We start from the raw sequence: 144,179 nt of genomic DNA, 5'->3' as shown, positions 1-144,179 counted from the left end.
AGCAGCAGCAGCACCTGCTACTGACAGACCTGAGGACGCGTAGGCGTCCTGGCGTGAACAGGCAGGGACCGTTGGGTCCCAGCCGTGGGCCCCACCATGATGTGTACCACACATCAACACCGTGCATTTTGATGGGGCCCCTTCGGGTTGTGATCCCCCCTAAAAATCAGCCCTATAATCAGCTCAGGTGGCCCACATGGTAGGGAACAGTGGGACTAAGCGTCTGCTAGTGAGACCCATGTGGGTCCTAGAAGTTTTAGATTAATATGAATTTATTTTTCCTCTGCATCCAGGGACCGTGTCACCTGATCAACGGTTTGGATGGCAGATAAACACTATGGTGGGCCACACGTATGGACCCCAACATGAAGTAAGTGTTTTATCCACGTTGCCGCCCCTGTGTGCGGCTGCGTCTGTGTAGCGTGGACCCCATGATGTCTGTGTTCTATCCACACCGTCCACACCTGGACGGTGGGACCCAGCATGATGCATGTGTTGCATCCAAATTGTCCAGCCATTTTGAAAAGCTCATTTTAAAGCTTGAGTTCAAAATTGAGACAGATCCAGTATCAAGTGGACCACACAGCAAAAGTAGTGGGGATTGAGTTCCTGCCATTGAAATTCTTTTGTTGTCGCAAAAGTTTGGATCATCAGGAAATTTGTTTCCTCTTAATCCAGGTCTATGTGACCTTATGACCAAATTGGGTAGAAAATAAATATGATGGGCCTTGGGAATCTTAATGGTGGAAAATCACTATCTCCACTTATCTTTGGGTATGGCCCATTTGATATGCATAGGGCCCAATTGGTGTGGCCCATCTGATATACATAAGGCCCATGTGATTAGGCCCATTTTGATGTATTTTAAGGGCCCATGGGTTGAGACCCATTGTGATGTATTAGGGCCCGTGGCTTGAGGCCCATTGTGTTGTATTTGGAGCCCATGGGTTAAGGCCCATTATGATGTATTAGGGCCCATGGGTTGAGGCCCATTGTGATTTATAAGGGCCCGTGGGTTGAGGCCCATTGTGCTGTATTTGGAGCCCATGGGTTAAGGCCCATTGTGATGTATTAGGGCCCGTGGGTTGAGGCCCATTTAATGTATTTGAGGCCCATGGGTCGAGGCCCAATGGGATGTATACAAGGTCTATTGCATTGTGTGATTCCACCATGGTTTATGTAATGACATTTATAGCGGGCCATGCCTTGGGAGCAATGTTGGTTTGACGTCCACATTGTAAGAATAATGTTGGTTAAATGTCCGCATTATAACTCTCCCTAGGGCCTATTGATATGCCCATACTTGTGTGTAGGCCATCAAGTCTCATCTTCATTGTGAGGATAGTTCATCACCATATAAAATGCTTAGTATAACTCCATGATTCATACCCATACGCATCATATGTATGCCTGATATGAGGAATGCTTGATCATAGCATACGCCATTGGGCAAACTATTTGTGGGACTCCTTATGAGACAAAGTGCCCACATTATCGCGCTGTACGCGTAGGATTACTGCATGATTGGATAGTGTGACTCATGCATCTCGCATACATGTGACTTGATCATTGTATGCTCTAGCGACATCAGTTCGTGGCCTCCATAGGCACATCGTGGATGGCTAAATGGGACACCGAAAATACTTGGTTCTAGCACTGTGGGCACTTAGGATGTCCTTGGGTGAAAGTCTCAGAATCCTCCGAGGCTAGGAGATACTCCAACGCCTAGACCGAGTGGAATATGAGCGTCAGTGCCTATACCATGAGGCCGTGTCTCCCACTGTATCGTGGTCGGTTGGAAAGGGGTGTGGCCTTATCCGCCCGAGTGAGGGGGCTGTAAGCTAGGCTGAGTATGACCAGCTCGTAAATGGGTCCGCTATCGACGAGCCGAGTAGTATTGGCAGACTGCTAGCTAGGCAGATAGTGAGGTCTCTTCCACTCACTAGGCTGTGCAGCTAGGGAGGAGGCAGTCGGTGTGGAGTGTAATCGACCCCAGTGATTTCCCCAGAGAGCAACCGTACTGATATGTGGACTTATTGAGTAGGAATTGCATATCCATTCATTCATTCATTCACCATCCACTCGGGCTGGTGGTGCGTAACTATTTGTTATGTGTACCTTCGCATCGCCAGGATTTCAGTTGGGGGCGCGACTAACCTAAGATCAGGAGTTTACTACATTGAGTCGGACTATCCAAATTTAGGTATGGGACTGGTTTGGATAGAAGTCCCTTGTGGTGGACCCCGTAGCCTGCGATACTACGTACTACCATCCCGACTTCACATTCCAGCATGGTCATTTCATTCGCACCACATATTACATTGCATCTGCAGTACTTAGCATTTTGGGTTACTATGTTTTTTGCACTTATATGGCCTAGATGAGGTTGATGGTTTTCGTGACTCGTCAGGATTTGCATATTGCACTGCATCCTTAGCATTTGTTATTGTCTTATTATGTTTTGCATCGCATAGCCTTTGTACGGCTGATAGCACTCATGGACTTACCAGTATATTTTCGCTTACTCTGATATCGTATGATTCATGATTTTGTCAGTATTTCCGCTTATTCTGATGATGTATGATTTATGGGCTTTATGGTATACTTGATACTTATCTTGTGCACACATTTTCACCACCCTCTAAGCTTTTGTAAGCTTATGCACGATAGATACGTGCAGGTGGTATTAGGTTATAGCAGCGATGAGCTTGGAGCGTGCAGCTGTCCTCTAGTGCTTTGATTTCGATATATGTATTTCATTTTCAGTATTGTACTCAAATGATTATATTAGTGGATATGTGGTGATGATGTTGTTCTTGTGACTTGGTTATGCTTATGGTTATGCTCCATTACAAAAAAAAAAAAATCATACTGAAAATCCTCCTTGTAGGATCTCAGGATCGAAATCAGGCACGTGAATGTCGGGATCCGAGAATGGGGTACTACAGAGGCTGTCGGCGCTAGATTCGGCGATCGGAAATTTTGTGAGCCCGTTTTTCAAGTTTGGGGCGTGACACGTTGTGTGGCTTATCCATGTAAGAAGACATCAATGTAAAATAGATGGCAGCCCTAGGCGGCTCACCAGTTAGATGAACGGTTCTTATCGCGGGATCAGACCATAAATCGTCATTGAATCCATGATGATAGGCATTTAAAGGACATATCTCAGTTGAGATGGCCCACCCAAGTTCAAGACCTGCCTCATCCTTTGGGCTGGGTCCTAATGTGGGCTGACAAAGCCAATGAACGGAGTAGATCTTGTCAGGACATCTTTGTGGGTCCCACTCTAGAATGCATGTACACGGGGAGTGGGTGCTCCAGCACCACACCGGACTGGGAAAACCAGTCAATCAGGTTTGACCCGATGAAAACGGTAAGACGGTAGGATGCTTTCCCGCCTTCTGCTCCTTCAAACGGATAGCATCCGTTTGCGAAGGCAGTGGGCCACCATAGTAGATCGTTTCCCTAATCCAAACCATTCATCATGTCCGCAACACGGGTCTGACCAATTCATGCCCATTTTCAACCGTTGGATCGCATAGATCTGCCCACAACCTCGAGAACAAAATGACTGTGTGCAGCTGGCTTTTTCCAAAAATAGAAAACATTTGTTTCTCTTGCCTTTACACGCTGGCAATCCGTGTGAAGCTTGCTCCTGAGATCTCAGCCATCCGGTTGAGTGAATCTCAGCCCTCCCTTTTAAGGCTCTCTCCACTATGGCCTGAGTTTTCAACTCCCGTCGCTACCGCAATTGAAACCCAAGACAATTAAGAAGAGCCCTAATGATCGTCCATTTTGTGGGTCCCACAAGTCCCTAGGGACCAATCCGGTCCGTCCAAAAGGAATGGATCGAAAGATGAACCTTCCGATCACATTCTGCCATGAACGCTCGGGCCACCTTCTCCGTTTGTGTGGAAAACCCACCCACTTGTAATGTGGCTCACTTGCTGATCTAAGACGACCATTTAGTGGATTTTAATCTTAAGATTACATCCGTAACTAAGGATTGCATCCACGCAAGCAGGTTCATGAATAAATCAGCGACAAACCGAGCTTTTGTTCGGATTAGAATCATAAAACCGCGACTAATCCTAAGGTTAGTAGCCAATGTTTTCGGATTTTCTAGTGCCTATAAAGGCTCCTTTAGGGCAACCCTTGTCCACATGAAAGAAAAAGGAAAAAAAAAAAAAAAAAGAGAGAGAGAAGAAACAGTAGAGAGGAGTGGAGCCTCGCTAAGTTCGGGCCGGGTCTCACGTTGAGCCCAACCTCTGCTAGAAACAACAGGGATAGAAGGAGAAAGGAAGGAGGAGGAGAACGGGAAAGAAAAGAGAGAGACAGTGGTGCGGCTGTTGTTGCCGCACCAAGTCGAGCCATGGGCTTCTACAACAGGCCCGTGTCTGAGTCGGGGCCAAATCCAGGCCCTTGTTGGCAGTGTGATAAGGCTCAGAGAGGGAGAGAGGGTGAGAGAAAAAGAAGGGATAGGGGGTTGTGAGTCGGGTTGTTGGGCAAACCGAGTCAATTTTCAACCAGGTCTACCTCAGTTAAATGGGCATGTTACTGCTGCATTTGGCTAGGCCGACTCAGTAGCTGAGTTCAGGACGAATCACTGCCCAGCGTGCCAGGCCAATCACTGCCTGAATATATGTTTTGTTGAACCTGTCTAAGCAGTAGGAGGAGGTTGGGAGAGAAAACGTAAGAGAGTGAGAGAGGGAGAGTGTGTGTGGGCCATGAGCTGACTCACTGCCCAGTCAACTTAGTAGGGTTGGTTTGGGTTTGGTCCAGATGCATTGCTGGACGTTCCAGCAATGAGAAAGTGAAGAGAAGAGAGGCAAAAGAAGGAGAAGAAAAGGAGGAGAGAGAGAGAGAGAGAGAGAGAGAGAGAGAGAGAGAGAGAAGGAACGAGAGAGATGCAGGGGTGCGGCTGTTGCTACCACACCAAGATGGGTCGAGGGGAGCTGTGTTGGGTCTTTCTGAGTCCAGCAACCTTGCTGGATGTTGTGTCTTGCAAGGAAGAAGGGGAGAAGAAAGGAAAATGAAGAAGAAAGAGTAGGAAGAGAGAAGGAAGGGAGTTTGGGTGCAGTTAATGTTGAGTTCGAGTCAACTCGCTGATTGACTCAGCTACTCGAGTCGACTTGGTTAGGTTGCGCTGAGCTTCCATTATCATTGGAGTGTCGGTGGTGGTAGGCTTGTCCAACAACATATTTGTCGTATTGGGCCAATTTGAGTCCCCAACCCACTGTGTCAATCAAATTGATCCAATTGGGTAAGTTCAACTCAGTTATTTAAACTAGAAATTTATTGATAGTATTTAATCATATATATTTGAAAATTTTTATGAAATAGGGTCGAACCTACTTCAAGCTACTTCACACCCTCAAACCCTATGGCGATGAAAACTCATGTCCTAAGGTGAGGACTCACCCTTTGAGCTTCCCACTTAAATTCATCAATCTAAACATAGATGATGCTTTGATTTCTCTCATTGAGTTGCTTACCTTACTTCATAAATATGTTAATCTGTTGTGCAATTGATTCATATGTTAGATAATGGACATGTCTCTTTAAATTTGGCGAACATAATTGATTTGATGTTCACATGCTGTCTTCAGTTGTATAACATGTTAATTAATTAGATGTTGCTACTTGCGATCATTTGATAGATTGAATGGGACTTGTTGTGGACTTACTATCTTGTGGTCCATATTTGACCTATGCAGCTTTAATTGTATATTTGCCTTATATGGCTAAGACCGCATATTTACCCTACGTGGCTCGGACCACTTATTTGCCCTTCGTGGTTTTAATGGATATTGGTGTCATTTTGTAGCTTGTTGGTTATATTCGCATATATTGTTGATTTTCTAGCCATCTTGCGGTGTTCAGTCATACTGTGATTTTCAGGTAGAGCAGGAATTCGCTTATCAATTTTCTAGCCATCTTTCGGTGTTCACGTACGATATGATTTCTGAGTGGTCTAGAGTTTCTATGTTGATTCTCTCTTCATCTGTGGTGTTTAGTCGTATGGTAATTTTCGGGTGGAGCTGAAGTTCGCTTATCGATTTTCTAGCCATCTTGCGATGTCACATACGATATGATTTCCCAGTGAAGTAGAGGGTTGTATGTTAGTTTCCTAGCCATCTTGCGGTGTTCAGTCATCGCATGATTTTCAAGTGAAGCTGAAGTTCGCTTATCAATTTTCTAACCATCTTGCAGTGTTCACATATGATATAATTTTCAAGTGGTCTAGAGTTTGTATGCTAATTATCTCTTATCTTGCGGTGTTCAGTCGTACTATGATTTACGAGTGGAGCGAGAGTTCGCTTATCGATTTTTTAGCCATCTTGCGATGTTCACGTACGATATGATTTCCGGGTGGAGTACATGTTTGTATGTTAATTCTCTCTTCATCTTGCGGTGTTCAGTCGTACCATGATTTTCGAATGGAGTTGAAGTTCGCTTATCGATTTTCTAGTCATCTTGCGGTGTTTACGTACGATATGATTTTCGAGTGAAGTAGAGGTTAAAGCTTGATTTTCTAACCATTTTACGAAGTTTGAATGATTGATCATTTGACTATCTGGACACGTCCACTTGCATTACGATTTCTATTACATTTCCTTAATGTTAAAATTATGTTAACTGGCATATTTATGAATATATGATCATGATTTTAAATTGCCATGATCATATTTATGAATATATATATATATGTGTGTGTGTGTGTGTGTGTGTGTGTGTGTGTGTGTGTACACACACACACACACACACACATATATATACATATGTGTGTATATGCATATAATATATATAGAGAGAGAGAGTCATGCTCACCTGCGCACCTACGCACGTACACACCTTTGCACACGTGTCATGGATGTCTAATTTGAATGGTCCATGTGATGTGGAATCCCATGAAACCCCAAGGGACAAATTTTCACCCAGATCTAAAATTCTAGTGGGCCATAGCAAAGAGAAGTACTAATCAAGGGAGGAAATTGTTTTCAATTTTCATGGCCCACTAAAGTTTTGGATCAAAGTAAAACCTATCCCCAGGGGGTTTCGTGAGGTGCTGCTTCACATGGATGGTTCAAATTTTGTATCCACATCACGTATGATGGGTTCTCAAAAAAGTTTGCACCAGTTTCGAACTGGTGCTCAGGTGAGCATTATAATATATATATATATATATATATATATATATATATATATATATATATATATATATATATATATATATATATATATATATATATAGAGAGAGAGAGAGAGAGAGAGAGGAAATGGTACTATGTGGTCAAGCGCATACAATGTTACCATGAGGTCAAGTCGTGTCTTCTCACCGGCCATTGAATGAGAATTTGTAAAGTTCATGGTGTAGATGCCTCCTCAGTAATAAGGAAGCAAAGATGGAAAAACCAACTGTTGTGACTTCTACAGATGTGAAAGCAGATTGCATGGTGCGCCCGCAACCTTGGTAATGTGTCAACGTAAATATGTTAAGTGGCCTCAGCACGAAGTATGTGTTATATCCAAACCGTCCATCCATTTAGAGAGATCATTTTAGGCATGAGCCCAAAAATGAGGCAGATTCAAAGGTTAGGTGAACCAATACCATAAAAAAAAGTAGGGACAATGATGTCCACCCTTGAAAGCTTCTTAGGATGCACTGTAATGTTTTTTTGCCATCCAACCTATTCACAAGGTCAAACAGACGTAGATGAAGGCACTGCGACACTGGCGACAATATTTGATTTAAAGGAAATTCATACTTTACACGGACCATCAAGCTCTCAAATTCATTAATAGCCAAGCTAACATTAACTGTGTGCATGCTAGATGGATCTCATTTTTACAGGAATTCACGTTCGTGTTAAAACATAAGTCAGGGTAACAGAACAAAGTAGCCGATGCGCTGAGTCACCTTGCAGCTTTGTTAGTCACTATGAGCAATGAGATTGTCGGGTTCGAGTGTCTTAAAGACATATATGCCGACGACAACGAGTTCAAGGACGCATGGGTTAGATGCTAAGAAGCTCACCCCGGTGATTTACATATGCAAAACGGGTTTCTTTTCAAGGGAAATCGATTGTGCATCCTCAACAGTTGACTAAGGGAACAGATAATCCAAGAGCTACATGGAGGTGGCCTTAGTGGACATCTAGGGCGAGACAAGACGTGTGCTCTTATGAAAAAACGGTATTACTGGCCGCAATTGGTACATGATGTGGGAAAGGCAGTCCAACCTTGTTATATTTGTCAAACCTCCAAGGGGCAATCTCATAATATGAGTCTCTACACCCCATTACCCGTGCCTGATGGCCCTTGGGAGGATTTATCTATGGACTCCATGCTTGGTCTCCCACAAACACAACGCGGCATGGATTCAGTGTTCATGGTAGTAGATCATTTTTTTAAGATGGTGCACTTTATTCCATGTAAGAAGACTCTCGATGAAACACACGTGGCGAATCTATTCTTTAGAGAAATTATGTGACTATACGGGGTTCCTAAGACTATTACTTCCGACCATGACACGAAGTTCATAAGCCACTTTTAGCGAACTTTGTGGACTTGATTCGATACACGACTTCAGTTCAGTAGCGCATACCACCCACAGATTGACGGGCAAACTGAGGTTGTGAATCGCACGTTGGAAAACCTCCTTCGATATATTTAAGGAGAAAAACCGAAGCAGTGGGATTTGGCATTGTTTCAAGCAAAGTTTGCATTCAATAACATGGTGAACCTCTCGACAGGGAAATCCCCGTTCCAGGTTATTTAAGGACGAGTACCTTACCACAAAATAGACTTGGTCCCTCTGCCAAAGCTCCCAGGCATGAGCATTATAGCAGAATATATGGCAGACAGGATTGTGGGCATTCATGCGTAGGTATAGACCAAGCTACATGCCTCGAACGAAAAGTATAGGGAGCAAGCGGACAAGCATCGGCGATAAAAAGTGTTCGAGGTGGGCTACCTAGTAATGGTCCATCTGCACAAAGAAAGATTTCCAACCAGAATGTACAACAAGTTGAAGAATAAAAAGATTGGACCGGTACTAATCATCCAAAAGATCAATGACAACGCTTATGTTGTTGATCTTCCAGATGACATGGCGATCTCACGGACTTTCAACGTCGCGGACCTGACTGAGTATCATGAACCAGAGCAAGATGAGTAGGGGTGCACATAGTTCAGTTTGGTCCAGTTCTGGGGTGAAACCAGAACCGAACCGTTCCTAACGGTTCTAGGAAATTTGGAACCAGAACCGAACCGCTAAAACCGGTTCGGTTCCGGATCGGTTCTATGATTCTGGGCTTTTTATAATCCAGCCCATGTCCATCCATGTTGTGGTCCATTTGATGAATGGTTTAGATATTGTATAAGGTGTGCAAAAATACATTTACGAAAATAATTGTTCTAGATAAAATAATTATAAGGTGTGCAAAAATGCATCGGTCGGTTCCAGGGTTCGATTCTACGGATCGGATCCACAGTTTGGTTCTACGGATCGGCTCATGGTTCGGTTCAGTTCTACATAACCCCCAAACCAAGAACTGAACCGATGTCACCGGTTCTTTGATTTTTGGAACTGGAACCGGAACCGGTGCACTCTAGAACCGGATCAAACCGGACCGTTTGGTCGGTTCCAGTCTAGTTCCACGGTTCTACCGGTTAAATGTGCACCCCTAAAGACAAGAACTCGAGGACGAGTTCTTTTGAAGTGGAGCATACTGATGTAGAGCGGGTCACGGACAGTGACATGGCCAAGACGGATCAGAAAAGGCCCAGTCGACAACAGAAGTGATCCAGCCCATCAGACCTTAAATCGGGTGTATCTCGCAATCCAGAATGAGCTATCTGACATAAGATATATGATTTTGGGGTAGAACAAGCTACTTTAGCCAACTAACCTGACTATGTCGGGTTTCCTAAGTTGAATTTGCAAAATACCGCCAGATCGACGGTCGTTTCCCTATTTTAATTTCATTTTTACTATAAATAGTAAGTTTTAGTTTGATTATAACTCTTCATCCGTTGGACTTTAAGAGTTGCATCCAACATGAAAAGATCTTAGAAAAATTAGGAGAACAGCTTGGTAAAACCAAATAGGACACTTACTATTTTTGGCCAAAAACCTTGTGCACTAGTAGACATCACGACCGTCTATAAATAGTAAGTTTACTATTTATAGTAAGTCGCGAATTCTATGAGTTTTATTTGTAGTTTGATTCTGATTTCTTTCCCATTACTTAGTACCCTTATTTAAAGGGTTGTAAACTCATTTTTTTCATTCATTAATTAATTTCAAATTTATTAGAATTTATTTCTATTTTCTGCTCTCTTTCATCATGGATTCGAGAAGTCTCTGTGAGGAGTCCAGAGAAGTTCCGTGGATTCGGAATAGTTATCCTCTTGAGGAAGATGGTGCTCGACCTCACGTCCTTCCCTACATCAATTTGGTATCAAAAAGAGGTTTTTCCTTAGATAGATGGCTTCTAACGACAAGTTGGGCAACAATCCCATGGGCGGTGCTCCAAGGAATTTACCTTTAATGGCAACAGCTTTCGAAGCAGCACAGTAAGAGAATCGGCAAGCCATGCAAGCGTTGCAAGCTTCTATCGACCATATAGCGGATCTCTTGGCGGAAACCCTAAGGCAACTACGTGTTCCTGGTGGTAATCCTCCACCGCCAATTGTTGAAACTCGTAATCGCCCTGATCGCAGGATAGTACCGGCAGTGCATCCAAGGGTCATTCCTGAGGAAGGGGGATCCAGTGAGGAGGAGATTGATGACATAATCTTCCAACACCCCAGACAAGGCGGCGATCGAGTAGATTGAACAGATCGAGAATTCAAGATGCGGGTTGATATCCAAACTTCAATAGTCAACTACACATTAAGGATTTCCTCAATTGGCTTTCTGAAGTTGAGTGATTTTTCGACTATATGGACATCCCTGAAGCAAAGAAGGTCAAGCTTGTGGCCTACAAGTTGAAAGGCGGAGCTTCAACTTAGTGGGAATAATTACAACTTGCACGAACTCGACAAATGAAAGAACCAATCGGCACATGGCAGCGGATGAAGCAACTACTACGTGCCCAATTTCTCCCTAGCGATTACGATCAGGTATTATTCCAACAATACCAAAATTGTCGATAGGGTAGTCGGTCGGTGAGAGAATACGCTGAAGATTTTATCGCCTGGTGGCGTGTAACAATTTAGTCAAAACTGAATCGCAGCAGGTCGCCCGATTCAACTGTGGATTACGTATAGCAATCCAGGATCGGCTCCAGATGCAGTCCATCTGGACGATGAATGATGCGATCAAGTTGGCTACTTGGGTGAAAGCACAACTTGAACGTCCTAACACACGGACCTATCCTATGGCAAGGATCGCTGCGGTAGGTCCGCCCCAGGGAGCTCCATAGCCCAAGGGGAAGGAGCCCGTAGGAGCATGCACTCAACCTCCTACGTCTGAGGGCCGAGATTAGGGAAGCGGGCAAGCTAGACCCCAAAGGGGCGTATCGATTGCTGCTAGTCCAAGTAGAATTCCAAACCCCTATGCTCGGCTAAGGCCCGACAATTGCTATTGTTATGGCCAACCGGGCCACCTATAAATACTTGTCCCCAGCGAAAAGTGGCGAACCTCGCCATCAATGATGGAAGTACTGATAATGCCTATAAAGATCCAAATGTTGAAGAACAGGAGCATACCACCGAGGACGAGGCAGATGATTCAGGTTGGGTTCAGCAAGATCGCGGTGAGTCGGTCGTCGTGAGGCGGCTATTATATGCGCCAAGAAAAGAGGTGCATCCACAGCGGCATAACATCTTCCGCACTATGTGTACAGTAAATCGAAAGGTTTGTGACGTGATCATTGACAGTGGAAGCATCGAGAACATCATCTCCAAGGTCATGGTGGAAAAATTATAATTGAAAACGGAGTGTCATCCCTCCTCATATACAATCGATTGGATCAAGAAGGTCAGCGAAACAAAGGTAACTGAACAGTGTACCATATCATTTTCAATTGACAAACATTATAAGGATGAAGTAGTATGCGATGTAGTTGACATGGAAATATGTCACATACTACTCGGTCGACCCTGGCAATCTAACCTTGACGTCACTCATAAAGGGTGAGATAATATATATATATATATATATATATATATATATATATATATATATATATATATATATATATATATATATATATATATATATATATATATTCAAGGTTCATGTGTGGCCCACTTGATGATTGGAGTATCACCTGAAACTTCTAAAGTGGAGGGTCATTTTTTTAACCTTACGGAACTTCGTGGAAGAATTCAAAGAAACAGGAGAGGCTTATGCATTAATTAAAAAAGGGAGAGAGCTCGAGCCTACCATCATTCCTGAAAGACTTAGGCCCTTATTACTTGAATTTAAAGAAATTTGGCCCGATGACCTTCCCAATGAATTACCCCCCATGCGGGATATCCAACACCATATCGCCTTTGTCCGCAGGTCCAGTTTACCTAATCGTCCTCATTATCGAATGAGTCCGAATAAGTGCGAGATTCTCCAGGGGCAAGTGGAGGAGCTGATCCGTAAGGGTCTTATTCAAGAAAGCATGAGCCCAAATGTCGTACCAGCTCTATTAACTCCAAAGAAAGATGGGAGTTGGCGCATGTGTGTCGACAGCCGGGCTATTAACAAAATCGCCATAAAATATAGGTTTCCTATACCACGGTTAGACGATATGCTAGAGGACACAAAAATATTCTCTAAATTGGACCTAAGGAACGGCTACCATCATATTCGAATATGGCTGGGTGATGACTGGAAAATGACCTTTAAGACCAAGGAAGGATTATACGAATAGATGGTCATGCCCTTCGGTCTTTTGAATGCGCCTAGCACATTCATGAGATTGATGAACCAAGTTCTGAAACCTTTCATTGGGTGGTTCGTTGTGGTTTATTTTGATGATATTTTGATATACAGTCAAGACGAAACCACCCATATGGAACACCTCAAGAAGGTCCTTCAAGTGCTCACTGAAAATAAACTGTATCTCAATTTTAAAAAGTGCAGCTTCATGACTGATAGCCTATTATTTTTGGGTTTTTTCATAACATCTACGTGCATTCGGGTGGATGAGGAAAAGGTGAAGGCAATTAGAGAATGGTCGATTCCCACAAATGTTCATGAAGTGCGAAGTTTTCATGGACTGGCAATATTCTATCGTTGGTTCGTGAAAACTTTCAGTACCATTGTGTCACCAATCACAGATTATATGAAGAAATGGCAATTTCAGTGGACTGACGAAGCCGACAGGAGCTTTGCCGAAATCAAGCGCACCACGACCACAGTTCTTGTACTTTTCAACTTCGATAAACTGTTTGAAGTTGAATGTGATGCCTTATATGTCGGGGTTGAGGGAGTTTTGTCTCAAGAAGGTAGGCCGGTAGCCTTCTATAGTGAGAAACTTAGCGATATACGCAAGAAGTGGTCTGTATATGAGATCGAGTTGTACGCGGTAGTCCAGGTACTGCGACATTGGTGACAATATTTGATTTAAAGGGAATTCATACTTTATACGGACCATCCAGCTCTCAAATTTATTAATAGCCAAGCTAATATTAACCGTGTGTATGCTAGATGGATCTCGTTTTTGCAGGAATTCACGTTCATGCTAAAACATAAGTCAGGGTAACAGAACAAAGTAGCCGATGCACTGAGTCGTCTTGCAACTTTGTTAGTCACTATGAGCAATGAGGTTGTCGGGTTTGAGCGCCTCAAAGACATATATGCCGACGACAACGACTTCCAGGACGCATGGGTTAAATGCCAAGAAGGTCACCCTGGCAACTTACATATGCAAGACGGGTTTCTTTTCAAGGGAAATTGACTGTGCATCCCTAACGGTTCACTTAGGGAACAAATAATCCAAGAGCTACATGGAGATGGCCTTAGTGGACACCTTAGGCGAGACAAGACACGAGCTCTTGTGGAAGAACGGTATTACTGGCCGCAATTGGTATGTGATGTGGGAAATGCAGTCCAACGTTGTTATATTTGTCAGACCTCTAAGGGGCAATCTCATAATACGGGCCTCTACACCCCGTTACCCGTGCCTGACAGCCCTTGGGAGGATTTATCTATGGACTTCGTGCTTGGTCTCTCACGAACACAACGCGACATGCAAGAAGACTCTCGATGCAACACACATGGCGGATCTATTCTTCAGAGAAATTATGCGGCTACAAGAGGTTTCCAAGACTATTATTCTAACCGTGACACAAAGTTCATAAGCCACTTTTGGCGGACTTTTTGGACTCGATTCGATACACGACTTCAGTTCAGTAGCACCTACCACCCACAGACTGAAGGGCAAGCCGAGGTTATGAATCGCACGTTAGGAAACCTCCTTCAATGTATTTCAGGAGAAAAATCGAAGCAGTGAGATTTGGCCTTGTCTCAAGTGGAATTTGCATTCAACAACATGGTGAACCGCTCGATAGGGAAATCCCCGTTCCAGGTTATTTACGGACAAGTACCTCGCCACACACTAGACTTGGTCCCTCTGCCCAAGCTCCCAAGCATGAGTATTGCAGCAGAACATATGGCAGACAGGATCATGGGCATTCATGCGGAGGTACAGACCAAGTTACATGCCTCGAACGAAAAGTACAAGGAGCAAGCGGACAAGCATCTGCAATAAAAAGTGTTCGAGGTGGGCATCCAAGTAATGGTCCATCTACGCAAAGAAATATTTTCAATTGGAACATACAACAAGTTGAAGAATAAAAAGATTAGACTAGTACCAATCATCCGAAAGATCAATGACAACGCTTATATTGTTGATCTTTCAGATGGCATGGGGATCTCATGAACTTTCAACGTTGCGGACCTGACCAAGTATCATAAACCAGAGCAAGATGAGATTTCGAGGAAGAGTTCTTTTGAAGTGGAGGAGACTGATGTAGAGTGGATCGCGGACAGTTACATGGCCAAGAGGGATCAGAAAAGGCCCGGTCGATGACAGAAGTGATCCAGACCATCAGACCTTAAATCGGGCGTATCTCGCAATCCGAAATAAGTTATCTGACGTAAAATATATGATTTTGGGGTAGAACGAGCTACTTTAGCCAACCAACCCCGCTATGTCGGGTTGCCCAAGCCGTATTTGTGAAATACCACTAGATTGATGGTCGTTTCCCTATTTTAATTCCGTTTTTACTATAAATAGTAAGTTTTAGTTTAATTATAACTCTTCATCCGTTGGGCTTTAGGAGTTGCGTCCAACGTGAAAAGAGCTTAGAAAAATTAGGAGAACAGCTTGGTAAAACCAAATAGGACACTTACTATTTTTGGCCAAAAATCGTGCGCACTAGTAGACATCACGACCGTCTATAAATAGTAAGTTTACTATTTATAGTAAGTCACGAATTCTATGAGTTTCAGTTGTTGTTTGATTCTGATTTCTTTCCCATTGCTTAGTACCCTTATTTAAAGGGTTGTAAACTCATTTTTTTCATTCATTGATCAATTTTGAATTTATTAGAATTTATTTCTATTTTCTGCTTTCTTTCCTCGTGGATTCGAGAAGTCTCTGTGAGGAGTCCAGAGAAGTTTCAGGGATTCGGAATAGTTATCCTCTTGAGGAAGACGGTGCTTGACCTCACATCCTTCCTTGCGTCAATATTTGGCAACTGAATATGGAGGAGAAATGTCCAAGTTCATTATTAAGTATCTCGATCGACAGATTGAATAATGGGCTCCATAGGTGCATAAGTTTGGTCATTAGTAGATTTGTCGATAGTAAAACAATATAGTTAATCACATAAACTTATAGTTTCATATGAATACTAATCTCAAATGTCCAAATCTAGCCTCCAATGAGAATAGAATATAGCCTAAAAATCTCATTAATCTAATAATCATCTTATGAATTCAAACTACTAACGATATTCTTTTTAACCATTCATTTTATGGCTACCAATTTGATCATTAAAACATGAAATATGTTTAATTACAGACATCTTATTTCAAAGACCTACACATCAATGAAAACATGTGCATATTGATCCATAACATTCAACATATAGTTTCCTTAGTGCAAATCTTCAATATTATATCAACCCATTTATCAAATACATATTAACTAAACGTAGATTCCATATATTAAGTGGTTTATGCATCCGAGTGCACCCCCACAATTTCAGATTTAGCCTTGATAAATATATATATGGTCCACCAAATAAATCTATTAACCAATAGTTAAGAAAAATCTTTCGTAGAAACTATCATATGAATTAACTAGATCTAACACGTATTATAGGTTGACACATGATCGAATGGAAATAATATTTTCTCCGCCTTTCTAAACAAATAATTTTATCTAGAAAGTATGTCAAACAATGCCAAAGGTGAATGTAACTTGTCTCATAAATTAGGCATGTGCACTCGTCACCCTATTAACAACTTTATATTTAAGAGCAATAATATGAATTATTTATAGAAAAGAAATGATAATTATGTCAAACAGTTAAGTGATATGTGTCGACGGTTCATCTGTTATTTGACTCAATATTCTATAATATCACTTTCTACATTATAAAATGTAAGTCAGAATTAACATTGAATTAAGGCACATTTACTAGTAGTCCACTTAAGAAAAATTAAGTCACCATTTGCTTCATGGTAAGTGAAACTCAAGAGAGATAAGCATTCATATACTGTAAGTTATCAAGTACTTAATATTTAGAAAAGTAGCACTCATGCAAGGTCTAGACCTTTCATCTATTGGTCCCACAAAAGGTAATATTTTAAAAATACACCAGCTCAATCATCCCACATAGACCAATATAATATTTGTTTGGATTTATAACTTTCGATCATTATAGTACATCTAAGTACATAACCCCACAATTTAAAATCTTTATAAATAGGATCTTTTCCACATATGTACAGTTTCTAAGTGTCTATATGTCAAGAGTCATACATTGTTTAATATTTCATATTATAATGGGAAGAATATATTTTGTACATGTAACACATGAATATAAGACTCGAACATATCAATCATCAACCCACATAGATTGGATCAAATGTTATAAGATACATGCAATGATACAAAATGAATAATGTGCATTGTCTATAAATACACAGTAATAAGTGGGCCCATGGTTTGATAGACTTGGTCATTGATTTGATCAAGTTCAATATAGCATACTCATTTATTCCTTCTGTGCACTCATTATCATAAAGGTTATTCATACCAACGGTTGGTCCATGTTATAACTTAATTTTTAGGTCACTATAAATACAAAGAATGACCTATTAATAAACTACTCATGTTACAAACATGTATGTAGTGGCGCCTTAGTGTGTAATTGTGCATTCTACTGCATTTCGAAAGATCAACATTAATGTAGCTATTCATTTTATGCACATCAATCACACAAAAATTAACTCTTTAACATGCACTTGATCAAAATGATATATTATATTTGTTCTAACACCAACAATATATAGGCCCCATATTTTCACGATTCAGACCATGCACTCTTGTGCCACCCACCATCAGTCGCCATCAAATATCTTCCCAAAATCTCTCATCATAAATTAGACAGTAAACCATCTACTTGCAATCTATAAGTTGGACATGTGAGATGTCCGATGGGAGAATATTTTAGTAAAACTCATTATACATGGTCTGACACATTAGCTGAATAGTCTTGATCATCAAAATTGGGTTCGGATTAGATTATCCAAAGACATATAGCATATAGAATCATAGATTGTATATGTATGAACCACGATGCTTTGTTAAAGTATTAAAAGGTTGCCTAGGAGAGCAAACTCATAAGAGAATAAACCCACAAGCAATTAGGATAGATGATTCTAACCGTCCACTTCATTTTCACTGAACAAGTGATTAGATTATCAGTTCATTATTACTTCTTCTTCTTCTTCTTCTTTTTCATTTACACCCCTTTGGATTTGAGTCATCTCAACTTTTTATTTATTTATTTATTTAATGAGATTATCCAATAAATCTTGCTATTGGGACATTCAACTCCTTCCATATTTGGCGATTTTGTTCCCATGTGAGGTCCATCTAGATCAAGGGTCATAAAAATGATGTTTGCTCTCATGCAACATGTCAAGTTTAGATAGAATGGTTATAACCACCAGATACTCCTTATTAGAACCCTTCTTAAGGGTTGCACCAACTTAAAAATGTTGAGAATTCACATAATTAACAACTACATTTCTCAATACTAAGAATTTTATCTCTGGCACGTAAGTGACAGATTTAAATCCTTCATCCGGTTGATTGTATAAGTAATATTACCCATCCACATGTGAGCAACTAGCAGGCTCATGGGATAGTGACCAACACCATCGACCTATCAGGCCCATTTTAGAAGATACTTTGAAATCTTGCATTCTCTAGTTTCTTTCACATTTTTCTTTCCAAAGTTTTCTTTTTAACCATGCATGGTGGTCTACAAAGAAAAATTCCTAATATGGTGGGAATCCCAACACAAAATCTCATTTTGAAATACATTTTGGGTTGATCTTCATTATACATGAATGTTGATATTAGTGTATGTTCTACTCAGTATGGTTCAACAGTTTGATTTATTTTCATGTAAAGGTTATGTTTAGCTCAAGCTATAAGAAAATAAATTGTAAATTTTGATATCTAAAAAGAACGACTCCTTAATGTCATATCATGATTTTGAGAAAATCTATTAAATGCAGGCTTTCTTATGAGTGAACTGGGCCTGACATTATCCAAGAGGTAGGCACTATAAATTTCTTAGATTTTACATGTGTGTGATAGAATGGCATGTGTTTAAGACATAAAGACCATATGCAGGTCATAGCTCTAATACCCAAGATGGCCTTAGCCCGACCCATCTGATAACTTGAGGATCATATTCTGTACTAACGGGGGTTACAACAAAGCTGGCTAATTGTCCAAGAATCCTGACCTCTCATATGTTTGATCATAGTCCCAACCATTTTCATTTATAGATATCAAGATCTAAAGTACTCTAACCATTCTCAGTCGGTGCATACGTTCACTTTTGTACATGTAGTCTAAAGAACTTACGTAACAAATATCTACAAGATCCTAATCATTAGGTGGGATATGAAAACTCTAGACTATATGGGTCATGGCTCACAAATTGAGTTGGTGTAGTTTCATTTTGGGCTATTCCAATTAGATAGATGCAACTATAATTCTTAAATAGCTTTTCAAATAAATTCGATTTCAAGATTGTTGGGATATGAAGTTTGAAAAACTATTTAAATAAAATAAATTTAAATCGAGAAAAAAAAAACTTATCGGTTTATAAAAGTCGAGGCGTAACGTGAGTCACTCAGCTTGAAATCGAATTTGCTCCCCTTGGACAGCGTCCCAAGTGCAACAGGTTTCCAGAACAATCGACCTCTAGGATACAACGACTATGACCCGGTCCCAGCAGTGCACTCACTGTACACAGGCTCGAATCATTTGTAGTCTTAACCCGAACTAGAAAATACTTAAACAAAATTTTTCAAGAGAAACCTGATTTTCTAATCCATTCCAAAACTTAAAATCAGAAGTCTATTTATAGACTTTGTGAAGACACCCTTAAGGGTGTGGAGACACCCTTTCACAAAGAGTTGTGACTATTGGGTTTAAACCTAATTGGTACGACCCTTAGACTTCAAAAGGCACAACTTTTCAATACAAAAATTGAAAGGATGCAACCTTTCATACTTAAGTGAAAAGACACATCCGTGGGGCACCTATGGCTACAGTCATGGCCCAAACACTAAATTATTTTAAAATAATTTAAAATACAACACCCGAGCCAATCCGCATCCCACTCCTAGTATCTATCTCTCTCCATGCAAGCATCTCTCTTGTTTGAGAACGGTCATGGATTACCCTTAGTGTATTTAATGTCCGTTAATTGAATGGCTAAAAATGCTAGATAAGTATCATTTTAGCATATAATTAATCCAAAATGGGACACACAATTTGGATAGTTTGGGCGTACAATCCTCACCGCTTCTCTCTTTCTAAGTCTTTTTTACCTTATCAATAGGTTGGATGAAAAATAAACATTACAGTGGGTCGTAGAAGTTTTTAATGGTAGGAGTTTAGTCACCATTTTTTCTTGATCTGTGGCCCACCTAAGTTTTGGATCTGCTTAATTTTTGGGATGATATCCTAAAATGGGTTGGAAAGATGGACGGACAACAGGGATATGCAAAAATTCATCAAGGTGGGCCCCATGGCATGGGTAACACACACAAAGAATCCACTCCCACCTTCTTTATCTTCTTCTTGGAAGTTGATTGCGTGGTGTGCACAGCGCCATCGACTTCGGCCCTGTATTCATGCCCGCAAGTTCTGTGGGCCATACCCTGATGTATGTACCATATCCACACCGTCCATCCAATTGGTTAGATCATTTTAGAGGATGAACTTAAAAATTAGTTAGATCTAAAGCTCAGGTAGACCACACCACATAGAGCAGTGAGGATGACACCCACTGTTAAAATCTTACGAGAGCCTACCTTGATTATTATTATTTTATTTTTTTTGCAATCCACCCATTTCATAAGGTCACGCAGCCTGGGATGAAGGGGAAAAACAAATATCAGCTTGATCCAAAACTTCTAAAAGCCCCAAGAAGTTTTCAATGATAGCAATTAATCCCCACTGCTTTCTTTGGTGTAGTTTATTTGAACATTGGATCTGTCTAATTTTTGAGCTCATGACCTAAAATGATCTGCCCAAATGAATGGATGATTTGGATATAACACAAACATCATTGTGGGGCTAAAGTCAACACAACCCTAGGACACCACACAATCCGCTTCTTTTCTACTTACAAATCTGTACTCAACACAACTCGACCTCAGGATAACATTGAATACGCTCGACCTTTCCCATAAGTCTCTCTCTCTCTCTCTCTCTCTCTCTCTCTCTCTCTCTCAAAATCAGCAGTATACAAAACTCAAGCAGGTCATATCATCTAAAACCATGTGAAGATATGCCAAAAATATATAAAAGCACTTGGTGGGGCCCACCTAAGTTTTAGATGCTGTTGAAACTTGGTCTGACCCCTCATCCAAGTGGGATACACATAATGGATAGGCTAGATTTGTGAACCACATCTCATTGGGCCCAACAAATGATTATGGATGTTTTAATGGGAGGGTAAACCTCTTAACATTTGTACGCGGTGTGGCCCACAAGAGTCATCGATTGACTTGACTTTTAAGCCCGAGGCCCACCATGGAATGGTGCATCTTACTGATGGGGTAGATGTTCGACATGCATCACAGTGGGGCCCACATGGCTCGATCTCATATATATATATATATATATATATAGGGAAAAGGTTCTATGCAGTCGAGCTCATGGGAACTTCCCATGAGGTCAAGTTGTGTGGGCTCACCGTGATGCATGTCGAACTTCTACCCCATCAATCAGATGCACCATTCCATGGTGGGCCTAGGGCTTAAAAATCAAGTCAATCAGTGACTTGTGTGGGCCACACCACATACAAAAGTTGAGAGGCATTTCCCTCCATTAAAATATTCATAATCATTTGTTGGGCCCACCGAGATGTGGTTCACAAATCCAGCCCATCCATTATGTGTGTCCCACTTGGATGAGGGGTTAGACCAAGTTTCAGACGCATTCAAATTTCAGGTGGGCCCCACCAAGTGCCTTTATATGTTTTAGGCATGTCTTTACATGATTTTAGATGGTATGACCCACCTAAGTTCCGTAAACAGCTGATTTTTGGGATATTCAATAATTTAAAGGGGACCCATCAAATGCACGGTGTTTATATTCGACATACATCATGGTGGGGCCCACCTGAGCTCCGTACACACACACACACACACACACACACACACACACACATATATATATATATATATATATATGACGACTGAAGGTGACTTAAGTTATTTACAACCTAAAAAGTTGAAGTCATCCAAACAACCCCTAAAGAGCGGCAATCGCTGCTAACTCATTCTTGTTGCTGCGATGAGTGGAATCAACCATGACATCCATTAAACCCACCGCATCGAGCGGCTATCATGCCATTCCCTTGCTACCGCGCTAATGACAATTGGCAGGGAGAGGAAGAAGAGGGTTGGATAACCATCCCTTGCATGAATATAGAGAAATGGGTTTTCCTCTTCCTTTATTTTCTTTGGGTCCTTTGGAGGTGCAAAGTACACTGCATCTCTCCTGGTATGCACAGCCCACAACTCTAGGCCTATTAATTTTAAGGCCCATTCAAATCTACTTTAGGCCTGAAGACTCAGGCTATTGGGATAACGGGCCAATCAATTCTAATATGACCCAAAAATTAAGGCCCATATATCAAATCACGCATAGGTGGTACTTTGGAAGTGAATAGATACATCATTAAAGCACACAAATATATTCACGGCATTCAAAGAATTGGGTTAGTTTGTTCCATCTCCTTCTTTTATTTAATTATTTAAATGGCCTCTCGAGTCATAGGTACTAAATTGAGAAAAAACTAATTACATAACATGTAAAACGAGAATCAAGCACATCTTTTTCTAAGGCAAGGTGGAGTATACACTTGATTGTAGAGGAGCCATCAAATGCCTCAGCCCATGCATGATTGATGTAGGACGTGGCACAGATACATCCCTAGCATGGTTGGACCAAAAGAAGGTGAACCGTAAATTAGTCATAACTTTTGATCAGGTATCATTATGGGGCACACAACCGATCAATCTTTACCATAACAGGCCATTTGAGGTGAATCGACCCACAAAGTAGGTCGCGTCTGTTCATTTCATCAAAAAATGTGTGCTTTCAACTCAAAAACGAAATTTTAAGGAAAAATTATTATTTTTAGTAATTCCAATTTTTTTTAAATATTTTCTTAATTTTAAAGTTTTAGATTTTCTTTTTTCTTAGAAATAACTTGTAATCATGCCAGGACTCTTTTAGCAAAAGTTTGTTTGAAATTTTTATTTTTAGAAATTCGGCTTTAGTTTTTTTCTTTATTAATGGTTTAACAAAGACATACATATTAGAAGTGTGAACTGACAATGGGGTGAACTAACCAGCTAACAGAAACAGAAAACAAAAAAAGTAAAATAAAATAAAATAAAATAAAAAATAACACATACATATTAGACAATCATGAATTAAGTTATGTTCTATTTTATTAGAATTTATTTCTTCTCCCTCGTGGATTCGAGGAATCTCTGTGAGGAGTCTAGAGAAACTCCGTGGATTCGGAGTAGTTATCCTTAAGGAAGATAGTGCTCGATCTCATCACGTCCATCCCTGCGTCAATGATGCCATGTTAATGTTTTATAGAATATGACAAAATTAACTGAGTCCACACTAGTGACATTCATGAATCTAGACTTGAAAATTATCTATGAAGCAGCTCTAACCACTAAAGAGGTATTCGTTGTAATTACTTGAGCATATGGAAACGCATTAGATACTTACGTCCAATTGATAGAGGAGAAATTCAATTCTACTAAAATGAAAGAGCCATATTCGATAGAATGCAAGTTTCTGCCATTGTTCATAGTCTGCTACATTCATGGGAGCCTGCACTTATGGCTATTAATTTGTCAGGCAGGATAGCCGCTATGCAAGAACTCCTCCTCGTGTAAACATGACCTAACCAACTTCCGTCTGAGAAACAGCACGTCCTTGGACAAGTAAAAAAGGACTTCAAGCCCTAATAATCGCAACAAGAGGCATTTTAACAAGCAAAAGAAATACAAGTATTGCAATTGTGAAAAACAGGAACATTAGATAGCAGAATGTCTCTTTAAAAATAATGCATCAGAAAGTAACGATCCTAAAGACCTGATTTACGATAATCATGTAAATCTTATCCACTGATGACATGGATGGTATCCCAATGACATCGATGATCTTGTCCGTAGATCATGATCAATGACTCCCATGAGTCCTGTATCAATTTGTGACTTTGCCATGCTTAGGCTTCCAGAAGTACCTATTGGGTCCTGCATGGACATGTGACCTTGCCATGAATAGGCTTCCAAAAGAACCTGAGTCAGTTCATCGGAGCCCACCCAAGCAAATCAGAGGTGGAAATGGCTGGGGCCACAGTGCCCAAGGCCATCACCGACCACTGGAAAGCTTTTTTCCAGCATCCATTCCCAGATCATTTCCCAAAGTATTCGAACATACTTTCCATCTGATCCAGATGTCTACTGGATTAGCCGCTCAAAAATCACACACCTACCAACAAGGAAGACCCGGCCTTGCACGTGGGGCAGGAATGAGCTGTTGGGCCCACCATGTCTTATTCTTTTGGTAGAATAAGCATTGTTGACATCCATCTTCATTATTTTTGGTGAGACTAATACAGCCGATTCACAGCAACATCACTCACTACAGACTTTGAGACTCCTCCTGCCGTATTAATACTTGCAGATAAGTAGTGAGACCTCTACTTCTTATTGCTTTAACTGTTGGCTATTGGACTATCCCCGTCAATCTCCTTCCTTAAATTTAGCTTTCAGACTATCCCCATCGTTAATCTCCTCCCTTGCATTTGGCTTTCGGACTATCCCCATCATTAATCTCCTTCCTTGCATTTGGCTTTTGGACTATCCCCGTCGTTGATCTCCGTCCCTGCAAATTAGTGAGAGGTCTACTTCTTATTGCTTTAAATGTCGGCACTTGTTCTAAATTCCAAAGTCTGCGTGACCTGCCCCAATTACGTACACGTGTTCCTGAGGCGTGACTCCTACGAGAAGGCTCTGGTGTGGGAAGGAATCCTGCGAGGATGTTTATTTTCCACAGCTGTACCTCAGGCGCAACTCGTACAACTGTGTATTTTGAAATACTGTACAATCAATAGGAGAGAGCAACCAGATCCAATACACACACACACACATATATATACAACACTCAAGAGGAGAGATTACACCGTACATTGTAGCTATCGGTTTGTGCAGTAGGGCACATCGTTCAGTGATCCAAGATGTCAAAATAAAGGGGCCAACAAGGGATGGCCCATGCTAATTTAGAGAATTGTGCGCATGGACCATTCTAAGATAGTATCAACATGGACGGCTCAAAGATAATATCAACGGTCCTTTTCCCTGATCGGTGCCCTGCAATCGGCTCAGCTGATCCATCACTAATTTAGTGCACCACGATAAATATGTCAGTTCAAAATCCAGCCCTCTACGAACCTGAGGCCCGCAAATTGCCAGACCTATTTGTAGCTAGTTCAGTCCAAATGGGTGGCCCGACCCATTGGTAACCCCTACTTGCATTGTTCACTGAGAAAATGAAACCAAAGGATTTATTATTATTAGACACCCATATCCTACTTGGACCTTAGCACTCAAATTCCATAATGCGTAGATGAGAAATCCAAACCATTCATGAAGCCTATGCTCGTCCATCTCCAATGGGGCTTTTTTTTTTTTTTTTTGAAAACAGTCCATTCACATTAGGGCCTGCCAGATGAATGGTCAACATACCATGCATGCTTGTCATGGCATCAAGTATAGAGTGCCTCATATCAAAGGGGAAATAAACCACCTCCCCCTCAGTCCTCATAAGCAAATTTAAAAGAATAAAACATTAGCATGAATGAACTCCCATGCCTCCAACGGTGGGAAAGGTCACCTATAAGAATTCAGCAAACCTCCAAAATCAGATCATCCAAAATCCACCAACTGTATTGTTCCAACAAGTATGGCATCTGACATCATTCGGATTTTGTGACTGGCAAAAACGCCACCGGAGCATCAATGCATGGCAGAGAGGAATTTTCATTTGAGATCAAGGTGTGACAAAAACAGAGCTATCGAAGACAAGCACCCTCACAGGATTGCAATGGAAATTAGAATGAAAAAAAGAAGAAGAAGAAGGAATTCAATACTGAAAAGAACAGGAAATGCCTGCTGAAGCTTGAAGTCCACTTCTAATCACTTCCCATCATCTGTTGGTTGTATCGAAATAGAATCTCTCTGTGGCCGGTGCTTCTTTCGCCGGAGCTTGGGCAAGGCCAGGATCCAAGAAGGAACCTCACAACCTGACGCCACCATCACATTGGCTATATTCCGTAAAAATGGCACATCATCTTCCGTGTACAATGTTAAAGCTTCCCCGCTCCTCCCTGCTCTGCCCGACCGACCTATTCAAAAAGAAACCATGCACCAGCAAGATTTTAGATGAATTACCAAACTAGGTAGGAGATGAAGAACAAAAAGAGTTCGGTATCAATTAGAGAATGCCTTTCACCTTTTATCATTTGAAACCCCAAAAACCTTGCAGGAAATGTGACGGGAAAAAAAAAAGGCAGAGTTGGAGGATGATTGAAATCCACAATAGATCACAGCATCAAAACATTCCTGTGTCCGCAGGATTTCATGGACTCAGATAAACAAAAAGGACTAGACTGCTATGCTTATGTTCCATTACTTTGTCAATGGTGGTGGTTCATCCTTGTAATCAGTGCATAGATGTACACAAATCCAGGTTGCTCAACTTGTAGGCCTAATTGTCAATTGAGAGTAGTGCACAATCAAACTGGTTGGGACATCTTTAGCCATCTGTTAGTGGCCATTGAATTTAAGCTGCTGAACATTTTCTTTTTTACTGTCAATTTAATGGCTTCCGATTGGATGGTAATGATAGTCTGAACAATGCCATTTTGGACTCTGTGGATTAACCACTGTTTATGCCCAGGTCTATGGTGGATGAGTCACTCCCAAGTCCCAACTCATAAATGCCAGAGAATATCCATATGGAAATTCCCTATTGTACAAGAAGTTTATAGACACAGAGCCCATGATTGGGTTGTCCAAGCCATTGATCAGTGTGAGTCTGGATTGACACCATTTATGTCATGTGCGGAAAATGAGTCACCACCATTTAAGAAATGCTGGGAAGACACTAGTCCAAACTAAATATGGTTACAGGAAGAACTCAAATAGCATTCAGATGTAACATAAAAGCTAGTGGCAGATAAATTACCATCTTTCATATAATATATTGGAATACATAACACTGGTACATTCTGTTATATAAATATCAAAAGGATGAGGGAAATAACTCAAAGAACAGAAGGGAAAATCAGATAGAAGATTAAACTAAGTTAAAGAGAGTTCCACAAGAGATCCACGAGTAGTGACTGCTGCCCAGTTCTCAGATAGAGGAAAAAGGATCTGTGATATTAGAGGATCCTTGACTGAGGATGTGAAAGGATATTCAGTATCCAGACCATTGATCTATAGGGTTCCACCGTGGATGGACTGTGATCCAAAACCTTTCAGTTAGTGGCCTACAAATCGATCATCAAAAAGATAAGTACAGTAACAGCCTGCATTTAACTGGAAAGGGCCATTATACGATCTGAGAGAATTTTGCGATCTGGTCCATCCCATAGTGGCACAAAGTGTGAGGCGAAGCAACATCTGACTTGGGAGAGGGAGTGGGGAAGCATTTGCTCTATTTATTTACTTATTTATTTATTTATTTTGAAAGGTGATAATTTATTATTGCTTGGCCTCAAGCCAAAAGCAGAAGAGGGGGAAAAAATTTAGAGCTGCCCCACCACTTTATGGCAGACTCCCATTCCTTTACATTTGCTTTCGTCTTTTTGAAAACCTCGCTTGCCCAACTACTACTATTCCAAAAACATCTACTGTTCCTTTCCTCACATACAGCCAGCAATGACATCTTTCATCATGCTTTCGCTTCCTTACCAATTCCTCCCCTATCCCATATCCGGAAGAAGCTTTCTATGGATTCTAGCATAACCCAAAATATTTCAAATTTTGAGGAAAAATAAATAAAATCCCATACTTATCTAGCAAATGAGCAATGAAGAAAAAGATGGTTCACCGTCTCTTCATCTTGCATGCACATCAAACATATATTCATTATCACCATCCCTCTCTCTCATAGATTACCAACCATTACCACCACCTTTCTTCCCACAAGCCAAGCTAAAGCCGCCACTTTGTGAGGAACCCTACAAGACCACACTAGGGCTATGTGACTGTAATCCTTTTTTCTGACGAAGACCCCAGCCATAAAGTTTTAGAATGATCTGACTGAGAATTTACCTGATTTCTCTTCCAACCAGACCATAGAATCCCACTCTCCCACCTAAGCCATTACTTTTTGAAACATTACCAACAACATAATCATCGCTTCTACTTGAGGTATTTTGTATCAATAATGGTGGCGGTCACCACCGTTACCGATACGGGTATTGGCCAATACACACGGTTGAACATGTTTATGGTATCGTAATGATCCACTCTTTGGTGAGAGTGTTGTTTGGTGAATTTATGACCATGGTTATGTGTCTCTAATGTTTACACATTACAATCAGGCATTAGAACTAGAAATTGGGGGGAAGGCATAAATACCTCTTTTTTTGAAAAAATAGCCCCCGAAGTTCGATTCGCCTAGATTGCTTCAAAAACCGTAGTAAGAGTCGTCGAAATCTACTGTAGAGTTAGTTAGGAAAGTTTTTGGAATGAGAAAAATAGAAAATTGAGGAGAAAACGGACTTAAATAGAATTTACAAAGAAAAAAAAAAAAAAAGTGGTTGCTTTTCAACCGTTACAGGGCTTTTTTGACCATTATGGAGGTAACAACCGTTATGCCTGCCCCCCATCCAAACGTCAACCCATAAGCGAATACTGCTACCATCCCCCAACGAGAAACCTAACCCTTCCTTAAATTTCCCTCTCAATCCTACTATCACTTTCCAAACCCCCGATGTGTTATATAAAGAAGACTCTTATCCTCCTTCCCCCTTCCTCTAAGCCATATTTCTTTGATATAACTTGTTTTCACATAAAAAATCATCCTCCTCCCCAAGATGCCAAAGCCATTTTCCAATAGCACATTGCTCATCACCTCCAAATTTTTATGCTAGCCCAACCTTCATGAAAAGGCAGCATACCTCCTCCCATTTCATTACATGCAATTTTTGTTCGTCTTTTGCTCCTTGCCAAAGTGTCGCTTAATTTTCTCCAAACGATTTATGACCGATTTCGGACATCTAAATAGAGATGTGGTAAACCGGTAGATTTGGCATGGCCACTTTTATCAACTTTGATATTCCCCCTAAGGAAAAATGTCTTCTTTTCGAAATCGATAACTTCCTTTCGAATCTTTCTATCACCTTGTCCCATGAATGGTAATCCGGTCTTCCTATACATGGAGGTAAGCATAAATAGGCCGAAGGAAACGATCACATCCATTAAGCAAAAATACTAGCAAATCTACTGCCCCTAAATGTATCCCCTAAGAATTCATGACGCAGGACAATTAACCACTTGCTCTAAAAGCTCGAACTGTTAGAGTATGGCGAATTAATCTCTTTATCTCATTAGCCCAGGCCCTGCATCTCATGAGTTTAGGACCTCGGCCGAACCCCCTTCGTGGGCCCCAAATCACATGGGCCGCCCACCCCGAGTGTGTCCTCGCATCCAACGGGCTACCCCACTCGAGCCCAGTGTGAAATGCGCATTAATCACCCCTGGTGAGAAGTCTCGAACACGAGACCTCCCCCGTGGGCCCAAATCACATTAGTCACTCACCCCAAGTGTGCCCCTGCATCCCACAGGCGACCCCACTTGAGCCCAGTATGAAAATGCCCCTACATTAATCACCCCCAGTGAAGAGTCTTGAACACGAGACCTCCCGCTCTAATACCAATTTGATGCAAGACAATTAACTATTTGCTCTAAAAGCTCGAACTGTTAGAGTATGGCGAATTAATCCCTTTATCTCATAGCCCAGGCCCCACATAGCATGGGTTAGGACCTCAGCCGAACTCCCTTCGTGGGCCCCAAATCACATAGGCCGCCTACCCCGAGTGTGTCCCCGCATCCCACGGGCTACCCCACTCGAGCCCGATGTGAAATGCGCATTAATCACCCCCGATGAGCAGTCTCGAACATGAAACCTCCCCTGTGGGCCCCAAATCACATGGGTCACCCACCCCGAGTGTCCCTGCATCCCACAGGCGACCCCACTCGAGCCCGATGTGAAAATGCCCCTGCATTAATTCACATTTACTTATATTTACCGTTAATCTTGAAGCCACCTAATGCAGGGGCATTTTCACATCGGGCTCTAGTGGGGAGCCCTGTGGGATGCAGGGGCACACTCAGGGCGGGTGGCTCGTGTGAGGCGGTATCCATGTGATGTGGGGCCCACGAGGAGGGTTCGGTCGAGGTCCTAACCCATGGGATGTGGGGCCTGGGCTATGAGATAAAAGGATTGATTCGCCATGCTCTATTAGTTCAAGTTTTTAAAGCAAGTGGTTAGTTGTCCTGTATCAAAGTAATATCAGAGCAGAAGGTCTCGTATTCGAGACTCCTCACAAGAGGTGTTCAATGCAAAGGCATTTTCACACCGAGCTTAAGTGGGGTGGCCTGTGAGATGCAAGGGCACACTCTGGGTGGGTGGCCCATGTGAGGTGGGTGGCTCATGTGAGACGGTACCCATGTGATGCGGGGCATTCTGACTTGTCCACCTTGAACCCTTCTATCAATTTTGTATCCACTCCTCATTGAATCATATGACTTAACGCCTCCACCACTAGTATGAATAAGTACGAAGATAGTTACTCCCTTTGCCTCAAGTCCCTTGATGCCGAGAAATTGCCTTTAGGAGAGCCATTTACCAAAACTGAAAATAATGCCAACTTAGCATAGGTTTGCATCAGTGTTCTAAATAGCGGTAGCGTGATGCGTGACGCTCAACCCTCTATAGCGTGTAGCGTAAATACGTAGCGTGTAGCGTAAGCTACATGATACTTCTATTTTTTAATTTTAAAATAGGACAAATATAATAAATAGTGAAAAAAGGAGGAAAAAATATAAAAATGACTAAAGGATGATTCATTTTATGAATTATAAGCATGTTCAAAAAGTTATTAGTTATTATTTATCAAAAGTCAATCCACATATATAAGCCAAATCAAATAATTATCACATCAACAACTTTCTAAGAAAACCACTTTAATTAATAATGTCTAATTGAAACCACAAGTCACAATTATGAAAAGAAATAAAAATCCCATAGGTTAAAAGTATCAAGTACAATACAAGTGTCACATTCAACATTAGAAACAAAGAAAACGTGAAAAAATAATAAAAGACTAAAATAGTTAAAAAATACATTGTAGCTTACGCCATTGACGCTACGCGCTACGTAGTTGTAGCGTACGCTACAGGGGATTTACGCTATTTGGGACACCACGTAGTGTTACGGCCACGCTACGCTATGTAGCGTACGCTACGGGCACTATTTAAAACATTGGTTTGCATCCACCTTCTCCACTTCTGGCCACAACCCAAATGATCCAGCATGTAATCTAGAAAGTCCCAATCCACATAATCATATGCCTTTTCCAAGTCCAATTTGCAAATCACTCCTTTTTTTCTTTCCTTTGTATAAAGAATCTATGACTTCATGTGCAATTAAACCCTTGCAATTCTAAGATTGCCCCACTCAGCATTTTCTAAAACCTTGTGATGAGGACATCCGCACGCCTGTTCGAGTGTACGCAAGGAGGAGAGCACTAGTGTCCTTGTGGATGGACAACCAATACATGGGGCCCACTAGTAGGCCTAGATCTTCGTGACATCTTCCATAGGAGCATCGGACCATTGATTTCCATCATCATCTCATTCTGAACATCGGATCTTGATCAAGACCATCATTACCGTCGGATCGCAACCATGACAACTTGTGCGGCACGATGGATGATACATAGGCTTAGGATTGTCTTAGGGTTTATTTTTCAGCTTGATTTATGTTTTTTGAACTATTTATGAAGGGTATTAGTAAGGTTATTTTAATCAAAGGAGATAGGGACTTTATTGTAATTTGGAAAAGTTTCTAAGGCTATTTAAAGATGAGGGTGTGTGACCTCTCTCATGTGGTTTTTTGCTCATTAAAAAGAAAGAAAATTCTTCTACTTTCTCTCTAATCTTCATGTGTTGTGTCTTCCATGTGATTTGGAAGGAAGATCGGTGTGAGGCCTATCTTCATCAATGGAAGTGTGAGCAGGGTGTCCCAAAACGGTTACGTATCGGGTAACGGTGGTACCCGTTACGCGTTTCGGGGTCGTATCGGCCGAGTCCATATTCTGTACACGTAACGGCCGTTACGGGACCGTTACGGGCGTAACGGCCGTTACTGACCCGTAACGGCTGTTACGGGCCTTTAAAAAAAAAAATACAAACATACCTGTTTTCCTTTATTTTCTTCTTCTTCTTCTTCTCTTTCTTCTTCTTCTTCTTCTTCTTCTTCTTCTTCTTCTACGGCTGCGGCTGCGGCTACGGCCCCGGCTGCGGCCTTCTTCCTCTTCTTCCTCTTCTTCTTCCTCTCTCTCTCTCTCTCTCTCTCTCTCTCTCTCTCTTCCTTTCCTCTTTCCCTCTTTTTTCTTCTCTTCTTTCCCTCTTTTCTTTTCGGTTTCCCTCTTTCTGTTTTTTTTTTTCAGGCGTACCGCGCACCAGCTAGGGTACGTGTAACACTAAGACGAGCGCTGACACTCCTCGAGCTCCGAGTTGTACGAACGGTTCAAAGGAGATCAAAGTTACGTGGGCTCCACAGTGATGTATTTATTACATCTACACCGTTCATCTATTTTCAGAGATCATTTTAGAGCACTACCCCAAAAATGAATTATATCCAGCGATCATCTGGACGGCACCAAAAATAGCAGCGGAGATAATATTTTCACCGTAAAACAATTCGTAGGCCCACGGTAACGTTATTTTCCATCCAATCTGATTTGATCAGACTTGAGTGGGCCCCACCATGATGTATATATTTTATGCATGTCGTCCATCCATTTTGCCACGTCATTTTACATCAGGATCTAAAAAATTAATAATATCCAAATCTCATGTGGACCACACCATCGAAACAGTGGTTATAGAATGCTCACCATTAAAAATTTCTTAAGGTCCATTGTAATGTTTATTTTCAATCTAACTTATTAATTGAGTCACACTGACGTGAATGAAGAGAAAACACACATGTCACCTTGATCTAAAACTTTTGTAGCCTTTAATAATTTTTTAATGGTGAACGTTTAATTAGTGTTGTTTCTTATGGTGCAGTCCACCTGAGCTTTGGATGTGCTTCATTTTTGAGCTCATGCCCTAAAATTATTTGGCAAAATGGATGGACGGTGTGGATATAACACATTCATCATGGGTGGGGCCCAAAAAACTTTGACACGTGTGCTACACTTCACAATCTGAGTCCCGCCTAATTCGAGCCTTAAAAAATTGTACACGAGATATATATTAACTTAAAATTTAGCAATTAAATTATGAACTGCAATTGCTAACTAACAATGCCAAAATCAAATTGTTTGAATAGTTTTAATTGTTAATTTGTGGACTTTTATTTTTTAAAATAGGGTCTTTTGATTTTTTTTCATGATTCACTATCCAATAAATGTCCACTAATTCATAAGTGGGATAATGACAATAAATTGCATGAATTTGAGGCCGATTTGGTGTATAGATTGGTCCTCCAAGTCAGCCCCAAATTGACAACGCCATCTACCTAAATTTAATTTCTTTTTTTTTAAGAACTATTGGGAGAAATGATATCAAGTTGTTAAATATATAAATTAAATATTTAAAAAATTAAATATATAAATTTTGTAGTCAAATTCAGGTTATCTGGTTCATAAATTCATTAGACAGTTCGATACAACTTCTCACTAAAGAGTGGACCGTTACACCACCATAAATATGTTCCAATTTATAAATGAATGCATATTTGGAATGCTTAGAATATTCTGGATTTAATCTATATTTTTTCATATTTTTTTAGCAAAAAAAATTTTTTGCACCGCTACGGGCCGTTACGCCCCCGTATCGCCGTTACGCCCCCGTATCCGTATCGGTTTTGGAGGGCACCGTTACGCCAACCGATACCGATATGGGACACCTTGAGTGTGAGGCTTCCTCATATCCCCCATACTTGCATATATGCATCAACAATCAAGGTATTTCTTTGATTTTCTTTTCTTTTCTTTCCCCAAAATTCCTTTGAACCTTTCCCTTTCTTCTCTTTTGCACTAATCTCCCTTTTCCTTCTTGCCCTTCAAACTGTATCATAACAGCAAAGGAACTACTTTCCGCTCCTCCCTATATACAATGACTACTTTACCGCTGATATCCTTTGACTCCTTGCCTTGCATACCTGCTAGGTGGACTTCATCTTTGAATGAGCTCGATCCAAACCTTGAGTGAACTCCATCTGTTAGTAAGAGTATCACAATCCTCATCAGGGACCTTTTTTGTTTCGGGAAGCAAGCATTCACAGTTTAAACTAATCGAGGGAGGGGTATATAACTGGGCATACATCTCGCACGTGTAAAGGATTTCAAGTTCCTTCATACGTGTAACAACAAATGACTCTTCCGCAAGTGAAAAGCTCTCCTTGCATGGGGAGAAACACCTCTCGTTTCAAAATGGTACTTTCCACGTGGCAGCCTATTGTTTCCTTTCTCCACCAACCTTGTCCACGCATTGGGGCCTGGATGCATGCAATTAAGGCTGTTGACATCATCAGCCCCTTAAGACCCACTCTTGTAGCTCCTCCTGCCATGTGCCCCCTGATTCTGCGAAATGTCAGTTGCCACTGTCCATTTGCCATTACTTCCGCCAGCGAATTCCATATGCATCGAGCCTCCGTTTACGAACTCCCCACATCTCCCTACCTGGCCAATCCTGATCTTCCAAGGTACCTTCTCTCGGTAACATGCTCAGCTGGAGCATCCCTACTACATCAGCTACCGTGGTTGGAACTGCCATTATCGCCACTTTGAGAAGACTAGCCTTCCTTATGCAATGCGACTGGTCCTTCAAGAGATCTTTGTATCTTCCCTCGAGGATTCTTCCCAACTCCACCACTTCGATCAACACCTTGTCTTCCCCAACCGCAACTGTGACCATTTCTGGAACTGGAGCTTGCTTCTTCAGTCTCACGCAAACTCAAGCAAACCACAGCATCTAACATTCTTCTGACAGAGGATCAATTTCCACCACCTTTCCCATACGGGAACCCACTGCTTCAAACACTTTGCTGATCCAGAGCTCTAAGGAACGCTCCCAGATCTGAAACCATGCCTCTTCCCAGCCAAAGACTGACCAGTCCTCTCACCTTGACGCCTCCCAAACCACTTCATCTTTGAACAAGTTGCATACAAACAGTAACTATCACTATCCACTTATGAGTTAAGCGAGAAACAGTAGAATCAAACATCAACTTCACAACTATACCCTCCCCTTCTGCAGTGCAATTCTGTAATAGCCGATCTCAGACGTTCCTGGCCTAATGGACACAAAAAGCTCCATTTGAATGCTTCTCACACCTTCTGCACCACCATTGGATGCACCTGCACTGTCGGAACTTCCTTCGAGTACGATTTCCGCACCCATTCTTTGCTCTGTGACTGTCCTTCCCCATCTTCCTTTTCCATCTCTTTTTCAACTCTCCTCCCATGGGTAGGGATGCTGCTTACCACATCTTTGAAGGATTTACCCTCCTTTTTCCCCCCAATTTGATCTTTCAGCAGTTTCGTCGCCACCTTCCTACCTTCTCTGTTTTCCTTCACCGTCCTGACTTCCTGATAACTTCTACTGCCTTTTTAGCCTGATTTCCTTTGTTAATATCTTCCTGGTCATATCGAGCTACATTAACCCTCGGTTCTCTTCCTCCAGGTTGAACTCCATTGATGGCTTCCACTTCTTCCTCTAGCTCCTCCCTTTTCGTAATACGAACAAAAGCAAAGCCCCTTGCTTCCAAAATACCTTTCTTTTTTTGGAATTATGACTTCTCTAACTCCCCCATAATCCACAAAAACATCACTGGAAGTTGTATAATTCAAATCTATAGGGAAACTATCAACAAAAGCCATTGGATATTCCCTATAGTTTCCACCTACCTTGGTTCTACCGGTAATCCCCCTTCTGAGTTTTCTTTCGGGAAACCATAGATGTTCTTCTGTTTCTCAGGATCCTCGGCCAACCGTCTGTATAGCTTTCCCTTCATCTGCAAATCCTCTCTTCTGGTTTCGTCCCCTGATTCCTCTCTTCTGGTTTCTTCTCCTGATTCTCTGAGCACTTGCCACTGCCGTAACCAGTGTTCGAAATATCGGTATCGCACCCTTGGGATACAAATACTATCGGTTATCTCACGGGATATATTGTTTGTATCGCGTAATTTATCGGAAACATGGGGAAACATTGGGAAATTTGTTGAATGTTTCAATGAAACTTCATGGATTATTAAAAAAAGACCTTAATACACACTTTTAAATCATAAAATCTCAAAAAAGAAGTGCACATAATAGGTTTCCTTTGTATAGGGTCCTAAGCTATGTGTTGTCCGGTTGAACTAAAACCACTGTATTCAAATATGACGCATAAGATTTATAAATGTATCAGGACATGTATGAAAACACAACCAATTGATAAGGTCATTTGGATGAAAGACAAACAAATATTACTTTGATGTAAAACTTTTGTGGCCCACAAAAGGTTTTCAATGATCATTAACCACTGTTTCATATAGTGTGGTCCACCTAACACTATTATCTTATTCATTTCTAGGACCATGGCCTAAAATAAGTTGAAAAAACATATGAATGGCGTGGATATACAATTCATACATTGAGGTGGCCCCTACAGTCAGTGGGCCCACCCACATTGCTGGTTCCACGGTCTTGCCCAAGTTGGGCTTCACAGGTACCTAACAAGAGATGGACGGACCTACTAGGGGTTGTATGGGGCCCACTATATTATATATATTTTATCCACGCTGTCCATACATTTTGACAGGTCATTTTAGGACATGATCCTAAAAAGAGGCAGATTTAAGGCTCAAGCGGACCACACCACATTAAATAGTGGTGATTGAGTTATTTGCAATCTAATCTGTTCAAAACATTGTAAGGCCCATCGTGATGTTTATTTGGCTATCCAACCTATTCATAATGTCACATAAACCTAAATGAAGGTAAAAAATAAATATCAACTTGATCCAAAACTTGTCCCTACCGAAAAGTTATCAATGGTAAGCGTTCAATCTCCCCTGCTTCCTGTGGTGTGGTCCACTTGAGACTTAAAAAGTTCTCATTTTTTGAACTGATGCCCTAAAATGATCTTTTAGTAGACCCCACAGCCCGCACGGGAGGTTCATCTGAGTTAAAGAGACCAACAGGGGAAGTGGATGGGCGGGTGTACCACACACCATCGATCTGGCCGGTGTGTTAATGTCACCAAGTTCTGTGGGTCCCATCATGAGGTATGTGTTATATCCAAATCGTCCATCCAATTGGCAAGCTTGTCATAAGGCTTGAGCCGAAACATAAGATAGATCGAAAGATCAAGTGGACCATACTGTAAAAAGCAGTGGGGGATTGAACATCTACCATTGATACCCTTTTAGGGATCACAGAAGGTTTGGATCAATATGATATTTGTTTTTCCTCTCCATCAAGGTCTGTGTGACCTTATTAACAGATTGGGTGGAAAATAAACGTTATGGTGATGGTGAGAATCATTGTCCCACTTCTATTTGTGGTGTGGTCCACTTGAGCTTTGGGTATGACTCATTTTTGGGCTAATGCTCTAAAATGATCTTAGAAAATGATATTAGAAAATGGATGAACCATGTGGATATAATAAATACATCATTTTGGGGGCCATGTCACTTTGATCTCCTTTGGACTGTTCGTACAACTCGGAGGTGAGGAGCATCAGCGCTGGTCTTTGCGCAACACGTACCCACACCAGTTGAGTAGCCAGATTGGCTGCTGAAGTGATGTCCCCAAGTTCTGTGGGCCCCACCATAATGTATGTGTTGTATCCACACCGTCCATCATTATGGAGAGATCATTTTAGGGCATGAGCCAAAGAATGAGTCAAATCCAATGCTCGAGTGGACCCACCACAGAAAACAATGAGGATTGAATGCCCACCATTAAAAACTTCTTGGGGCCGCAGAAGTTTTCGATCAAGCTGATATTTATGTTATCCCTTCGTTCATGTCCATGTTAACTTATTAACAGGTTGGATCACCAAAAAATCTCATGATGGGCCCTAGGAAGGTTTCAACGGTAGGCATCACTGTCTCCTCGGTTTTCTGTGGTGGGGTCCACTCGAGCTTTGGATCTGCCTCATTCTTCGTCTCATTCCCTAAAATGATCTCTCCAAAATGATAGACGGTGTGGATACAACACATACATCATGGTGGGGCCCACACAACTTGTTGACATTACTTTAGTTGCGAATCTCGCCATTCAACCTATCAGCAGCTAATCCGCTCCCATTTTTTAAACAGAAAAGCGTTCTGGAAGCACCGGAACCCTAAAATCTCTCCAAAACTCCCAAATCCCCTCAATAAAATCCAAATCTATAGGGTTTTTTGGCAGATTCTCGCCGAAATCCCGTGCACAATTTGAACCTTACTTCTATTCGAAGAAAAAAGGGTATGAAATCGAGATTGTTGAATTCAAAGCTTTTCTCTGTTTTTCTTTTTTCATTTCGAAATTTTTTTTTTTTTTTGGTAATTATGCAAGCCAAAAAATGGCCAAAACATAGAAATCCTTTTTTTTTTTTGGGTAATTTCTGAGGGGTTTAAGCGAATATCATGTTGCTAGCCAACGATAACAATAATATCAGCCGATAGTATCGATATTGCGAACACTGGCCGTAACCTTCAATCCGATCTTTCAGTGAATCACCTCTTCCCCAACAGCAGCTTTCCGGCGAACAACTCCGTAATGACAGGGATCCTAGATAGGAGTTGGTTCTCCCTCATAGGTTCATTCTCGCCGTCCACCATCTCGTCAGCTATCCTTTCTCCATTAAGCACAAAAATATAAACATGTAGGAAACAAGGGTGGGAGTGAGAGTCCAAAGGGGGAGAGGCTCCTAGTTAGAAGGATTATGCAACTAAGGTCTATCCACGGCATGTAGCCCAACAAAACTCTCTCTAAACCGTGGGCACTACTTGTAGAAACTCAAAACCCAACCATGTTGTGCATGTCAGAGGATCAAATATCATATACTTTCCTTTATATATCAAGGTAAGCATAAAGCCATCATGAATTTTGAGTGGCCCAGTCTTGGGATATGCATGGGAATTGGCTCATAGCTATCCAATGTTTAAAATATTGTCCAAAACCGGTACGTACCTCCTGATACATACCGATATCATTCATGAATGATGTGGTTGAATCAGCCCAAAGAGCACAATACAGGGTGATACAGGGTGATACAACTCTGTAGCAGTGGTGAACAATACGATACGCCAAAACTTTTTTTTTCATAGGTGCCAAAATCAGTTTCTAAACCATGTAGGTATTACTAGTTACGGGTGGACACCAATAATAATAAATACAAAAACTAATGAGAAATGCATCCACCATGCACGGACCTTATGTAACTGCTGATGCATTACAGAACAGCCTGAGAGTTATAACTATAAATACATGCGACATGCTTAGGCACACATCAAGTGCTCATGCATGCTCTTGTGTGCACAAAAAGATAGACAAGAATAAAGAACGAACGATTAATATTAATAATTGGGGGTTGTTTTTTCAATCCTTAAAATGCCAAATCAATGTGTTCCTTGGAAGTTAAAAGACTTCAACATGGCTGTGTTGGGTGTCAATAGAATCAATATCAAAGCAGAAATCATATGGAATTCCATGACATGATTGGGGTTTTCATCACACCAGAGGTTGGGCCAAAAGAAAAAAGAACAAAATTGAAGCACAAAAGATGTTTTACTGGTGCACAGTTTAGGACAGGAATCAGTTGAGTAGCCTTACCAATCCGGTGAATATAAGCTGCTGCTGATTCAGGGAAATCATAATTTATTACGCAGTTGATGCCCTTAAAGTCCATACCCCGAGCAATAACATCTGTGGCAATTAAAACCCACGTCTTTCCGGCCCTGAAACTATCAACTGCATTTTCTCGCTGTGGAAACAAATTTAAAATAAAATAAAATAATTAATAGTGCACATATTTCACTTTAAACTATTGAAAAATATACAACAGAAGAAGAAACAAACTACTCAAGCTACTATGATATACAGCAATGCAGATAGTAGTCCTAGAGCTATCATTTATTCACAATCCACTACCGTTGGTTGACCTTAACCATTTGATAATGCAAGGCACAAAGTTACCTGTGTCTGAGTCAAATCTGCATGGATAACGTCTGCTTTTATGTTGTCGAATGCTAATTCCTTGTAGAGATCCTTTGCTCTTTCTTTGCTTTGGACAAACACAAGTATAGGCGGGTTCAGACTCTGGCCACCAAAAGGATCATAGTCACAACAAGAGAACTACAGAACCAGTAAGTATAATGATAATTTTGACTCAAACAAAGATCTCAATGCAAATGGCATGATTCTGTTTTCAGAGAAACATCATGATGCAATACAAGTCCAGATTCCTAAAAAAGGAAGAAACTTTCTAGATGCAAAAGATAGTTTCAAGTTTTTTCTCTGATTGCTCCAGTCTATCTTTGGATGCAACAGATATAGGAAGCCACCAGAATCCAAATTCAAAATAACTTGGCAATGCAGCAAACAGTTCAGGGAGACAATTCAGTTGACTAATTTGACCATACAACCAGGCAGTGTTTGAATTATCTCCGATATTATCTTTATCTCTAGCTCAGCGATACCGATAACGCTGGTAGTATCAGAAATTCAAGGTATTAGCAATGTATCGCTAAATATCGCCAACGTATCAATATCACTAATATAATCGCCAATATTTTCAACTATGTAAATTCTGGATGTCGCTTGTATTGTCAAATGCATCAATATCGCCAATATATCGTCAATATTTTCAACTATGTGAATTCTAGGTACTGCTTGTATCATAAGTGTATGGACGATATTTCAATAATATCGCCAACGTATTGATATCATCAAATTTTTGTTTATTAGAAAAAATTTTATTTCAATTTTTTTTTTCATGGGCATATGGTTGTATGTAGTGTTCAATTTGTCATTGATAATATTGATAATATCTCGATCTTATCGATATCGTAACATGTGTGATATTAAGACCACAATCTTTTATTTCCTTTCCAATTGTTGATGATTTCTTGGTGACATATAATATGCGTTGATATTTTACAATATCGATAGATGTTTGGATGGAAGGTTGGATGGTTAAATAGGCCGGATGGGATGGTTGGACTGATTTCTTACAATAGCACATGCTTGTAAGGCCCCATTAAATGGAAACTTGTTATGTATGTATTCTTTTTGCAATTTTTTTATTATTAAATATACAAATATGTACATTTTAACATCTCCAGATGTTTCGCTGAAAATTCCACCGTTTTACCCATGTTTCCCCGCATTTCTGGTTATTAGCGATATCGATGTTGTTTCCGTATCCCTGGCCAGCGAAACTTGTAGCAATAGCGATACTTCGAACACTGCAACCAAGTGATATGTGCCATTTTTGTTCATATAAGGGATTTAATCCAAACTTTCGATGCTTCTTTTATGTAAATTTGGAATTTTTTATCTTTTCATTCAAGCTAAGGTTAGTAAAAATGAATTTTGCGGAGATATTAGGGGCAATGTTTTAAATATCGACGATATCGGCCGATATATCCCACGATATATCTTGTATCCCACTTGTGCGATACAAAACGCACAGGTAGTGCGATGCGAAACGCACAGGTAGTGCCAATATATCCCACATGTTCGATCCAGTGAGCATTTTCAATTTCTAGTCCTTTTTTTGTTAAAATTATGTTAAATCAATGTTAAATGGTTACAAATCCATTGGTTCTTCATGTTTTACATGAAAAATCATGGAGCTTGAGCTTTGATTTCGATTCCCATTTGTTCGTCATATTCTCCATGTTTTTTTCAAAATTTTCCTTCAACAGGTTGTAAATTGAGACTAATTTCTAAGTATTTAGGATGTATTTGATGAAATGATCATCACATATAGAATTTCGAAATTTGAGTGTAAGTGGTCCGATTTGGGGGAAAACGGGGAAATTCAAAATTTCCCCAATTTCTTCCAAATTGCTTACAATGTTGCACTCCAAACATGAAATCAAGTATGTATGAGGGCTGATCTACCGAATTGTTAATTCCTTGTCAATTTTCAAAAAATAAAAATTATTTTTTAATTAAAAATTATTAAATTATTAATATATATTTTTCAAAATTTCCCTTCAACCAGTTGTCAATTAAGACTAATTTCAAAGTATTTAGGAGTGTTCGTTGAAATGATCATCACATGCTCTAAATGTTATACATTCAATTTGAATATAGTTACAATAGTCCAGTCAGACAATGTCATAGCTTAGGACCCTATACAAAGAAAATATATTATGTGCACTTCTTTTTTGAGATGTTATGATTTAAAAGTGTGTATTAAGGTCATTTTTAACAATCCATGAAGTTTCATTGAAAAATTCAACCATTTTCCCAATGTTTCTCAAAAAGTGCAATAAATTACCCGATACAAATTATATATCCCGTGCGATAACTGATACGTATATGTATCCCAAGGATGTGATGCCGATATTTTGGACACTGATTAGGGACATGTCAGGTATTCCAAGGATGATCAAGGTGGCAGTGGAAAGAGAGATGCTTATATCCTAGTGTTTCTTCATCATGGAGATTCAAGTTGAGTGCTTGCCTCCTTGTAATAGAGATCTCACTGAACATGAAATTGGCGACTTGATTAGCCTTCAAATTTTGTTGAAATTGGAATAATGCAGGGGCATTTTCACATCGGGCTCGAGTGGGGTTGCCTGTGGGATGCAGGGACACACTCGGGGTGGGCAGCCCGTGTGAGGCGGTACCCATGTGATTTGGGGCCAACGAGGGGGGTTCGGCCGAGGTCCTAACCCATGAGATGTGGGGCTTGGGCTATGAGATAAAGGGATTGATTCGACATTCTCTAACAATTTGAGCTTTTAGAGCAAGTGATTAATTGTCCTGTATCATGGAAGCCCGGTACTGAAGAGAGTAGTTGGCCATGAAAAAGGTAAAAGTAGGGATGTTATTCAATAAAATTGTTTATTTGCCTATCCTCAGCTTGTCTTTGAATATGGAGAGCAGTGTTCAATGTATCAGCCGAAACTTTTGGGTATTGCAAATCATTGATATAAAAACCATCCGGGAATACAATAGTTTCCATGCATCAACGATAATCGATATATTGCAAAATTTGTGATGTTTTCCCAATATATAGCTGATATTTCGGCAATATTTGCAATATTTCAACAGAAAACCAGTGAAAATCAGAAAAACAAAAAATAAAAATGTATTTTTCCTAAGGGGTTGTTTGTTTTTTTAATTCGTTTTGTAAACACTTGTAAATAGGTAATAATTATTTACCTATGTAATTCCAACACGATTCTCAACGCTGAGGTTGACAGCATGCTTTTTGAACGTTAAAACGAAGTTAAGGTGCGAAAAAATGTGGGGCCCACTGTGATGTATATGGCTTATCCATGCCGTCCATGCATTATGCCAGCTGATTTTAGGGCATGAGCCCAAACATGAGGCAGATCCAAAGCAATGTTTCCATTACAATACTGATATGTTTTGGCATCCCAAGGATGTGATACATGCATTGATGCCGATATTGCAAACACTGGCCATTCCTCATGGACACATGGCTGCATCTGAGAGATGATCGTGCAATGGGCTGCTTGTAAGTTTTAGCGCCCATTAGAGGATTAAAATTGGGGGTGTTCTATCAACCAATGGGTCCATTTTGCAAGATTTTTGCTGACTATTAAGAAGAACTATATTTTTAATATGGTTCAATACCTTTTGAACCATATGCAATTCAACTAACTCATAATTGTCACAGTAGTTACATCAGTTGCCATCTAGACAGTTTCAAATCAGAGGTGAGCCAAAGCTAATCACTTAAGTATTAAGTTCAAACAGCATGCCCATTCCTTACCGAGGTAACACTGAGTTCTCCCAGTCACCAAATGCCTGGTAAATGTGAAATGTGCCCAAGAAACTGCAATACAAGTGTATACACTGCCCATGCCTTACCAAGACAACATGTGAATGTTTGATTGGATATTAATTCAAACACATGCAACCAAAGAATCCCTACTAACAGGTTGAGACACCTTATATTCAGCTTTCCACACATGCAACCAAAGAATCCCTACTAACAGGTTGAGACACAGCTTTCCACACACATACTCATAAACAGTGGTTAGTGAATTTGTGTTTTGCCGATTCTGAAGATAACCATGGTTAGTGAATTTGTGTTTTGTCGATTCTGAAGATAGTTGGACAGATTTGAAATGCCGATTCATCTTTATATATATATATATATATATATATATAACTAAAAGTGCCAACAGATCCTGATTTATCATGAATGACTAAAAGTGTCAACACGCCTTTTTTATGAACGAAAAGATCTGCCAGCACATCAAAATCAGTGATGTCCCAAATCTGCTTCAATATCAAGGCTTGCCTATTTCTAAGCATGGTACCATGGATTTTGCACATCTTCATTCTTCAATGACAATTTGGGCATGTTAGACTCATCATCTCGAAAGTCCTGACTAATAGCAAAAGAAACAGATGCGGTGAGAGAATTCTCACAGATGGATGCAGTTTAAACCAGAATATGCTCACAAATCGGATACTAACAAGAAAATATGCAACCAAAAGATTCCTACTAAGAGGTTGCAGATCAATGTAATACACCTTATATTCAGCTTTCCACAGACATTCTCGTCAACAGTGGCTAGTGAATCCTGTTTTTGCTGATTTTGAATCTGAATATAGTTGGAGAGAGAATTGAAGACTGCCAACACATCTTTTTTTTATAACTAAAAATGCCAACACATAATTTTTATAATGAATGATTAAAAGTGCCAATACATCTATTTCTAAAAAAAATATCAGCGCACCAATATCAGTGATATCCCAAATCTGCTTCAAAATTAAGCGAAAAACGGTCGCCTATTTCTGACCAAGGTACCATGGTCAAGACTCATCTTCAACGACAACTTGGACATGTTATCTCAAAAGTCATCACTTGTAACAAACAAACTAGCTGCAGATGGAGAATTCTTGCAAAGTTATATTTTCCTCTTTTTCAATTCTCATATGTTACGTATTTCACAGCTTAAAATTACATAGTTCTAGGATTTGTTGATTAACCAAATGTGCAGTTAAACTTTGTATTTGCAAATTACCACATTACCTCGGCAAAACTTTGCCGCAGTGCAAGCAGCTTTCCTTCTTCACTTCCAGCAAAAATCAGCTTTTGCTTTATCAGTTCTGAAGCTGAATTCCTGCTCAAAGCTTCTCAATTAGCAGATATCTAAGTGTAAATCATGCTAAGATATTAAAAACGCCCCACATCTATCAGTTTTCTGCTACCCTACTCACAGGTAAGATCGGTAATTGATGGCACCTCATACTTACTTCCTACCCACAATGACTCGAACTGCATCATGCATTATTGTGCGTGCAAGCTCTTCAACAGAATCAGGTAAAGTGGCACTAAACAATGATCGTATTATTGAAGGATTGGAGCATGCTTTGACCACGGAATCAATTTGCTCCACAAATCCAAGCTCAAACAGCTTATCAGATTCATCCAAGATGAGATATTCCACCCTGCAAAGAACCAGATTATATCATATGCATATGCTAACACAACTCAGATGAGATATTCCACCCTGCACAGAACCAGGTTATATCATATGCATATGCTAACACAACTCAGACGAGATATTCCACCCTGCACAGAACCAGGTTATATCATATGCATATGCTAACACAACTCGGTGCTTTTTTTTCCTTGGTGTTAATAGAGTTTTTGCAAGAAAATAAGAGAATTTACAGTAATGCAGCCACAAGAAACAGGGCATCCATAACCAACAATAGATATAAAAAAAATTTGTAACAGAACAGAAGTAAATGTTACCAATCACCAAATCCATCCAAAAAAAAAAAAAAAACCCTCTTACCTGGTTATTAGCCTCCGTATTAGTGTAGTGAGAAAAAACATCAAGAATCACATGAATAAAAAATTCTTCACATGGGGGCACTAAACTTAATGGTTGCATTTTGTGTTTGCTTACCTATCTCGAGTGTATCGGCATCGGCTATCAGAAAAAGTAGAGCAAAAAAATAGTCCTTGAAGAGGGAGAATGCCTCTTCCTACAACGCAAGTGGAAATTCATTTATAGTTAGTCTCCCTAGTTTCTTTGGATGGCATTTCATCCACTTGGATAATGAAGCCATAGCTTGTTTGCACTTATCCCGAGAGTAATGGGTCAAAAGGGTTCATAAGCAAGTTGACTAATGCAAGCAGGAACCATAACAAGAAGCTTGCGATGATGGGTACCAAAAAACCAATTTGCAGGTCCTATGGCCCATTCGATGGGGAGCCCCGTGCATCAAGTTGTGTTTGGAGTTTTTACGGAGAATTACATCCTATGTGTGGTTGTGGCCGTTGTTTCAAGTATCGGTGTTGATGCTTGCATTGTGCCCTCGGACACGGAAACATATTCGTATCAAATGGAAAATACCGCATGTATCGGCATGGATTTGAAAATCCATATTGAATCAACTAATACCGGTGTATTCTATCTAGAGGTGGGCAGGATCCGACCCGACTCGTCGGATCCGACTCGACCAAACCGATCGGATCCAATCCGACCCGAATCGAAAGCCAGGGTCGGGTCAGATCGAGTAGATCCACTCGGATCTGACGCCAAAACGAGTCGAGTTTGGGTCATGTAGCAACTCAATCCGATCCGATCCGGACAGGAATCGGGTAGTACAAAGTCAGATTTTACTCTCTTTTTCTTACCTTTACCCTTCTTCTACCCGAAACCTAACCCTACCAGCAGTCCGAGCCGACTTCCTCTTCTTCCCTCCTCCTTTCTCTCCTCCTTTCTGTCCCTCTTTCTGTCCCGATTCCCTCCTCTCCTTTCTCTCCCTCTCTCTCCTGATTTCCCTCCTCTCCTTCTTTCTCTCCTCCTTTCTCACCCCCTCTCTCCCGATTTCCTTCACGTTTCCTTCCTAGTACAAGAGTCTCCGGCTCGGCTTGACTTAGCCCAGTCCGAATCAACCGGACAGACTCAACTCGATCCGACTCGGTTTCCCTGACCAAGTCGGACTCAGTTCGGGTCAGGCTAGTAAGGAATCGGTTCGGATCGAGTCAGCCCTATTGGACTTGGTCCCGAATCGGATCGAGTTCGGGTAAGTACTTGCAAAAACCGGATCGAGTCGAGTTGGACCTAATCTAATCCAACTCGACTCGATGTCCACCTCTAATTCTATCCATATTGACACAATATGATATGCAATACAAGGATGTATCGGCTCATGCTTGTGGGGGGGGGGAAAGACTCATATGGACTCATGTCAACCAACACAAGCCAGTACTGATATGGTTGTAGTATATTGGTCGAAACAATACACATATAGGATGTCCTTCGACCACTATTTAAAAATTTAAAAAAAAATCACTTATTTTCTTTCAGTTGTTAGAGCATCAAGAGTTATTGCCTAGCAAGGTGCGCCATAATGGTAATGGTAGGCGTAACGGTCCCCACCGTTATCGTTACTTGGGGGGTGTATTTAAAAAAAAAAAAAAAAAAAAAAAAAAAAAGGAAAAATCCAAAATATTGAGAGGATTCCAAATATGTATTCTTTTGTGGTTTTGAACATGTTTATGGTGTAACAGTCTACTTTTGATAACAATACCATCTTGGCCTGTCTAATGATTTCATTGATCTGATAGGGTTAGATTGACCTGAAATTCATGCAAGCCATGGCACTCATCCCAAAAATGCACATCCTTAAGCATTTGACATCATTACCCCATGTAATTTTAAGAAAATTTTGAAATAAATTCAGGTGGATAGTGTCACCGATTTGGCAGACTACTCGAATGCCCCCGAATCGACCCAGAATTCATATAATCTATGGCACTCACTCCACTAATGCATATCCTTAAGGGATTTAACATCATTTCTCCTAAGTAATTATAATATATAAAAAATGAAACTAAATACGGATCAATAGTGTCTCCAATTTAGGGGACCACTCGAATGCCCCCAAATCAGCCCCAAATTTATTTAATCTATGGTACTCATCCCACTAATGCATATCCCTAACCAATTAACACCATTCCCCCAAAAAACATTTACGAAAAAATTGAAAATAAATTTGAATGAATAATGTCACCAATTTGGGGGACCACTCCAATGGCCCCGAATCGGCCCGAAATTTATGCAACTTATGACACTCATCCCACTGATGCATATTTCATTATCCAACTATCATATTAGTGGACAATTATTGGATGGTGAACTAAAAATATCTAGTGGTCCTATTTCAACAAACAAGTGTTCGCAAATCAATAGTTAGGATCATTTAAACAATCTGCTTTTGGGATTGTGAATTAACAAGGGTCCCACATTTAAATTGGTTTAGTTTAATTTAATACATGCCACCAATATTAGAGGGTGTATAAAGTGTCATACACCACGGGAGTATAATATAAGGAAAAAAAGGTCTCGAGTCGAACCGGTTGGACCACAAGGTATGGTCCGCCCGACATATAACTTCCAACCGGTTAAGTGCATGTGAAATCCAACCAATGTTTTAAAAAGTGTCATGGCATAGCATGTAGCATAGCTACGTAACATAGGCGTAGCATAAATAAAATGCTACATAGTGCATGCAAATAGTGCAAGTCTCTATAGCTTTGTTGTGTAGCATATGTAGTGTACAATGTACACCTATTTAAAACATTGAATCCAACCTTTAAAACACCACGCTACATCCTACAAGCTATTTAAAACATTGAATCCAACCTTTCCAATAGCTTGGCCCCAAAATGAGAGTCACCTAGTGTAAAAATCATCCATATCTACTCATCAAGTGGACCACACCAGAGAGGAAATTTTCTGGCCATTGATAAATTGCAAAATACAAGTGTCGATCACTCGATGAGTGGATATATCTAAGTTGCAAAAGGTGAACCTTGTGATGGGGTCAACCATTGGATGGATTGGATGTCTCACAAATAAAAGGGTTGGAAGTTCTCTGTTGGTGGACCATAACTTAGACCTTCTCCTTTTTAAAAGCATATATTTAAAAGAAGATATATATGCACGAATGCTTTTCAAAAGAAAGAGAGTTCCGGGGAGAGACAGAGAGAGAGAGAGAGAGAGTTCCATTTGCAAAGGGGAAGAAGAAAGACAAAGAAGAAGAAAAGAAGAAGAGAAGAAGAGAGAAATGTAAGTTTTTTTTTCCTTTTCTCTTCTTCCCTGGAAAATGGATTTTTTAGAGTTTTTCCGAGTTTTTTTTTTTTTTTTTTTTTTTTTTTTTAAAAAAATGGGTTTTTGCAGCGTCATTACGCCATTACGATGGACTGTAACTGCCAGCTACAATGTTTTTTTTTTTTGCTCAAGGTAGCCTATTACGACCCGTATCGCATAACGGGTCATGTCGTTACCATTACATAATGGCCGTTACGTAACCGATTTGGCGTAGTTTGTTAGCAAGGCATTTCCAACCACATCTCTCCACTTCTAAGATGAAAACACTATTTGAGGCAGATTCGATAAATCGAAGCTCTAATGCACCTTTTGGGAAAAAAAAAAAAAAATCAAAAATTAGGTAAAACTCTTTTTTATTTTTGTTGTTGTATTTGTGATTTATGCCACATCATTTATAGAGGATGAAGGGGTTCATGTCAGGCTAAAAAACGTGATAACGAGATTAAAGCCCAACTTAGATTTGCAAGAAAGAGCATTGAACGAAGTTAGTAATCTTTAATTTTGCTATTTCAATGCTTAAAACAATATATGGACTTTGCATGGGCAACTTCTCCAATGCACTTTGTGAGGAATGGAGCAATTTGCGCTCATTCATTCAAAGAATAAGAATAAGTTGCAGGCCAGGACATGAGATTGGCTCGTCTATATGCACCATAACATGAAGCCGAGATTACAAAATGCAAAGCGTGTACCAAATCTAGTTGACAAAGGCAACTTCTGTCCAACAAACTAGGACTATTTACGATCAAGAGGACCCACCTCTACCTAAGTTGGAATAAATGGATAAACAGGTGTAAGATAACAGTGAAGAAGTCAATGTGCACAACCCAGTGTTACACACGCGGCAACAGTAGAAAAAGATTTGATGAGGATAATGTGAAGAAGAGATGAGAATATTGAGAGAGGAGGAGGAGAGTTTGGGAGAGATGATATGTTAGGCTTGCATGCCCTAACACATAATATTTTATTATGAAAAAGCATATAGTACACTGCAGGGGAATAGGGAAGTGTGCACATGCACTTACACTAAAAGGACACACAATAAATATAATACACTAGCATTCTCTATAGCAACAACAGAGTAGTGCAATTGTCTTGGAGCCCGAAGGGGGTTACAAACGATTAGACCAAGGAAAGACTAGCAGTAATGAAACCTAGACAGATGATGATGACAACAATGACGACGATGAAAATGATGATGATACACCTACTAGTCATGCTTGTAGTGTTGCTAAGAACATGTGGTACGACCATCTACAGAGTTCGAGGACAATGTGCATCGACCGACTAAAGGCCGGACTTATAAGTGCACTGAATCACCATACGACCAGCCAAGGGGAGCATCATGAGAAGGCTAATACCAATGGCACTAGAGGAAATGAAGCACCAGAACATCAAATGACTTAAGGCTATGGATATGGATATACCCATGGATCAAGGTGTTCCATAACGGTAACGGTGGCCGCAACGCAAATCTCATAAATTATTGATTAACCGGGACCTACGAGAGATAGAACCCCCATCCTAGCATAGGTTAAATCTAAATTTAATGAAAATCATGTGTCTTGTAAGAGTTTTGACGTGTTAGGGTTGTTTAAAGGCTAGGGAATGTAGAAAATGGGTTTGGGGTATTTAGGCTTAGAGGAATTAGGGTTTGGAACATTAGGATTGAGGTTTTGGAAGGTTTCAGGTTAGGATTTCAGATTTTGGGTTTAAGGGATTAGGATTTAGGGTTTTTTGAATTGGGAATATGGGTTTCAGGTTATGGGAATTAGGGATTTATTATTAGGTTATGGGATTTTCAGATTTTGGGGATTGGATATCTAGGGTTTTGATAATTAAGGGGAGAAGAATTAGGATTTTGAAAAATTAGGGTTAGTGGATTAGGGTTTGGTTGGGTAGGGATATGAATGGGTTAAGGTTTGATTGAATGTGGGTTCTAGGGAGAATAGAAATATCAAAGAAGAGAGATTGGGGAGAGAGTAGTGAAAGAGAAAAGAAAAGAGAAGAATGAAGATAATACATTGATGAGAAGAGAGAAAAGTAGAAAAGCTGACTAGGGAATCGCTCCCTGTGGTTTTGCACCACCAACCCAAACACATAATGAAATTTTGTTCCCTCAAAGAAAAATGAGAGAAATTTCTTTCAATCATAACATGCATAATGGCTAGGGTGGGGACATCCAACCCTTCATAGTCTCAAAGAAGACCTTTTACAAAAACGTGCTCTCAAATAAGATTCTCAACATAAAGATGCTCAATAAATTAAATGTTGTTTCTAATCCCTAATCTCAACACAAATATAAGTTATACCAAAAATAACGAAACATATAAATAAACTAAACAACTAAACTATTTTGTGGCCTGTGGGGAGGCCCGTGGGGATCCACGATCAAGATGTCCGATGATGAAGATCCAACCATCAAAATGGTCCACGGTCAAAATCCAACGGTCTGATCATCGTGTCCACTCGATCCAACGGTTTGATGTGTCCATCAAGCTCCTATATGCAGCCCACATGCATGTTCCCAATGTAAGGTCTCCAAAGATGCACGAACATACATGCGGGGTTTTCAATTTGGCTAGGAATGTGAATTGGGCCACTGGGCCCCATGTAATGGCTGTATAGCCATAAGGAGACTAGCTCAGCCAACATATCAAGCAGCTCCCCCCACGTCTTCCTTTTTTTTAAAAAGATATTTAACGATATTGTTAAAATCATTGCTTGAAAATCAGGAACTTAGACTTTGCTTAGTTGAGCTACGAGTCAAGTTTTGGACAAGTCAACCTAGTGACTTGGCCAAGTCTCGTAAACTTTGACTAGGTCTAAAATATTTTTAGTTAAAATTTTAAAAAGAAAAAAAAAAAAAGAATTACGAATAACAAATCATACGATATTAATGGATCTAAAATATTAATTAATAATTTATACTATAATAATCTCTGTGTATGAAAAGAAAATTATTGATATTAACAATTATCATGTTCATCAAAACAAACAAAGTTTAAGAAAACACAACAATAATCCATGTTTGACCAAAGCAAGGCCAAATATTTAATGTATATGATCTTCGAATTTGGGATACCTGGAGTATACGGAGAGTGCATTTAACCTACAGTAGGTTGTTGTATGATAGGATCCAATAGGAAAGGGCCTACAATAGGTAGGACATTTTCATGGCATCACTCACTTGAGGTACCATCGATCAATAAAATGGATAAACATTTCGTAGGTCCACCAATATTAACTTGAGTGCCTCTAAATAGGACACGAAACCCCGAGGTTGTCCCTCAACTACTAAACCATCGTCCATCTTTAGGAACATGTTCCAAGGGGACCTACTTAATTGTTTCAACCGTCCTTTCTTAGCAACAGTTACATTGTCCTTCTCGAGAAATGATCTAGTGCTCGAAGAGCACTGTAAGTTATATAGTGCACCTAGTTGCATAAGGACATTTGGGTAGTCCAATCAATCCATCCAACCTGCCCATTAGGTCTATTACATATTTCATGAGCTACTATGAAAAATCATAGTGATTAGATGGTGTGATTCATTCATTAGGTGTCCTTATTCATATAGCCATCCGTTTTTCCAAGCCATGGATGGGATGGTTGGGATTGCTTTGATACAAATGATTACTCAAAACGAAAGTGATCCGTGATAGGCTCAAATAAAGGATGTAATCTTTGATTGGACCTATTTTTATGTAATTGATCTAAACCATCCATTATGGAAACAAATAGATGTAGAATCTAATCAAGGATATTAATTGATAAGGGATTGTTATTTAAAAAATACATTTGGAAACATCATTAAGAAAAAGCAAAGAAAAATAGTCGGCTAACACGAAGGACTATTGTTTCTTTAGCAAGTTCTCACACACATTTTGACTCAGACCGAGTCATGATGACTTTGGTGGATCGGCCGAATCAATGTAAAACCCAACTGAATTGTCAAAAACTTGGGCGAGTTCTGTACAAGAACAATCCGTATCATGCATCAGCCATTTTTTTGCTCAATCCGAGTCAACTCAGGTGAGTCCATACTTGACTCACCAAGTTTCTAAACAAGGGGAGGGTAAGATTCTAAAAAATTGTGAGGATTCCAAACACATTTCTTTTTGGTGTTGGACATGTATTTGATGGTGTAAGTGTAACTAGATATTCTTGGGTAAGAATGTTGTCTGTTGGGCAATGTCAGGTTGACCTGCTGAAAATCAACCAAATAGGCCCTAATTGAACACAAATCAAGCATGATTTGGTGGATAAAGTCCCATTACATATAAATACAACAAAAAAGAAGGTAAATGAAAAATACATATATTGATGGTTCACCCCTTTTCTTCCGATATTCCCAAAATGATCCACCGCTTCGATTCATCAAATCCCACTCAAGTTTTGTGTTTTGATCATATAAAAACAGGCCTAAATCTAGTTTAAAAATAGTTTCAAAGCTTCCTTCATGGTTGAAAATAAAAACTTCCATAATGGTCCTACCCAGTGTTTTAAATATCGATGATATCAGCAGCTACATCCCATGATATATCGTGCATCCCACCTATGCGATACGAAATGCACATGTAATGCCAATATATCCCACCTATTCAATCATGTGAGCATTTTCGATTTTCGATCCATGTTTTTATTGTAAATCACGTTAAACCAATGTCAAATGGTTACAAATCTATGATTCTTCATGTTTTCCATGAAAAATCATGGATTTGGAAGTTCGATTTCAAGATTTGGGGGAGATGGTTCAAGTTGTGGATAATTGAGAAAAATTGAAATTTCTCAATTTCTCCCAAATCAATTGTAATCTTTGTATCCAAACACAAAATTAAACATCTATGTAACCTGATCTAGTGATTCTTCTTTTACTTTTGAATGTATTGCTTGTGTTTCCATACATGACTTCTTACGTTTATAAATTATATGAATAGACTTTAAATATACTTGCATCAGTTCAATTGGAATGCGCATATATTAGGACCCTATATAAAGGAAACCCCTATTATGTGCGCTTCGATTTCGAGATTTGGGGGAGAAGGTTCAAGTTGTGGATAATTGAGAAAAATTGAAATTTCTCAATTTCTCGTAAATCAATTGTAATCTTTGTATCCAAACACAAAATTAAACATGTATGTAACTTGATCTAGTGATTCTTCTTTTGCTTTTGAATGAATTGCTTGTGTTTCCACACATGTCTTCTTACATTTATAAATTATATGCATAGACTTTGAATATACTTGCATCAGTTCAATTGGAAAGTGCATATATTAGGACCCCATACAAAGGAAACCCCTATCATGTGAACTTTTTTTGTGATGTGTGTATTGATGTCTTTTTCAACAACCCTGAAGTTTAATTGAAAAAATCGACCAATTTTCCAATGTTCCCATGTTTCCCAACAACAGCAATACGTTATCCGATACAACCGATGTATCCCATGCGATAACCAATATGTATCATCCGTATCCAAAGGATGCGATACAAAATGCGATAACGATATTTAAAACATTGGTCCTACCTGCCCCAACATTATACTTCTTCTGTAGCTTTGTTGATGATTTGACGGCTATGATCAACCAGTCGAAGTGATGTTTGAGAGGCCAAAGGTGGATCCCACATGATGAAAGGTTCAAATCCATAACCCATTACAGTTATTCAATATGGACCATCAAGTTTCCAATCCATTGCTTAGGTTATTAGCATCATTACATCAAACTAATTACGAGGGTGGACAAACAACATGGGCCCCACATGATGGATAATGCTCAGACCTTTTCTTGGTGTAAACATGGATCATCTATTTCCTAAACATTGATTAGATGGTTAGGATCATCTCATTAAAGTGATTGTTTGTGAGGGTCAACAATGAAACATGAGCTCCACATGGAGAAGAGTTCCAAGTCATTAATGGGAACTTTTTTAGTATGATAAATATGGACCATCCATTTCTTATCCATTGACCAGAACGTTAGGATCATTATCGGGTGATTTGTTAAGGGTCAAATATTGCATATTAGACCCCAGTTATTACCTAATTTTACGAACATGATACTGTTTAATGTCCTATTTTAATTGTGTTTGTGTTGTAAGGTGAATTTAAGAGCCTGGACTGAAAAAGGGTACCAAAAGCATGGATTTAACACTCAAAAATCACCAAGGCAAGGGACGGACCCCAGGGGACCGAGACCGAAGAACTTACACGCAAAGATCCGAGAAAATCAAGTAATTAACGGTGAAAGAGGCCTGAAAATCGTCCTGAATACAAGATCACAAGGTTCCCACCTAGGGGTGCACACAGTTCGATTTGGTCCGGTTTTGGGGTGAAACCGAAACCGAATCGTTCCCTACGATTCTAGGATTTTTGGAACCGGAACCGGACCGTTAGCACCCTAGAACCGAACCAGAACAGGACCGTGAAAACTGGTTCGGTTCTGGATCGGTTCCACGGTTCTAGGCTTTTTAAGTAGGTAAGAAAAGAAACACAACCACCATCCACATATAAAGGATGAAGGCCAAAGATTTGATGGCTAGGGTCGAATGATCTTGGATTTCACGTGCTTTTCTACACAGTTCTCGAAATAGCAACAGAGAACAGAGCAGCTACTTCGTCTCTCCCTCTCTCTATCGTCTCTTTCTTTTGTTTGCAGCATTTCAGCAAACGGAAACCGGGCAGTGCGGATTTTTCGTTTTCCGTTACGAACCGTACCGGCATTGAGCATTTGAGTGCTTTTTCGGCCGAGATTTATTGTAATATCACCGCATTTAAAACACATGCTATAGAATCTCTTGGATTGGATGAGTCTTTATCTTCAATCCCTCTTCTCCCAACACTCTTCTATTTCTAGCTTCTGTTTCTCGTTTTTCTTGTCATAAAGCAAAAGGTGAGTGAGAGAGAGAGAGAGAGAGAGAGATTCATGCATTTCTATGGAGAGATTTCAGATCTTCGATACTTACAAGAACGAGAAGAAAAGTCTCTCTTCTTTTCTCTCAGGTGAGAGCAGTTGATTTCTCATTTCTCTGTCAGATCTTCTTCGGTTTCTTCCGTTTTTTTGTATTTATTTTTCTTTTTTGGGGTTCAGATCAACAGTTCGATTCGGTTCTATAAGGCCCTAAACCGGAACCGATCCATAATCAACGGTTCTGGGAAGTTTGGAACCGGAATCGAAACCGAACTGTTAGCACCCTAGAACCGGACCAAACCGGACCGATCCAACGGTTCCGATCCGGTTACACGGTTCCAACAGCTCAATGTGCACCCCTATTCCCACCATCCATTTGGCTCGAAACTTTATATCTGGCCTGAGGACCAAAAAGTAACCGTAAACGTAAAATTTCAGCCATTGGATCTTTGTGGAAGTGGCCCAACGGACAGATCAACCCATAAATCAGTCCTGGGGCCCACCTGGTCTTTGGATAGGCCTCAATTTTGGACTCAACCCCTATAATTAGATGAGAAAACGATTGGACGATGTGGATGCCTTCAGAACACTACCATGGACACTGCAATATACATGTCCTACCCCTAATCACTCCAGAAAACCACCTTGCATTCGTCCATTTACAAAACTGACAGTATAATCACCCAGATACATGACTAGAATACCAACCATCAAGTCTTCCTATTTTTAGCATGTTATCTGACCCTCCATCGTATGTGGATCCTCCAAACGGGCCACCCGAATATCATAATAAATTGATCATTTCGAAGATCTTAGAGTGTATTCCAAGACTACCGACCAACTTCCCTATCAGGTGTATAAAACATTGTTTTTAGACTTCGGAGTGGTATTGTCCGTTAAAAAGACATTTGAGTCATCTATGAGTGATCAAGACTCAAACTTAGGCGTTAGAAAGAGCGTGAAAAATAACAAGTATTGGTGAAACTTCGTCTCATTTGCACGGTGCAGTCAGGAGATACGGACGGCAGAATATTTGACAAAAGAAAGGATAGAATTGTAATTAAGGGGGATGCCAAGTGCATGGCATTGTTGGACGATTTCAATGGAAATTTTAACGGTGAGTATTCTCGCTACTTGGTGGGACTGTGCGATCCACCTGATTAACTAAACCACTTCATTTTTTACAGAGTTTCCCAAAATGGCATGACAAACCGAATAGACAGAACAGATCTTCAGAATAAACATATACGTGGGCCCACATGATACCAAAGCCAATTACGTAACTTTGTTACGTGGCTTCAAGAATGTGTAACGGTTGTTGGGAAACGTCTACTTATCACATAGATTGTGGCCCTCCTAGAACTCAAATTTGCCCCATCTTTTGGGCCATGGCTTAAAATGACCCTATGAAAGCGGTGAAGGGCATGGATTCCCCGAGAGACCATCACAAGTGGACCCCACCTAAACCAACTAATAAACCAAAGTCGGCAAACTTTACATAAACTTTCCACACATCGACCAAACCGAGTACGTTTCACCGCGCCTTCATACTTCGTTTGTGGGCCACCTGATCAATAGATTCACTCCAACTTTTGGCCCATGTCCCAACACAACCTCCTCATGCTAATGCAGGGAGTGGATTTTCTCAAGCAACGATTATTGTGGACCCCACCGATTACGCAATCCATCCGCGACCGATGCTCTCTCTGTTTCGCTACACAGGAAACAGAGTTGTGTAAGCTCAACCGACCATGCAATCCAGCAACACCAACTCCAGCAGCCAACCATCCTCCTTACATCATGTTATAAAAGGAGAGAGAGAGAGACAGAGAGAGAGAGCGCAAAGGCATCATCCGGGGACGTGAGAAGAAGCAGAAGAGAGAGAGAGCGAGAGAGAGAGAGAGAGAGAGAGAGAGAGTGGACGACTGCCACAGAGTTTTTCCTTCTTCGGTTTTTCTTTCCTTGATGTTATTTTCTTTAAGAGTCTTTACCCTAATCATGTCTATGGTTGGCTAAACCTCTTAGCTAGGGATAAGAGGTGAAGCTTGCAGCACAATGGGGTTTTCTATTGCTTTGATTCATGGTTGTTGAACTCTCTTTGATTTAAGTTTGATTATAAGGAATATTCATAGTTTTTAATGGTTTGTTGTGACTTAAATTACAATAGATCTGCGATAGCTTTGAGTATGTTCTTTTCATTATAGGGTTTGTGAATTTGGGAACCCTGTCCTCCTGGGCATGGTTGGATGATGGAATCCTTCCTAACATTCATGCATCCCTTAGATTGGATGTGAATTGGCTAAATTCTGTTGTTTGCTTTGTCTCATGGGCATGGTTTTGTGATGGAATCAATTCTAATTCTCATACTTCTCATCTCTTGAAAACTGGATCGAAGGAAGCTCAGATATGGATTTTAATGAATTATCTTTCAACTGGATGAATATGGGACTCTAAATCCAGTTCTGTTCATGAATCAAGCATAGATCTCCCTGATCTCTACAAGTGGATCCTTGGCACCCTAGTTTCCCATCTTTAAATTTTACAAGTTTTAGTCTAATATTTCACCATTATTCCCTTAAAAATTTCCTGATTTAGATTACATCTTCGCTTAGTTCTAGTTCAAGTACTTTCAGATTACGTACAAGGTTCGGTCCCTGTGGATTCGACCTCGGTCTTACCAAGATTATTACTACATTGCAACCCTATACTTGGGGTGTGAACAAGTTTTTGGCGCCATTGCCGGGGATTGACGGTTACGTTTTTCTGAGATTAACTCGTTTTAGGATTAGGTTAAGATTAGGGTTTTTCTAGTTCTTAATTCTAGGTTTAGGTTTTTCTATTTGATTTTTAGAAACTAACCTAACTTTCCTGTTTTGTAGGACCATGACATAGACATTCTAAATTAGTAATCTCTTTCTAATTTTCTAATTTTTAAGTCTTTTATTTTTAGATTAGGTTTTCTTTTCTATTTTTAGAAATTTTCTATTCTAGGATTTCTTTTTCTTTTTTTTTTGGAAACTAACTTACTTTCTATTTTAGAACTTTCTAACTTTATTTTAGAAACTTACTATTTTTAGAATTTTTCCCTTCTTAGAAACTAGTTTACTTTCTATTTTAGAAACTTTCTAACTTTAGACTTCTTATTTTTAGAAACTGACTTGTTTTGTTTTGTTTTGCTTTGCAGGTTTTTAACTTAGGAACTTCGAATTTGGTAACTTCTTTCCAACTCTTCTCTTTATTTCTAAATTTCTATTTATTTTCTTATTTTTTAGGATTAGGTTTAGAATCTGAATTGAGGGCTGCGAGTGTTTCATGCCCAAGTGGGTCCGTGACAACACTCAACGTCTCTTGACTGAAGGAGGATTGGTTGAGGGGTCGACTATCCATCGCAGGACTAGACACCGCTTGAGATCCCCATAGTTAATTGAAGTAATGGCTGCAAACCAACCTCTTCTACCCCAACCTAGGGTGGAGGACATCCAAGATGAGAATGAGGTGCATCAAGCACCCCCGCCTCGTACTTTGCGAGATTATTTACAACAAGCGGGGGTGATCACGCCCTCATGCATGGTTTTTCCAGAAAATACGGGACACATGAATATCAAGCCAGGGGTGATCCAACTCCTTCCAAAATTTCATGGGCTTGAATCTGAAAATCCGTATCTACACTTGAGAGAGTTTGAGGAAATTATAGCCACTGTATACTTTCCTAACGTGTCTGAGGACACGGTCAGGCTGAAACTCTTTCCCTTTTCTTTAAAAGAGAAAGCTAAGACGTGGTAACATTCACTACATCCCCGATCTATTGGCACATAGAATGACATGACAAGGGAGTTCATAAAGAATTTTTTTTCATATCACAAAATGAACATCCTTAGAAAGTCAATCATGAACTTCGCCCAAAAGGAGGATGAAACATTCTTCCAATGTTGGGAGTGGTTCAAGGATCTTGTCAGCTCATGCCCACAACACAGATTTGAAACGTGGCGCATTACACACTTTTTCTATGATGGGCTAACATCTTCCATGCGCCAATTGGTCGAGACAATATCCAATGGGGAATTTATGAATAAAAATGTCGATGATGTGTGGGATTACTTGGATAGACTTGCTGAAAACGCACAATCATGGGACACATACCCAAAATCGAGTACTACTTCTAGGCCCCCTCAATCAAAGGAAAGGGGCAGAGTATACCTTATGAAAGATGATGATGATATCAATGTTAAAGTGGCTAATCTCATAAAGAAATTCAAGGCCATGGAATCAAAGAAGGATAAGGGTAAGGAAGTTTTTTGCGGTATTTGTGGTTGTAACAGTCACACAACTGAAAATTGTCCAACTATATCTGCCCTTCAAGAGGTACTGACTGAGTAATCCAATGCCGTCAATAATTACTAAAGACCTTTCAATGGACCCACCTCTAATACGTACAATCCTAGTTGGAGAAATCATCCAAACTTCAATTGGAGGAATGGATAAACTGCCACCCCTCAAGGTTTCTTCAATCAAATTCCAAATCAAGGGAAACCTCAAGAGGATCCAGTTTTAAAACACATTCAAGACCAAGAGCTATTTAATCAGAATATGGCACAAGCAATCCAGGAAATCAAATCAGCAATTAGAACGCTTGCGTCGTCTGTCCAAAGGATGGAGTCACAATTGGTAATTGGGGGAAAGGAGATGCTTCCTGCTCAACCTCTCCCCAATCCTAAACCGCAATATGAGTAAGTGACCCCAGCTCTTCAAATCAGATGGATCAAGCTAAGTCTATCACTACTCTTAGGAGTGGGAAGATAATTGACAAAACTATTCCGGTGAGGGCTGAAAAGCCTAAGGACCCAGAAAAGGACAACGATGATAAACCTAGCATTGCCCCACAAGAATTAGAACCAGAACTTCAGGGCAAGCCGATTGCTCCATTTCCCCAACGGTTGGTTGCACCAAAACCTCTCTCTACGTCTCAGGACATTCTAAAGGTGTTGAAACAAGTGAAGGTCAATATTCCTCTATTTGATGCCGTAAAACAAATATATTCATATGCCAAATTCCTTAAAGACTCATGCACGACCAAAAGACAGCAAAATATTCAAAAGAAAATCTTCTTGACCAAGAAAGTGAGTGTCATCCTAAAGCAAGATGTGCCGCAGAAATTCAAAGATCCCAATAGCCCAACCATATCATGTGTGATCGGGAACTATCAAATTGAGCACGCAAGTGTCAATCTGATTCCCTACTCGGTGTACAAGCAGTTAGAATTGGGTGAATTAAAACCCACCTTAACCACATTACAACTTGCTGATCGCTCTGTTCGTGTACCGAGAGGGATAATTGAGGATGTGTTGGTCCAGGTTGACAGATTCTACTACCCTGTAGATTTTATCGTCCTGGATACTGAACCCATCAGTAACATGAGCACTCAAATTCTCGTCATTCTTGGTCGCCCATTCCTTGCCACCTCAAACGCAATCATCAATTGCAGGAATAGTGTTATGAGTATGTCTTTCGGGAATATGACATTGGAGTTTAATATCTTTTTCAACACGAGCAGACGGTTAGAGGATGATGACGATTTCCACGACATTAACATGATTGACTCTTTCGTGGAAGATAGAGCGTCTCTAACCTTATCCTCTGACTCTCTAGAGACGTGCGTGGCCCACTCCCATGATTTCGATGATGACATGATTAGGGAGATGGTTGTCATGCTTGATACCACGCCGGTACTTGAAGTTAACCGATGGAGGCCACAATTTGAAAATTGCCCTAAACTAATGTAGTGCCTCTACCGTCTAGCCTCAAGGCACCGAAGCTTGACCTAAAACTATTGCCCTATGATTTGAAATATGATTACTTAGGTCAAGAAGAGACATACCCAGTGGTGATTTCATCCCACCTTAAGAAAAAAAAAAAAAGAGTGCTCATTTCTACTCTTGAAGAAGATAAGGAAATTATTTGGCATATCATCACAAATCTCGATATAATGAATGAACTCCTTTCAACTGGATATTTTGACTCTTTAGAAGATTGCTCAGTATACTTTATGGATATAAACAATCCCATGATACAAAACATAGTGCATAATTGACAAGACAATACCTCGGTAGTTGTTACTGACCGAGAAAACCCTTATTCTAAAGAATCTCCTCCCTCAGATCCTGAATGTTTACCATTAAAGGAGGATGAGCTGAAAATTGAACCAAAGACTGCAGCTTCGAAGTGTGTTGAGAATACACCACCTACTAAAAAAAATTTGAATTTCATCTATGTGTAATCTCTGATTCACTATGTTATACTGATATTGAAACTTTTTCTATCATAGGTGAATCGTATATACTTTGGACATCTCAGGAGATTAAGAGGAAACCTTATGCTGAGGTATATAAATTTCTCTGGGAATTCATGCTCCAGTCTCCAGAGCATCTAAGACTATTGCAAAAAGGGCTTTTGGATAATCTTGTTGAGAAACCTTCTGAGAAATTTATCAAGATATTGGCCGGAGGAGGAACCTTGCGGCATGACTGGGTAGCTCTTCCCTTGATCTCCTAGTCTGATGGAGATATAGGTAGGTTTACTGCTTTCATAGGACTATGGTAATTTGCTTTATGCCGTTTTAGGTTAGTCGGCTTTACGCCGTTAGGATAGTTTGCTTTTATTGGTTTAACTCTTGTACCGAGTCACCTTCACGCTATGATCTCTTTGGAAAAAGCCGTTCAATCTCCTCATCAGGTATTATCTTTCCATCACTTCTCCTTTACTTTTGTTGTCTCATGTGCATTGCATGCTTATATCTTTTACATTGAAGACAACGTAGATTTTAGGTTGGGGATGGGAGATTAGGCTACCTAATCAGTATTTTCTTGGTCTTAGCGGAAATTGTGAAAATTCTTAAACTTTTTCTGAAAATTTTAGTGAATTTGAAGTGATTTTAACGGCCATCTTTGATTTAAACGTATAAGATATGTAATGTTGGTAATTTATGACTCTTGGATTCAATTATCTGTTAGATTTCACAGTTAAGTCGAATTGTTAATCCATGATTAGAAGTTTTAAACATTGATTGAGTCATGATTTCACATGTCACACCTAGCTTACACATTAAGGCTTTAGTTCGATATTGAATTGTTAACCTGGTAGTCACTAGACATGGAAGAAGCCAACCTAGGGAATTTGTCCATCATGTTCAAAGAAAAAAAATACCTCGCTAAAAAACAGTTGTCTTCGGAAAGGGTTGGGTGAATGGTCTTCACCATTGGTTTGCACCCTATAGGTGAGGGTTCAATTCCCCTCATTGGCTTTACCTTTAAAAGGTTGACATAGCGTGAAAGCCATTAATGGAAAAATCAAAAGCTGGAAGAATGAAAAGTTGAACTGTAAGGCAATTTTTGGTTTAGGTTATGGTTATCTTAAATGCTCTTGTGATTATCAATGTTATCATGAAAATAAAGAATTGAGCCTTTGATTGTGATAAGTTTAGGTTTCACTATACACCCATGGAACTCAACGTTTAGAATTTTTCTAATCAATGGATTAATACTTTGAACTTGAGTAAGAAGTTAACCGTGCGCTTGAGTCCAGGAGAAAGTAATGCCCAACATTCATGAATCTTAGAATTCTATTAACTGGATTGTTGTTCAAAAATCACTCGGGTTTACAGAAATTAACCCATAATTCTTAAATTATTTTTCGCATACTTTGCTCGGGACTAGCAAAATGCTAGTTGGGGATTGTGTTGAGGGTCAAATATTGCATATTAGACCCCAGTTATTACCTGATTTTACAAACATGATACTGTTTAATGTCCTATTTTAATTGTGTTTGTGTTACAAGGTGAATTTAGGAGCCTGGACTGAAAAAGGGTACTAAAAGCATGGATTTAACGCTCAAAAATCACCAAGGCAAGGGACGGATCCCAGGGGACTGAGACCGAAGAATTTACACGCCAAAGATCCAAGAAAATCAAGTAATTAACAGTGAAAGAGGCCTGAAAATCGTCCTCAATACAAGATCACAGGGTTCCCACCATCCGTTTGGTTCGAAACTTTATATCTGGCTTGAGGACCATAAAGTAACCATACAAGTAAAATTTCAACCATTGGATCTTTGTGGAAGTGGCCCAAGGGACAGATCAGCCCAAAACAGTCCTGGGGCCCACCTGATCTTTGGATAGGCCTCAATTTTGGACTCAACCCCTATAATTAGATGAGAAAACGATTGGAAAGTATGGATGCCTTCAGAACACTACCATGGACACTGCAATATACATGTCCTACCCCTAATTACTCCAGAAAACCACCTTGCATTCGTCCATTTACAAAATGGACAGTACAATCACCCAGATACATGACTAGAATACCAACCATCAAGTCTTCCCATTTTTATCATGTCATCTGACCCTCCTTCATATGTGGATCCTCCAAACGGGCCACCTGAATATCATAATAAATCGATCATTTCGAAGATCTTAGGGTGTATTCCAAGACTACCGGCTAACTTCCCTATCAGGTGTATAAAACATTGTTTTTAGACTTCGAAGTGGTATTGTCCGTTAATTTGAGTCATCAATAAGTGATCAAGGCTCAAACTTAAGTGTTAGAAAGAGCGTGAAAAATAACAAGTATTGGTGAAATTTCGTCTCATTTGCACAGTGCAGTTAGGAGATACGGACGGCAGAATATTTGACAAAAGAAAGGATAGAATTGTAATTAAGGGGGATGCAAAGTGCATGGCACTGTTGGGCGATTTCAATGGAAATTTTAACGGTGAGTATTCTCGCTACTTGGTGGGACTGTGCGATCCACCTGATTAACTAAACCACTTCGTTTTTGACAGAGTTTCCCAAAATGGCATGACAAACCGGATGGACAAAACGAATCTTCAAAATAAACATGTAAGTAGGCCCACATGATACCACAGCCAATTACGTAACTTTGTTACGTGGCTTCAGGAATGTGTAACGGTTGTTGGGAAACGTCTACTTATCACATGGATTGTGGCCCACCTAGAACTCAGATCTGCCCCATGTTTTGGGTAATGGCTTAAAATGACCCTATGAAAGCGGTGAAGGGCATGGATTCCCCGAGAGACCATCACAAGTGGACCCCACCTAAACCAAAGTCGGAAAACTTTACATAAACTTTCCACACATCGACCAAACCGAGTAGGTTTCACCGCGCCTTCATGCTTCGTTTGTGGGCCACCCGATCAATAGATTCACTCCAACTTTTGGCCCATGTCCCAACACAACCTCCTCATGCTAATGCAAGGAGTGGATTTTCCCAAGCAAGGATTATTGTGGACCCCACCGATTACACAATCCATCCGCGACCGATGCTCTCTCTGTTTCGCTACGCAGGAAACAGAGTTGCGTAAGCTCAACCGACCATGCAATCCAGCAACACCGACTCCAGCAGCCAACCAACCTCCTTACATCATGTTATAGAAGGGGAGAGAGAGAGAGAGAGAGAGAGAGAGAGAGAGAGAGAGAGAGAGAGAGCAAAGGCATCGTCCAGGGACGTGAGAACAAACGGACGAGAGAGAGAGAGAGAGAGTGTGGATGGCTGCCACAGAGTTTTTCCTTCTTCGTTTTTTCTTTCCTTGATGTTATTTTCTTTAAGAGTCTTTACCCTAATCATGTCTATGGTTGGCTAAACCTCTTAGCTAGGGCTAAGAGGTGAAGCTTGTAGCGTGATGGCGTTTTCTATTGCTTTGATTCATGGTTGTTGAACTCTCTTTGATTTAAGTTTGATTATAAGGAATATTCATAGTTTTTAATGGTTTGTTGTGACTTAAATTACAATAGATCTGCGATAGCTTTGAGTATGTTCTTTTCATTATAGGGTTTGTGAATTTGGGAACCCTGTTGTTCACCATCATCTCCTGGGCATGGTTGGAAGATGGAATCCTTCCTAACATTCATGCATCCCTTAGATTGGATGTGAATTGGCTAAATTTTGTTGTTTGCTTTGTCTCATTGGCATGGTTTTGTGATGGAATCAATTCTAATTCTCATACTTCTCATCTCTTGAAAACTGGATCGAAGGAAGCTCAGATATGGATTTTAATGAATTATCTTTCAACTGGATGAAGATGGGACTCTAAATCCAGTTCTGTTCATGAATCAAGCATAGATCTTCCTGATCTCTACAAGTGGATCCTTGGCACCCTAGTTTCCCACCTTTGAATTTTACAAGTTTTAGTCTAATATTTCACCATTATTCCCTTAAAAATTTCCTGATTTAAATTACATCTTTGCCTAGTTTTAATTCAAGTTACTTTCAGATTACGTACAAGGTTCAGTCCCTGTGGATTCAACCTCGGTCTTTCCGAGATTACTACTACATTGCAACCCTATACTTGGGGTGTGAACATGATGCACCTAAGGGATGGCAATCAAAAGTGTGTCCGACGTCATGGACAGTGACTCTCACTAGGGATGAGTAATTACAGGTAGGCCTCACATGATGGATGGTCCAGATTAATCATCGGAATTCTTTGTTATAACAAGGATGGTCCATTTTCCTAGCCATTGGTTGTCAGTTACGAGCCTTCAATCAAAGTGACTTTCAAGAGGTATGGACAATCAATGGTGGGTGGTAACCACATCACGGACGACTCATCTCAATGATCAAAACCTTTCTACTATTAATATGGATCATCTATTTCCTAACCATTCATGGGATGGTTATGGTCATTTGGTCAAGGTGACTTATGGGAGATGGTCACATCCAACCAATGAGAGATGGTCACAGCCAACCACATGTCTGCTTCTCATCTCTCTGAGTATGAATTTCTCCAAGGCATATGCCACATGGAACCTTTGTGGCTCCACATAAGTCCCCCCCCCCCCAAAAAAAAAAAAAAAAAAAAAAGACAAAGCCAGTGATAGATAATCAAACTTGCATCTTGTACATCAAGTGAATGACCTATAGGAGACCACAGAAACAAAACGGCACACACCTGCTTAGATCAAGCTTTCTTTTGCGTATAGCAAACTCTAACCGAAGTGGTGTCGACACAAGTATGTCACAAGGCATTTTCTTAAAATCACCACATCTTGCAAGCTCCTTGGTCATTAATTTAATGTAAATTTTCTTTCCTTTAGCCAACTTCTTGCATTCCCTGGTTGTTTGTGCAGCTAATTCCCTTGTAGGGCAAAGAACTACAGCATGAATGCCATCCATTGCTCCAGGCTGTTTGAGGAAAACATGTCACTTGGAGGATTCATACGAAAACCATCAAAGAATCATTTCAAAGGTACCATAAATACTACCTTAAGTTTCATAAGAATGGGGAAAATAAAAGCCAAGGTCTTCCCAGAACCTGTTGGTGCACAAGCAAAGCACTCCCGTCCCTACAATTCAGCCACCAAAGAAATAACTGAAGTGTCCAAGAGTTGATAAAAGATTTCCTCCTAAAAGAATTCAACACCATCGAAAAAATAAAAAATAAAAGTGAAGCCTAGAAATTTTGAAATCTCAATGTGTCACATCTTTAGCAATTACAGAATCTAGTAGAAAGGGAGAAAAGTTAGCTTAACAGAAGAGCATACTGAGAGGAGGACTGGAATAGCCTGCCTTTGGATAGGAGTTGGTTCTTTAAAGCCCAGTCCTGCTAGATTTTGTAATAAATATCGTTTACAGCTATACCTGTATGACAAATCAAATGAGGACATGTTTTCAGTTATTAAAAAAAGGACAGAGAGAGAGAGATAAGGATCTACGTCAGTTCAATATTGTACCAAGAGGAAACCAAAGGAGCAATGCAAATGAAAGAGAAAAAAATAATAATAAATAAAATCCTCAGTCTGGAAAAACTATCACATCAGAAAACCAATCAATAAAAAAATTTAGAAACTTGAAGGACCATAGCTACAATAGAAGCCTTCTAACAAGAAGACAATAATTTCATTATTCTTGTGGCATGTGATAAAATCCAAATTATCGATTCATGAACTTGATGAAGTCAAGTATATGAGAATTGCAGCTGATAAAATATTATTTCTACAACACAGAAAAAAAAAAAAAAAGGACAGACAAAATAGTTAACTTCTACAATTAATGAAGACAATTTGAAAATGTCCCTTAACCTGTGCTGATCCATTAAAAAAAAAAAAAAAAAACAAAGCACGAAAGAAAAGGCAGCAAAACATGTACCAAATCTATGGTTCTTCAAACCCCTTATCAACAAAACAAGACAACAAAATACCAAAAATGATACATTCCAACTTTGTAGCATCATAACATGGTGATGGTGCAATTTCTATCTAACATAAACAAAGGCCCTATATTGATAGATGGACCTTCCAACTATCGAGGCCCACCTTGGATGCGCATGCTGAAAAATTACATTGATCACATACTCCTAGCTTTTCAAGAGCTCCATGATTGAGTGATAAAAAAAAAAAGAATACACACAATGGTCCACATTTAACAGCCAAAAAGAAATCCACTGATTGGCAGATTATATAAACAGCGATTTCTTCCACATTGGCATTTCAAGGTCGGGCCACCATACCTAGCCTGGATCAATGAACATATGCATCGGTGGGGTGTTCCTCATGAAATTATGAGATTAATGACACGGTAATAAGATAAAGGAGGATAAAATAACCAAAAAAAAAAAAAACCATAGTTCTCACATACAAATACCTTGAGCGCAACTCTGCAAAGTTCTGGAGTGGAGACGGAACACCATGTCCAGAAATATGAATCCCATACTTCTTACGCAAGATGGCATCTTTCTAAACTCCCAAAGAGAGACAAAATTAATAATGCATGACAAACAAAAAGATCCAGCAAGCACTACAATCTTCATCTTAAAACAATTGATATATAACCTCAATCTGCCTGTTTGTTTCCTTCTTTTCTTGCAAAATCTCATCTTCCACCTCTTTTTTCTTTCCAACTGCTGCCACTGGTTTCGAACTCTTGAAAACACTAAATCCTTCTATTGATTCTAAAACACAAAAAGAATAAAGCAGAAATTAGAAAGGTATGAAGGGATTGATTGCCATCAATTATTTCACAAAATAGGTTGCAAGTTGCAGCAAAGTTACATAAATGTTCAAAATTCCATCTTAGAAAAGGGGAGGTGGCATAATGGTGGTTTAGATTTGTGAGAGGAATTGCCCTCTTCTTGATAAATGGTGGTGAAGATTCCACATCGGATGGAAGTATATTTGGAAGAAAATGGTTGCTATCAAATATGAAAGTAAAGAAAAGGGACGGTTGCCAGATTGCCCTCAAAGTGGAGCTTTATTGAATGTTAGGAAAGCTATTAGCAAATCTGGAAACATGTCACACCAATTAGGAAGAGCTTTGAAAGAGTAAAGTCACAATTGTCACACCGAGGGTTGAAGGTTTTTGATGAGCAGATGCAACAAATGAAATCTATACCCTAAAGTAAAACCTCCATAAAATCAAAGAATGCCTTGTGCTTCAGGAAACAAGAAGAGATGGTGGACCATCACTCTGTAAATTGCTTCGAAGATGGAAAACTGTTTTTCAATCTTTTCGGGAGTCTTGGGCTATCCAAAACAAGATTTCCAAGGTAGCAGGTGGCTTTCAAGAGAAGGGAAGAAGCTTTAGAAAATGTTAGCCTTCTAGTTACACATCTTTTTCTAACGAGGAAATCAAATGGCGTCAACGATCTAGAGAGCTTTATGGTTAAAGGACGGGGATAAGAACACGCATTTCTTCCACAATATGGCTAGCGCTAGCGCTAGGTTCAACAAGATTACTTCCTTGGTGGTAGATGGTGTTAGAACTTTGGAAAGAAAGAAAATCTGTGATTCTATGGTCCTATTTTACAAAAAAAAAAATTGTGAATCTTCTGATCAGTGGAATAGACCTACATTAGACAACTTGGAGTTTCCCCATCTTTCTACTAAAGATGCAGATGTCCTCAAGAAGCCTATCTCGGTTGAAGAAGTTAAAGTAGCAATTGACTCCATGGGTAGTGATAAAGCTCCTAGTCCGGATGGGTTCTGCATGGCATTTTTCCAACTTTTTTGGCCAACGGTCGGTGGAGATGTGATGCAGGGATGAACGTGATGAGGTCGAGCACCGTCTTCCTCAATAGGATAACTATTTCGAATCCATGGAATTTCTCTAGACTCCTCACAAAGGCTTCTCAAATCCACGAGAAAAAAAGCAAGCAAAATAGAAAATAAATTCTATAAAATTCGAAATTGATTAATGAATGAAATAAACGAGTTCACAACCCTTTAAATAGGGATACCAAGCAATGGGAGAGAAATCAGAAGCAAACTACAACTAAAACTCCTAGAATTCGCAACTTACTATAAATAGTAAACTTACGATTTATAGACGGTCATGGTGTCTACTAGCGCGCAAGGTTTTCGGCCAAAAATAGTAAGTGTCCGTTCTCCTAATTATTCTAAGCTCTTTTCACGTTGGGCGCAACTCCTAAAGCCCGACGACTGAAGAGTTAATCAAACTAAAACTTACTATTTATAGTAAAAACGGAATTAAAATAGGGAAACAACCGTCGATCCGGGGGTATTTCGCAAATCCGGCTCGCGCAACCCAGCGTAGCAGGGTTGGTTGGATAAAGTAGCTCGTTCTACCCCAAAATCATATATTTTACGCCCGATAACTCATTCCATATTGTGAGATACGCCCGATCTAAGGTCCGATGGTCCGGATGACTTCTATCATCGACTGGGCCTTTTCTGATCCATCTTGGCCATGAAACTGTCAGTGACCCGCTCTACATCAATCCCCTCCACTTCAAACGAACTCGTCCTCGAGTTCTCATCCTGCTCTGGTTCATGATACTCGGTCAGGTCTGTGACATTGAAAGTTTGTAATATCATCATGTCATCTGGAAGATCAACAACATAAGCGTTGTCATTGATCTTTCGGATGATTGGGACGAGTCCAATCTTTTTATTCTTCAACTTGTTGTACGTCCCGGTCGGAAATCTCTCTTTGCACAGATGGACCATAACGCGGTCGCCCACGTCGAACACTTTTTGTCGTCGATGTTTGTCCACTTGTTCCTTGTACTTCTCGTTCGAGGTATGTAGCTTAGTCTGCACTTCCGCATGGATGCCCATGATCCTTTCTACCATATATTCTACTGCAATGCTCGTGCCTGGGAGCTTGGGGCAGAGGGACCAAGTCAAGTGTGTGGCGAGGCGCTCGTCCGTAGATAATCTGGAACGATGATTTCCCTGTCGAGCAGTTCACCATGTTGTTGAATGCAAACTCTGCTTGAGACAAGGTCAAATCCCACCGCTTCGGTTTTTCTCTTGAAATACAGCGAAGGAGGTTTCCCAACATGCAATTCACAACCTCGGTCTGCCCATCAGTCTGTGGGTGGTAAGCACTACTGAATTGAAGTCGTGTATCAAATCGAGTCTACAATGTCCACCGAAAGTAGTTAATGAACTTTGTATCACGATCAGAAGTAATAGTCTTGGGGACCCCGTGTAGCCGTACGACCTCCCTAAAGAATAGATTCGTCACATGTGTTGCATCGAGGGCCTTCTTGCATGGGATAAAGTGTGCCATCTTGGAGAAACGATCTACCACCACGAACACAGAATTCATGCCGTGTTGTGTTCGTGGGAGACCAAGCACGAAGTCCATAGATAAATCCTCCCAAGGACCATCAAGCACAGGTAACGGGGTGTAGAGGCCCGTATTCTGAGATTGCCCCTTGGAGGTCTGACAAACATGACAACGTTGTACGGCTTTTCCCACATCACGTACCAATTACAGCCAGTAATACCGCTCTTCCACAAGAGTTCGTGTCTTGTCTTGCCCAAGGTGTCCACCGAAGCCACATCCATGTAGCTCCTGAATAATCTGCTCTCTCAGCAAACTTTGGGGGATGCACAATTGATTCCCTTTGAAGAGGAAATTATCCTGTATATGAAGGTCACTGGGGTGACCTTCTTGGCACTTCATCCAAGAATCTTTGAAGTCCTCATCCTCAGCATACAACTCCCTAAGACAGTCGAAGCCAACCACCTCGTTGCTCATCGTAACAAGTAATGATGCATGACGGCTGAGTGCATCAGCCACCTTGTTCTGCTACCCTGACTTGTACTTCAAAACAAACGTGAATTCCGGTAAAAAAAACAACCCATCTAGCATGCACACGATTCACGTTAGTCTGACTATTAATAAACTTTAATGCTTAATACTCCTCCAATTCCGACGTATGAAGCATCACACTCAACCTCAAACAACTTGTCGAAATTAGGAAGCACCAAGACCGGTGTTGTGGACAAACGATGCTTGATCTCATGAAAGCTCTTGTCAGCTTCATCGGTCCACTGAAACGGTCTTTTTTTCATGCAATCTGTAATAGGCGCGACTATTGTGCTAAAATTTCGCACGAATCGACGATAGAAGGTCGTCAACCTGTGAAAACTCCTCACCTCATGAATGTTTTTCGGGATCGGCCATTCCCTAATGGCTCAGACCTTTTCATCGCCCACACGGATACCTGTGGACGTTACAACAAATCCTAAAAACAATAGGCTGTCCGTTAAAAAACTACACTTCTTCAAGTTGAGGTATAACTTGTTAACTTGTAGGACCTGCCTGAGATGTTTCTTGTGCTTCGTTTCATCCTGGCTATATATCAGTATGTCATCAAAATATACTACCACAAATCGGCCAGTGAACAGTTTTAGAACTTGATTCATCAAACGCATAAAAGTATTTGGTGCGTTCGATAGGCCAAAGGGCATGACCAGCCACTCATATAACCCTTTCTTGGTCTTGAATGTCATTTTCTACTTATCACCGGGTCGGATACGAATCTGATGGTACCCACTCCTTAGGTCTAGTCTAGAGAACACCTTGGCCCCTTCTAGCATATCGAGCATGTCGTCCAACTGTGGTATTTGGAACCAATATTTGATGGTAATTTTGTTGATTGCCCGACTGTCGACACACATGCACCAGCTTCCATCTTTTTTTTTTTGCATTAATAATGCTGGTACGGCACATGGGCTCATGCTTTCTCTCAAAAGACCCTTGCGGATCAATTCCTCCACTTGCCCCTGAAGTATCTCACACTCCTTCGGACTTATCCAATAATGAAGGCGGTTGGGCAGGCTAGCCTTAGGGACGAGGTCTATGTGATGTTGGATGTCCCTCATGGGGGGCAATCTATCGGGTAAATCTTCAGGCCAGACTTCTTTGAATTCGTTTAGCAATAGTCTTAAACTTGGAGGAATGTTTGAAGGTTCCGATTCCTCGCCCTTCACCACTACGGGATATACCTCGCCGGTTTCCTTGGATTCCTCCATGAAATCCCGAATGATCAAGAAGGAACTCCCCTCCACTTTAGAAGCTTCAGGGTGGTTCTCTGGTGTCATAGGGGGCAACAATTATTTTTCAACTATCCTTGACGAATATGTAAACATTGTCTCGTCCTCAATGGGTCGCATCACGGTCCAACTGCCAGGGTTGACCGAGTAACATATGACATGCTTCCATGTTGACCACGTCGCAAAGTATTTGATCCTTATAATTTTTGCCAATTGAAAATGAGATAGTGCATTGTTCAATTACTTTGGTCTCGTTCACCTTTTTTATCCTACCAATTGAGTACGGGGAAGGATGTTGTCGTTGGTAGCTGGAACTTGTCCACCATCACTCTTGAGACGATATTCTCGCTACTACCACTGTCTATGATCACATTACAGACCTTTCCATTGACAGCGCACCGCGTACGAAATATATTGTGTCGCTGTGGATGTAATTCTTTCCATGGGATATACAGTAATCGCCTCACAACTAGAAATTCGCCACAATCCTCGCCCGTCAATTCATCTCCATCTGCTATTTCCTCAGTGGCTTGTTCATGTTCATCAAAGCCAGGGTCTTCTTCTACGGCCTCACATTCAGTGCCCCCTTCGTTTATGGCCAAGTGTGCTGCGGGACGTTGAGGACAGAAGTTCGATAAGTGGCCCGGTTGGCCACAGCGGTAATAATTGTTCGACCTTCGCCGAGCGTAAGGATTTGGATTTCTACTTAGGCCAACTGCTGTGGGTGTTACACGTTGAGGCCTATAAGAGTCGCTCCCCATATCACGGTTTGCAGTTGCAGGAGGTTGAGGATATTCTCCTACCGGTTCTTTTTCTTGTGCCAGCACTGGATCCTGCGCGGGACCCGTTATGGGGGGTCAAGTTGAAGGATAAGGTCGATTCGAAACTCTTGCAAGCTGTGTTTCTGCCCTACCTGCCAACCAAACCGCTTCATCCACGGCCCCGACTAGGTGCATCTGAACTCGATCCTGAATTGTTGATCGTAACCCTCCTATAAATCGTGCCACTTTCTGTGACTCAGATTCTGAGAGATCGTTTCGTGTTGCCAACCGCTGGAATTCTTCAGTGTAATCTGTGACAGTTCGATTTCCTTGTCGACAATTTTGGTATTGCTGGAATAATATCTGTTCATAATCACTGGGGAAAAATCGTGACTGAAAAAGACGTCTCATCCGTGGCCATGATGAGATGGGCCCCTTGTTCTAGCGGGCTCGTGAGAGTTATAATTGCTCCCACCATGCAGAAGCACCAGATTTTAATTTAAACACTATCAATTTTACCTTTTTATGATCTGGCACGTCCATATAATCAAAATATCTCTTTACTTCAGCTAGCCAATCGAGGAAATCTTCTATGCGTAATAAACCATTAAAACTAGGAAGTTCAGTCTTACCTCGATAATCTCTTTCAGCACGATCTAAATGATCGCCCCCATGGATTGGTCGTCGGGCAAAACCTTCATTAAGGTCCTCATCGTTAGAACTTGAATCATCTGGTATAGCCCTATGGTTTGCCACTAATAGTGCTCTACAAAAATCGGAGTTGTGCCGTAAAGCAACCACGAGCGGTGGAGCAACCGTAGGCGGCGGAGCACCGACTAGGGCTCGAGGCGGAAGTAGCGCATCCGCAAGACGGTCAAGAGTCGCCTGTAGCCCTTGCATGGTCAACTGACTCTCCCGGTGGAAAGCTTTCATTCTTTCCGCAACATCACGAATCTCTGGATCACCGTCCACATGATTTTGGCTCATACCTTCATTGTTTGCCATCGGCCCGAGGAGAATCCTCGCTCTAATACCAATTGACACAGGGATGAACGTGATAACTATTCCGAATCCACGGAATTTCTCTAGACTCCTCATAGAGGCTTCTCGAATCCATGAGAAAGAAAGCAAGCAAAATAAAAAATAAATTCTATAAAATTCGAAATTGATTAATGAATGAAATAAATGAGTTCACAACCCTTTAAATAGGGATACCAAGTAATGGGAGAGAAATCAGAAGCAAACTACAACTAAAACTCCTAGAATTCGCAACTTACTATAAATAGTAAACTTACTTATAGATGGTCGTGATGTCTACTAGTGCGCAAGGTTTTCGACCAAAAATAGTGTCCTATTTGGCGTCACCAAACCGTTCTCCTAATTATTCTAAGCTCTTTTCACGTTGGGCGCAACTCCTAAAGCCCGACGGATGAAGAGTTATAATCAAACTAAAATTACTATTTATAGTAAAAACGGAATTAAAATAGGGAAACAACCGTCGATCCGGGGGTATTTGGCAAATCCGGCTCGCATAACCCGGCATAGCAGGGTTGGTTGGCTAAAGTAGCTTATTCTACCCCAAAATCATATATTTTACGCCCGATAACTCATTCCAGCTTGTGAGATACGCCCGATCTAAGGTCCGACGGTCCGGATCACTTCTGTCGTCGATCGGGCCTTTTCTGATCCATCTTGGCCATGAAACTGTTCGCGACCCACTCTACATCAAGATGTGATGAAGTTTATCTCATAATATTTTGATAGAAGTCATCTCTCAAAGGATCTCGAAGCAACATTTATAGCCCTTATTCCCAAAATTGAAGGTGCAGAACTGTTGAAAGATTTTCACCTTATCAATCTTATAAAAAGTCCATACAAAATCCTAGCTAAAATCTTGGCTCTAAGGTTTAGGAGTATTCTCTCCAACGTCATCTCAAAAAATCAAGATGCATTCATCTGAGGAAGAGAGATTCTTAATACCACCCTCATTGCACATGAATGCATCGACTCCAAGCCAAGAAGGGTATAGTTTGCAAGCTCGACTTAGAAAAGGCCTATGACTACGTCGATTGGAACTTCTTAGATGATATGCTTGAGAGGCTTGGATGCAGTCCTAAATGGAGAGGTTGGGTTCAAGCCTATATCCAATCTCCATCTTTTTCCAATTTGATTAATGGATCTCCATTTGGTCACTTCAAGGCTTCTCGTGGTATTAGACAAGGCGACCCCCTCTCCTTATCTATTTGTGGTGTTAAGGGAAGCGTTTAGCATGATGCTTCATAAAGCTGAGGAAAATGGCTTAAATAGTGGCTTTTAAGGAGGCGGGTGGGGGGAAGGGGGTTCAAGTTAGTCATCTACAATACGTGGATGACACAATTCTTTTTTGTGATGCAAACTTATCGATGGTTGATAACCTTCAAATGCAAACATACATTTTTCAGTCATTGCTTGCTGACTTCAAAGCCTATTAGTAAAACAAGCTAGCGCCTTTGACATAATAATCGTTTTTCAACTGAAAAACGTATGCGTGCTAGCACATTTTACTAATAGGCTTTTCAGGTGGGCTTTTCAACATTGACTTGGCCCCGTCATATCATACGATAAGGCCCGTCAGAGTCCGCTAGAGTCCACCAGTTTGCGTCACTGCCCTATCTAGTGACGATAAAGAAAGCTCGTCACTAGAAGGGGCAGAGCTTTGCGAAGCGAGCTAGTAGACCATCTATTAAGCCCTATATAGTCAGGCTAGATAAGGGCTTGAAAAGCGAAGTGAGCCAAAATAGCGCGCTAGCTAGCCACTCTTCTGTTTATCTCACATTCTTCAAATGTCCGCCCCGAATTGAAGGGGCAAAGGGTAACACTATAACCTAAACCGTCCACCCATTCCATCCATCATATCAATGTGTCGATCTGATTCATTCTTATCTATAGATAACACAAGACAGAACTTATGACCTCGTGGATGGAGAGAGGAACGCCCGATATTCCTATCAATACTTGGTTTTCAAGACCGACTCTTTCAATCGCTCAGACATCTATCCCTTCGTGCTTCGCCCGCCCTATTTATCTGCGCGCTGGCAGGTAGGGGCTTATCCATGTAATTCACTATGCTTGCTTGCGCCTATCGGCTGACTTTCCTTGCTACCATTCCGCGACACTTTTCTACTAGTACGAATTGTTATGCTTCGCTTGTTTCTATATGGATTGTTATTTGCTTCAAAGCAGTCTCAAGCCTAAATGTTAATGCAGCCAAATGCGAAGTGTTAGGAATTCATGTGGAGCGAGAGGATCTCTCTTTTTGCGGATTGCTTTGGTTGTAAAAGCAAAGTTTTCCCCTCTACCTATCTTGGGTTGCCTCTTTGTATGGGGAAGCCGGTGAAGCATCTTTAAGATAAGGTCATTGAAATGAGGTTGTCTTCTTGGAAGGGTCGTTATTCCTCTTTGGGCTGGCAGTTTACTCTTACTAAAATAGCTTCCTCTAGCATGCCTATCTATTTTATGTCCCTCTTTAAATGCCCTAAATCGATGATAGATTGGCTTAATAAGCTAAGAAAAGATTTCCTTTGGAAAGGAACCGATGAAAAAAGAAAGTTTAATATTCACAAATGGGATCAAGTTTGAAAGCCTTCGAGTGAGGGAGGCGCCGGCCAGAAAGATCTTCTTCTTATGAATGATGCCCTTCTTGGAAAGTGGCATTGGAGCTTCAGGTTGCCGACAGGAAAATTATGGAGAGAGCTTCTTGTGTCCAAATACAGTACTCATACAAGAAATTGAAGTATAAAATCTCCATCTCTCTACCACGCTTTTCACATTTGGAAGACAATTGTTGCCCTCGAACATATGTTTCATTAAGGAATTTCTTTTCATCTTGGAAAAGGAAATTGTATTTGCTTCTTGTTTGATGAGTGGTGTGGTGAAAGACCATTACAAGATCTTTTTCTAGGAATTGCTAGTATCGCCATAGATCACTTCATCCTTGTGGATCGCTGCTACTCCATAGAGGGAGAGTCCGTTGTTTGGTCTCCTCCTTGTCGGAGAAATTTGTTGGATGTCGAGGCTGAGGAGCTCATTACTCTTCTCGATCACTTGAAGTTCGTTGTGCCATCACCACAAGAAGAAGTCTCAATGATCTAGAAAGAACATAGCTCCAACATCTTCTCGGTGTGATCATTTTATAATGTGATCTCTAAGCTAACTCCCCCGCTTTCCTTTCCATTTCATTTTTGGTCCAATGGGGGCCCCTCTGAGGATTGCAGTATTTATTTGGCTTATGGGAAGGAAAAGAGTTCTAACCATCGATAACCTTCAAAGGTGATCCCTCGTTCTTCCCAACATATGCTTGATGTGCATGGGTGATGCAGAGTCCATCGGCCATCTCTTCATCGATTGCCCCTTTGCACGTAAAGTTTGGGTCCGCTTTTCCATATGTCATGGATGATGATGCTTTTTGTTGACCAACTCTCATGAGCATGACATGGAGCGGCAGTGGTCAAGTATCGGAAAGCCATTTGGAGGCTGGTTGCAATGGGGATTTGTTGGTTTATACGGAAAGGCCGGAAATATTTTTAAGACAGAGATCCCCTTGTCAAAGAAATCATTCACTTGGTGAAATTTGTTGCTACAGAATGGGCTCCGTATGTTAAAGCAGTTGCATCTGCTAATCTTTCAGCTTGGTGTTTGGCCTAGCATCGGGTTGTATTCTTTTCATGTCTTTTGGCGGGTGCTCTTAATAAAATTGCAGTTATCTCTCAAAAAAAAAGTTCATGAGGATTGTGAATAGGAACATGCAGATGTCTTACAAATGTTTGCAACATTAAAAATAAAGAAATAAAAAGTTAAGGACACTAGATGTCACTATCTTTTCCAATAGTCCCTATTACCATAGTTCCAGATATTCATATCAGACCATAACCATATTGGCAATATTGGCAGGTGCCAATATACGAAATGGGGGTGAAAACAGATGCCCACACATGAAATAGGGGTGAAACAATCTGATCCAAAATCAGTGGCCATATTGGCCCATATCAGTAACATGTGCCTAGCCCATATTGCTTGTGAGCCAATAAGCATATAAAAGCCCATTTTCCATGTTTTTTTTTCATTCTTAAAGGAAGCTAATTAGACCTAGATCTATTTTGGAGAATAAAACAAAAGATTTGAACGGGATTCAACAAATCAAAGCAAAGTGGACCATCTTGGGGAAAACTTCGGTAGTTACATAACTATATTTCATGAACTTATTATCAAAGTTTAATCAATGTTGTCAATTGTCATATGCGATCGCTTAAGCAATTATGCAATCGCATAATCGCATAAGCACATGGACATAGCATATGCAATGGTCACATATGCCATTATGCGATCGCATATGGCATATGTGATCGCAAAAAAAAAAAAAAAAGAATTCCGGTTCTTTTGCCTATAAAAAGGAACTCCCCCCTTGTCCATTTGCATTATATATTCCCCTAAACTCTCATACACTCTCTTGCTCTCATTCTAAAGCATTCTAAAGCCCTCCAATCCCATACTTTCATTCTCTCTTTCAGAAACTCTCTTTCATATTTCACTTGAAGACAAGATCAAGAAGCAGGAAGACAAGAATTCATCTTCATTCTTCAAGAAGACAAGAACATAACTCACAAGAAGCAATCTTCATTCTTCAATCTTTCATTCTATTTCTAATATCTTTTATTCTCTCTCTCTCTCTCTCTCTCTCTCTCTCTCTCTCTCTCTCTCTCTCTCTCTCTCTCTAATATATTCTCTAATTCTCTTCTATTCTCTTATCCACTCTATCTCTTTCTTTCTCTCCTCTCTAATCTATTCTCTAATTCTCTCTCTGCTCTCTTATTCTCTAATCTCAATCTCTCAACTCTCTACTCTCATACTCTCATCTCTCAATCTTTCTTTCCTTAGCATTTATTTCTAATCTCTACTCTAAGTTCTAACTTGTATGATCTATTTCTTTCATTAGCCTTCTCAAGACTCAAGACTCAAGAGACTCATACAACAAGTCAATTCAAGAGTCAAGTGACAAGCACACATTCAAGAGTCACCCAATAGTCAATATTATTTTGTTTTATTGAAATTTGTAAATTGTAATTGTATAAGTGTATTGTGTTCTATGTATTTGTGTTTGTGTAGTTAGAGTATCATTAATTCATTCTTAGTTTCTAGTTTTTAGTTTCTACTCATTTCTTTTTTATCAAGAATCAAGATTGAAGACATTGCATCAAGAGTCAAGACTTCAAGAGAGGTTTAAGACTTTCAAGTTCAAGACATCATCCTTAATCCGGCCGTATTCTTTACGTCCACCGATCGGACTATGGCATCGGCGATGCATATGGTCGGATTTCTTGACATTTTAGAAAAAATGGTTCCAGAAAAAGAAAAATAAAATAGAATTTCTCGGGAGCTGGACTTCTACATGAAGAGTGTAGAGATTTAGTCAAAAGACATTGTTATTAGGTATAAAAATATGAAATTGCCAAGTATGTAATTCTACAAGGTTACAACTTACAATGTAAGAAATCTAAGTGAGAATGTGTCCAACTTAAACTTATTTGAACAACTGACTAGTGGTCAATGTATGGAGTTGACCGGACTAAGAGGGATCTGGCACTACAAAAGTTGGCCATGAGCAATGTTCGAAATATCGATATTGTGTTAGGTATCACATCCTTAAGATACAAATACATATCGGCTATCGCATAGGATAGATCGTTTGTATCAGGTAATTTATCGCACTTTTTGAAAAACATGGGAAACATTGGGAAAATTGTTGAATTTTCAATGAAACTTCAGGGATTATTAAAAAAAGACCTTAATACACACTTTTAAATCACAACATCTCAAAAAAGAAGTGAACATAATAGGTTTCCTTTGCATATGGTCCTAAGTTATTCGTTGTCTGACTAAACTAATGCAACTATATTCAAATTGAATGCATAATATTTAGAGTGTGTGTAATGATCATTTCATCAAACACTCCTAAATACTTCAAAACTAGTCTCAATCGACAGCTGGTTGAAGGGAATTTTTAAAAGAAAATAATATTTTTATTATTTTTATTTTCCAAATTTTGACAAGGACTAAACAAATCAATATATCAGCCCTCGTACATGCTTAATTTCATGTTTGGAGTGTAACATTGCAAGCAATTTGGGAGAAATTGGGGAAATTTTGAATTTTCTCCAATTTTCCCTAAATTGGACAACCTATACTCAAATTTTGAAATTAGAATGTATGTGATGACCATTTCATCAAATACTCCTAAATACTTCATAATTAGTCTCAATTGACAGCTATTTAAAGGAAGTTTTTGAAGGGGAAAAAAAAAGATATAGAGAACATGACGAACCAATGGATATCGAAATCAAAGCTCCAACTCCATGATTTTTCATGCAAAACATGAAAAACCCATGGATTTGTAACCATTTGACACTAATTTAACATAATTTCGACAAAAAAATGGATCAAAATGGTCATTGGATCAAATACGTAGGCAGGATACAAGATATATCATGGGATATATCATCCGATTCGTCGATATTTAAAACATTGGCCGTGAGAATTATTGAACTTATGTGTTCTTTGATAGGTTGCGAGCGGAACTAAAGTACATTCAAGTCAATAAGTTTTACAATTTAAAGTTCCTTAATTCACTTTCAATTTCAATGCTAAATTGATAATTCACATTTAATTGAAATTTCTACATGTTATGCAAATTTACAGGAAAAAAAAAAAAGAAAAGAAAGAAATCATCTCGAACAAAAGAAACTCATAAACCCGGTCTTCATCTAGTATAACCAAAAGTTGCAGGAAAGATTCCAGGCTATGTGAGAAAAGCCCGAATTCTATTATCCTATTAGCCTAGATGATTTGAAGGTAGATAGTGAGTGACTTGTGGAGACAGAGAATCCAATCTTTGCTAGCAAGAACCTTTCATGGGCCCAAGTTGAAGAGTCCGCTTATGGATCAGCACCTAACGAAGGTTCTCAAAGGTGAAGAAGAGGAGCAAGTAGTAGCATGATGGCTGCTAGCAATCAAGGACAAAAAAATGATATTAAGATTGAAGAAGCACAAGAAGAAGATTCTCGACTATTAGACGTGGATGAGCAACTTGTGCGGACAAATAATGAAGAAACAAAAGAAGATGAAGTGTACGTTGAAGTAGGAAATGACTCTGACAATGATGATGGTAGTGATGTGCCACAATGGGAGAGGGAACAATGTATATAGTTGATTAGTAGTTGTAGATTTTGTTTATCAATAAAACTATGAAATTTTATTAATAAGTTGTTGAGCTATTGTTAATTTTTAGTTTTTAACATCTTGTGGTTAATGGTTTATTAACTTATTATAGCTTAGGTAGTACACAAATTAGATTGAAAATTGAAATAAATGAACAAAACCAAATTGGAGTATTTAAAGTCTTTATGAGAAAAAAAAAAACATTTTCCCATTTTTCGCATTTTATCCATTTTTTAATTTTTAATTCTTTTCAAAAAAAAAAATCATGTGCAATCGCAAAAGTGACCGCACATATGGGATCGCTTACGATCGCTTAAGCGATTTGACAACATTGAGTTTTATAGACTCTTCAATGCAATGACAATTTAGTAAAACTCTCCAAATGCTTTGTAATGCATGACAATTCTAATTGCTAGATGGCATCATGATAGATTTTGCTTACTTGGAATTAATGACTCTCAAAGTAACTTATTATAGCTTAGGTAGTACACAAATTAGATTGAAAATTGAAATAAATGAACAAAACCAAATTGGAGTATTTAAAGTCTTTATGAGAAAAAGAAAAAGAAAAAAAAAAAAACATTTTTCCCATCTTTCGCATTTTATCCATTTTTTAATTTTTAATTCTTTTCAAAAAAAAATTAAAAAAAAAATCATGTGCAATCGCAAAAGCGACCACACATATGGCATCGCTTATGATCGCTTAAGCGATTTGACAACATTGAGTTTAATAGACTCTTCAATGCAATGACAATATAGTAAAATTCTCCAAATGCTTTGTAATGCATGACAATTCTAATTGCTAGATGGCATCATGATAGATTTTGCTTACTTGGAATTAATGACTCTCGAAGTCTCCATAGTCTAACTCTATTGTCTATATTTTATCCATAAACTAGTGAAGATAATAGTTGATATATCATATCAATTTATAAAAATCATTAAAATTTTACAGGGCAAAAGCTCTAAAACTCAGCTTTCAAATGGTCAGCCCAACAAATAGCATTCTTGCTGGAGAATGGTCCGATAAGCATTGGTTGCATGTCCAAAATAAATTCTTGTGGTACACCTTTTTTCCCTTTTCCCAATATTTTTCATAAGATCTTTGTTTAAAGAAAAAAAAAAAGATTCTTACCGATACGTGTCAATACAGGTCTGATACGACCAGTATCATATCAGTTTTGGTCAAAGACTCAACTGGTCAAGGTAAATACTCTCTCTCTCTCTCTCTCTCTCTCTCTCTCTCTCTCTCTCTCTCTCTCTCTCTCTCTCTCTCAAAATATATATATATATATATATGTCTTTATTTATATCATTACAACTATTTATTCAACAAATTTGATTGGTTGATACGAGTTGATTTTCTGTTACGATAGATCGACGAAACAATAGCTGGCCCAATAGCTGCTTCGGCGGCTGCAATAGCTATAACAAAGATCGAGAAAATGTCTCATTTTAATTGTCGAGGCTCGACAAATAGCATTTTACTAGAGAATGGTCCGATACACCAAAATATATTCTCGTGGTTCCCATTTTCTCCTTTTTTTCTAATATTTTTTATAATTTTTTGTTTTAAAAAAATAATAATAAACATTCCAACCATACAGGCTGATACAAGTCTGATATAACCTGTATCGTATCAGTTTTGGCCGGGCCAACACACCCCTCAAACCGATATTCAAAATATTGCCTATTATGATAATCAAGGAATTGAAACCGTTATGTCAGTAGGCAACCATATTGCATTCATTGGGAGTAAGCAAAGAAGACAAAGCTGAAGGAGGAATAATGAAATTTGATATCTCATGGGTTTCGAAAACTCATTTTCAACAAAAGCTCCTTCATGTTCTCTAGGCATGGTGGATTAAGATAAGATAGCAGACCATCCTGACAGGGTAGTGTTTTCATTTTGTCTTTCTTTGATTCATTAATAATAGTCGGGTCGACCAGGTCAGGCCCGATCATGAGTGAATAGAAAATCAAAAACGTACATTGTTGTTCCAGCTGAAATACTAAGGCGATCCCCAAATTGCCACTAGAAAGACATCACCTAAAGATTCCAGAACTTATATTTCAAAAAAAAAAAAAAGATTCCAGAATTTGTAGTTTTCCATTTATCATAACGAAATTCAGAAGCAATCTCAAAAAGATCAATGTTTTTCAACCATGATTTGGTGTGGTTTCAAGAGAGTCAAATGCTCATTGGGCCCCCACTGTGAATGGGCCATATCCAAAACCAAAAGGGGATAGTGCTGCGGTACCCATCCCATCAGTAGTCTGAAAACAAGATATTCTATAAAAAAAAATAGGGTGACTGTCAACACTCAACTGACTCTACGGTAAATATAAATATAAATATAAATACACACACACACACACACACACACACACACACACACACACAAAATAGTTTGATGAACGAGAGTTGCCCGATCACCACAACTTGAGCCCATATCCCATTGACACATGGTCCACCAGATCAACAGGTCCCAAGCACCATACAAGTTTACACTGCAAAGACCAAATAGCATTTCTCTTGAATTCTTGGCTTTTTGCTCATCAAAGAGGAATAAAAAAAACAAATCCTGAATCGTGATTACTTGCGTTTAAGACGGTATTGAAACAAGAACAGCAGCAATGCGTAATTACCAGAAACATTTGTCTTTCGCTTTCTCCTCTTTCCAGCCGACACCGTCCTCTTCTCTGTTAATTCATCAGCACCGGTTTCCACACCCGGTAATACCTTCTCCTCCTTTTTCTGCCCAGTTAAAAGAAATAAAAAGAATCAATCAAATCACTAGACAGGGGATCATGAAAACTTCAGATTGCAAGTTCCAGCTATTCTGAAAAGATCAAAGAGAATTCGAAAGAACTCTGATTCGGGAAGCGAGAGAAATGTATTGAAACTGGGAATTTTCTTTTGGGAGAAAACCATGGTTTTCAGAGGGTAATATGTAAATACGCTCAATCTGGCGAAATCGTTGGCGAACTTCTTTCGATCGAAGCGGATGCCTGCGAAGAGGAATGAGGAAGATTTCTCCATTTCGATGCAGCCACTGAACCCTAATTGCCGATGTTTTCTGTAAAACCTCAGGGTTTCAAAGCTCTGTGGGCCCACCATGATGTATGATGTGTGTGATTGCGTCCTACCCAGGGATCAATGGGTCCACAGTGATGTAAGTGTTCAATCCACGCCGTTCAGAGTATTTCTCGGGTCATTTTCAGGTATTATGCAAAAATTGAGGCAGTTACGGACCACAAAGTGGGGATTGAACGTCCACCGTTAAAAACTACTTGGGAGCTGTAGAAGTTTCGGATCAAGTGGATATTTGTGCTTTCACTTCATCCGCGTCTACGTGACCTTATGAATAGGCTAGATGACAAAAAAACTATCACGGTAGCCCTTAGAAAGGCTTCAACGGTGGGTGTCATTATCATTGTAGGTTTCTTCGGTGTGGTCTACTGGAGCTGTGGACCTCTTCTTTTTATGAACATAGCTTAAAATGATCTAAGAAAATCGAAGAACGACGTGGATAAAACACTTACATTAAGGTGAGCCCCACAGAGGCCAGGGGTAGATAAAACACTTACATTAAGGTGAGCCCCACAGAGGCCAGGGGTAGGACACAATCCACCTCCATTTTTGTCCACGTTGTTCATCAAACAGATGAGATATTTCCTACTGTACGATCCATCCATTTATGGCCCACGAACGAGGTTCGGCAAACTAATTTTTAGCTTCCAAGAATAAGCCCTAGCTGTACGGACGCACATTTACTGGAACAAAATGCCCTTATATACCATATGGCTACAGATTATAATCGTAGCCATAACTGTAGTGCCATTTTTATTTTATTTTTTTACATGGAGAACTTTAATCTGCCTACATTTTTCTCTAATACATAATTATATAGATATGCATAGATAAGCATATAAAAAAAATATTTCTCTCTTTTTTCATTTCGTTCTTTATTTATTTAACAAGAATATCTTTTAAACCAAAATTAGTTACTTGATGTACCATATATGATTTTGGGGTAGGAGAAGCTACTTTAGCCTACCATCCTTGTCATTTTCATAGATTTCATTAGGTTGATGGTTGAAAATCCATTTCATTCACTTCGCAGTCAATTTCATTCACCTCGCGGTCAATTTCATTCGGTTCGCAGTGAATTTCATTAACTTTGTAGTCAATTTCATTCACTTCACGGTCAATTTCCTTCATTTCACGGTCAATTCCGGCAATTCCCCTTCATTTCACGGTCAATTCAATTCATTTCACGATCAATTCCCTTCACTTCACGGTCAATTTCATGTATTTCATGGTCAATTCGCTTCACTTCACGGTCAATTCCATGCATTTCACGGTCAATTTCGGTGATTCCCCTTCACTTCATGGTCAATTCCATGCATTTCACAGTCAATTCTCTTTACTTCACGGTCAATTCAATGCATTTCATGGTCAATTCCCATTACTTCACGATCAATTCCATGCATTTCACGGTCAATCCCCTTCACTTCATGGTCATTTCCATTCATTTCATGGTCAATTCCGGCGATTCCCCTTCACTTCATGGTCAATTCCATGCATTTCACGGTCAATTCCCATCACTTCACGGTCATTTCCATTCATTTCACGGTCAATTCCCTTCACCTCACAGTCAATTCCATGCATTTCACAGTCAATTCCCTTCACTTCACAATCATTTCCATTCATTTCATGGTCAATTTCGGCGATTCCCTTTCATTTCATGGTCAATTCCCTTCACTTCACGGTCATTTCCATTCATTTCATGGTCAATTCCCTTCACTTCACGGTCAATTCCGTGCATTTCACGGTCAATTCGCTTCACTTCACAGTCAATTCCTTTCACTTCACAGTCAATTTTATTCATTTCACAGTCAATTCCCTTCACTTCACGGTCAATTCCGTGCATTTCACGGTCAATTCGCTTCACTTCACAGTCAATTCCTTTCACTTCACAGTCAATTTTATTCATTTCACAGTCAATTCCCTTCACTTAACAGTCAATTTCATACATTTCACGGTCAATTCCGTCACTTCACTGTCAATTCCCTTCACTTCACAGTCATTTCCATTCATTTCACGGTCAATTCCCTTCACTTCATGGTCAATTCCGTGCATTTCATGGTCAATTCGCTTCACTTCATGGTCAATTCCATGCATTTCGGTGTCAATTCCGGCGATTCCCCTTCACTTCATGGTCAATTCCATGCATTTCACGATCAATTCTCTTCACTTCATGGTCAATTCCATTCATTTCACGGTCAGTTCCCTTCACTTCACGGTCAATTTCATGTACTTCACGGTCAATCCCCTTCACTTCACGGTCATTTCCATTCATTTCACGGTCAATTCCCTTCACTTCACGGTCAATTCTATGCATTTCATGATCAAGTTCACTCACTTCACGGTGAATTTCAATCACTTTGCGGTCAAGTTCACTCACTTTGCGGTGAATTTCACTCACTTCGCAGTTAAAGTTCACTCACTTCATAATCAATTTCAATCACTCCGCAGTCAATTTCAATCACTTCACGGTCAAATTCAACAAGCCTAACATGAAATTCAATGAGCCTAATATAAAATTCAACGAGCCGAATATGAAATTCAACGAGCCTAACATGAAATTCAACTAGCCTAACGTGAAATTCAATGAGCCTAACATGAAATACACCGAACCGAAAATAAAATTCACAATATTAACATCTTCTATAATGATTAACTACATGGGTTTAAAGTTTTCAAGTTTGAGTTAAGAAGAATGTCGAGGCAACCTAATCGAACTAAAACTATATATATATATATATAGTAAAAACAAAAATAAAATGAGCTTTCGGACATCGATAGGATGGAATCTTGCAAATTTGTTAGGTTTGTTGGTTTAATTAGCTTCTCCTACCCCAAAATCATATACGATATGTCGAAAAACTCATTCCGATTTGCAACATATGACTGTTTTAAGGTTGAACGGAAAGGCAGCAAGTCGGGGTAAACCCCAACTGGACCCGGTGGACTCCATCTCTCTGGCAGACAATTGGGGTCGACCAGGTCCAGTCGGGGTTGACCCCGACTTGCTGCTTGTCTATCAAACCTTAAAATAGTCGTATGTTGCAAACCGGAACGAGTTTTTCGACATATCATGTATGATTTTGGGGTAAGAGAAGCTGATTTAGCCAATCAACCTAGCAGATTTATGAGATTCCATCAGATTGATGGCTGAAAGCCTATTTTATTTTTGTTTTTACTATAGATATTAAGTTTTAGTTGGATTAGGCTACCCCGACATTCTTCTCAACTTAAACTTAAAAACTTTAAGCCCTTGTAGTTAATCACTATAAAAGATGTTAATATTGTGAATTTCACGTTAGGTTCGTTGAATTTCATGTTAGGTTTGCTCAATTTCACGTTAGGCTCGTTGAATTTCACATTAGGCTCTTTGAATTTCATGTTAAGCTCGTTGAATTTTACGTTAGGCTCGCTCAATTTCACGTTAGGCTCAATGAATTTCACGTTAGGCTCGTTGAATTTCATGCTAGGTTCGCTCAACGTTAGGCTCGTTGAATATCACATTAGGCTCTTTGAATTTCATGTCAAGCTCGTTGAATTTTACATTAGGCTCACTCAATTTCACGTTAGGCTCGATGAATTTCACGTTAAGCTCGTTAAATTGCAGTGACAGGTGCAAAACCTAGGAAATTATTGCAAAAGTGAGTGAGGACAACAGAAAATTTCAAAAGCCAATTAGGGTGGGACAGCGAGTCAAGGTCGACCCCGATTTGCTGCCAGCAAGACAGGGTCGACCAGGTCCAGATGGAGTCGACCCCGTTCCCCCTCAAAGCTCTTTGGGTCATACCTGAGTTATAGATTTATCCTGTGATTTTAGTTTCCACCCAAACTTGTTGAGAAAGCTATAGATTCTTTTAAGGTTTAATATCATTAAATCCACCGATATGACATTAAACACCTGCGCATTCCGATAGCGATATCATATAAGTGCTAACGACCACTATTAACATATTAAACATTACTCAAATTTAGGCTACTTCAAACATTTCATTAGAGCAAAATTTGTCAATGATACATAGGCTGACGCATTACATGCACAAAGACAGAAAATGCAACAGTTGTCAATAGATAGAAAAACTTAAGGAAACTATGATCTGGGGTCTGGACCTTTAAGTCTTGAAAGATTTGACTATCTTGTTTTAAAATGTTAAATTCAAGTATCCATGAAATGCATGGAATTAACTATGAAGTGAAGGGGAATTGACCATGAAATGAATGGAAATGACCGTGAAGTGAAGGGAATTGACCATGAAATGCATGAAATTGACCATGAAGTGAAACAAATTGACCGTGAAATGAATGGAAATGACCGTGAAGTGAGGGGAATTGACCGTGAAATCCATGGAATTGACCGTGAAGTGAAGGGAATTGACCGTGAAATGCATGGAATTGACCGTAAAGTGATGGGGAATCGCCGGAATTGACCGTGAAATGCACGGAATTGACCATTAAGTGAATGGTATTGACCGTGAAATGCATGGAATTGACAGTGAAGTGAGGGGAATTGACCGTGAAATGCATGGAATTTACTATGAAGTGAAGGGAATTGACTGTGAAATGCATTAAATTGACCGTGAAGTAAAGGGAATTGACCGTGAAATGCATGGAATTAACCGTGAAGTGAAGGGGAATCACCGGAATTGACCATGAAATGCATAGAATTGAACGTGGAGTGAAGGGAATTGACCGTGAAATGCATGGAAATGATCGTGAAGTGAAGCGAATTGACCGTGAAATGCATTGAATTGACCATGAAGTAAAGGGAATTGACCGTGAAATGCATGGAATAGACTGTGAAGTGAAGGGGGATCGTCGGAATTGACTGTGAAATGCATTGAAGTGACCGTGAAGTAAAGGGGGTTGACTGTGAAATGCACGGAATTGACCGTGAAGTGAAGGGGAATTGCCGGAATTGATCGTGAAATGCATGGAATTGACCATGAAGTGAAGGGAATTGACCGTGAAATGCATGGAATTAATCGTGAAGTGAAGCGAAGTGACCGTGAAATGCATGGGAATGACCGTGAAGTGAAGCGAATTGACCACGAAATGCATTGAATTGACCGTGAAGTAAAGGGAATTGAACAACACCCAGATCCATAGCTCAACTAGCACACTGAGTGAAGATACCTCGTTTCAACACTTAAGGTCTTGGTATCTATCCCTAGAGGGGGTGGCTAACATGGAGTGTGTGTACTGACGTGGGTGTGTACTAACAAGCTAACCCAAAAAAAAAAAGGGAATTGACCGTGAAGTGAAGGGAATTGACTGTGAAATGCATGGAATTGACCGTGAAGTGAAGGGAATTGACCGTGAAATGAATGAAATTGACTGCGAAATGAATGAAATGAATTTTCGACCATCGACCTGTTGGAATCTTGGAAAATAACCAAGTTGGCTGGCTAATGTAGCTTCTCCTACCCTAAAATCATATATGGTTGGTCAAGTAACTCATTTTGGTTTAAAAGATATGCTTGTTAAATGAATAAAGAAAGAAATGAATAAAAAGAGAGAATTTTTTTTATATGATTATATATTCATATTTATATAAATATGTATTAGAGAAAAATGTAGGGGGAAAAAAGTTCTCCATGAAAAAAAAAGTGCACAGACTAGCGCGACACTACGGTTATGGCTATAGTTATAATCCATAGCTATAGGGTCCCCCTGACCCAGTCGACCGGGTTTTCCCTGTTGTAATTCCCACCGCTTTTTATCAGTCCCATTATAAGGTATGTGTTATATCCAAACCGTCCATCTATTTGGCGAACTCGTATTAAGGCTTGAGATGAAAAATAAGACAGATCTACCTATCAAGTGGACCACACTGTAAAAGGTAGTGGAGGATTGAATGTCTACCATTGAAACCCTTTTAAGGTTCACAGAAGTTTTGGATCATTATGAAATTTGTTTTTCCTCTTCATCCAGGTCTTTGTGACCTTATGAATAGATTGGATGGAAAATAAATGTTATGGTGGGCCCTACAAAATTTTTAATGGTGGAAATCAATTTTCCCTCTGCTCTTTGTGGTGTGATCCAGTTGATCTTTGGATATAATTCTTTTTTTTTTTATAATGCTCTGAAATGATCTCAAAATATGGATGAATGTTGAGGATATAAAAAATACATAACTGTGGGGCCCATGTAACTTTGATCTCTTTTGAATCGTTCGTACAACTTGGAGTTCGAGGAGCATCAACGCTTGTCTTCGAGCATCGGCCAATCCACTTCCGGAAGGAAAGGTGGGAGCATTTTCGACCTATGAAAAGCTGCCCGTACAGCTGGAGCTTGTTCCTAAGAGCTAAAAAGAAGTGAGCTTAAAAAGGTTCAGGGCCATAAATGGGTCGTACAGTAGGAAATTTCTCGAAACGGATTGGCTACTCCCCTGTCACCGGCTAATGGCTGGTGGTTGGTGCTCTGTGGGCTCCACCATGATGTATGTGTTTCATCCATGCCGTCCATCTATTTTTATTGTTCATTTTATGGTATGAGAGAAAAAATGAGGTATATCGCAATATCAAGTAGATCAAGTTATAGGAAATAGTGTTGAATGAATGTCGACCATTAAAAACATTTTGGGGGCCATAAAAGTTTTGGATCAAGCTGATATTTATTTTTTTCCCTTCATCTGGGTCTTTATGACCTAGTCAATAGATTGGATGTCAAATAAACAGTACAGTGGGCCTTAGGAGGATTTTAATGGTGGATATCCAATCATTATTGTTTTCCTGTGGTGTGGTCCACATGAGATTTATAACCCTCTCATTTTTTGTTTCAAGCCCTAAAATGATATGTATAAATGGATGCAACACATACATCATGGTGGGGCCCATAGAGCATCAACTATAAGCCATGGGCTGGTGTTAGGGCAGTAGCCAATTCGTCTCCATTGTTATAGCTCATTTTAGGGCATGACCTAGAGAGAGGTTAATGAAAAATTCAGGTGGACCACGCCACAGGAAAACAATGTTGATTGAACGTCCAACATTAAAAACTTCCTAGGGCCTACTGTAATGTTGATTTGCCATCCAACCTGTTGATAAGGCCACGCAAGTATGGATGAAGGGGAAAAAAACAAATACCACCCAGCCTCAAAAAAATTCAATGATAAGCATTCAATACCACTGTTTCCAATGGTGTGGTCCACCTAAGTTTAGATCTGCCTATTTTTTAGGTTCATGCCTTAACATTAACAAGAAAAATGGATGGATAGCATGGATAAAACACATACATTGCAGTAGAGTCCGCGTAGCTTTGACACTAGCTATCTCGCTAGTTTTGGGGTCACTGGCCAAACTGCCTCCCCATTCAACCTCGTGCCTGCTCCGGTTTTTTATTCTGTGATCAGAACCATTCATGGTATTCTTGTTAGACAACATGTGCCACGTTCAGAAATCTTAGAGGAATGGAGCTGCATGTGGACCACTGAAAAGAAAACTTACAACCGATATTCAAGTCAACCAAACAGTGGTCAGGATCATCATGTTCAGTGTGGTTAGTGGAATCTGGAACATAGCCCATAAAGAGGTTGACGGTTGTGATTGTCCATCGTAGCTTGTGGCCCCATGGTGGAGGGACGTGGATTGCGTACTGAGTAACTCCCTACCCTATAATGCATTGAGTCAACTCTGCGGGCCCTCTGTAATACATGGGTCTTATCCTCTCTGTATATTTATTTTATCAGCGCATTCCAGCGAAGCTCAACTATAGTTAGGGTTGTCAACGGCCCGTTCGACCGGGATTTTGAATTGTTTTGGGCCGGGTCACCCTATTCAAATTTTTTATTTTTCACGACTGAGCCTGGTCCATTGACATCATTGTACCCATAATGATGTCCTCCCTGTGAACCTTTCTAAGGTAGGAGTGAATACGGGTGGGCATCGAGTCGAGCCAGACCGAGTTAGGTCCAACTTGACTCGATCTGGTTTTGTCAAATCCCTGACCCGAACTCGTCCGACTCAGGACTGAGTCCAACGGGCCTAACTCAATCCGAATTGGGACTTGGTTGGGCTAACCTAAACCGAGTCCGACTCGATCAGAGATACCAAGTCGGATCGAGTTGGCTATGATTCGGATCGAGTTGTTGCATCTAGCCCTAGGAAACTTCCTGGCAAATGGCTCTAGTAAGAAATCCGTGTCCAATGAAATCCCACACTGCTAGGACAAAGAGGATGGTGAAGGGGGACGATAGGGTCCTGCATCCAACTGCTTCTGCACAGGTGGGGCTCGGAGCTGGGAATGGAACGACTTTCATTGGACTGGAATCCATGACTAAGATCAGTCCATTGTTTATTCTTAACATTTAATAATAAAAAACTTTTTTCAAAAAAATCAGACGGATGTAATTGATTGGCCACTGGCTGCCACCTGCTGGGAGTGGAGAGGAGAGAGAGAGAGAGAGGAGGCCAGAGGGTTGTTGCCACCTGCCGAACGGGACGGCACGACCAATGGGTGCCGGACGGGAGGGTTGAGTTTTTTCGAATCGGGGTGTGTGGCGGGTAGGGTAGAAGAGGAAATAAGTTTTTTTTTAAAATATATATCCTACCAGACAACCCGAGTCGAGTCGGGTTTTGGATCGGGTCAAGTCTAATGGATCGAGTTTCGAATCGAATCGGGTCAAGTTACTAGGTAACTTGAACTCGACTCGGTTCGAGTTTGAATTGGGCGAAGCCTACTTGGTTCGGACTAACTCACCCATTCGATTCAGGTTGAGTCGGACGAGTCGAGTCGGTTCCTGCCTAGCTCTAGGAGTGATGTTTATCTATCATCCAACCTGCTCATAGGATTACACAAACACATATGAAGGGAAAACATAAATATCAACTTTATCTAAAATTTATGTGGTAATTGACCCACCATGACTATGTCCATCCATTTTAACAACCCATTTTAAGTTAGGATCCCAAAATTAAAGCATATCTAAAGCTCAAGTGGACCACACCACAAGAAACATTGGCAATAATGATATCCATGGTATAAAGCTTTCCAAGGGCAATAGTGATGTTTATTTGTCATGCTCATAAGGTCGCACTAACATTGATGAAGGGAAAACACAAAATATTAGCTTGATCCAAAACTGTTGTAGCTCTAAGAAGTTTTCAGTGATAGGCGTTCAAGTCTCACTATTTTGTGTGGTGTGGTCTACCTGTGCTTTGAATATATTTCAATTTTGGGCTCATTCCCTAAAATGAGCTAGTAAAATGGATGGATTGCATGAATAAGACACGTACATCACAGTTGTCACGCCCCAAACTCGGAAACTGGGCTCTACAAAATTCCTGGTTGTCGAATCTAGTGCCGATAGCCTTCGTAGTACCCCATTTTTGGCTCCAAGCTCCCATGTAACGGGTTCCAATTCTGGGATCCTACAATGGTGATTTTTAGGGTGATTTTTTTCGTAAAGGAGCATAACCACAAGTATACCTAAGACACAAAACATCATCATCACATATCCACTAATATAATCCTTGAGTACAGCGTTGCATGTAACGAACATGCATAAGCTTATTACGAAGCTTAAAAAGTGCGTGCGTGTATGCACAATGCATGTGCCAAGCATACAGTTATTAGAGTAAGTGAAAATGATGGAAGGCTAAACTAACAAGTCTATAAATGATGTTAGCCATACTAAGACTATGCAATGCAAGGCCTACATGGCCGAATGCCATATGCTAGATATGTAATGCAAGCATGCCAATTCTCAACTAGTCCACGTATCAGTATGGTTTGTCACTAGAAACATCACCGGGTCTAGTACACTCCAACATTATTTGCTGCCCCATCGCACGTATGACCAACTGAGTTGAAGAGACCTCACTATCCGCCTTGCCAGTGGTATGTTAATGCCCACTCGGCTTGTCGATAACAAACTCATTTACGAGCTGGTCAAACTCAACCTAGCTTACAGCCTCTTACCCTCAAGCGGCTAAGGTCATACCCCTTTTCAACCGACCATGACACAGTGGGAGATGCGGCTTACTGGTATTCGACACTCGGCCATTTATATTATCCACTCGGTCTCGACATTGAAACATCCTACTGATACCAGAAGGGTTTAGGGACTTTTACCAAAAGACATACATATCGCCCTAATGCTAGAACAGATATTTCCAGTATCCAATCTAGTCATGCACGATATGCCTGTGGAAGCCATAACCCTAATGTCCCTAGGGCTTAAAGTGATCGTGACATACAAGATGCGAAATGCATGAGTTATTGTCACAGGCACCCCAAACTCAGAAATCGGGCTCATAAAATTTTCGATCGCTGAATCCGGTGCCGACAGCCTCCGTAGTACCCTATTCTCGACTCCAACACTCATATGGTATATTTCGATCCTGGGATCCTATAAGGAGAATTTTCAACATGAATTTGTTTCATATGAAACATAACCACAAGTATACTCAAATCATAAGAATAACATTATCACCACATATCCACTAATATAATCATTTGAGTACAATACTGAAAAGGAAATACAAGCATATAATAAAATCTCCAGAAGCTCTGCCGCACACTCCTGCCTCAGCTCGACTGTGTCCTGTCGTCGCCTGCACGCATCTATCGTGCATAAGCTTAGGAAGCTTAGAGGGTGGTGTAAGTGTGTGCACAAGATAAGTGTCAAGTATTTAATACAATGCTTTAATCATACAATATCGAAATTACTGGCATGAATCATATAATATCAGAGCAAGAAGAAATACTGTAAGTCCATAAAAATATCATCAACCTCATTCAGGATATGCGATGAAAAGACATAAAAAGGCAATGTCATATACTGAGAAAGTAATGTAAATCGACTATGTAATGTAGAAACATAATGAACCAGATATTAGAGATCGAGGATGCAATATAATATGCAATTCGGAAGAGCTATGAATACCATCAACCTTATCTAGGTCATATAAATGCAGAAATATAGTAACCGAAAATGTCATATACCACGGATGTAATGTAATATGTGGTGCGAATGGAATGACCATACTGGAGTGTGAAGTCGGGATGATAGTACGTAGTATCTAGGCTATGGGGTCCATTATAAGAGACTTCTATCTAAACCAGTCCCATACCTAAATTTGGATAGTCAAACTCAATATGGTAGACTCCTGATCTTAGGTTAGTCGCGCGCCCCAACCAAAATCCTGACCATTGCGAAGGTACTCGTAACAAATAGTTACACACCACCAGCCCGAGTGGATAATGGATGAATGAATGAATATGTAACTCCTACTCAATATGTCCACATAGCAGTACGGTTCCTCTCTGGGATCATCACCGGGGTCTATTACACTCTACGCCAGCTTGCCGCCCCTATTCGAGGGCACAACTGGGTAAGTGAAAGAGACCTCACTATCCACCTGCCAATATCAAGCCCGGCTCGTCGATAGCGGACCCATTCCTCAAGCTGGTCAAACTTAACCTACATATTGCTCCCTCACTCAGGCTAGTAAGGTCACACCTCCTCCCAACCGACCACGACACAATGAGAGACGCGACCTACTGGTATACAGACCTCATACGCTCATATACATCGACTCGGTATCGACGTTGGGGCGTCTCCTGGCCTCGGAGGTTTAGGGATTTTTACCTAGGGTCATCTATGGTAGCCCAATACTAATAACAGATTTTTGGTGTCCCATCTGACCATCCACGATATGCCTGTGGAGGCTACAATCGCTAGGGTGTACAGTAATCACAACTCACAATGCAAGATACATGAGTCATACAATCCAGTTATGCATCAATCCTTCGCATACCGTGCGCGCATGTCAGATAACCTTTGCCTATCAGGGAGTCTCATAACAACCTGCCTAATGACATATGCAATGGTCAACCACGTCTCATAACAAATATGCAGATGATGCGTATGGGCATGTATCATGATGCTATGTTGTCACATGCTCATAATCGGTATCCATAACCGGCATCGATAATCGACCTCGACAATGTGGACATTTAACCAACATTACCCCGAAGGAATGACCCACATAAAGCCTAAATATAGTGGACCCATGGCCTCACACAAGGGCCAAATATACAACACCATGGGCCTCACTCAAGAGCTTAACACATCACGATGTGCCTTTCACATGGCCTAACATACATCACAATGGGTTACATCGCCTGGCCCTCAAATGCATCACAATGGGCCTCATCACATAGGCCTCACATATATCACATTGGACCTTAAACACGGGCTGAATACACATCACAACAGGCCTCAAATACGGGCCGCATATACACAACATTAGGCCTCAAACACGGGCCGAATGCACATCACAAAGAGCCTCAAATACGGGCCGCATATACATCACATTAGGCCTCGTCAATCGACCTTGATATCCGACCTCGACAATCGAAATCAGCCTCAATAATTGACCTCGATAATCAAAATCGGAATCGGCCTCGACAATCGGAATCGACCTCGATAATTGGAATCATCGGAATTGGCCTCGATAATTGGAATCGGCAAATCGGTCATGTCAATCGGAATCGGCAATCGGTCATGATAATCAGCCTCAATCGCTAACCAGCAATCGGCCACGATAATCAGAATCGATCGATAATCAGAATCATCAATCGATCACGACAATTGGAATCGATCGATAATCGAAATTGACAAATCGGTTATGACAATCAGAATGGATCAATAATTAAAATCGATAAATCGGTCACGTCAATCTGAATTGACAATCGGCCATGATAATTGGCCTCAATTGCTAATCGGTAATTGGCAAATCGGTCACATCAGTCAGAATCGGCAATTAGTCATGATAATCGGCCTCGATCGCTAATCAGCAATCATCCACGACAATCAGAATCGATCGACAATTGGAATAGGCAAATCAGCCACGATAATCGGAATCGATCGATAATCAGAATCGGTAAATCAGTCACGACAATCGGAATCGATCAATAACCAGAATCGGCAAATCGATCACGTCAATCGGAATCGGCAATCGGTCATGATAATCGGCCTCGATCGCTAATCGGCAATCGGTAAATTGGTCACGTCAGTCGAAATCGACAATCGATCATGACAATCGGAATCGGCAATCGGCTACGACAATCGGGATCGGTAAGAATGGGCCTAACAAGGCCTAATAGAAGGTCACAATGTGGACATTCAACCATCATTTCCCATCAATGTGGATATCTAACCAACATTGCTCCTAAGGAGTAGCCCACATCAGGGATTTATACACAATGTTTCGGCCACACATACATCATGTTGGGCCCCATTCATGGGCCTCTCATATATCATGTTGGGCTTCATACAAGGGCCTCATCCATGAGCCTCGAATACATCATAATGGGCCTCTCCCATGGGCCTCGAATACATCACAATAGGCCTCGCCCATGAGCCTCGAATACATCACAATCGGCCTCGCCCATGGGCCTTGAATACATCACATTGGGCCTTGCCCATGAGCCTCGAATACATCACAATGGGCCTCAACCCATGGCTTCAAATGTACAATAGGTGGGCCCTACACATGGGCCTAATATACATCACAGGTGGGCCCTGCACATGGGCCTCAAATACGTCACCATACACATCACAATGGGCCACATAAACATCGCATCAGGCCTCATCATATGGCCATAATTACATCATAGTGGGCTGCATCAATGGGCCGCACTGACGGGCTATAAATACATCACAATGGGTCGCACTAATGGGCCTTATACACATCAAGTAGGCCACGTCAATGGGCCCCATGGATGGCCCACAAATACATCGAGGTGGGCCTTATGGATGGGCCACAAATACATCGAGGTGAGCCTCATTGTTTATCGTATTGGGCCTCATACAAGGGCCTCGTGGTAGGTGGGCCCTGCATAACTAGTAGGTGGGCCTGCACCATCCAAATAAGCCCCCCCTGCCCCCCCCCAGATGAACAACATGGATGTACAACACATACATCTAAGGTGGACCCCTCCATAACGTTTATTTTCCATCCAATCTATACACAAGGTCACAAAGACCTAGATTAAGAGGAAAACAAATTTCATACTTATCCAAAACTTTTGTACTCCCAAAAGGGGATTTCAATGGTAAGCATTCAATCCCCACTGTTTATTGCAGTGTGGTCCACCTGATACTAGATCTGTCTTATTTTTCTTCCTAAGCCTTAGGATTGGCTCACCTAATGGATGGACGGTTGGATGAACCCTATACATTTAGGGTGGGGTCCATGTACGTGGCCCACCAGAGACGTGAATTTGCTTCATTTTTTGTCTCAAGCTTAAGACAGGCTAACTAAATGGATGGACGACTGGATGCATCACGTCACATCAAGTGGTGGGTCCCACCCGTCTAGCATGCTGGACGGGTGTGACAAAACCCAAACATCACGGTGGCCCCACGTCCACGTACAGGTGGACGGTAAGGATACAACACAGCATCATGGTGGGGCCATACCTGGCACGCCAGACCCACCACGATATTTATATAAAATATTATATTATATTATATAATAATAATATAAAACATTATATTATATAATAATATATATTATCATATTATATATATATATATATATATATATATATATATATATATATATATATATATAGGTGTGTGCATGTGTGAGAGGGAGTGGGAGTGTCAGCGTTGTCAGTGCCCACCGTCTAGAGACGCTAGACGGACGGCTGATGGTGGGCCCCACATATATGGACGGTTGATGCAACACATACGTCATGGCCCATGTCCAGCGGCTGGACGACTTAGGTAAAACACCCACATCGTGTGTGGTCCACATTCGCCCCCTGGACGAACGGTGTTGATAAAACATTTACATTAAGGTCGGCCCTGCATAAATGGACGATGCAGATGGATTACTGCATCATGGTCAAGGTATCACAGACCTATTGATGGTACAACAGCTGTGGCCGATACATGGTAGACCAACCGATCCACTTCCTTCAGTAGATGGGTCCCACGTGGGACCACCAGATATATGTAGTGTGTGTGTGTGTATATATATATCTATCTATCTATACTATAGATCATATATTAAGTATTATATTATTTATTTATTTATTATATAATTTTTTAAAAAGGGGGGTCCAGGCCCGCTGGCCACTATCCAGATGGATGGGATCAGGCCTACTGGTCACCGTCTAGATGGATGGTTGGTGTGGATGAACCCATGCATCTTGGTGCACCCACACCGCACCGTCCAGATGGATGGTGTGATTCATAATACATACTCACGGTGGGCCATAGGCCATCACAAGAGAGAGAGAAAGACGGTGATGGAGAGGAGGGACCCCGCCACAATGGCCCCTCCATTTCTTACATTGCATACTTCAAACGGGTCCCACCACATGTGGTCCCAAAAAAAATGAAATTTAACGGTGGATCACCCACCTATAGCACTCCTTCTTTAGCTCCTTGGACTCATAGGCTCCTTATCTTGCTCTTTGATGGTGGATGATGATGATTAGAGAGTGGAGATGGGAGATAGGGTGGTAGGAAGTGGGCCACACTTGGCTCACTCATGGAGAGCTTGGACGTTGTTTCTCATGGGTTGCTTGGAATGGAGTGAAGTGAGAGAGAGAGGAGTGATGTAAGGGAGTGATGGGTGATGGGTGATGGGTGGTATGGGTTGTGTAAGAGAGAGTAGACTTGAGGAATGGCTTGTGTACTTGGGGATGAGATGGAGTGATGGGTTGATGTGTACTTGATTGATGTGATTGATGGGATTGATGTGATGTTTTCTAGGGATTGCAACGCACGGCGTTAATCCTCGAACTGAACGCGGGCCCACATATCTTGGCCTAGGTATCGCCTCGGGGCATAATACGCTGCATCGAAACCGTGGTGATGTCACGATCGTTAGGGTATAAGTTTTGGGTTGAGCTGACTCTGGAATACGGGACACGACTCAAGGTTGCGCACAACTGCCGATAACAGATCGCAGGTTGCAAGAATTTGACCGGGAGGACCGCGGAAGCCTACGGAACAGTATGGGCTAGGATACGGGTCTCATAAAAAATTTCGTCCTCGAAATTTACTATCACACAGGATAAATCAAGGGAAGAGGAAGCATCGACTTATAATAAATCTATAAACAAATAGTGCTCTCTAATCTGAACCTCACGCTCTCAGGATGCCTCATCAACGCTATAATGACCCCACTAATCTTGGACCTCGGATCAGATATGATCGAAGTTCGAATACTAAGCAGCCTCAAAATCTCAATGGTAGGGAGCTATGTCAGAAAATCTCTAAGTTATTCGAACTCGAGGATCTATCCATTCTAAGTTCTCAACAATCATAGAGTGTAGGGTAGCTATCAGCAGATATGTGATGTTATCCTCAGGTATTCCGAAGTTATGCTCTGATACCAACTTCTGTCATAGCTACCCCAAACTCAGAAACTGGGCTCAAAAAATTCACGATTGCCAAATTCGGTGTCGACAGCCTCCGTAGTACTCTATTGTCGGCTCTTAGCGCTCATACAGCAGATTTCGATCCTGGGATCCAACAAGGAGGATTTTCAACATGAATTTGTTTTATACGAAGCATAACCACAAGTATACCCAAATCATAAGAACAACATCATCACCACATATCCACTAATATAATCATTTGAGTACAATACTAAAAAGGAAATACACGCATATAATAAAATCTCCAGAAGCTCTGCCACACGCTCTTGCCTTAGCTCACCGCGTCCTGTCGTCGCCTGCATGCATCTATCGTGCATAAGCTTATAGAAAGCTTAGAGGGTGGTGTAAGTGTGTGCACAAGATAAGTGTTAAGTATTCAATACAATGCCTTAATCATACAATATCGAAATTACTGGCATGAATCATACAATATCAGAGTAAGCGAAAATACTGCAAGTCCATAAAAATATCATTAACCTCATCTAGGATATGCGATGAAAAGACATAGCAAGGCAATGTCATATACTGAGAAAGTAATGTAAATCGGCTATGTAATGTAGAAACATAATGAACTGGATATCAGATATCGAGGATGCAATACAATATGCAATTCGGAAGAGCTACGAATACCATCAGCTTTATCTAGGTCATATAAATGCAGAAATATAGTAACCCAAAATGCCCTATACCGCGGATGTAATGCAATATGCGGTGCGAATGGAATGACCATACTAGAGTGTGAAGTCGGGATGATAGTACGTAGTATCGAAGGCTATGGGGTCCATTATAAGAGACTTCTATCTAAACCAGTCTCATACATAAATTTGAATAGTCATACTCAATATGGTAGACTCCTGATCTCAGGTTAGTCGCGCGCCCCTACCAAAATCCTGACCATTGCGAAGGTATCCGTAACAAATAGTTGCACACCACTAGCCCGAGTGGATAGTGAATGAATGAATGAATATATAACTCCTACTCAATAAGTCCACATAGCAGTATAGTTCCTCTTTAGGATCATCATCGGGGTCTATTACACTCTACGCCAGCTTGCCGCCCCTATCTGAGCGCACGACTGGGTAAGTGAAAGAGACCTCACTATCTGCATGCCAATATCGGGCCCGGCTCGTCGATAGCGGACCCATTCCTCAAGCTGGTCAAACTCAACCTAAATATTACTCCCTTACTCAGGCGGATAAGGTCACACCCCCTCCAACCGACCATGACATAGTGAGAGATGCGGCCTACTAGTATACGACCCTCATGTGCTCATATACATCCACTCGGTCTCAATGTTGGGGTATCTCCTGGCCTCAGAGGTTTAGAAATTTTCATCCAGGGCCATTTATGGCAGCCCGATGCTAATAACAGATTTTAGGTGTCCTATCTGGCCATTCACGATATGCCTGTGGAGGCTACAGCCTTGATGTCGCTAGGGCGTATAGTAATCACAACTCATAGTGCAAGATGCATGAGTCATACAATCCAATCATGCATCAATCCTGTGCATACTATGCATGCTTGTGAGATAACCTCCACCTATTAGGGAGTCTCATAACAACCTGCCCAATGACATGTGCAATGGTCAATCACATCTCATAACAAACATGTAGATGATACGTATGGGCATGTATCATGATGTTATATTGTCACATACTCATAATCGATATCCATAACCGGCATCAACAATCGACCTTGACAATGTGGACATTTATCCAACATTGCCCCCAAGAAATGGCCCACATAGAGCCTAACATAGCGTGGACCTATGGCCTCATACAAGGGCCAAATATACAACATCATGGGCCTCACTCAAGAGCTTAACACATCACGATAAGCCTTTCACATAGCCTAACATACATCACAGTGGATTACATCGCCTGACCCTCAAATGCATCACAATGGGCCTCATCACATAGGTCTCACATACATCACATTGGGCCTTAAACACGGGCTAAATACACATCACAACGGGCCTTAAATACGGGCCGCATATACATCACATTGGGCCTCAAACACGGGCCGAATGCACATCACAATGGGCCTCAAATACAGGCTGCATATACATCACATTGGGCCTTGTCAATAGGCCTTAATATCCAGCCTCGACAATCGGAATCAGCCTCGATAATTGACCTCGATAATCGAAATCGGAATCAGCCTCGACAATCGAGATCGGCCTCGACAATCGGAATTGGCTTCAATTATCGAATTCGGCCTTGATAATCAGAATCATCAGAATTGGCCTTGATAATCGGAATCAGCAAATCGGTCACGTTAATCGAAATTGGCAATTGGTCATGATAATCAGCCTCGATCGCTAATCAGTAATCAGCCACGGCAATTTAGAATCGATCGATAATTGGAATCGTCAATCGGCCACGACAATCGGAATCGGCAAATCGGTCATGACAATCGAAATCGATCAATAATCAGAATCGACAAATCGGTCACATCAATTGGAATCGACAATCGGTTATGATAATTAGCCTCGATCGCTAATCGACAATTGGCAAATCGGTCACATCAGTTGGAATCGGCAATCAGTCATGATAATCAACCTCGATCGCTAATCAGCAATCGACCATGATAATCAGAATCGATCGATAATCGGAATCGAAAATCGGTCACGACAATTGGAATCGATCGATAATCAGAATTGGCAAATCGGTCACGATAATCGGAATCAAAAATTTGGTCACGTCAAATGGAATTGGCAGTTGGTCATGATAATCGGCCTCAATCGCTAATCGACAATCGGCAAATTGGTCACGTCAGTCGGAATCGGCAATTGGAATCGGCAATCAGCCACGACAATCGGGATTGGTAAGAATGGGCATAAAAAGGCCTAATGGAAGGTCACAATGTGGACATTCAACCATTATTGCTCATCAATGTGGAGATCTAACCAACATTACTCCCAAGGAGTGGCCCATATTAGGGATTCATACACAACATTTCGGCTATACATACACACGTTGAGCCCCATTCATAGGCCTCTTATATATCACGTTGGACTTCATATAAGGGCCTCAAACGAACCACAATGGGCCACGACCATGGGCCTCGAATACATCACAATGGGCCTCGCCCATGAGCCTCGAATACATCACAATGGGCCTCGCCCATGGGCCTCGAATACATCACAATGGGCCTCGCCCATGAGCCTCGAATATATCACAATGGGCCTCGCCCATGGGCCTCAAATACATCACAATGGGCCTTGCCCATGAGCCTCAAATACATCACAATGGGCCTCAACCCATGGGATTCAAATACACAATAGGTGGGCCTTACACATGGGCCTAATAGACATCACAAGTGGGCCCTGCACATGAGCCTCAAATACATCACCATACACATCGCAATGGGCTGCATCTCATGGGCCACATAAACATCGCATTGGGCCTCATCATATGGCCACAATTACATCATAGTAGGCTGCATCAATGGGCTGCACTAATGGGCCGTAAATACATCACAATGGGCCGCACTAATGGGCCTCATACACATCGAGTCAGCCACGTCAATAGGCCCCATGGATGGCCCACAAATACATCGAGGTGGGCCTCATGGATGGGCCATAATACATCGAGGTGGGCCTCATAGTTTATCGTATTAGGCCTCATACAAGGGCCTCGTAGTAGATGGGCCCTGCACAACTAGCAGGTGGGCCTGCACCATCCAAATAAGCCCCCCAGATGAACAACATGGATGTACATCACATATATCTAAAGTGGACCCCTCCATAACATTTATTTTCCATCCAATCTATACACAAGGTCACAAAGACCTAGATTAAGAGGAAAATAAATTTCATACTTATCCGAAACTTTTGTACTCCCAAAAGGGGATTTCAATGGTAGGCGTTCAATCCCCACTGTTTATTGCAGTGTGGTCCACCTGATACTAGATCTGTCTTATTTTTCTTCCTAAGCCTTAGGATCACCTAATGGATGGACGATTGGATGAACCCTATACATTTAGGGTGGGGTCCATGTACGTGGCCCACCAAAGACGTGAATCTGCTTCATTTTTTGTCTCAAGCTTAAGACAGGCTAACCAAATGGATGGACGGCTGGATGCAGCACGTCACATCAAGTGATGGGTCCCACCCGTCCAGCATGCTGAACGGGTGTGACAAAACCCAAACATCACGGTGGCCCCATGTCCACGTACAGGTGGACGATAGGGATACAACACAGCATCATGGTGGGGCCGTACCTGGCACGCCAGACCCACCATGATATTTATATAAAATATTATATTATATTATATAATAATAATATAAAACATTATATTATATAATAATATATATTATCATATAATATATACATACATACATACATACATACATACATACATACATACATACATACATACATACATATATATATATATATATATATATATATATATATATATATATATATATATATATATATATATATATATATATATATATATAGGTGTGTGCATGTGTGAGAGAGAGTGGGAATGTCAGCGTTGTCAGCGCCCAACGTCCAGAGACGCTGGACGGATGGCTAATGGTGGGCCTCACATATATGGACGGTTGATGCAACACATACGTCATGGCCCATGTCCAAGGGCTGGATGACTTAGGTAAAACACCCACATCGTGTGTGGTCCATGTCCGCCCCCTAGACGAATGGTGTTGATAAAACATTTACATTAAGGTGGGTCCTGCACGAATGGACGGTGCAGATGGATTACTGCATCATGGTCGGGGTCCCACAGACCTACTGACGGTACAACAGCTGTGGCTGGTACATGGTAGACCAACCAATCCACTTCCTTAAGTAGATGGGTCCCACGTAGGACCACCAGATATATGTAGTATATATATATCTATACTATATATATCATATATTAAGTATTATACTATTTATTTATTTATTATATTTTGTTGAAAAGGGGGGTCTAAGCCTGTTGGCCACTGTCCAAATGGATGGAATCAGGCCTACTGGTCACCATCAGATGGATGGTTGGTGTGGATGAACCCATACATCTTGGTGCACTCAGACCGCACCGTCCAGGACGGCGTGGATTCATAATACATACTCACGGTGGGTCATAGGCCATCACAAGAGAGAGAGAGAGGGAGAGAGAGAGAGAGAGAGAGAGAGAGAGAGAGAGAGAGAGAGAGAGAGAGAGAGAGAGAGAGAGGATGATGGAGAGGAGGGACCCCGCCACTATGGGCCCTCCATTTCTTACATTAAATACTTCAAATGGGTCCCACCACATGTGGTCCCCAAAAAAATAAAATTTAAAGGTGGATCACCCACCTATATCACTCCTTCTTTAGCTCCTTGGACTCCTAGGCTCCTTAGCTTGCTCTTTGATGGTGTATGATGATGATTGGAGGGTGGAGATGGGAGATAGGGTGGTAGGAAGTGGGCCACACTTGGCTCACTCATGGAGAGCTTGGATGTTGGCTCTCATGGGTTGCTTGGAATGGAGTGAAGTGAGGAGAGAGGAGTGATGTAAGGGAGTGATAGGTGATGGGTGGTATAGGTTGTGTATGAGAGACTTGACTTGGGGAATGGTTTATGTACTTGGGGATGGGATGGAGTGATGGGTTGATGTGTACTTGATTGATGTGATTGATGGGATTGATGTGATGTTTTCTAGGAATTGCAATGCGCAGTGTTAATCCTCGAACTGAACGCGGGCCCACATCTTTTGGCTTGGGTATTGCCTCGGCGCGTAATATGTGGCATCAGAACCATGGTGACGGCGCGGTCGCTAGGGTACAAGTTTCGGATTGAGCCGACTCTGGAATACGGGATACGACTCAAGGTTGCACGCAACTACCGATAACAGATTGTGGGTCATCAAAATTTGACTGGGAGGACCGCAGAAGCTTAAGGAACAGTACGAGCTAGGATACGGTCTTATAGTTATACCATCAAAGTCATGCATCAAACCCGCGCGTATAGCGCGATCATGTGGGGCAACCCTATCTCATATGGGGTCTCCTAAGTATCTCAGTCATATGCTGTGATCAATCATCACCCACAACATGCATACAAATGATGTGTATGGGCATATGTCTGGGCATGATGTCATTATATTAAGCATGTTCTTAGTGTGTTCTACCAGGCCAGGTACACTAGCATGTTATCAGACATATCGGATAATAATCGGCCTTAATCGGCACATCATGTACAGAGAGTGGGAACTGAACGACACGCCCCACTAAAAATATAGAAGCTATGTGGTGTGGCCCACGTTAGGCTAACATCAGCTCCTTATGTAGCCTGCAAGGCATGAATAAAATATATAACAAGGTGGGGTCCACTGGGAGTGACCCGGATGGACACCCACATGTACCACACGTGTGCACTAGGCTACCAATCCATTTGGGCACATGACCTACAATGATGTCCCAAAATAATCAGATTATTAATGACATCACTATAGTTACTTTAATAGAATGATTTGCACTGTATGATCATTACTAACGTAAATTGATCGTTACAGATCATTGGTTAGTCATTAGGATGTGATCTCCTATGCTCATAGCTCATATGAGTCTTGAGATTTCATCAGTTCAGGCAAGGTGTATGCTTAAATGGATTTAATAAAACCATATTTTCAACATTCACACACTAACTAATTTAAGGATTTAAATCCAAAATGTCAAACACAACCAAATACCTAAGGGATCTCGATTCTAGGGATTCTTAAGTCCAAGGGATCTCAAAACTAGGGATTCCCAAGTCCAAGGGATCCCAAAACCAAGAAATCTCAAGTCCAAGAGGTTTTTACCCCTACATTTCCCTATGGTGTGGCCCGCTTGAGATTTGGATCAACCTGAGTTTTGGGCCCATGGCCTAACATGATCTGACAAGATGGATGAATGGAGTAGATAAGTTACATACATCATGTAGGGTCCCACATGTGGCGGCAGCTCAAGGAGCTTCCGCCCTCTTCCGTCACTCAACAAAAACGCCCAGTAACACCCTTCTTTTGTTGTTTCTCTTTTTTTATACTATCAGTGCGGGCCCCACGTGGATCTTCTACTCCATTCACTGCATAGTCCATCTCGAGCGGGTCAAATAGGCTCTTATTTGGGTTGATTTGGACGAACAGAGACTCATAGTGGGCCTTGAAAGATTTCAACAACATTGGTTCATTTCCCTCATTGAAGCCCACTTGAGATCCGAATTTGTCTCATCTTTTTGCCCATGGCCTAAAATGATCTTGAGAAGTCGGTGGACGGTGTGGATTCAATATAAACATTATAACAGGGTCCCACTTGTGAGACCCACGTGCATGGCATTCGTATATATTTTTATATTATTATTATATTCGTTGTATGTTTGGCATACACTATTAAGATAGGCCCCAAGTGGATGATTTAATCCCTTCACCATCTTGACCACCTTGAATGATGTTAAATAGACTCTAACTAGGACTGATTTGGATGATCAGGGACTCTAAAGAGGGCCCTAGAAGGTTTCAACAGATGGGCATTGTCCTCCTTAGTACGGCCCACTCGAGACTCAGATTTACCTCAAATTTTGGCCTATGGCCTGAAATTATCTGAAGTAGATGGTGGACAATGTGGATTAAACACATTCATCATGGTGGGGTCCACGTGTGAGGGCATCCCAACTAGGCTTCCACCCTCACCGACACTGGGCAAAAACGCCGAGTGACATCCTTTTTGTTTCTTTTTCTTTCTTCCTTTATTTTTTATTTTATTTTTTACTACGTGGGGTCCGCTAGTGGATAATTCATTCCATCCATTATATCGGCCAACTCTCTATGGACCAAAGGAGTCCAACGATGGGTAGGTCCACCACTTACACACACAATAGTCAGCCTAAGAAAGTTCCAACATTGGGATTTTGTTTCCCTCCGCGTGGTCCACTAGGAACTCGGATCTATCTCATTTTTTTTATCTCGTAGCCTAAAATGACATGGAGAAGGTGGTGGACAGTGTGGATTAAACAAATACATCAAGGTGGGGTCCGTGGTTGGGAGCCCCCACCCCACGTCCACATGGCTGACGTGAGGGGGTGCTCTACTCCCACCGTCGGTTGTGGTGTGGTCCACCTGATGGTTGGATCAGCTAGATTTTTGGGCTCCACGGCTAAAATGAGTCATTAGATGGATGGATGATGTGGATATAAGAAATACATAAATATGGGTCCCACGAGTGAAAAATCACCCCAAACCTCCTATGTAAAGTAAGAAATAATCGTGGGTAGCCCAACCCCTTAGTATTTGTGGTATGGCCGACCTGGGATTCAGATTAGCTTCATTTTTTAGCTCAACGCCTAAAATGAGAAGGGAAATTGGATGGACGGTGTGGATCATACACACACACACACACACATCATGATGGGCCCACGAGAGAAGCCCACATGGTGGCTTTAAAAGGTAAATGGTGCCAAAGTCTGGCATGTCTTTGGACATTGTTGTGTCCAGTGACGATGCCACTACCCCTCTCCCTCTCTTATGTTTTAAGGGTGAGGTAGGGCCCACCTAGGAAATCCACTCCATCCATTTGAATGTCCAACTCATGGTGGGGCCAAAAAGCTTTGGATCACATCCATTTTAGGTGTATTTTCACCATCCAAGTGTACTTACACAATCAACTGGTTTAAATAGAAATTAAACATCACGGTAGGCCACACAAGGTGGTCCATACTATGATAGCGTGTAGGACACGCTCTCCAATAGCTGGCTCACTTGTGGGTCCCACAACACCATGAGAATAAGAAAAGAAATGAAAAGGAAGGGAAATAGATTTGGCCATCGAGGTGGTCCCCTGCCACTATGGGGTCCACCACATACTCAATACATGATTAAGGTGGTTCCCACCCTTATGGGCCCACCAAAATAAAGAAATCACAAAGAAGGGGAGGGTTTTGACCCTCATATGCACTCACTTAGAAGGATGGACGGTTGGATTGGCTTGAATCGACGATTGGATGGTCCACCAAGCTCCTCTCCACCCCTAACATCCTCTAATCACTCTTTTCTCTTTTCTCTATTCTCTTACTCTTACTTTCTTGATCTTTCCTAATACTCTCAAAAGTTCTCTTTCTTTCTCTTAATCTCTACCTAATCTTTCTTTCTTTTCTCTTTTTCTCTCTTAATTTCTCCCAAAGCTTTATAATTTTTTTTTTCTCTCTTAATCCTTCTCTACTCTTACTAGAAAATGGTAGAAATACGAGAGAGTTAGGGAGTTATTGTGGTAGAAATTTTAGGATAGGGAGGGAATAAGAGGAAGATTGAGGGGTAAAATGGGGAGAAAAAGAATAAAAGAATGATGGCTAGCATAGGTAGGGGTATAGGTTGCATAAAAATGTCATGGGTTTGTTTGACTAATGGGGAGAGAGTGATATGAGTGATGGATGACTTGATTGATGGATGGGTTAATAGATTGGTGGATTGATTGATTAGACAACATGGAGGGGTAAAATAGGAAGAAAAAGAATAAAAGAATGATGGCTAGCATAGATAGGGGTTTAGGTTGCATAAAAATGTCATGGGTTTGTTTGACTAATGGGGAGAGAGTGACATGAGTGATGGATGGCTTGATTGATGGATGGGTTAATAGATTGATGGATTGATTGATTTGTCAATATGGAGATCTGTGCATTGCGCGACCCACCTCAGATTGTGCCAAAATTGTAACTTCTAATGTAAGGGTCGAAATGGGGTGTGCCGCGCGGTGTTGGAATAGTAACGCCCACGTAGTCGCTAGGGTACAAGTCTCTGGGTATCATGGTACAAAAGTAGGGTAACGATTAAAATTCGTCAATCTTATCCGTTGGGAACATGTCGTTGTTTAGGTAAAAGGATATGGAAGGTCTTGCGAGGTTATCACTCTTACAACAGTGGACCCCATAAAATATGTAATCAGTCATTCCATCATCTTAGGGCATGAACTTGGAAATTAAGTATATCCAAATCTCAAGTGAACCATACCACAAGATATCCAAATCTCATAAGTGCACCCTTCCATGAGAAATGGTGGTGATGCCCACCATTAAAAATTTCTTAAGACCCATAGTGATACCCACCAAATAGTCTTCCAACCTCTTTATAAGGTCACATAGACTTCAATGAAGCGTAAAAACAAATATCGGCATAATCCAAAACTTTTATAGCCCATGGGAAGTTTCAATGGCCAATCACCACTATTTCTTATGGTATGGTTACCTGATAGTTTGATTTATTTCATTTTAAGGCTCATGCCCTAGAAGGAGCTGGAAAAAACGGATGGATAGTGTTGATGTACAATATGTACATTAAGATGGTCTTACGGTAAAGGCCACATTGTGTTCAATAAGGAGGCTCCACCTAATCTGCTTCGTACTTTGTGATCCAATAGCTTTTTTTTTCTTACATATAGTGTTTCATCTAGTCTGTAACCTAGCATACCTAAATCCCCATAATTCAAGTTCCATGGGGCCTATCACAAAGTTTATTTTTTATCCACAATGTTCATCCATTTCATTGAGCTCTCGCTCACAATGTTTATTGAGCTCTTACTCACCTAGCTCTCACTCATAAATGTACTGGTCTCTTGCGCTTAATATCTATTGAGTTCCTGTTCATAATATTTATCGAGTTGTTGCTCACAATATTTATTGAGCTGATCTCGCTCTAGTATCTATTGAGCTCTTACTCACCATTTCATGCTTCGAAATTCGGAACCCGAGTATAGTGACCCTAATCCTAAGTTCCAGGGTGTGAATTGAAATTCGAGTATACATTCTTTAAAATTCCATTCCACACTATAATTTAACTCAAACTTAAATTTAAAATTTAAAATTCAAATCTAACTAATCTACTTTCACTCAAATTATTTTTTTTTGCTAAAGGAAAGCTTCATTAATATTTTATTGCATTGAATTCAAATAATTAATAATAATTCAACCTAATATACGGATGACGCTTTACTAGAAATAATTGCTGAAATATTTGTTTCAATTAGAAACGTATTTCGGGGATTGAAATATTTGCATTCCAAAAAAACAAAGTGACATAAATGAAAAAATAATCGCCATCAGTTATTTCATTAATCTGGATTCTTATTATTTCCCTTTTATTGCCTTTAATTTTAAAGCAAAATATGAATAATTGTATAGTGTTAGGTAATAATTAAAAATAGTAATTCCGACACCATTTCAGCCTTGTAGAGCATCTGTCAAAATTACAGAAGAGTTGTGTGGGTTTGAAACCCTTAATTCATGCTAATACTTGAGCCAAAAGACTTGAATTGATAATTTGTAAGCTTGATTGCTCGGACAACAACAACTTCAAGACAACCCTGTTGCGCGGTCGCGCAACAGGCACCATCCCTGTTACTCCTCTCCCCTTCTTCCACCCGCGGACTTCTCGATACCTGAGTTATGTGATTCTTCCACTTGGAGAGTTCTCAAATGTTCCAAGTATATCCAAATGAGAAGGGTGGGGGTATTTATAAGCATTCTCAAGTGTGAAGCCCTAAATATGCGTAACATAACCATGTTATGTAGGTGTACAACACTTCTTTGTTGCATTGTCATACAACACATGTGTTGCGTGAGATGCATATTGTGTGATCGCGCCACTGATTTCCCAATTTTGTCTTGCTTCCTTTCCCTACAGCTACATAACACTTTTTATGTCTTTTTTCTTCAATTGTGCGATCGCACAACACATACTTGTGGTGTGGGTGCACAACTGATTTTGTGCCTCAATAGATGTCCCCTTGATCCTTCTTTAAATTCTCTTCAAAGAATAAAAAATGGGGGATTGAACCTCCATTCGCTCAAACTTCTTCTTTTTGTAAAAACATTATCAGTTACCTTGCATAACACATGATCGGTTCCCTTGGTCTATATAAACCTATCGTCCTTTGTTTTAATCAAATTATCCTTCTTTTGTTCCCCTATTACGTCAGTTGTTTGAACAACCACCCAACATATCTCTTTTGTGCAGCCACGTAATGTGTTCATCTTCTGATCTTTTGCCCAACCGCGCAACACACCTATGCCTCAGTGGAGTTTGTATAAGTACCTGAACTCTACCGAATTTTTGTTTTATCGCTACACAACGTACTTTGCATTTTTGTAAACACTCTATGTAATTGTCCTAATACCCCTTTAAACCCCCATTCTTCGTTAACTTCAAACTTTTCTAACTCATATTGTCTTCTTGCTTTACAAGAAATGAATAAAACTGGAGATGGGACACAGGGCTCACTCAATGAGCGGGGCAAATCCCCTTTCCCCTCCAAACACTTCTTCTCCAAACATCTCCCCCTCCCCCATGATGAAAAGTAAGAGAAGTTCTTGAACTTCCTTGAAACCATCTTCTCCAACACATTAGACTTCAAGAGCAAGGCGATAAGATTGCCTCATTACTAGCAAAGGAGCGTCCCAGAAAGAGAGTTAAGACCATTGATAGTCACACTTTCTTGTTCAAGGAGCCAAACTCCTCATGTAACAAATTTTTTCAAAAGAAAGTGCGCCTTGCCAACCCCATTCGTCAAGCCATAATTATGTGAGAAATAGAAAGACCCCCCTCCCCTCCCCCCGAAGAGATTGTGAAGCATAGTGGGATAATTGCTAAAAGCTGCCACCAACCTATGAATGGATAAATCCATGTCATCTGAAAGAGAAAGTCAGCCCCCCTCCATCTTTTACAAAGACGAAGTAGTCGAAAAGAAATGTGTAATAGCTATAGGAAAAGATTAAGGAGTTTAACAAAAAGTGCCTACAAAATACTTAGGATAGTGTAAAGGTGCATCGGGAGATGATTAAGTTCAACAACACCTTCAAGAATGAGATGATCATCATCTCGATGAACCTTTGTCGCCATCTCTCAGTACTTCATAGCAAACCCATAGACGGGATGACACACAATAGAATCCTCTTATAACCCACTGAGCCATGAAAGAGCCCCAAATGCTCGAGGGTTCCAGGCAAAGGATTGGCAAGATCTCTCATATGCGGTTCTTAATGCCGTGCTACATTCCACACAAATTTTTTCCTATTCACTTCTTCGAGACTACCCAACAACACTTTCGCACCCAACACTCCCTTTGGGGGCACAGAAGAGTTCCGCACCCGCGGCTTCTTATCCCCGCACAACTACTACAACGCTCGGGCCATATCGATAATCAAGAAGCATTCAGATGTCTTGATCAAGATCGATCTTCTTAATGCAATCGAAGTCACGCCTTATTATTTTTGTAAAGATGTGACCGTATTCAATGGCTTTTTAAAATTTTTGGTGTCCTACCACCAATTCATTCTACCTCCGCACTGGTGACATCAACATTACATTGTGGGATCTATATAGAATAGTCGGTCTTCCTATCTATTATAGCATAAAAAAATTCATTAAGTTATTATGCGGGTTCTGAAGCTGTTGTGCGGGTTCCAAAGTTAATGTGTACGTTTTGAAGATGTTGTGTGACTGCACAAGGCGGTGTTACGCGGGCACACAACAATAATGAGTTACGCAACCATACAACAAGGTGGTGTTGCACAGTCGCATAAAGAATTCATGAATGTGCAGGAAAATAGAAAGGAAAGAAGCTATGAGCTTGTTGTGAGACCACACAACAGGGTTGCATTTCACGGCTGTGCAATAGGGAAAGAAGCTATGGGAGTTGTTGTACCACCGCGCAACACTAAAATGTTACGCAAAATTCAGGGTTTCACACATGTGAATGTCTATAAATATCCGACTCCTTCCTCTCATTTACAGACAGGGAACATTTGAGAGCTCATGAAGTAGAAGAGTTGCAAAATTCAAGTATGGAAAAGTTCACGGATTCGAGGAAGAAAGAGAAAGGAGAAGTGTAGGAATTTAGCTTGTTGTGCGACAGTGCAATAGGGATGACTTACGTGACCATGCAACAGGGTTAACTTATGTTAATTCAAGTCTTTTATCTTGCGTATCAGCATAAAGACAGGGTTTCAAACCTGCACAACTCTTTTGTTATTTTGATGAACACTTTATAGTGTCGAAATGCTGCCAAAATTACTATTCTTAATTATCACTTGATGTTTTACGATTAATTGTATATTGTTTTAGAATAGGGCAATGTAATGAATGTAATACGAACTCAGATTAATAAAATCTTGGATGATGAACATTCATTCTTTTGATCTTTCCTGGTTATATTAGAATACATATATTCCAACCCCAAATCAAAACAAAACAACATTTGTCATAACAAAATGGCGACTATATGGGGATTGAACCCAAAATCTTTGATTGGAATATTTGTGTCTAATAATAGCTTTGGAACAATTGGAATATGTTCGTCACGAAAAGGCACTGTGAAAGCCCCAAAATGACGACTCCCTACGGGAACATTCCTCCATTCATCTCTAAACCAAGATGAAATTTTAATTAATCAGTATAACTAATGGTGACTTGTTCTAATGTCAGGTACCATATTCTTATGCAATCACAATGGCTTCTATTCCTATTAATGTGACCATTTACTTTATGCCCAATGGGTTTACCGTAACTTATGTAAGCAAGATTAAAATGTCACTAAAGAAGATATTGAAAAAAGTCGAGCCGACTACAGTCCGAAGCAAACAACAATGAGCAATGGTAGGAGTGATTTTTGCTTCACACGTAGTGTAGAAAGTTAATGATGAACAGGCAATAGTAATGTCCAGGTGAAGAAAGGCCCAATCCCCTTCCACGAAAAGCTCAGTCTCGCTAAGTGTGATACAAGGAGCCATCACGCAAAATACTGCAAGGTGTAATATCGCCTTAGCTCCACCTTCACTCTACCTAGGAAGGACTAAAATGTCCTTCACCCCACAAGATTTTCCTGTACTGCCGATTATGGTGGTAAAGACATCCACCGCTAGTTCGGTGAGAGTTCAGAAGGATAAAGGGAAAGCCATCGTGACAAGTGAACCTTTACCTGATGTACCCCCAGTAATGGATTCAGTGCAAGCTTCTACATCAAGAACATCGTGTTCTGAGTCGGCTAGTTTCCTAAGATGGCAATGCACTAGTTTCGAGACTAGCAGCAGTTCATTTTCCTCAATGTCATCAATGAGGTGTATTTATCTCCTCCTTCAGTATCAAACCAACTAAGGAGTAAATATGCAATGGTCTTTACTTAGACTGATCCACTTCCACCAGATGAGCACTTAGCTAAGATGGCACGCATACAAGCCCTCTTGATAGAAGAATATAGGAACCTTTGAGAGGCCTTTGTGGCATTAACCTGTAATGTGACTTAGGCCCTTGCTCCTCCAATGACAGTTGCCCTGAACAATAATGAACAATAAGCGGAAGGGTCACAACCGCGAAGGGTTGGATCTTATATGTCTGCACCTGCTATTGTTCAAACTGTAACACGGAAAGAAATCAACAAGTGGTTGTTGAAGTCGTTCGCCTGGAAAGGGAACGAGATGAAAAGAGAAGGCTTCGGTATCAGACACTGTATCCTTGCGAATAGAGGATATGTCATTTTTCACCAGTTTTAAATACCCGGACTTTCAAAAGTTTAATGGAGATGGCTAATTAGAGGAGCATCTGATGTACTTCATAACAACTATGGAAAATTTCTCTACAGTTCCTCAGTATTGCTTACAACCATCCGGGTCATCCTTGAAAGGAAAAGCCTTTATGTGGTATTTAGCTTTAGCTCTGGAATCTATTTATAATTAGGAACAAATGCAAGATGCCTTTATGACAAACTTTTTCTCTTCTAACATGGGAGTTAGCTTGACTAAATTGGCTTGCATCCACCAAAGAGAGGACTAACCAGTTAAAAAATTTATCAGCCGTTGGAAAACCCTGGGGGCATCATGTCGACAACTTTTAAGGGAATCTATAACATCTCGGAAAAATCCGTATAAAGATCCGAGTACCACCTCAGGCAGAAATCACATAAGACCAAATCCTTTAGAAATTAGGCGAGAATTGACTAGCGCTAAACTAGAGTACTTGTGAAATTAGTACTAATCATTTTAAATATGATCTATAAGACCTAAAACGTACAGAATCATCGACGCTACATTACCCTGAAATCTAGAATCCATCCCTAAACCCGGTTGCTCTCAGGAGCACACCGAAACTCCGTATCGGACCTGGACCGTACGTCAAAAATCCGATGACCGCAAAACTATACAGTTATGACCGTATTACTAGACTTGACAACCCTCTCAGAAATCAAGTCTTAATTGTGTCTAGAAATGCATTACTTGAGCACGGAGCAAAGTGTGCGAGAAACGTGAATATCTTTAGAAATAAAATTCGAATTTAAGTAATCTAAGTTATGTCGCTTGCAGGCCAAATATAAGGATTCAGACCATCAGAATTTGACCCAAATATACCCTCGAATTAGGAAAAATGTCCCATACATGGCCATGTACTTGTGGCCCTGATCGAGTGACCGTGACCGTTGAACCGAAACTGGTCCGCCACGGTCGATCTGTAAACCTGATCGGAACGAAAACTCAGCCTGACCTAGATCCATGGTCAGGGAGCTTAAGTCCAACCGCACGTGGAAAGGAGGCCGCCAGAAGTGCTCCGATGGGCTGAAATAGATGCCCTTTGGATATAACCTAAGTATACCTTGGCCATGGGGCCATTTTCATCAGTCCTGGGCCTATATAAGGGCCTTAAACTCTCTCTCTCTCTCTCATATTCCATACGAATTCTAAAACTCTAAGAAAGAGAGTAGAGGAAAGGGAAAGGAAAGAGAGAGAGTGAGAGAGTGAGTTGGAGATTCCTCCTGAGATTCGATCCCACTGCCCCTCGGGCTTAACTACCGCTTCTACATCACTATTCTGGCAATTCCGACTCCGTACTTGGGTAAGAAAACCTAAACCTAACTTGTCTTAGGGTTTTCGACTAGCGTAATAGATGAATTAGCTAACCTATTCTCTGTTATAGGTTATTGTGGTGCCGTAGACAAAGACTTAGCTTTTAAAACTGAGTTCATCACGAGTCTACCAGCGAAAGGTGCGGACTATAAACGTATAGGTTATGGTTTTTAAGGCTTTCAATGTTGGTTAATGGTTTATTACTGATGTGGGTGCTATTTCACATGCCAAATGTGATGTTTGTTTCGCGTTTCAGATATATATGAACTATATGGAGTTTAGTGTATTCTATGTATTTGTAGAAAAGATCGTATACGTATGGAAATTGAAAGTGTGTTTGCCATGATTAATTACCGTGTATTTATACTAGTTGTATGTGTAACAACTCCTTGGTGAAAGGATTTACCCCAGTATATGTTATGGCCAACATACGTTGTGTATGTTATAAAGGTGTAGCCTAAGTGTTAGTAAAAATGTCTGAATGAGTAAGTACTTGGCATCAGGTACTTTATATGAGTGTTGAAATAAGATTCTCAACTACCTTGATTATGTGTATGATTTCCTCCATGCAACTTATATTATATTGTCTGTTTTACTTATGAAATGCGCATGTGTGAAATCTTGTGTATGTTGTACTTCATAACATGCTCAAATGGTTGTAGGATTGGAATTATGTGTTTGTTATTGCTTTGACTATCTCATACAAATACTTGTTGGAATTGGATATGTTTGGGACTAAGACTTAGTCCAGGCAATCGGTAATAGATCTCGATTAGGTGGCTGAGGTTGTTTTCGTCACACAAGACCCGTTTGATGAACCCGAGTCGTACTTTGGTTGTCGGCAGTGGTTAGGCTACATAGAGTGCTTACGCCCTTCATGTTGATCAACTCGAGGTGTGCTCGTATTAGTCAAGCTCATCAAGTAACCCGATTGACCCAATGTATGTTCACCATATATGGACGCTACTGCTTGAATCTAAGGTACCAAACTCACCAGTGAAAATCTCTTTAACCTTAGTACCTCGATCCGCTAAGACTCATGAGCCGGGCATGGTGGTATGGGACACCGTGGTCGAGCTGTCGGCCTACACTGGGGTGATGAGCCTCCCCGTAGTGTCCAGTGAGTAACACAGCCTCATGAGCCGAATATGGTGGTATGAGACACTGTATTTGAGCTGTCGGCCTACACTGATAAGGTGACGAGCCCTTTGTAGTAACCTCGAGTGTACACTAAGACTGTGTAGAGGCGACGAGCCTTTCTGTAGCAACAAGAGTACAAACTAGGCCTACACTGATAAGGTGACGAACCCTTTGTAGCGACCTAGAACCGTAACATCGTATGAGATTTACTAGGATTGACGACCCTAGAATGGATCGTCGTTTAGGAATTGATATAAGGGAGGTACCTTAGCTTCCCAATCCTGCTGTATGAAAAGGACTAATAAGAACTTGGTAATCACGTTCATGCACCGCACTGCATGTGCCGTTTGGCATTGGGCAGAGCACTGAGGAAGTGACTGACATGCGTGACCGTTAGATGAAGATCAAAGAGAGAGTGCAAGCGAGGGCATGCATCATTTATACATACAATTCTTACATTAATCAGAGTACTTAGGGATTTTTGATTGTATTGTTTTATCATTATTGCTTAACTGAATTGAGAACATGTTAACCTTTACTTTATTGTTCCACTGAGTTGATCACTCACTCCCACGTTACTGGATGATGTTTTGAACACCAACCAGACTCTGTCTTAGTTGCAGATAGAGACCCGACTGATGAGGCAGAGGCGGACTTCGCAGACGATGAGGATGCTTTCTCATATATGCAGTATTCAGGCGGGTTTATATAGACCGTTCTGATCGGCGAGGCTTCAGGGTTATACTTGTAGTGGACTATTACATTTTTGACATTTTGTATTTTGAAATAATACATGTAATTATTGACCTGACAATGTATACATACTTTGGGGACCTATACTAGTTTATAAAGTTATACATATTCATTTCAGTCTTCTGCTTGCGTACTACAATTGTCTCTGGATTATGTTTTACTGTTTTGGCTTAATCTCATTCATGTTTTATGCACTAATACAGACAACATACAGCCATCATTAAATATATTGCATAAGTGATGTGTTGGAACTCGGGAGTTGGGTTTCTACTCAACCCCCCGATTTTCAGGGCGTTACAGAATCTGAGCTGGTTAAACTATGTTTGGGTTGTATGGAACCATAGGTGGCGTTTGGCCTAATAAGTGCTGATATACAAACCTTTCGTGATCTTTCTACAAAGGTCCATACTCTTAAAATAATTGCTAAGAAAGTGTTAACTTCTTGTATGAAGCTGCTGTGCCAGAGCTTTAAGGAAACATCACTTGATACCAATGGTAAAAAGAGAGACAATGAAAGACTCCCAAAGTAGACAAGGAAACAATAATGGATAAAGTAGGAACAATTATACGATCATATGACAAAGGGAAGAAAGCTTTAACGAATGCAGTTTATATTAAAAGTATATGTGGTATGGAAATGATACCTTTTATCCTCGTACCAGAACCACCTCTCGTATTCTCTCCAGAAGTCCTTAATTCAAAGGTTGAAAGTAATTGCGGAGGCAAGAAGTTGAATGGAAAGCTATCACTACCAAAAAGGGGCAAATGATACAAATAAAAACCGTAGCTAAAGACCTATGGCTATGGTTATAGTCCGTAGCACGACTGTCGTCATAGGTGCAGTAACCATAAGTAAAAAATCTATGGCTACGGATTTAATCCGTATCCATAGAGACCAACAGCTACAAATTAAATTCATAGCTATACTTTCTGTAGCAAAATCTACATACAGCTACGGATAATATTCGTAGCTAAAAGTATGACTATATCCGTAGCTATTGGGCGAAGTGAAAAATGGCTTTGGTGTTTTGATCTAAGGCTACGACTATTAGCCATAGCTAGTTTCTATTTTTTTAAAAAATAATGGCTTACTGTTGCTAGTGCATGCCTTGATGGATCAACTCATCTAAAAATTCCAGATTCAAATATAAAAGAAACATGCACAACAAAGAATACTAACAATGCTTCTATGTACAGAGTACCAAAAGCTCAAGCTTATAATGACATCAACATATCAGCATTCGATACTAAAATTGGGATAGTAGCCAACATATATCAATAGAAATGGTTTTCTTGACTCGGGAGGTTTCTCCCTAACACATAGAAATAGAAGCCAAGGAATCACCAAATGTGGAGGAGTAGTAGTATTATGACCATTTCTAAGTGTCCAGTTCCTGCATGATGATATATCAACAATGGAACAACTTTGTGAATCAGTTCAATCTTAGATACATATGAGAGAACTTGCATATGTCATTAAAAATGCAATTCGAAGGGAAGATCCTGGCATTAATGCTCCAATTGCAACCAAGCATGGAATATGAGAATATGAAAAAAAAAGAAGATGATGAAGAGAGAATGCAATCATTACCCAATGCAAGTCAAGAGAGCATTCTTCAATGTGGAAAGATCTTTCTATGGTCATTCTCCATTATGGGGATGCTGCATATCCTCAGGCAATCATTGCTTCCCTCTTTTGGCCCATTCCTTTAATATAGAACAGGGAGATGGATGCCTGATGTAGCTAACCAACATCATGTCATAGTTTGGGTCCACCTGGTGAACAGCCTAGATCCTGCTTGTAGGTTTGGAAAAGGAGAGCTACCTGTTGCTGGCGTCTGCGATGAATTGCAGTCAGTGCTCTTGTTATTATATAAACTGGAACAAGAATTCCAATGGTCCTCAACCACAATAGCTGTTTGTCAGAGAGAAAAAAATGGATCAAAACATTATAATACAAGGATGAATGCATTTCCATCAAGTGGGTTCCATCACTAACGTTCCCTGGTCCAAAAATCAGGCCACTCGGCTCATTAGGCAAGCCACACATGCAGGTGAAATGTGGATTGTTGCTTAAACATGCAGACCCAAATGCTGAGAAGAGAATCCTATTTCCAGGCAAGGGCCCGTTGATGGCAGGGCCCTCATTCATTATTCCATAGACGTGTCACATCGGTTTTCTGAAGGAATGATTTCTTCAGATAAAATTGCAATCAATCATACTACAAAAAAAATGATGTTTCTTAGATCCGTACAACAAATATGGTGAATGAATACTCTTTGGCTCCACTGACTGTGATTGGAAGCATGTGTCGTAGGACTAACAGAACCATGAACTGCATTAACAAGTAATCAGAAAACAAAAAAGAAAAGAAAAACCACAGCCCACAGAATCGATATCAACCAGCTTAAATGCTCCATTTTGTCGATATACAAGCTCAAAACAAGAACTTACAATCACAGAAACAGAACGGCAACAGATCATACTTCTAGCACTCTGAGACGAATACTCATCGTAATCGACATCCATGAAATCATGGTCTGTCGTAACCACTGCTATAAACTGAGGATTGTGGAGGTCTCTTCGGGAAATCTCCCAGTTTCTCCTGACATAAACACCATAAGAACAAATTTAGAATGTTTCCGGGAAAATGAAATATCCTCTATGGGGTTGTGCAAATCCAGTATAAATATCGTCCACAAGTGGTTCAAAGGAAAACATGTAATCATGTCTCACCATAACATGCAATGGCGTTAACCATCAGGTGTTTATAGCACTGGAACCTGCACACAGAGAATGCTTAAGTAAACACAAATAAGATGGGAGGTAGACAACTCAGGAACTTCTAGACAAAATAACCATTTACCTTCCCTAAGGGGTTCATCTAAAGAAACTCAGGAGTTTTATTAGATACTCCCATCTCAAAATTCTTAGCCAGTTTGACCTTGACCCCAGAATACTCAGCTGTGATGAGACCATTGAAACCATTTTTGTTCGTACTTGAGGCATGTAAGATCTAGAGAGTAGTGACGAAGATCAAGATTAACCACATATGCATAATCCAATGAAGACATGAGGCATAAACTGAAGAAGGTTGCATTCAGATGCCCAACTCAATCAGACAACAATAAGAGAAGAAACAAAAAAAAAAAAAATGATTGAAAAAACCACAACCACATCTTCCCTGTGCACACATCGGTCTGGACACTTCAAATTGTGGGACCATTTTTGATGGACCATGTTAGGTAGGAAATCATAATCGCTTGACAATCTCAACCAATCTAGGCTAGATGGCTCCCAATGTTATTTGGACAGAGAAACCAAAACAAGCATCTGTTTAGCTTCTCTGAGTGGGGAGCATGGTAACCAGCAAAAAATACAGCTAGGGCATAGTAACCAGATGGTCCAAATCTATTTGAAAGCAAGGATAGCTACCATTTTCCGTGATCTAGTATGACAGTGTGGATGGGTTATTAGGTTGAGAATCACATGATTGGACAATTGTTAGTCCCTGTTTCAGTTGTAAGGCTGAAATTGGACGAGTGGTTTTTAGTTCATCTTGCCTATCCGTGTTATATTAACCCTCACCAGAACAGCAGTCTCGAAACACAGACCCAAACATGAACAGACAATGAGGAGGGAATTGCATACAACTACTCTAGAATCCCTCTTTAAAACCAGACAAGGTTAATAACTGCTAACCATTTTCACCTTATTGGCACCTGGAAATGGTTAAAATGAAAGCTGACCTACTAATAAACTTGCTATAGAAACATCATTTAAAGATTAGGGAAAAGAAAAGAAAAAACAGGAATGTACAAGTAAAACCTACTAATACCCTTTTCCTGGACTCATTCCCCTAGCAGCTCCAATCCTCTCACATGAAACATCCACTTGAAAGAATGCGCATAACCGTTACCATATGCTGGAAAGTCATGGATTGTCCAGAGCAGAACGATATGCATGTTGAATTTGTTTTCATAGTATGCATCGAATGTTGTCACCCCTTTTCGCCATAACTCTTGTAGTCCATCAATTAATGGTTGTAAATAAACGTCAATATCCTTTCTCGGTTGTCGCGGTCCCTCAATGAGCAAAGTCAACATAGTAAACTGAGGTTTCATGCAAAGCTTTGGTGGAAAGTCATATGTCACACACATAATGGGCTATGAACTATACGACGTATTGAAAGCGCTGAATGGGTTAAACCCATCTGTAGCCAGACCCAATCGAACATTGTGAGGTTCAGCTAAAAAATTTGTATACTTGTCATCGAGATTCTTCCATACAATAGAATCAGCCGGATGCTCCATCTTTTCATGTTGAAATTTCCTGGTTGAGTGCCATGACATTTCTTTCGCGAACCATGGTACACTGAACATTCTTTGTAGCCTTGGTGTTAATGGAAAATACCTTAATACCTTCGCAGGTACTTGAGATTATTTTCTCTCATAATCTATTTCAGTCTTATACCTAGAAGTTTTACAATTTGGATAAATGATTTTCATCTCGTTTTCTCTCCAGTACAAGATGCAGTCATTTGGACAAGCATGGATTTTCACATAATTAAGACCCAACTTTGTAATGATCTTCTTTGTTTGGTAGGTATTAGTTGGGGCCTTATTACCAGAAGGTAACAGCTTCTTTAGTAGTTGAAGGAGCTCTGTAAAGCTTTTTTCACTCCATCCATGATTCACTTTTAATTTAAAAAGCTGTACAATGAAAGTTAGCACGGTGAAATCTTGGGCCCCAGGGTATAGCTCAGTCATTGGGTCACGTAGATTTTCTTCAAACTCATTAGTTTCATTTTCTCTAAAGACGCCTTCGACTACAGTGGTCACATTCGGCTCATCCTGTACAACTTCATCTAGGTCATTATCACCAAGTTCTTGAACGATCGCATTGTGAACCTCATTTAAGTTCGGGACACTATGGTATTGTTGGGAACTTGATTCACGTCCAGGACACTTAGGTGATACATGCTCCCTATGCATGTTCTAAACCCTATAGCTTGGGTCGAATCCATTTCTTATTAGATGTATTTCCAAATCATCATAAGAATCTGAAAAACGTGCACATCTACAAGTGGTACATGGACAAGGAACAATTTCTCTACCAGGAAGGTTTTCTTGTGCAAATTTTGAAAAGCTTCTTATTCCAGAAATAAAACGTGGGTTTGGAAAACTTAGTGTCATCCACTCCCTATTCATTACAGTTGGATCCTGATTAACCAAGGGGTCCATTTTCAACCTGCACCTTACCAAAAATTAAAGTTGGAAATTAGCCTCATGCACCATCCTCCTCAAAGTTGGAAATGAAGGAAGTGCTATCAGATGAATGAACCCAGACAGATATTATCTACCAAATACAATGTATTAAGGAGTTTGCAATCATTGTATTTTTACAACAAATTAATAATGTAATTTGTAAGTAAAATCTTAAACCACTTGCATAGATGAAAAGTCTCGCTTACAATTCTAATATATCAAGTACTTATAAAATCTTTATTGAATAAACATGAGTATTCACACCCATAGATATATATATATATATATATATATATATATATATATATATATATATATATATATATATATATATATATATATATATATATATATAAATACTTAACATGTCTAAGATTATTATTTTTTCATGCGTACTCATACTCTCCACACACGCCTGAACACTCGTACCTATTTGGTATATATGACTCTCGGTATCTCCGAACCAACTTCGATCATCAAGGAAAATGAATAATTTAGTGCTTCACATTCAACTTCACAAATTAGGGGTCAGAGTCATCCTCTCAGCATATGGCTATTGGGTCATTATCCATCACAGTAGTGTCCAAATGAGCACCAGATTCATCCATTGGATCTCTGCATCATGCCGTAGAGTTAAAATTCCTTCAGGTATATGCATCATCAAAATAGCCTACAGATAGGAAATTTTTGAATATTGAAGAGGGTATAGATAGAGAAATGCTATGAAGGCTAGCCCAAGGTGCATGGTTCACCAGAGAAAGGTTGGAAGGGTCCAATAATGGTATGGCTCAACCTGTTTGCATTGTGACCAGGGTCTTTAAATACAGTCAAGGGAAAATGAAAAAAGAGTGTTAGAACTTTCTATAAATTGGGTTTCATGGTGCAGAGAAATTATCCTCAGGAATATAAAACACTGCAAACCTGATTGTAATTGGCAACCACCAGTTAGGTGAATGTAGTTGCATCTTGAGTAAAAACCCCATCCTAATATGAGTGGGATCAAAGCAGGTGAATGTTTTTGGATCTTCTTGTGTTTCCATGTCCCTGTTAATTATTCTTCCAATCTATCCCACTGCGACAAAGTCAAAGACAAGAATAAGTTATGCATTTTCTATCGAGCTTTTTAACGAATAGTTGCTGGCCGTTTTAACCTAAGGTATACATTAATGTGATTTTCCCTACATCAAATTTACAGAAACGAGAAACAAAAGAAAAATCAACAAAGAAGAAACAAAAGGCAAAATCGCTAAATCGTAACTATTTCTAGTTTTTGATGATTCTAAAATTTTGATTAATGATGCTAACCCCCAAATGCCAGTGATTCAACATAAAATCCATATGGTAAAAGTCTAATCTAACACAAATCCAGTGAATACAATGAGAGAACTGCGATTCAAAACCTAATTCATCAATATGAATGCTAGGGAAGTTGCAATTCGATTCAATGGTGCATCAAAATGCAACAAAATCTTTCAAGGGCTTGAGAAAAAGAAAAAAAATGCATTGGGATTAATGGTGTGTATGAATGGAAAGAACCCACTCACAGATTTCAGAAACAGAGAGGGAGAGAGAGGGAGAGAGAGAAAGAGAGAGAGAGGTTGGGAAATAGAGAGAGGGGTATGGGGCCAAGAGATAGAGAGAGGGTGAGGGAGAGCGGGAGATTGAGAGAGGGCGAGGGAAAGGGAGAGGCTGAGTGCGAGAGAGAGAGAGGGTGAGGGAGCCTGAGAATCAAGAGAGGGCAATGGAAAGGGCGGATGCAAATAGTATGTGGGTTTTGGGAGTTCCGCGCGTGGGAAAAAGGATGGATGCAAATGAAATGGATGTCGTTTTGGGGGAGGGCACGTGACAGACGACACTTTAAGAGTGTCTGGTTTTAGGACCGTGGGGCCCACCGTGATGTATGTTATTTATCCACTCCATCCATTAATTTTAAAGTATCATTTTAAAGGTTGATGCAAAAAATGAGTCAGATCGAAGCTGTAAGCAGACTAGACAACATATTAATAATAGAAATTTAAATTTAATTTTTATTATTTCTTATGGTGTGGTCAATTTAGACCTTCAATCTATATAATTTTTGGGCTCATTCACTGAAATTATATATCTGAATTGATGGGCGGCATAGATCAAACACATATATTCCAATGGGCCCCATGGAGCCCCTTAAGCACCATTAATCTCTAATCATGTTCTAGTGAGGATGTAGGTTTTAACTATGGATTAATTAGGTTTTAATCCAAAGCAGAATAGCTACAGATTTAATCCGTAGCCAAAAGCTTTCAAAGTCCGTAGCCTTTGCTCGATTTTTTGGTAGTGCATGAATGGCTCATGAAGAAGGATTGTTGAGCAAAATGTGACTATTATGCAATACCAAACGTCAATCATTCAAGAAAGGAGACATGGTTTTAATGCTTAAATGACCCATCATGCTTATACACAAGATAGGGGGCAGATTTGACCTAAAATGAGATGGTACTTTTGTCCCTTGAAGAAAACGATGAATGAAAATTTAATTGTGAAGATTATTCGTAGATAATCTACCCAATTAAAAAGAGAACAAAGAATATACTCTGAATAAGAATGATAATGGTGTACAATACAATACAAAGATAAAAAGAATGTCATGTAATGACAAGAACACTCTTCAAGCAAGAATGAAGAATGAGAAATAAGCATAAGTCAAGGAATGATCTGATCTCTAATTCTCCAAATCTACGGAATAGATGATAATCATCAATCTCCCAAGATTATTATCGTTGACATTGACCAACCAATATTAAGGCAGCAAGCTATGCAATTGACAACAAGCTATGCGATTATCGCCAATATCAAGTTGTGCGTGAGCCTTATTATCTCTGATGGATCACACATTAGCAATAATTTTCACAAGCCGTGGTGTGCATTAAAAGCCAAATCTCCAAGATTATCACCGATTATTTCCAAAATAATTGTATATTATAACCAATTATTTTAAAAATAATTGCGAATATCATCGATTATCTCCACGATTATCGTTGATTATCTCTAAAATAATTACAGACTATCGCCGATTGTCTCCAAAATAATTGCAGAATATCATCGATTATCACTAGGATTATCGTCGATTATTTTCAAAATAATTGCAGAATATCGTTGATTATCTCTAGGATTATCACTAATTATTTTCAAAATAATTACAAAATATCATCGATTATCTCCAGGACTATCGATGATTATCTCCAAGATTGTCACTGATTATTGCAAATTATTCCTAAAGATTATCACCATTTATCATTGATTATTGCCATTGCTTACATTAGATTATCACCGATTATTGCCAATATCAATTTATTCAAAAGCCTTATTGTCTCTGACAGATCATTGATTAGCAATAATTTTTATAGGTCACGATGTGTGCTATAAGCCAAAGAATTACATAATGTCATGGGAAGGGTGAAAGAAAATACCCCCTGTGAATGACAAAAGAGATCGTCATTTCTCTAAATATTATACAGGCAATAATAAGAGCTAGCGAAAAAAGCCTATGAAGGGAAACCATGCTGTAAACACCCCGGTTTTCGTAATCCGAATATACAATTCATTTTTTGAAATCCCGAGTGTTAACCTTAAAATTTAAAGTATAAATTTAAACAATCTTGTCAACGTTCAGAGTTAGTAGTATTTATTAGCAGAGTAAACCGTGCATTAAATAAAAGTTTTTCATCCATAACAAAAATCCAAATGTAGTGCTCATATAGGACTTATACAACAAAAATATCAAAAGTACACTAATATGAAATGGAAATCTATCAATTAATGATGAAGCTCAATATGCTCCATTAGAACCTTCTCTTGCTCCCCAACTACCCGATCCTTTCTACCAACCAGGTGAACAATGTCGGCGTACTCTACACCTACATCAACGGATATGTTTTGATAGCGTCAATAACAATTGTAGTTAGGAATACCATCTAAGATTATATACCCAACATTCATAATCCAGTATAGTTCGTAAGACATAGAAAGAGATATATTCAACAATGACATTCTAACTCATGATCATACACATAAAGAATATAACCAATCAACATAATTCCACTATTAAGAAAATATGGTAGAAACCACAATATGAGTGAACATATCAAAAATAATTAGATAATCAACATGTGACCTTTTGCTTCACCCAAAAAACGCATTATATGTGAACTGCCCAAGATGACTAGAAAATCAACAAGTGAACTTTCGCTTCATCCGGAAATCATATGGAACTCTGTAAGGTGACTAGAAAATCAACAAGTGAACTTCAACTTCACCTAAAAATTATATGAAACTCCACAATGTGACTAGAAAATCAACAAGTGAACTTTAACTTAATCTGAAAATCATAATATAAGTGAACTCTACAAGGTAAATAGAAAATCAACATGTGAACTCTAATATCACTCGAAAATCATAAAGAACTCCGTATAATGACCCAAAAATCAGCAAGTTTATACAAAATAAACCATCAAAGTCACAAAAGGGCAAATATTCCACCAAAGCCACATATGGAAAATAGTCCATCAAATGATGTGATAAAAAATGATTATCCCCAAAAGCCACATAAGCACAAATGATCCGTAAGAAAGTAAGTCCACAATAAATTCTATTTAATCCATTAAACATAAATGTCTACTCGTTCGAGAACCTTTAAAAATATCATCAAGCATTTACAAGTGACAAACATCTAATTGATTAATAAATTTTCAACTTGAGATAGCATGTGGCTATCAAATTATTCGTTCTTACTAGAATTAAAGAGGCATGTCAATAATTTAGTTCAAGAGTCAATTACACAAAAGATTGCATATTCATGTATTGAGACAAGTAGACTAATTAAGTAACTCAAGAGGTTCCAAATACAAGAAATTAAGACATCATCTATAATGAGATTAACGAACTTACATAGAAAGCTTAAAGGGAAAAACCTCACCTTAGAGTGTGGTCATGACTCAAGCGGGATAGATTTCAAAATGAGGATTTGAGGAGAAGTGTTTTACCCATATTCAAAGTTAAAATTTAATTCATCTAAACTGGTTAAAGCTATAATTTGTGTTTGAATGATTGACACACCTAAATTTGACTAGAGAGTAATTCGATTTCAACTTGAATTCAATTGAGGCAACCTCAACATGCAGATTTAGGAACCCTTAATTTCTACATCAAGTTAGGAAAATTAAAGTTCATTAGCGTAACATTTCAAATTTTCACGGCTAGAGTTTGTACTCGTGCTTGAGGAAACCAGGTGTTAATGATGTATAAATTGGATGCTTTAGAAAATCTCACCTTATTTTTTTTCTTTTGGGTCACATCCAAATACATTCATAAAGGTAACATTCACAAGAATAAAATTAATTGTATCGATTATATTTCATCAGAGTAAAAGAATAATTATATAGCCTCATAATGGAAGGTTTATTACAACATCAGAGTTCACAACGGAAGTATAAAACTAAATAGTAAAACCATCTTCTTAGTCTTTCAAGATAATCTTCTATAGGGAAGTAATCCTCTAAGTCTTAAATTTGTACATCACCTGCATCATTTATACGGTTGAGAGAGGGTTAATACCTTGCTCATAGTGATGGTTATCCCTTAAGATTAAAAATAATTCAAGAGATTCATAACAGGTAAAGTAAGGGTCTGATACGTCTCATGCTCCACTAACATGAGGGTATCAGTATGCGCAAACAACCTACATGAGATATATGCCTAGTAAATGTGTGGGGCTCATCATACGTAGTGATCATCACAATATGGAATACGATTTATAGATAACCGGCTCGACCCGCACTCTCACTATATGGATATTCACTGGCATGGCCAACGCTATCGTTGATTGACGAGAACTCCCCAAGGCGCACAACACATGCGTTGGGTGAATTACGTGTAACGATTTGTTCATGGAGCAACTATTTACAACATCCAATCCTAGAGTAATGTGACATTACATTTGTAAATTATACACATCGATTTGTGCACCACTACTCAAAGGCTCAAGGACTTACGTGCCCCAAGAGGGTCTCTACTTAAAGCGTATTACGTCCATGATAGAATATTTGAATCATTAGTTGTGATACATCTTACACATCACTTGTACTTATAGAGAATATAAACTAAATCATAATGAATATAACTAAATTTGAATTATAAAGAATATCAACTAATTATGGAGGTTCTGAAATGGCAAGACACATGCCCAAGTTATAAAGATAGACGGCACGAGGCCAAAATAATAAAGAGCAGAGCGACGAGGGTCAACTCAACATAAGTGGCAATGGCCAATCATAATTAGAGAAGAGTGACAAGGGTCAACTCTATAATAAGGAGAGTGGCAGTGGCCAACTCAAATAAAGAGACGAGTGGCAGGGCCCACTTAATAAGTTGATAAGGCAAGGGCAAGGCTTGTATAAGGCTTGTATCCATGGCCTTGCATAAATTCAGAGAAATCCCTTATAATTGACATGATGTCATAATCTCAACAGGGCCAATAATTGTAATGATAATAACTGAATCAATTGATAGGATAATTCCTAGAAAAATATAAACACGGAAGGCAGGATAATTCGCATCACTAAAGGCATAAAAAGGTAGGATAATTCACCTCTTTAAAAGTATAGAAAGGCAGGATAAATATAATAACTTAAATTAGTGTAAGTTTAAAGGATAAAACCCTCACCTGCGGCTTGACTCAAATCTGGTCCTGACTCATTCCAGGACCCGGTGAGTCAACTCAAGATCCCACTCTCTTTCTCTTTCTTCCTCTTTTCTTTTCTTTCCCTTTCTTTTCTTTCTCTTTCCAGATAGTGGGAAGGGTGGCTGATTGCACGTCGAGCCTTTATAGGTTGTCTAAACCGACTATCTCCCTATGTACCTTTGTTTACGTACCTTTGTTTACGTAGCAAGGGGTGCGAAACCATTCCACTACACATGGGGGTGTGCATAGATGGCTTGATGCAGCCTGTTCTTGGGCATGCAATTTCTCCCTACGTGGTAATCTCTAAGTGGGCCATCGGATGTGTGGATTTGATCCAGAATTGGAGCTAAAATAATGAGTAATGGTCCCTGTTTAATCGGGGAAGATGATTAAAGCTTTAATGGCGGATTTGAGTTCACTGCATATTTCTTCGAACCAACTTCGATGGACGTCTTAGATTTATCTTGTAGATCTTGTGGAACACAAAAATCCAACGTCTAGCAAGCTTCTATAGGTGGTTTTTGCGAAAGAAGCTTTCGCATACGCAACTCATTTCCAGGAAGAACGGCAGAGATGTCATATTCATCTCACCTTTCCCGACTCCTTTTCTTGTGAGAAAGGATCAGAATCCCTTCTTCCATGGATTGAACGGCCCAGATCACTTAGAGGATCTGAAAAAGATCGAAAAGGAAGATTTTCAGTGTGAAAACTCCTCTCGGGTTGTCACAGCATGCGGGCATTTTTGAGTCATCCGGTTCGGTTGTACACAACAGGTGGGGTCCACTATGATGGTATTTGGAGAGATCCACTCCGTTCACTGTATTTGCAAGATCGTATTCGGTTATGGCCTCAAGTATGGGATCGATCTAGGTCTTAGGTGGGCCACATGTTGTAATAATGTGTGGGTGAAAACTCACGTAAAGAAAAAACTTTCGTTGCTGTGTGTATATGAGTTTTGAGTTTTTATTTACAATTTTTCCATTCTCCTTTGTTACAACTTCTGCCGTCATTATCTCCTAACTGCACTGCACAAATGGGACAAAATTTCACCAATATTTGTTATTTTTCATGCTCTTTCTAATGCCTAAGTTTGAGTCTTAATTGCTTATAGATGGCCAAGATACCATTTTAATGGTCTATACTAATCTGAGGTTTAATGCAATGTTTATATACATTTAATCGAAACATTGTCCGGTAGTTTGGACACGTGCCTTAAGATCTTTGAATTGAATAGTTTATTCTGATGTTTAGATGACTCGTTTGGCGGATCCAAACATGATGGATAGTCAAATGACTTGCTAAAAATAAGAGAATTTGATGGTTAGCACTTTGACCATGTATGTAGGTGGATGTACAACCAGTTTCATAGATTGATGGGCATAAGGCGGGTTTCTGGAGTAACTAGGGGTAGAACATGTACACCATTAGATTTGAGTGACTTGTTCACATGTGTAAATTCCTCGGATTGCAGTTCTAATGGTGGATTAAGCATATTCATATAGGGTGAATAAGATGAACGGATTAAAATCTTGATCTGATAAATGTATGAATGAATGTAGAAATAAAGTAGCTACTTTACTATGATCTATGGGCTGAAATTCGACGTATACGGTTAATTTTTGATAATTAGGCATGGTATAAAATTTCATATAAAATGGATAGATTATAGGCACATTTTAGGAAATCTAATGGCTCCAAATGGTTATAGGTACGTTTCTAAACAATTCTTACAAAAGAACGTATATCTAGATCATTTTGGATAGGGAGTTATTCATCATGTCATTCAATGAAAAGTACTTATGTCAAATTACGTAATGGATGATCATGTCTTGAAATTAATGGTCAAATGACTTGATCTATTGAATGAAGATCATTTTCAGTGGTTAGATTCGCATTAGGGTATAGAGGTAAGGTTAGGATAGTTAGGTTTGTATCGCACACATGTACATATTACGTTAAATTCTTTGTAACGCTCGAGAACTTTCAATACTCGGGTATTGAAATGTTCAGGGTGTTACAATTAAGTTCCAATTGAACTCTAATTAGAACTAATAAGAGACTTAGGACATGAACTCACCCCCAACTTGAATTGATTTCCAACTTAAATCATCTCGAGATCCAATCGTGGTATTTAGAATTCAAATTCCCTATAACCAACATAAGAATTATAATTAGTTAACTTCCATACAATTAAATTTCTAAATTTTGAAGAATAAAATTCTACTCACCTATTCATTGAGTTTACTCAACTCAACTCGGATCCAACTTGATCCCGAATTGAGCTTGACTCAAACTTGATGAGATATGACCCTCTTAAAAAGCTTCCGAGGCTGAAGAACTCAATAGATTTGAAGGAGATCTCCCCTAGACTGGACTCAGTGGATCCCACCGAGTCAACTTGACAGTGACTCGATGTAAAGCAGGGGTGAATGAGATTAACACAACAAGCCCCTAAACTGAGTTTTCATGAAGCTGGCCGAGATTGCAGCAGTTACTAGACCAGGCTCCAATCATCACTCGGCTTAATGAACTGAAAATGCTCCTAAAATAATTTAGATTCGAGTTGAATTCAGATTGACTCGCTAAGTCGACTCAGTAATTCCCTCTTCTTCCTTCTTTCTTTCTTCCTTCTCCATTCTTTTCCTTTCTTCTTTACTTTTCTCTACTTTTCTTCTCTTTCTTTCTATACTTCTCCAGGATTCAGACTCGATTCGAACTTATGTAGACCGCAACCCGACTCGACAGTGACTCAAGCACCCGGGCTCAATACTTTTGCAACAACAACACTGATTCCCACTTCTTCATCTTTCATTTCCTTCTTTCCTTTTCTCTTCGCTTTTTCAGCTATGCTCAATGGGAGCTCTAAGCTCAGCCATAACTCGCCCCGATTCACTAGGCTCAAACCATGACTTAGTAGCGAGTTGCCACAGCTGTCTGGAATGGACTATGACTTGGCCCGAACTTAGCCCCTATCACATGGCTCTAACCGAGTTGACCTGACTCAATGTGGTAGAGAAAACGATGCTTGCTCATTCTATTTTTTTCTAACTTTCTATTTCAAGGAAGAGATGCCCTAAAAAGAAGGATTATAAAGGGCTCTCTATCCTTATTCTAGATGGTTCGAAAAGTAACTAATTCATGGGATTAGTTACGCCTAACTGAGGTTAAACCCGAGCACAACGAAATGAGTTTTCCTTTAATTCAGACATAATCTGACCAAAATTGTTTGCATGGCCCCCATTAGACACTAGGATGAATCTTTGGGTTCCTAACGCACTTAATGAACGTCTCTGATCAAACAATGGGTCCATTTGAAGAAGATGGGTTTTTTGGCCAGTTGAGGAAGACGATGCAACTGATAATGGGGAGTTTTGATTTAATGGTTTATCCTTTAAGCTAGTGAACACTATGGGACCACATTTTAGATGAACAAAAAGATATCCTAGTGGTTCGCGACATTTACAATTGCAAATGGTTCAACTCGAGTTGACGAGATCTCGCATGAGTACTCAGTATTGTAGCGAGATAGGCTTCTTTTTGCCATATGTTATACATTGGAGATCGACTGGAAAGCTTCTAGAAGCAAATGAGTGATTGGGATTGTGACAAAAATCCAACAAAAAATATTCCTTTCGAGTTTCTCTTTTTATGAAGGGAAATGATGAGTGGTTACCCTAAAATGAAGGGTGGAGATCTGCCTGAGTGAAGGGCTAGGATTGGAAAACCTCCTATAAACGAGGATTGCCAGTGTGGCAAGGAGAAATACTGCATAATGCCTGTTTGTGCCGAAAATTATGAACACACACACATGTTTCAACGTGTAAGGGAACTAAGGTTTGTTCAGAATTCTCGTTCGTACATGATGGACAGTTTGGATCATTGATCAGATCCTTGATGGTGGGCCACACTACGAAGGAATGGAAATCGTCCGTTCGAATTTGCCCTGGGAGGGAAAAATGGAGGAAAGGGAGATTTCTTCTCCTTTTTTGAAAGGATTCGGGTCAGCACCCGTTTAACTCGGGCTGGCATCCGGTGCACTGCAGGTGCACGTAGAAATTGTGTACACACAACAGATGTGGGGTCCATAGTGATGTTTGGGATAAATCTACTCCATCTATCTTATTTTAACAGGTTATTTTAAGTTGTTAAACTAAAGTTCAGATAGATTCAAAGCTTAGGTAGGCGACATCAATGATTTTTTTATTCTAATTGTGGATTCCCGTCGATCCAACAACCAGATTGCATTCAAATATGATCATCAATGGTTATCAAGATTCTTAGTCCAATTTAGAATTAAATTAGTAATTATTTCTATAATTAGTTGATCCTACATCTCAATTGAATAGATGATCGTGAGTTTGAATAGTTGAGTTATTTCAAAACAAATCATTAATTGTCCATGAGTCCTTTAAAGTATCTAGATTAATCTAATAACTGATTTTGATGATTAGACCCATCATCATAGATGTGAGGTCTAAATCTAACGACCGATCTTGAATCCAATGATTGATTGATAACTTTAAAGATTGTATCTTAAGATCCAAGTACAAAACTGTCCTAAAATTGCCTTTCATCAGTTCTAGGCATTCTAAAGCCTATCTAGGTCGGAATCTTGCTTTTGATTTATAATTGGATAGTCAGATTGCTCGATCTATGAGTGGCAATTACTCCTAATGGTTAGATTTAGTCTAGTGTGAAGTTGAACGTTTAAATATGATAGATTTATGTTTATACTATGTTAGGTCTTCATGGTAACAGCCGAGTATTGAAAAGTACAGGGTGTTACAGATGGATAAGACCTTTGCCGTCTTTATAACTCTTGGTAGCGTCATGGGAAATGGTGAAAGAAAAAGCCTCTCTATGAATGGACCAAGGTCATAAAGGCTAAAAGGGCTTCTCCCATTAATGAACTAGTTGGTACACTTACAAGTAGCAGTGCCTCCACGAACTCAAGAGATTTACTAAGACCAGACAACATAAATCCTACATGCTCTAACTACTTACAAGCTTAAACTATGATTACTCCAACTACTTACAAGCTTAAACTGGGATTACTCCAACTACTTACGAGCTTAAACTGTGATTACTCTAAATACTTTTAAGCTTGAACTGTGATTGCTCTAAATACTTATGAGATTAAACTGTTATTGCTCCAAATACTCACGAGCTAAAATTGTGATTGCTCCAAAATACTCATAAGCCTAAACTGTGGATGCTCCAAATACTCAAGAGCCTAAACTGTGGTTGGCACTTTAGTTCTACTAACAAAACTCCAGGGTAGTTTAGCCCATTAAAGAGAACATAAGCACAAAGTATACTAATGTGTAAAAGTCGAAATAAATAACTTATCACAATGCTATAATGTTCTGACTAAAAAGAAATGCACATGCAATCACGATAAGACTTATAAAGTTCATAGTCGATCACAATCATATATTAGAAAATAGAATAGCAATTGAATGAAATTGTTTATATCATTAAGAGTATAAAAATTTTCTGAATTTTATATTACAAAATTTTGTGTGTCATTAAAAAAATCATGAAATGTCTTACTTAGATTACATGAGTCAATTATATTATTCCTCAATACCTAAAAGGGACAGAGTTTTGTTGGCCTTGACTGAGCTGCACTTGAATTACAACAATATAAATTTTAGCTTCGATTACAAGCTTAGCTCTGTTTAGAGCTCTTACAGGCTCCTACTCTAAAATAACAGCATCAACCTTCTTTTTATTTAGCTCCGATTCTTCAAGCTCCATGATATTCATATTCTTAGTTAATTTTGCTTAGAGTATGCTCAGCTCCTGCTCTTCTATCTGTCTTTAAGCTTGTGAGATCAATTTATATGTTCTTAGCTTACTTAAGACACTTCAGGGAGTTACAGAACCCAACAAGAGAATTATGTTGCTCAGAGATAGTCACCTTACCGAGTTTTGTGGCATTGTTCAACATATCTAAAGCCTTGCCGAGTTCGGACCATTACTCTTGGTTCTTAAACATACAAGCTATTATTGTTAAGGAAGAGTAGGTATAATGAAAGGACCAGCAATGCTGGGGGCAACAGAATGATCGAGAATTTCATCTTGGATATATAATAGTGTTAAAAATAGGCTACCTGATAGTGGTGTTCGAATCCATGGTTCTCAGGAGTAGTTGCTATATTACGATCGGAAATGCCAACAGGAGGAGTAATAGGAGGAGCAACAGATACGTCATCGATTAAAATATGCTCTATATCATCTTCAGGTGTTCCGATGGGGGCAGGTGTCATCTTTATATTCTGATCCAACTCCATGCTCTTAGAAGTGGATAAAGGTTAGATAAGAAAGATTAGCACTTTCACCACATCTTTAAAGGCCTGCTATAAAGGATAGAGCCTCAGGGGAGCCAATGAGTATTTCTTGTCTTCATCCATTGCTCCAACTACTGCATAACAGAAAATCGATCCAACTTTGATTCTATATCCGAAGCAATCAAAGAGGATCGCAGGGGCATGAATGTGCAAGGACAAAGAAAAGAAAGAAGTTATGAGCTTGTTGCGTGACAGCGTAACAGGGTTGCGTTGTGCGACCATGCAACAAGGCAGAAAACTATGTGAGTTGTTGTACCATCGCACAATACTATAATATTGTGTGGAATTCAAGGTTTCACATGTGCAAATACCTATAAATACCAAATTCCTCCCTCTTATTTACAGACATGGAACATTTGAGAGCTCGTTGAGTAGAAGAATTACGGAATTTAAATATGGAGAAGTTCATAGAGTCGATGAAGAAAGAGAAAGGAGTTAGCCTGTTGTGCAACCATGCAACATGGTTGCCTTATGTGACCGTACAACATGTACGTTACCTTACACAACTGCGCAACAGTCGTCCCATGTAAATCATTAAGTAAATCCATTGTTGGTCCTGTATTCAAGGCTATGGATTATCAATCAAAGTCTTTTAGCTCGCGTATCAGCTTAAAGTCAGGGTTTCAAACCTGTACAAGTCTTCTATCATTTCGACAGACACTATAGGTCTAAAATACTACGAAAATTACTATTCTTAAATATCAATTGATGTTATATAATTAATTGTATCCTATTTTAAAATCAAGGGAAATGTAAAGAATGTAATAAGAACCCAAATTAATTAATTATTGGATGATGAGCATTCTTTCTTTTGATCTTTCCTAGTAATGTTAGAAAATAAATATTCTAACCCTAAACTAAAACGAAACAACATTTTATCGTAACACTATCACAGGTCATTTTTTTGATAAGTACATGCCTACAAATGACGAGTTCGCCCATTTCTCCCCCACAAATCATCAACAGAAAGTTTCAGAGATCGCTATCAAACTTTTCATAGAAATGGATAAGTTCCTCAATATTAGAGAAATTTCGAACCTTATCTGTTTAGCGCATTTCACAACACACATTTGGTATACCCATTTTGCTTTCTACATTTGCTTATTTCTTTATATGCTTCTTAATTGATTATCATAAAACCATCCTTTTTTTGTCTTGCAATTTTAATGAAAATCATAACTAGTAATTGAATAGTCTATGATAAAGGATCAAGGCCCAAGAAGAATATAGCAAGTCTATAGAGCTAACCGCTTTTCTGGCCTATTGGCTTAGCTTGGTAGTACTCATTCCAGCAGGCAATGCCATCAAACCCACTCTATTTGTGGTTGCTGAAGTGATGGCAGAAGGAAAAAAATATTCTTTAGCTCCTACTGTTCTTTGTTCTCTATATCACACTTTTAGCGACGTTCTAACTCACTGCAAGAGCCCCTGGGGTGGAGCATCCTCAGCTTATGTGCCTCAGCATTACTTCGCGGGATGGCTTGGAATATACTTTCCATAGACTTATGATGAACCAAAAAAACATATATAAACTCAGATCATCTTCTACTCTAGCATTATCAACGAAGAAAGATGATCAAGAAGACTTATAGCTGGGTGGTGGAGAAAATCAAAAGAACAAAATCCATCATCTTCTTTCAATTCTCATTCTCTAACATTCCTAAAGACAGGGACGCCATTGACGATGATTCATTATCACCGAGTGAGCGTCATTTCTTCATCTGCATCAGGTCTCATCTCCCTTAGAGGGAAAGTAGAGAATTTTGGTGTGAGCCCTACTACCCTGGTAGGTTTGTGCGTCAGTTCAGCTACGATCAGACCATATCAGAGAATTGCGGCATCGTTACTTAAGTGATGAGGAGCTTCAACGTCAGTCCTTATAACTAGGTGTTCATTAGAAGCAACTCTTGATAGTGCGCATAGGGTCTCACTTCATTTTGTTAGCATATAATCGCTTAGTCCAGACTTCATATTACTAGATGCAATGGTGGGTTTACGAGTTTCATTTGGTTCATCATTGCCATTTAGTAAGCTACCCAGTTTGGATAGCTCCACCAAGATTGAAGAACTATAGAACTGAGCAGGGGATTGGTTATATGGTAGAGAAAGATCATGCTCTTTCCCCCAGCCTAGTCTAATTAAAGATTTCCCTGGAGGAACATATTTGTCAAGTCAAGCCTGCTAATACTTTAGAAGGTTGAATAACTTATGGAATTCCTCTAAAATAAAAATAAAAAGATCGAGAGATAAACCTAATGCTACTACAACTCCTAGTCCGCAAGAAGAGGGTAATGATCTAACCCTACAAGCACCAGTGGCTGTCCTTTAGGCCCCCACAAGAGAAACTCCACTTGATATTGAGAGTAGGCTCGAGCCATTAACCGCGTCTCCAATGATGAGATCTGCAAGACAAATTTTTTCATCTCCCGTTACCCATTTTCAAACGCAAGCTCCTTCTCCTCCTATAGGACAGAGCAATCATGGCATCTCTCTAACCCCTACAAAATTAAGGACATATGCAAGTGGGGCTAGTTCATCCAACAAAGGTAAATAAGTTATGACTGAAGAACCTGCACAAGAGGATTCTTCTAAAGAAAGTGAAGATGAAGAGTCAACTGCCAGCAACATCTCTAACGGAGAATGCAGCTCCTCGAAAGATGACAACGTGGAAGAGGAAGAGAATGTGAATATTGATGAAGATGATACGATACCTGAAGGTATTGCAGTCACTCAAGAAAACCCATAAGATATAACATCCCAATTAGTGAGGCAAGCACACTTGTGGAAGAAGAGCCCCTAGATTATGGGAAATTCAGCTACTCACTGGTGGCCAACATCACTATGACTTTCAGTGCTAACTACTCTCCTCTTTCTCATAAGAAACCCACTATCCCACCGGTCAATATTCCTCTAATCAACCCCCAAATACTTCCAATGATCATGGAGGTTTTGTCGTTAAGGGAGGCAAGACTTTCTGTGTCGGCGCAGAACATAGTAGAAGCGTTGATATCTCCCAACAGGCCTCTTTCAACTCACATAGTGTGGAGGTTGATCATAACGTAATGACCAATTAAGCAACTATGGAAGTAGATGGAACTGATGATGAACAAATCCTAACGGATGATGCTACAATTGCATCTTTCAACATTTCTTCAACAACTGCTCATCCTGCTATTCTTAATTCGGATCTCATTGTCACATCAACTCCAACAACTTTTGATTCAAGCACGGTGGACAAGGAGCTCACTTTCAATATTGTTCCTACAACAGTCATTCCTAAATTATCAAATACTCCCATCGTTGTCGTACCTTCAACTTCATTTGATCCTTCTTTTACAACTCCAGCAACATGTATGATTTTGAATTTTTAAAATTCTTCTTTCAGTAGGATTATCTTGTCTTCACTTATCTTATATTGTATTTCCTTATTTTCTTATATCCGCAGCAGTTCCAAGTTTCTTTGTAGGCTTAAATTCAATGGTGGTAGCATCAGACATTCTTTCTTTGGAGAAGGTTCTCCCATATAAGATTATTCTGATTAAGAACACCATTTTGTTAATTGCATGCATGTTCTAAGATCCCAAACAATGGCCCCTTCTTGGCGATGCTTTGGTGATGTTGGATAATGCTACGAAACTTGCCAAAATTTGTCTTGTGGCTTTATGACTGCATGTCCTATCCAGCAGTTGGAATCTGCTCGTAATATAGATATCACACCGAAAATATTACACCAACAGAAAGAATTGTCACTTCTGAATGATGATATATCCAGGAGCTCCACCATTACTTCTAGATACAAGAGGGAATGCATTTCTCTTTAAGGCCAAGCAAGGGCTTCTGAACAAGCTTTGACTTCTATTAACGAGCAAATCGCTAGTCTTGAAGCCCAAAGACAAACTAAACAGTTGAGGCTGAGCAAAATCAAATCGGACATTGCTGAGAATATAAGCATAACTGAGCTTAATGAATCTGAGCTTTTAAAGAAAAAGACCGGTGCTGTTTCTTTAGAGAAAGAGCTTACAGGCACTTTGAATCAAGCTAAACTTATTATTAAAGTCGAACTTAACATTGTTGTGGCTTAAGTTCAATTCACTCAAGAGCAGCAAAGATATTGTAAGTGCTATATTTTAGATCTAACACTCTTTGTTATCAAAGTTGTAGTGATAAACCACTTAAGAATGATTGATGAAAGTTCACCTTCAAGTTTAATAGATGGAAAGTTCACCTTCATTTGAAGATGAGTTTTTGTGTCATCTGCATCAACAATCTAAAACTTCTACATCTTCAAGTTGAAGATATGTTCAACTGCCAAAGATCATACACTAGTCAGAGTGCAAGTACAAATACATAAGCTCAAGTCCAAGCTCAAGTACAAGTACACAAGCTCAAGTCCAAGCTCAAGTACAAGTACACAAGCTCAAACTCAAGTGCTCAAGCTTAAGTTCAAGCATTCAAGCTAAAGCTTTAAAGTGTATAAGTTCCAAACTTCAAAGTACTTCAAGTGTTTTATCTACCGAAGCGACTGAGTTGACAAGTTTAATGCTCACATTTCAGGTATACATGACCTTAGAAAGACCTTAGGATTAGGTCATTAATGTTGTATGCTTATATTAGGTCATAGTACTTATTTTAGGCTTTGCTTTAACTAGTCCTAGTTATTGTTCGACTAGTCCAGGCACTAGCTCGACCAGACCAGGATTTTACTCAAAAAATTGGATAAGGTCGTTTGATCTATGACCAGTTGAGTACCTTGCTCAATCAGTCGTGGAGACTGGCTCGACCAGTTGATCAGGACTCGACTTGAACTCCAATAACGCGAATTTTGCCCACTCAACCAGTCGAGTAGGCCACTCGACCAGTTGAGTAAGCCACTCGACCAGTTAAGCGAGCCACTCGACTAGTCGAGAGTCTGTTTTATCCGATCATGCCAGAAAAT

The 144,179-nt window shown here is 40.0% G+C and overlaps 1 protein-coding gene and 1 non-coding gene across 2 annotated transcripts; both read right to left on the bottom strand.

Moving 5' to 3' along the window:
* Positions 1–25,667: 25,667 nt before the first annotated feature.
* Positions 25,668–85,772, bottom strand: LOC131230242 (DEAD-box ATP-dependent RNA helicase 57). The gene is made up of 12 exons (XM_058226076.1): positions 85,641–85,772; positions 85,328–85,436; positions 69,192–69,310; positions 69,004–69,095; positions 67,905–68,001; positions 67,626–67,706; positions 67,313–67,545; positions 45,568–45,762; positions 45,344–45,434; positions 40,291–40,413; positions 39,928–40,078; positions 25,668–26,217 (listed from the first exon to the last, which is right to left on the bottom strand). The coding sequence occupies exons 1-12, from the start codon at positions 85,719–85,721 to the stop codon at positions 26,009–26,011; spliced, it is 1,581 nt and encodes a 526-aa protein (XP_058082059.1). The 5' UTR covers positions 85,722–85,772; the 3' UTR covers positions 25,668–26,008.
* Positions 60,224–60,330, bottom strand: LOC131232039 (small nucleolar RNA R71). Its single transcript, XR_009164644.1, has one exon. It is a non-coding gene; the product is annotated as a small nucleolar RNA R71 (small nucleolar RNA).
* Positions 85,773–144,179: the final 58,407 nt, after the last annotated feature.

Source organism: Magnolia sinica, chromosome 17 (assembly GCF_029962835.1).
Source record: "Magnolia sinica isolate HGM2019 chromosome 17, MsV1, whole genome shotgun sequence".
NCBI lineage: Eukaryota > Viridiplantae > Streptophyta > Magnoliopsida > Magnoliales > Magnoliaceae > Magnolia > Magnolia sinica.
This window is presented reverse-complemented; position numbering and strand designations above follow the sequence as displayed.

Excerpts from the sequence above, each read along its gene's own strand:
- LOC131230242 (XM_058226076.1), bottom strand. The coding sequence starts at position 85,721 with ATGGAGAAATCTTCCTCATTCCTCTTCGCAGGCATCCGCTTCGATCGA. Across the intron at positions 69,096-69,191 it reads AAACAAACAGGCAGATTGAG|AAAGATGCCATCTTGCGTAA; the intron begins GTTATATATCAA and ends TTGGGAGTTTAG. Across the intron at positions 40,414-45,343 it reads TGCGGCAAAGTTTTGCCGAG|AGTCTGAACCCGCCTATACT; the intron begins GTAATGTGGTAA and ends TTTGGTGGCCAG.